This window comes from Notechis scutatus, chromosome 5 (genome assembly GCF_049901735.1).
Source record: "Notechis scutatus isolate UNSWTSFEM ecotype Mainland chromosome 5, rNotScu1.2, whole genome shotgun sequence".
Taxonomy (NCBI): Eukaryota; Metazoa; Chordata; class Lepidosauria; order Squamata; family Elapidae; genus Notechis; species Notechis scutatus.
This window is the reverse complement of record NC_142013.1, coordinates 11,991,684-12,127,393: the sequence shown is the minus strand read 5'-3', so window position 1 is coordinate 12,127,393 and position 135,710 is coordinate 11,991,684. Positions and strand designations below refer to the sequence as shown.

General features: G+C 42.5%; 1 protein-coding gene and 1 long non-coding RNA gene across 4 annotated transcripts in view; one reads left to right on the top strand and one right to left on the bottom strand.

Moving 5' to 3' along the window:
• The first annotated feature begins 15,507 nt into the window (after positions 1-15,507).
• Positions 15,508-76,961, top strand: LOC113420124 (uncharacterized). Its single transcript, XR_003372013.2, has 3 exons — positions 15,508-15,652; positions 71,423-71,515; positions 76,181-76,961. It is a non-coding gene; the product is annotated as an uncharacterized LOC113420124 (long non-coding RNA).
• Positions 76,962-99,996: 23,035 nt separating this feature from the next.
• DEUP1 (deuterosome assembly protein 1) overlaps positions 99,997-135,710 on the bottom strand; it is a 76,733-nt gene continuing 41,019 nt past the window's right edge. For all 3 annotated transcript variants that reach the window (XM_087966136.1, XM_087966137.1, XM_026679926.2), the window contains exons 6-13: positions 134,071-134,184; positions 132,973-133,227; positions 129,446-129,591; positions 128,043-128,148; positions 125,182-125,331; positions 121,231-121,430; positions 102,634-102,910; positions 99,997-100,278 (exon numbers count right to left, since the gene is read on the bottom strand). In XM_087966136.1, coding sequence (XP_087822262.1) covers positions 100,105-100,278; positions 102,634-102,910; positions 121,231-121,430; positions 125,182-125,331; positions 128,043-128,148; positions 129,446-129,591; positions 132,973-133,227; positions 134,071-134,184 — 1,422 coding nt within the window. In that variant the 3' untranslated portion in view covers positions 99,997-100,104. The remainder of the gene's footprint in view (positions 100,279-102,633; positions 102,911-121,230; positions 121,431-125,181; positions 125,332-128,042; positions 128,149-129,445; positions 129,592-132,972; positions 133,228-134,070; positions 134,185-135,710) is intronic.

Here is a 135,710-nt window from a genome sequence, read left to right as displayed (position 1 = left end):
TATTACTAGGTAATGTTTGTTAAAAGAAATAGAAATGTAAAAGATTGTCATTAATATTAATGGCAGAGCTGTACTTGAATTTACTATTTACTATTATTTACCATTTACTATTGTTATACATATATACAGATATACTGTATATACATATATACTTTTTTCTTTTAAGAATTTAGTGTGTATTTTAAGGGAATGTACCAAGCAGAATTCGATTGAAAATAGGTATGTGTTATAAAATAGAGGTTAGAAAATGAATGTTATAACTGTAAAGATGTAACTTAAATTTTTAAATAAGATTTGAAAAAAAGATACAAAGGTGGTATACTCCAGTCTGGTAATTACAGTGGAAAATTTGTTTTATGAGAAAAGATAATATGAAATTGTAAACAGGACAGACAAAAGTATAAAAACATTGATTAGAAAGATTTTAAAAATTAGAAAAAGATATGTAATTGAATTAAGAAAGGAATGAGATAATTTAAAATAAGGCTATAGGAAGTAAAGAAAGGGAAAAGCTATTGAAAAAATTGAGAAAATAGTTATAAGATGGATTAGAATGTATAAGATAAATATGTATTGAGTTTATGTCTGTATGGAGAAGTGATAACCCAGGGCCATGCTGTTCTCAAAAAAAGATATTTTATTTGTATTTGTATGTTTTGTGAAAACTTAAATAAAACTTTTATTAAAAAAAAAAACAACTTTCTTATTACAGGTAGCTCTCGACCTATGTCCCCAACTGACACCAGAACTTCGGTTGCTAAGCAAGGCAGCCGTTAAATTGTATGACTCACACCCAATTTTATGGCTTTTTTTCGCCCATGGTTGTTACAGAATATCAGAATTACGAAGTTGAAAGGGACCTTGGAGGTCTAGTAGCCCAGCCGTTCCCAATCATTCTGGCTTCATAGACTGGCAGTGGTGACGGCGACAGATGGCGGCGATTGGGGGATGGTTTTGCACATGCAACCTTATTCCAAGCATGTGCAAATGGAGCGTTGTGCACTTGCCCACCCCTTGCACGGACAAGGTCCCAACAGACCATGGACCGGAGGTTAGGACCCCCTATTCTGGTCCAATCCCCTACTCAAGAAACCCTAAATCATTTCTGACAAATTGTTGTTCAATCTCTTCTTAGGTAAGGGATGGGTGGGACAAGAATGGAAAGTAGATGTGGTGTGTCATTATTCTAGCAATTCTTTCTAAAAAGTTTTAGCAATATCACTCCTCTCTCTCTCTCTCTCTCTCCCTTTCTCCCTCCCTCCCCCCCCTCTCTCTCCCCTCTGTCTCTGTTTCCTCCCCTCTTTCTGTTGTGTCTGCCAGCAGATTTGGACAGTGTGGAGGTTGGGGAAGAACATGGGCCAGTCCTGGAGTCTGGGGAAGGCTCAGACAAGGGCTCTGTGTCAGAGGCAGAGATGGGGCCAGGGCAGTCCAACAGTTATCAGCTGCCTTCGGAGTCAGACATCGGTGAAGTAGAAGAACAGCTGGAGCCTGTTCCCAGTGTGCGTGCATGCTCAGAGCTGCCAGAAGAAGGGAACAGCTAAGGAGTAAAGGTCAGCTTGGGAGTAAAGCCACAGGTGGACAGTGAATGGCCCTTCCCATAGGGAATAAAAGAGGAGTGAAAGGGGAGTGGGATTTTGCAAGAGACAATTAGTTCATTTGGGTGAACTAATCTCTTCCTGCATTCTTGCTAATTATTGTCTGCTACAGTGTGGCATCTGAAAGATATCTGCCTGGCAACTCTCCAAGCCTGATCAAGGTCTGTAATTCTGGAATATCTTGAAAGACTGTTGTCGGGGACTTTGCTGGAGAGGAATTCACTGTAAACTAAATAAAAGGGGTTCATCAGGATGTGGAGTCAGCTTTGTGCTGTTGAGGAAGCCTAGGTCAGAATACTCTCTCTCTCTCTCTCTCTCTCTCTCTCCCTCTCCCTCTCCCTCTCCCTCTCCCTCTCCCTCTCCTCTCCTCCCTCCTCTCCTCTCCCTCTCCCCCCTCTCCCTCTCCCATTCCCCCCTCACTCTCCAAGTTGCCAAGCATCAGAATTTTGATTACATGATCCTGCAAAGGTTGTAACTATGAAAAGCGGTCATAAGTCACTTTTTTCAGTGTTCTTGCAACTTTGAAGGGTCACTAAATAAACTATTATAAGTCAAGAACTACGTTCTATAAAGATGCTGCCCAATATAAAACTATTCGCTTAGGGACTGTTTGAAATTATAAAAGCACTGGGGAAAAAGTGAGTTATGATTGGTCCTTGCACATTGGAACGTTCCCCACAATCATGTGATCAAAATTCAGGTGCTTCCAACATTCTGTGGTCATGCGATTAACATTTGCAATTTTCCCAGCCAACTCGCAACAAGCAAAATCAATAAGGGAAACCAGATTCGCTTAATGAACCTGGTGATTCACTTAACAATGGCAGGCATTCACTTAATATCCTTTGCAAAAAAAAAGTGTGTAAAATTGCACCTAACTCACTTTAACAACTGCCTTGCTTAGCCCTGGAAATTCTGGTCCCAAATTTTGGTCGTAAGCTGAGGTCTGCCTGTACCTATAGCTATATATAAATAACCTTTTGTCATGCCCCTGGTGGAGACTGACTCCAAGGGAGAGGAGGAACAGCCGACAGGGAGTGGAAGTGTAGCTCCGGAGGTTGTGGAGGAGGCTGGGGAAGGGCAGAGGCCGGCTGAGCAGTCAGAGGAGGACCCAGGCCCATCTCCTATCCATCCTAGGGCATGCAAGGAGGAGAGGATAAAGGAGAGATGTGGTCTACTTAGTAGGAGAGGGCCTTGATCCTTTTTGTGGGCTGCAGCTGTGACAACTGAATAAGAGGACAGACTTGCGTATGGGCAAACGCTGGAAACAAAGCATGGAAATATCTCTGGTTTATGGTTCCTCTCTGAGTTTGGCGTCCTTCGCAGTTTGTGGACGTCCTCCAGCCCTTATCTAGCCTAGTTTGTGTTGCTTTTTTCCTTCTTCTTGTAACTGCGTGGGAGGTTTTTTTTTGTCTTCCGTCAAGAATATTCGGAGCTTAGAAGCAAAGTGAAGGACTAAAAGGGGCTTCACCTGTTTTCTGTGACTGTGTTTGTTTTGTATCCCACCCTGGGTCATCACACCTTCTGGGAGTTTGAAGCTGATTGTTCTACTCTGATTTCCGCATCTGTGTTTGTCTCATTTCTTTCCGCATATCAGCAAAAGGATTTTGGCACATGGGCCAGACAATTAAACACAATCAAATGCTTTGTTTACTTCTTCTTCTCTGCCTGTCTCCCCAACCCCTCCAGCTTCTGAAGTAACCACAAAAGCTGTAGTAGTCCCTTGCTCTGAGTGGAATTTGGCAATTCGGGGCATCTATCATGAGGAAGAGACAGCTTATTTATTCTGCTTAGTGAAATTAAACCTTAGAATCAATTTCCTCATATAAGAAAGGAGGGGAATAAAGGACTATTCGCGTAGCCCTCCTTGAAGAGAAGGGAGCATGTAATCATATATTCTGCATGCATTTTCAGATGGCACAATTCCAACGCATTATATCATTTGATTTTAGGGGGTGGGAGAAACACTAGATCACCTCTGTCATCTTACACATTCTTCAAACTGATCTATCTCATTGTTGAGCCTACAGTCTCTACATCTAAGCTAGTGTTGGAAGAAATATCCATCTGGTTCAGTTCCAAGCTGGGAGGAAGACACTGGAAACATGGAGGCGGATTGAAAAGGTGGTTTAATAATGAAGCAGAATCACATGGGTTTGAGATCCTGGGCAGCTGACCAGGTGGAGTTGAGAGTGAGGGGTTTTTTATACCTTCTCTTGGGCTTTGCACTTGAGCTTCCTGTTCCTGTGCAAGAACATGTATTCTATTGGCTGTTGTAGGGGTCATAACTGGCTCTGTAGGTTGTCCCAGGTTTGGTTGAAGCTTGTAGGGTGTGGTGCAACTGAGGTGATGCAATGAAGGAGCTTGCATTCTGAAAGGGAGTTGGGCAATTCCTATTATGGCTGAGGGCTAACCCTACCTTTGCTCAGACCTTGCTGCGGGGAATTTTTTGCCTACGAACAGAGCTACCTATATCTTTATCTCTTAAGTGCTGGCATCTACTGAGGGATATTAAGAAAGATGGGGGCTATTAAGAGTGAGTCTGCTTCTTGCCTGTAAAAAGAAACATGTTTCCAGGGAAATATAATATTCTGACTTTTTAATATTTCTCAAAATATTTCATTCTTCTAGCAGAGGAGGCTAACTTTCTACACTAGGCATACTTAGATGTTCATATGTATTGGAAACTACCCATCCTTGGCAGGGTCTTGAAAAAGCTAAGCAGATTCATGCAACCTGGTTCATACAAAAGAGCTGACACCTTTGTGATCTGCAAAATACGTTCCATGTATGTGCTCATTCCCACAGAAGTCCCAAATTACACAGGCACCAAATGTAAACTGAATGAATCACTTGAAGAAAAAGTAAAGGGTCTAGAGGCGGGTCTTGAAAGACGTGCCACAGCCATGTTACTGCAGCCAATGAGACAACTTGCCACGGGAAACTTGCCATGAGACAACTCGCGACAGGATAATTTCATGGTGGATAATTCAGTGCTTTGCTTTGTGGAAAGTACACCCCAAAAGGACAGTGCCAGAAACCTCACAGCACCAGAAATCTCAGAAAACAGTACCAAGAGACTCAACCCAGCCCACCCCTTTAAGAAAACCAAGAAGCACCAGCTGAAAGAAAATCTCAGAGCAGCTAATGGCTGTTACAAAAGTAACAGAAAAGTAACAGAAACACTTAAGTAGAGCCATTAAGATAAGGGGAATCAGGCTAAAAATAAACTCTCCAAGGTAAACCGAAACTTCCTTTTTCCTGCCCCTGAGAAGATTTCCTGACCCCAAGGACAGGAAAAACAAAAGACCCGGGACCAAGATTAACCCAGTAAAACAGGAAAACAAAATCCAGGGCAATCAGAAACACACCAAAACCCATCAAGCTCCAGGAGCTTCAAAGGGGAATTAAGTATAAAAGGCTCAGATTCATACTCCCAACCTGCTTGCAAGCCAGGAACACTCGAGCCGTGTCACTTTTTGCTTCTTGCCTTCCTACATTTAAAAAATTCCACTTTCTGGCAGCTGGCTTCTGCATCCATTTCTTCTCAGTGTCTGTGCTTTGATTCCACACCCATTTGCACTACTCAGGTGACCCTGAGGACACAGATAAACCTCCAAGTGGCCTCAGCGGCCCTCTGAAAGGGTGCTAAGGATAAGATGACTGTAAGGAATATAAATCTTTCCTCCATTCAGCCAGAACTGAAGAAGCTTCTTAGATGAGAAGCAAAACGTCTTCAAAGAAAAAACAGTTGCCTTTTGAAAAAGTACCTTTTGGGTTGGACTGGAAGACCACCAAGGTCCCTTCCTAACTCTGTTATTCTGTGCAGATTTCTGTTAGACGGCCTTAAGAGAACTGCGAGGCCCTGTGACATTGTCATGCAGATGCTATGACCAGGACTTAGCTTCCTCGGTGGTTACTGTAAATATATATGGAAGCATCAGGTGGAAAGTTTTTCCCAGTGGGAAATGGGTAATGGCCCATGTCATGGCTGCAAGCGACTTGCAAGACGGGTCGCAGAAATGTCATTTGCCCTGGAGCAGTTAAGTAAGAATCAGTCCGGTTCTAGCATCGCCAATAGACAGCTCAGCTTCTTCTTCAGCCCATTTTCTTTTCCTCTCCCCCGACTCTAGAATTATATCTACAGTTTATAGCCTTTTTCACATTTTTCCATGACAACAGCCTGAACTTCTCCACTTCTCACCAGTGGCATTTCAGCAAAACAGAAAAGTAGAAGAAACACAAAGAAACTCTCCTGGCAACAGAATGACAGTAAGAATGTTAAAAAGGCAAAATTAGGTAATCTTCAGAGCAGCAACGGCTGTTCACGTACATAATTGCATTAGCATTGACTCTGAGCAACAATACTGGTTCAGTAAACAGAATTCCTCCCTGTGCTAACTTGTCCTGGAGGTTAAATACAATGCACTTAACCTTTCTTGCTGAATTTGAGAGAAGGTAACTCCTTGTGGATCCAGGCAAAGAAACCCATTTTTAACTGACATAGATTTCATAGAATAACAGAGTTGGAAGTGACCTTGGAGGTCTTCTAGTCCAGCCCCCTGCCTAGGCAGGAAACCCTACACCGCTTCAGACAAATGGTTATCCAATATCTTTTTAAAAACTTCCCGTATTGGAGCATTCGCAACTTCTGGAGGCAAGTTGTTCCACTGATTCATTGTTCTAACTGTCAGGAAATTTCTCCTTAGTTTTAGGTTACTTCTCTCCTTGATTAGTTTCCACCCATTGCTCCTTGTCCTGCCCTCAGGGGCTTTGGAGCAGCGGTCGCAAACCAGTGGGCCACAGCCCACTGGTGGGCCATGAGAAAATTTTGGTGGGCTGCAGAGAAATCTCATCCCCAGAGGACCCCCCCCAAAGCAATTAATCCAGGCTGCACAGAAACACAAGGCTGCGCCGCCCACATGGCCCGCGGGAACCCTCCCTGCCCACTCACTCCTTACCCGGTAAACTTGCCTGCTAAATTGCTGTTTTTCCTTTTTCCGACCATCATCTGTTCTGCTGTGCCGGGAGATTTAGATTAGCTAGGAAGCAGGAAATGGTTGCTTTCTAGCTAGTCTTTAGATCTTTGGCTCTGCTTTTAAGTACAGCTGAACCTCCCTTAGGACTGAAGTTTTGCTTGCAAGCAAATTCAGTGCAGACTCACGTCAAGCAAATTTGAGAGACTGAGCTAGCTGATGGCAGATAGATAGATCACTGAATGATTCTGTGAGCAACTCAATCTGCCTGCTTTGCCTGCTTTGGGGTAAAAGTTGCTCTTTTTTTAAATAAAAAATTCAATATTTACATGTATGGTGTGTTGTGAGTTAATTTTGTGAGTTTGCATGCTAGCAAATATTATGAGTTTGCTTGCAAGCAAATTTTATGTGACAGACTGAGCTAGCCAATGGCAAATAGATAGATATCTGAATGAATCTGCGATTCTGTGAGCAACTCAATCTGCCTACCTGCTTTGCCTGATTTTGGGTAAAAGTTTCTCTTTTTTATAAAAAATTCAATATTTATATAAATATTTATAATATTTACATACAAGCCATGCCCAGCCAATCACATGACCACTGAGCCACACCCACAAATTAGGCCACACCCACAGAACCAGTTAGTGGTCCCTGGGATCTAAAATTATGAGTTTGATGGTCCCTGAGGTCCAAAGGGTTGGCAACCCCTGCTTTGGAGAATAGGTTGACCTGCTCTTCTTTGGGGTAGTCCCTTGGAACCCTGCTTTCAGGTCACCCCTAATTATTATTTTCATCAGACTAGACATACCCAGTTCCTGCAATGGTCCTTCATGTGTTTTAGCCTCCAGTCCCCTAATCCTCTTTGTTGCTCTTCTCTGCACTCTTTCTAGAGCAGGGGGTCTTCAAACTTGACAGTTTTAAGACTTGTGGACTTCAACTCCCAGAATTCCTCCTCTAGTCATGTTAGCTCAGGAGTTGAAGTCCACAAGTCTTAAACTTGCCAAGTTTGAAGACTCCCTGCTCTAGAGTCTCAACATCTTTTTTACCTCATGGTGACGAAAACTGGATGCAGTATTCCAAGCGTGGCCTTACCAAGGCATTGTAAAGTGGTATTAACACTTCACGTGATCTTGATTCTATTCCTCTGTTTATGCAGCCTAGAACTGTGTTGGCTTTTTTGGCTGCACACTGCTGGCTCATATTTAAATGGTTGTCCACTCCGAGCTCCCTCTCACAGTCACCACTATTGAGCAAAGTACCACATATACTGTACCTGTGCATCTGATTTTTCTTGCCTAACATCAGATGTTGATGTAGCATCCAGCCACACTGCAAAGCGATTAGGAATACAGGTCGTCCTTGAATTATAACAGTTCATTTAATGACCATTCAAAGTTACAACGGCACTGAAAAAAAGGGACTTGCATCCGTTTCTCAGCCTTATGACCCTTGCAGCTTCCCCACAGACCCATGATCAAAATTCAACCACTTGGCAACTGTGTGTGTGTGTGTGTGTGTCACGTGATTCCCTTTCGTGATCTTCTGTCAAGCAAAGTCGATGAGGAAGCCAGATTCCCTTAACAGCTGGGTTACTAACTTAACAATGGCGACAATTTGCTTTACAACGGCGGCAAGAAAAGTCATAACGTGAGGCAAACTCACTGAACAAATGCTTTGCTAAGCCACATGGATTTTGGGCTCAACGATGGTTGTAAGGCGAGGGAGTGCCTGTGTGCACATGACGGTCACATAATTTTTGGTCAAGTGTCACCTGCCACATCTGATTGTTTCTGTATCAGATTTAGTACCTGGGTTCAGCAAATCAGCTATTTTGAGAATGGTAGATTGTGCCTATATAGCAATGTTTCTCAACCTACTAGTAGGCAACTTTTAAAGTGTATGGACTTGAATTATCCTGGCTGTGGAATTCTGGGAATTGAAGTCCACACAACTTAAAAGTTCCTCAGGTTTAACAGATTAACAGAGTTGGAAGGGACCTTGTAGGTCATCTAGTCCAACCCCTCCCCCATCCAAGCAGGAGGCCCTACACTATCAAGATCTTGTCTGTGTCTTCTGAAGTGTTAGCAGTTCTTTCTCCCTCTTCAGCTTTGTCTCAAATACAAACTTCATGAATGCCCCCCCTGCTATCCCTTCACTTCAGTCATTTATACCCAGATACAAGTCTAAGGTTGCATACTACCTTCCATGCAGACATACACCCATGACTTGGTTAATGACGTGATTCACAAATTACAGTTGCTAAGACCCATCATTTTGAGAAGATTTGAGATGACAGCAGTGGTGGGATTCAAAGAGTTTTACTACCTGTTCTGTGGGCATGGCTTGGTAGGCATGGCAGGGGAAGGATACTGCAAAATCTCCATTCCCACCCCACTCCAGGGGAAGGATGCTGCTAAACCCCCATTCCCTTCCCACCCCACTAACCTGCTTTCCAGCTCCATTCTCCTGTGCAGGGCAACAAAAGAAAACCCAGCCAATCAGCTGGGACTCGGGAGGCAGAGAAGAGATGGGGGCAGGACCAGTCAGAGGTGGGATTTGCCGGTTCTCCGAACTACTCAAAATTTCAGCTACCGGTTCCCCAGAACTGGTCAGAACCTGCTGAATACCACCTCTGGGTTTATCCCAGTAGCCTACAGGATTGTGGACCAGTTAATTGTTTGGTTCATAGACCATGCTAACAAAGTTTTTTTTACAGCAAAATTGTGGGGTCCTTGTTTCTCTCTGAGCTTGGTTATTTGCTTGCAATAACCACCTCTGGTGGTATTCGTATTAATAGAAGATAATACTGTATATGTAGCTCACTGTTGAACTGTGGAGCCCTTGGTGCTCTCTGTGAATGGTTGTTTTCTTGCAGACATTTCATTAGCCAGCTGGCTGACATCATTAATATGAGTGAGTGTGGGGTTTGATAGAAGCAAACCATATACTCCCTAACACTGATGCTGTTACTAGTCAGGTAATGAGACATCTGCAAGCAAATAACCAAGCTCAGAGAGAAACAAGGACCCCACATTTTTGTTGTAAAAAACTTTGTTAGCATGGTCTATGAACCAAACAAGTAACTGGTCCAAAATCCTGTAGGCTACTAGGATAAACCCAGAGGTGGTATTCAGCAGGTTCTGACCAGTTCTGGAGAACCAGTAGCGGAAATTTTGAGTAGTTTGGAGAACCGGTAAATACCACCTCTGACTGGCCCCGCCCCCATCTCTTCTCTGCCTCCCGAGTCCCAGATGATTGGCTGGGTCTTCTTTTGTTGCCCTGCACAGGAGAATGGAGCTGGAAAGCAGGTTAGTGGAGTGGGGCAGGAATGGGATTTTGCAGTATCCTTCCCTTGCCACGGCCACCAAGCCACACCCACCAAATCAAGCCACACCCACAGAAAGTAAAAAAAAAAGAATCCCACTACTGGATAAACCTGACAACTATGGATTAATTAATTAATGTTTGTTACACCATACTCTAACTAAAGCCTTTCCCCTAAGTTGTGAACTTCATATAAACTGGACAACTCTTACTGTACAGACCAACCTATTGATGAACAGTGTTCATAAGATGTAAGCTGCTGAGCTGGAGTTCAGAGAGAACGAAAGTATTAAGTCATTAATCACATATTTATTGCAATGAGACAACAAAACAGAAAACCTTCCCTCTTGGTCCCTTGGAGTATTTGGTTATTAAGGGAATAGGCATGAATTCGTTTTTGTTTCTTTACCGAGATTGCTGTAAGTGTCTCATATATTGGTGACATTAAATCCATGCGTTATTCCAATCATCGTAACAGCAGAAAGCACAAGAACTTCAACTTCGTTGAGAAGTGTCACCATAGCAGGGCATCTTTTAATAAGGTCAACATTCACTCTTCACCCTGGACATAATGGAACATTCATCTTAAGCAGAAATTGCTCAGGAGACATCTTCCTGAGTTGTACTGTGTCGAATTGCAAGGCAGAAGTTGTATTTTTAATATTGCACCAGCAAAATCACAAAATCAAACAAAAGTTGTCTAGTCAAACTGAACACATCAAGAAAAAATCTTCTTCTTCTTCTTCCTCTTCTTCTTCTTCTTCTTCTTCTTCTTCTTCTTCTTCTTCTTCTTCTTCTTCTTCTTCTTCTTCTTCTTCTTCTTCTTCTTCTTCTTCTTCTTCTTCTTCTTCTTCCTCCTCCCTCCTCCTCTTCCTCTTCCCCTCCTCCTCTCTCCCCCATTTTCTCCCTAGGGTTTCACAAATTACCACAAATTACAACATACCACATTGGATTCAGAGGTTGTCACATGCAGAAGATATCCATTGAAATAAATGGGGATTAAGTCAATCATGACCCCTTTACATCTTATTCATTTCTACGGAGCCATACTGAACCCACATTAAAAGAATCTTCCATGTCTGAATCTGCTTTCTACCCTTTACATTACAATCATGTGAAATAGGGAGGGACTTGTCTGATATGTTTTCTCAGTCGTTTTCTTGGCCTGGGATCAAAACTTTCTTATCTGTCTCTTGCCTTGATAGTAGTTTTTCTTCTTCACCTTCAAGGCCATTCCTTCCTCCCTCCCTCTACACTGCCTTACATGGTCTAATCAATGTTATGGCTACCCTCAAGAGATCATTTGGCAACCGCTTCCCAAGAGATCAAAGGTGTTGGGTCAAAAAGATGGCATTTTTAGTGATAACCTCCAGGATGAGATCCGTCCCTATCTTCTTATCTTTAAGAAAATGGAGGAAACAGTTCTCCACAGAGCTTTTAGAAAGAATGATTTTTAAATGTGAATAGCAGCTGAGATAGTTAAGCTATATTTGCCATGTGTTATTTTCATGTTTGAATACTGTAAGTTGTCAAGCATCTGACACCTAGGCAGCCCACAAGTAATGGTAATACATAATAAAGAAACAAGGATAATGGAGTTAACCATTGATTGGTTTATACTCACCAGAAGTACACACTCAAACCTGCTAGATCAAAATTAACTATTTTGTGAGAATTCTGATGTATCTTCCAGAAAATGGTATTTTGTTAAGGCTTGCCTTGAAGATTACAGGCAAGTTTCCATGTGAAATTGATAGTATACAAATATCGCAATGTATTTATCTATACATCTCATGCTGTCTGGTGAATTCTGGGAGTTGAAATTTACCTACCTTAACATTGCTGAGATTGAGAAATACTTGCTCTACATTATTCCCTAATTTATTTAATCTCTATCTCCATCTTTTTTCCCCCCGGAGCTGCGAATTAGTAAGACTTTGGAGCTCATGTTTGATTGTATTAAGGTGTTTGCCTAACATGCCTGAATAACGATTATGTGCCCATCAAAAGGAGTGTGATGATTCAGTGGTTAAAGATGCTGAACTTGTCAGCTGGAAAGCTGACAGTTCAGCTTTGAGACCCGAGTGCCACCAATGGGTGAGCTCCCATCCTTGCCCCAACTTCTTCCCACCTAGCAGTTTGAAAGCATGCAAGTGCAAGTAGATAAATAGGTACCACTTTGGTAGGAAAGCAACAGTATTCTGTGCACCTCTCTGTATAAATCATGCTGGCCACATGACCATGGAAATGTCTTTGGACAATGCTGGCTTTCGGCTAAGAAACGAAAATAAGCTTTGCCTCCTAGAATTGGACTCAACTGGAGAGGGGAAATCTTGTTTTTACCTTTCTCTATGATCCAACAAGGTATGGATACTTAGTATTTATATAGGCAGTCCTTTTGCAGGGCACTCTGCCACCAACCTGGTCATTTATTTTTTTTCCAGTGATGCAACCATTGCTGTTGTAACTGAATCCATCCAATTTGGTGCTGGTCATCTTTTAGTCTTTCTTTCCATCTTTCTCAGCATTATAGATTTCTCCAAAGATCTTTGCACAAAAATGTCTAAAATATGATCATTTGAATCTAGCCCTTTGTGCCTGACTGAAGGAGCAGTTTTGTGTTAAAACTCAAAATTTCTACTGCCCCATTCGATGACACATTACAATTGTAATGTAATGAAATTTTTCTTAAGGTAAACTCTATCAGAGTGGATAAAAATCGATGATCTGATTTTTTTAAATTTAAATCGAATTTTTTAAAAATTTAAATCAGATTTTTAAAAATCGAATTTATTTTAATAAAATGATTTTTGGAGTAAACATCTATCTAAAGATAGTTTTCTATTTAAGTCACATTAATAATTTAGTTTATGCAGCATGAAATGGAGCTTACTTATGTAGCTTGAGGCTATATTTTCTGCAATATTGGGACTGTCGGTGAGTCAACAGCAGGTCAGAGGAGGAGCCGCTGTGAGACAGAGATGGCAGTTGCTCTTTAAAAACTATGATTTAAATCACGTTGATTTAAAACAAGCCTCTTTACTAGTGATTTAAATCATGACTTAAATCAAACCCATCCTGGAGGTTTTTAAGAAGAGATTGGACAGCCATTTATCTGTTGAACAGATCAGGTATTGCTCACAAAATAGAATTCTATTGTATTGACCTCAACTAGGACTAGCCACATTATTGTACAAAGTGAACCAACTCTCTTAGAGAAGCAGATTGTGAGGAGAGCATGGTATATGTACAATATGACCTTTCCTTCATCTCCTCACCTGTCCTAATGCCTTCAGATAGATGCATGAAGCCCATATAGCTAAGGAATTCCAGAATTTATGTTTTGGGGGAACTGGATTGAGGGATAGTGAGCAGACCATTCCTTCTCTAGGAATAGAGAAAATATTTGCTTACAGCTACCTACAAAAGTGGACCAGGGTTCCAATCTTCATATACGTCTTCCAGGTATGTATGAATTCAGCTCTCCAAATGGCTGAGAGAGCCACATTGTCATTAAAAGTTTTTAGTTTCAGGTCTTTACTGATAAATGATCAGTAAAGGACTTTACTGATGATTCAAGGGACGCAGTGGCTCAGTGGCTAAGACGCTGAGCTTGACTATCAGAAAGGTCGGCAGTTCGGCGGTTCAAATCCTTAATACCTAGTAACAGAGTGAGCTTCTGCCAACCTAGCAGTTCGAAAGCACCTAGAAAAATAGGGACCACTTTGGTGGGAAGGTAACAGCGTTCCGTGCGGCTTCGGTGTTTAGTCATGCCGGCCAAATGACCAATGGAGACGTCTTCGGACAGTGCTGGCTCTTCAGCTTTGTAACCGAGATGAGCACCGCCCTCTAGAGCCGGAAACAACTAGCACGTATGTGTGAGGGGAACCTTTACCTTTATGCACGCTGTACTCCTCTTTTGAAGATAATCCAATGGGATCGAGTGTCACCTTTTTCAACCAGCCTCATCATTCCCTCTTCTTGTCCATGCAGATTCCTTCTAGGACAGGATCCTCACTGGCTGATGGCATTGGGACCAGAAACCTCCTATACAGGTATTCCTTGACTTACAACAAATTTATTTAGTGACCATTCAAAATTGCAACATCACTGAAAAAAGTGACTTATGACCATTTTCCACACTTGCAGCATCCCCCTAGTACTATGATCAACATCCAGACGCTTGGCAACTGATTCATATTTATGACGGTTGCAGTGTCCAAACCTTCTGACAAGCAAAGTCAATGGGAGAATCGAGTTTCATTTAACCACTGTGTTGCTAATTTTACCCACTGCAGTGATTCACCGTAAAAAAGATGTTGAGACTCTAGAAAGAGTGCAGAAAAGAGCAACAAAGATGATGACGGGACTGGAGACTAAAACATATGAAGAACGGTTGCAGGAACTGGGCATGGCTAGTCTAGTGAAGAGAAGGACCAGGGGAGACATGAGAGCAGTCTTCCAATATCTCAGGGGCTGCCACAAAGAAGAGAGAGTCAAGCTATTGTCCAAAGCACCTGAGGGCAGGACAGGAAGCAATAGATGGAAACTAATCAAGGAAAGAAGCAACTCAGAACTAAGGAGAAATTTCCTGACTGAACAGTTAATCAGTGGAACAACTCGCCTCCAGAAGTTGTAAATGCTCCAACATGGCAAGTTTTTAAAAAGATGTTGGATAATCATTTGTCTGAAGTGGTGTAGGGTTTCCTGCCTAGGCAGGCAGTTAGACTAGAAGACCTCCAAGGTCCCTTCCAACTCTGTTATTCTATTCTATTAACAACGGTGACAAGAAAAGTCATGCAATGGGTCAAAACTCACTTAACAAATGTTTCACTTAGCAACAGAAATGCCAGGGCTCAATTGTACTAAGTTTGACTACCTGGTATAAAGCAACAGGTCTACTCATCCGGTTAGTTTTAATGTGGCTAGTTCAGTGTGGGCTGAGCTGTGTTGTCAGAAGTAGGTCTCCAATGTTTATTTATTTTTTATTTTTTGCAGGTCCTCAGGTGTATTTTATTCTGAAAGGTTAAAAGTCAAGGACTGCAGAGACACTATGGATGAGAGAGGCAGACTGGACTTCCCTCCCCAGCCCCCACTTTTCACCATTCATATTTCAATATCTCATTTTCTTATTCCAGCAGGGCTGCAAACAGAAGCAAAGCGCTGCCCTTACAACCTTTATCATAACAAGAGACCCCCCCATAACAAGCAACTGGCAACCCACAAGGTGTACATCCCGGTCTGTATCGTTCACTCCCAGGTTGGGCTGCCCCCACACGCCAAACGAAGGCGAACGCGGCACGAGCGTTCTCGTTTCGGAGGCGTTTTGTTGACCCGGGTTGAGCGTGTCGTCGGAACCCAACCAGCGTGCGCCCGTCCTTCGGACTCGTTCCGCAGCGCCTTTGAACGTTTTCAATTTTTCTCCGAAGAAAAAAAAAAAGGGGAGGGAATGGAGGGGCGGCGGGAGAAGGATGCCGCGCCGCGGGTGAAACCACAGGAAAGCCAGCTCAGGCAGCCGCCAGGACCGGCCAGCCAGCCAAGACGCCCGTTCTCGCCGGGGTAGCCGGCTCAGGCGGCCCTCGCTCGGCAGAGGGCGTCCCGCCTGCGGCTTAGAGCGGAGCCGGGAGGCGTCTCCCGCGTTTCGCAGCTTGGGCTGGGGAGGAGCCGCGGTCGCAGCCGCTCGTTTCTGCCACGTCCTCCCGGGCGAAGGCGAGCCTGGCGGGCAGCGGCCGGGAGCGCCACAGCACGTGCGCGCCGGTGAGTTCCAGCGGGGCGGCCGAGTCGGGCAGCGCCGGGTTTGGGGGAAGCGGGTGGAGGGGCGGGAATGACGCTGCGCTGCCTGTGGAAAGTGTCGCCGGGGTGGGAGCGCCTGGTTGGGACGCTCTCCCGGCTCGGAGTTGTGCCTGGAACGGCCCGGGGCGGGCGGAGGAGGCAGGCAGCTCGGCGGGGCCGAGGAGAAGTTTGGGCTGGGCAAGACGCGCCTAAAGCCGGGCGCTTTGCGCGCGGGAGCCGCGGCTCCCCACGCCGCGTTTCCTCAGAAGCAGGAAAGCAAAGAGCGAGCGGGGCGGAGGGAAGCCAGCGGCGGAGGAGGCCTCTGGGGCGCTACAGGCAGGCGGAGAAGGAGCCCGAGCGGAACTTTCCGGCGAGGCAGGAGCGGTCTGCGCTTGCAGGAGGAGGACGAGGCGGCGGCGGGCGCGCCTTCCCAAAAAAGGGCGGCCAGGCCGAATGCCTAGAAAGGGCAGAGGGTCCCGCGTCTCTCCTGGAAGAGAGTTGAGGGCGGGACGGAGCGACGGTCCGGCGGCTTCACAGCCCCGCCGGGAAGCGGCTCTCAGGACTTCGGGCCGCTTGAAACTTCCCGACCTCGCAGCTGGCGTTGCCCGACTGCCGCCCGTTTCCCTTTTTGGCGCTCCCGGAGCTTCACTTCTCCTCGCTTCTTCCTCCTCCTCCTCAAGGAGTTGGGGATTACAGCGCCGGGAATCCCCCCACTCTCGTATTGGGGGTGGGTGGTAGAAGGTGCAGATCACAATTTCCAGGACACGTGTGTGTATTTGTGTGTGTGTGTTTGTGTCAACCCGTGTTCGCCGTTCCCATGACGCACGGAGTCATAAATCAGGGCGCGCTGTCCGGAACGAATGCGCAGAACAGGATGGGTGAAACGTGGCTGGTGTTGGTGGCTGCTTAGCCTGTAGTAGAAAGGGGGCGGTGTCTCGTACTTACTGCACGCTAAAGATGTGTTGTAGTACTACACACAGAAGGTGGGGTGTGGGGGTGAACTTATTTTCTAAAGCACCAGAAGGCAAGACGAAAAACAATGGATGGAAACTAATCGAGGAGAGAAGCAACCTGGAATTAAGGAGAAACTTCCTAAGAGTGAGGACAATTAACTTGCCTTCATAAGTTGTGGATGCTTCATCATTGGAGGTTTTTAAGAAGACACCTGTCTGAAATGGTATAGGGCCTCCTGCTCGGGCAGGGGATTGGACTAGGACAGGGATCGCCAACCTTTTGGACCTCAGGGACCACCAAACTCATAATTTTAAATCCCGAGGACCAGAGACCTTGGGAAAACCCCCCAAAAAGTCTGCAGGAAAATTCCCCACCCCGTTTTCCTACTGATCGATCATTATTTGGGATAGCAGGATACTGTCTCCAGCTCCGGTCTCAGGCGGAGAGAGTGAGAGAGAGACTTTTGGCTTCATGCAAGGAAAGCAGCAGAAGCAGCAGAAGTCTTTCTTTCTCTCCCCCAAACTCCGCCAGAAATAAGTCTTTGTGAGACTTGTCGCACTGGCGCAGCCTCTTGGAGCAGGATGCCTTGCAGGGTCCCAAAGACTCATTTCTGGCGGAGTTTGGGGGAGAGAAAGACTTTTGATGCTTTCCTTGCGTGCAACCAAAAGTAGAAGAAGAAAGAAGCAGAAAGAAGCAGCCCCGGTGGCCAGGCCAGGTGCGTGGGGGCAAGTTCCCCCCTCTGCCCTTCCCCCCTCCCCTTACTACCTTGTGTTGTTTGCAATGCAAGTGACGCAAGCCTTGTGTTCCCATGGGCCATGTGGGTGGCGCAGCCTTGTGTTCCCACACAGCCTGGATTAATTGCTTCGGGGGGTGACATTTCTCTGCGGACCACCAAAATTTTCTCACGGACCACCAATGGTCCCTGGCCACTGGTTGGCAACCACTGCTCTAAAAAGATGCAAATGACCAGCTGTCTGCAAGGAGTATAAATCCTTCCATTCCCGACTACCTGAAGATGATAAGTGAAAAAACAAGAAAGGCTAGTTGCCTCCTGAAAAAGCACCTTTGGGACAGCAATTGTTGTTCGTTGTGGGAGCTTTTCTGGTATCCTCGACCATTGACTCCAGCTTCCTTCATTCCCAATTCACACACGCTGAATGGATTGGGGATTGTGGAAGTGGTAGGTCAAGGCCTCCGGAGGGAACCACCAAATTCGGGAATACTGGTGAAAGTTGAACTTTACAGTGTTTCCCAAAGTAGCCATTTATTCAGAAGTATGCGGTCCAATTAAGGTTTACGTGGATTTGCAGGGATCTAAGATTGATTCCCAGAAATGGAGATGTGTGACTCTGGGGAGTAAACTTTTTGTAAACCTTGAGAGGAACAACAGATTTCTTTGCAAAGAAACAGGATTCTAGCCTAAGGAATATGAGAAAGGGCAGAGATTTAAATGCTGAGGAAAATCAAGTTTATTGGAAATATTAAGATAGCAGAAATGAGTTCTTGCATTTGCATTTTCCTGGTAATGGCAATACAGATTGCACTTTTATGGCCTGAATGCAGTGGCGTTAGATGGAAATTCTGCTTTTATGTCGACAATAAGAAAGTGATTGAGTTTTCATCCTGTCTTTTTTCTAAGCATTTAAACACAAGTCAGAAAGTCCTCTGTTTATTTACTTCGCATCATTCCTGCTAGGCTAGGCTCAGCATGGATATTCTAACCTCATTTGGCAGGTGTTCCTTAGCCCCCATCTTGGCTAAGTGGGGATTTTCCCTGGTTTTTCTCCAATCTGGTACAGATAGGTAATGGTAAAGGTTCCCCTAGCACATACATGCTCGTTGTTTCTGGCTCTAGGGGGTGGTGCTCATCTCCGTTACAAAGCCAAAGAGCCAGCGCTGTCTGAAGACGTCTCTGTGGTCATGTGGCCGGCATGACTAAATACCGAAGGTGCACGGAACGCTGTTCCCTTCCCACCAAAGGTGGTTCCTATTTTATTACTTGCATTTTTACATGCTTTCGAACTGCTAGGTTGGCAGAAGCTGGGACAAGTAATGGGAGCTTACTCCGTTAACGCGGCGCTAGGGATTGGAACCGCCGAACTGCCAACCTTTCTGATCAACAAGCTCAGCATCTTAACCACTGAGCCACTGCAACCCAATCTGGTACAGATAGTCTTTGACTTATGACCGGCCATTTAAGTGACTGTTCAAAGTTACAATGAATCTTCCGGAAAGTACTTACTACCTGGTTCTGAAGCTATGATGCCCATCTCCTACTACCCCAAGGTCCTGTGACTGCATTTTTTTGGCTGCTCAGTAACTGGCCCATATTCACAGACATTGTAATGGCCACCAGTCACATGACCACAACTGACAATGTATTTTTCCCCCCAGAAGCTAATTTTTACTTCTAAGACACTGCAACCATCATAAGTATGAATCAATTACCAGGCCCCCGAACTCAATGGTTGTAATTATGAAAAATGATCATAAGTGGCGCAGTGGTTAGAGTGCAGTACTGCAGGCTACCTCTGTTGACTGCCAGCTGTCTGCAATTTGGCAGTCTGAATCTCACCAGGCTCAGGGTTGACTCAGCCTTCCATCCTTCCGAGGTGAGTTAAAATGACAATCCAGATTGTTGGGGGCAATATGCTGAATGTCAACTCATAAAATATTTCTATGGTCGTTTTAGAGTTACCAACAGAAAGGGAGTGGGGAAAGGGGTTTGAATGAACAGTGCAGCAGCTTGGAAATCAAAAGTGCATTTCATACATAGTTTTTCAGAGATAGTAACTAGGTGACTGAAGTTTCTGGTGTGCAAAATTCTAACTGGAGAACATGACTGATGACTCTGGGCTATGGATGTGTCCCATTGGAGAATATGAATTATGATACACACGGGGTGGGGGAAAACCAGGGTCAAGGGTGAATTATGAATTATGTGTCTCAGAGTCGGCTACACCCAGGCAGTGCTGGACATGTTAAATAAATCCTTTAAAGTTTTGGAAGTTTGGCTCGAGACTCATGATTTAATTGGGGTAACTGCCGGAATCCTGACAGCGACTCTGTAAACTGCTTAGAGAAGACTGTGAAGCAGTATATAAGTGCTATTGCTGTTACTATAAGTGATTTTTTTCAGTGCCTTTATAACTTTGAATGGTCACTAAACGAATGGTTGTAATTTGAGGACTATCTGTAGTAAGATTTACACAATGTGCTAAATGCTCAGTTATTTAACCATATTTTATTCATTAAACCTGCCTTACCTGTTCCCACATCATGACAAGTTACAATGAACACACGGTATGGCTAAGTTCAATATATGGATAGCATATAGACTGATATAGACTTTACAGCCATCTCTAAGCAGTTTACATTGCCCCCAACAATCTGGATCCTCATTTTACCCACCTCGGAAGGATGGAAAGCTGAGTCAATCTTAAGGCCAGTGAGGCTCAAACTCCTAACAATGGGCAGAGTTAGCCTGCAATACTGCATTTTAACCACTGCGCCGTCCTATCTTAAGCATTGACCTCCTTCACTTTGGCAAGATTTCTGTATCGGCAATCCAGATTATGAAATCGTGACCCTTATTTAAGAGCGAAGTGAGCAGAGGGGTGGGTTTTTTGTTTTCATTTCCATCCTTTGCAAAAAGAATTTTTGCTCCCTGCTCTGTCCTTATTGGCTGCTGGGCAGCCTAAATAGCATATTAAGTGATCTTGAATTTAATGAAATGCTGTTTTCGCACTTCCATTTTTAATTTCCATAATTCAGCTTGCACCCTGTTGAGCTTCACATTATTGAACCTCTAGTAAGTGCTATAGTCGCGTTCCTGACCCCTTCCATGTTACAATATATGTAAAATAAAACCCATACTTTATTTATGCATATATAAAAATGTAGGCAGGGACTCTTACAAATTATTTGTATGTTTGAAGCTGACATGACTAGAATATTTGTACCCCCAGCTTGCAGCTTCTGCAATTGGACAAGCTTTATATAAAGATAAATTCACAGCTTGAAGTTTTGTTTTCTTTAATCATTGCTTTTTCAGTAAACCTCTGTGGATTATCTTTATCTTTTTTTTTTGGGGGGGGGGGGAGTGTGACCATATTTCTATGGGTTATAATTGCCTGACTATTTTGTTATTTAATAATGAAGGCCAAGACTTATTTATTTGTTACATTTATTTTTCTCTGTTAATTCCTGCCCTTTCTCCAAAGCAATCTATTACAGTCGAAAAACTTAATTTCCACCTCCCCAAAAAAATCTATTTTTTTTTACTACAACAATAGCTCTGTGGAATAGATTGAGCTAAGAGGGAGGGAGTGGGTGAAAATAAACTTTAGTGCTCATTGTTTAGTTGGATCACATGCCTCCAGATTCTACAAGTAGTCCTCAACTTATGATAGTTCATTTAGTGACCACTCAAAGTTACAACTGCACTCAAAAATGTGACTTACGACCGTTTTTCATTGTTACAACATTTGCAGCATCCCCATGATTGTGTGATCGAAATTCAGAGGCTTGGCAAGTGGTTTCATATTTATGGCCTTTGCTGTGTCCCAGGGGTCATTTGATCCCCTTTCGTGACCTTCCCACAAAAAAAGTGGACTAGAAGACATCTGTGATGACCCAGATAACAAAATCCAAAACGTAAATAAATGTCCTTTAATGCCTCCAACTTGGCCCCACTGTTCAATAATTCTCAGTTGGAGATAAAACATACTCAAAAATAGTCTTCAAAAGAAAGCAATACAGTCTGAACTTAATGAGCAGATAGAGGTGAAATAAAAAACTAAAACAAACTACAATGAAGGAATTTCCACAACAGACCAGGATAGGTAAATTACCAACTTCAAGGAGATAATAAGGCAGAGTCTGTTGGAAGGACGCCAACCAAGATAACTTCAACACACGCTTTGCTTCTGGCAACACTGTCTCTCTTATATGCTATTCTCCCCAGCTGCAACCAATGAGAGGGATCATGGCCGCTTCCTCTCTCGTAAGCCAAGTTGTTGCCTTCTCCATTCATCCCTGCATGTCCTAGGATGAAAAGGGGATGGGCCTGGTTCTTCCTCTGACTGCCCAGCCAGCCTCTGCCCTTCCCCAGCCTCCTCCACAACCTCCGGAGCCACACCTCCACTCCCTGTTGGCTATTCTACCTCTCCCTCAGAGTCTGACTCTAACAAGGGCATGACAACCTTCAAGGTCCCTTCCAACTCTGCTATTCTAAAGTTAATGGGGAAACCAGATTCACTTAACACCCAGGCTTGACTTGTCAATGCAGTGATTCACTTAACAACTGTGGCAAGAAAAGTTGTAAAATGGGGCACAAAAAAGGCATTTAACAAATGTTTCACTTAACAACAGAAGTTTTGGGCTCAAATTGTGGTCATAAATCAAGGACTATTTGGAGCCTAGCATCTTAACCCTTCAACATACTGAACTTCTGATTTAGTGCTAAAACAAGGCTGAAGAAACCTTGATGTGTGTGAAACTTCTGGTGTGAATTGACCAAACCATTTTGATCTGGGGCTTGGGTGCTTTTTTCTAAGAATCAAGAGGTTAGGTTAAGGTCCTGCATCCTTTTGCCTTGAAACACTTAGTAATGTGTTTAAAGTAATGGGTTCAACCCCCAATGGACCACAAATGTTGGGCTTGCCCATTCCAGCAACATCATACCATCCTTAGCTACAATCACTGTTTTCCTCTGGAGATCCCAATCGGTCAACTTAAGGGCCGAATTTCAAGGCAGTTGCTTCCCAATTCCTAACACCTTGTGTTTTGTGTTAACATCTTTCAATTAATTACAGGTTGTCTTCAACTTATAACTGTTAATTTAGCAACAATTAGAAGGTAACAAAGGCACTGAAAAAGTGACTTACCACTAGTCCTCACAGTTACGGCCATTGCAGCATTCCCATGGTCATGTAACTAAAATGCAGGAACTTAGGCATCACCATGTATTTATGACCATATTGCAATGTCATGTAATTAATCACCATTTGTATGATCTTCCAGCAAGGCTTGGCTTCCCATAAACTCAACGAGGTAAACTGGATCTGCTTAATACTGTGTGGTTTACTTAACAACTTTAGCAATTCACTAAAAGTTCGTAAAATTGATGTGCTTAGTAAATGGAAATTCGGGTTCCAGTTGTAATCATAAGGACTATCTGTTTAAAAAAATAATGTTAATCTCAAAATCAAGTCAAGTAGCAGAACTCTAGTTATCAGTCAGCAGAATATTGCTTAGGTCTGGCTTAATTCTATTTGGTGCTATCGAAGATGGACTTTATACATTTCTTATGGAACCAAATTCCAGTGGGAAGAAGTGGCTCCTTTCTCCTTTCTAACTCTCCTTAATTGCCTTCATTGAAGTATCTTCAAATTGTTCTATCCAGCACAGATTAATGGGTGGGTTGCCATAGGTTTCTAATGTTCAATTAGGATATGGTACAAGTTGAAAAAGCTTTGAGCTTAAGTGATTTCTGCCTTTTCATCCACGATGACAAAGCCGTTAATTAGAACGTGTCTTTTTTTTCCCTTTTTAAACCCTTTTATAACACAGCTGAATTATCTGACCATTGTTTTAAGTACTTAATGCAGATTAAACCTGGAATGCATTCAGAGACAGAATATTGTTTTAAGCTTTGAGAAATAAAATCCTTAGAATGTTGGGGTTGTAGTAACTGGAAATAACAGGAAAAAAAGAGAAGAATGTTAATGTAAAAATCAAAATGTAGCGCTAATATTTCGCCAGATAATTTAGACCTGAGACAGAATGTGGTGTGAACTGTGTGCCCTGAGTTGACAATTACTTTTCAAAAACAATTTCGGTGACCCTTTTTGTGTATCTTACTGATCTTTTATCACTATGAGAGGATAATTCAAAATTTAGGAGGCTACTGATTTTAAAAATGAAACTATTGTAATCAAAATTACATGCCAAAAAAAAAAAGGGATTGGCTTTACCCATTTGGTAAACCAAGACAGTACATTTAAAATTTGGAAGGATGATAAGGAGTAAAGCAAGTAGGACACTTTCACATATGGACCTATTTTTGTATGTTAAGACTTAACATTCCAATGTTGTCCCAAAGGTGCTTTTCTCTTGAAAACATTTTGCTTCTCATCCAAGAAGCTTCTTCAGTTCTAAAGAACTTTTTCCAAAGGGGGAAAAAAAAATCCAAGAAAGTCCAGTTGCCTTTTGGAAAAGCACCTTTGGGACAATCATGACCTAGATCAGGGGTGTCAAACTTGATTTCATTGAGGATTGTGTTTGACCTTGGAGGAGAAGGGGTGTGGCCAGAGGCAGTGGGGTCATGGCAGGCGTGATCAGTTCAAGTGGCCAAGTGCCAAGGTAGGGCTTCCCTGAGACCTTCACTCTCATTATAATCTTCCTTCCTTTCTTTCTTTCTTTCTTTCTTCCTTCCTTCCTTCCTTCCTTCCTTCCTTCCTTCCTTTCTTTCTTCCTTTCTTTCTTTCTTTCTTTCTTTCTTTCTTTCTTTCTTTCCTTCCTTCTTCTTCCTTCCTTCCTTCCTTCCTTCCTTCCTTCCTTCCTTCCTTCCTTCCTTCCTTCTTCTTTCCTTCCTTTTCTCCTCTTTCCTTCCCTCTTTCTTCTCCTTTCTTCTTCCCCTCTTTCCTTATTTTTCCTTCCTTGCTCTCTTCCCATCTTCCCATCTTTTTCTTTGTCTTTCCTCCTTCCCTTTCTCCTTTCCTGTCCCTTCTTGAATGCTCAAATGCAAAAGGGCAAACGTTTCTCCTTTTGTTTGGTTTTTAGTTTGTTTTGATAGCCCTCTGCCAGCGAAAATGGAGTGGGCGGGCATACTATTTCCAGGCCGGCTCCCACAGCCTAGATCTAAGCCTTGGGTTTGATCTGATGATTGAAAGTCTCCGTAGCCATTGCAATGTTGTGCTTGCTACTTCAATAGGGCAAGAAACCAAATGGATGAATTTTAGCAATGGGGAATGTTGTTGTTCAGTAACTAAATTGTGTCCAGCTCTATGACCCCATGGACCATAGAGGCCAGCCCTCCTCCTGTCTCCCAGAATCTGCCCAAATTCATGTGCATTGGGTCAATGATACTGTCTAACCATCTCTTCCTCTGCCATCCCCATCTCCTTTTGCCTTCAGTCTTCCCCAACAGCAAGGTCTTCTCCAAGGAGTCCTCTGTTCTCATTAGGTGGCCAAATTATTTGAGCTTCAGTATCTGTCCTTCCAGTCAGGCTTGGTTTCCTTTAGGATTGACTAATTTGATCTGATGGGGGTGGCCCAAAACATTACCCCCCTCTCCTGAAACAATGTTCAAGAGCTGTAGGTATCTTTGAGACCTTATGTTTTTCTTTGGGTGTTAAAACTGTGGTTTATTGAACAAATCATCATAATCCGTGCTCTCGCATTACACTTATATAGCACGGTGTGTAAACCACAGTGATTGATTCATATCACATACGCCAAAATCAAATAAATCGTGTCCTAACATATGAATCTTTTGCTTTGGGTGGTGTGTATGTCACTGTTGATTCATGGGAAAGACATCAGAAATTATCTGGCCAGTTAGACCACAAAAGTCCCTGCTGCTCCTAATCTCGGAGAACAGATTCCATCTGTGCTGGATCTTTTATTTGGACTGCTGATGATGCTGCTTGACTCTCACTTGGGAGAGCCAGTGCTTATTCATATTGTCAAACTAGAAAAGAAAACTGCTTTGTTTATAGAACACAATGATCCTGCACAGTGGATGTCCGACCAGCTCCAACATAACTTGGTAACTATTCATTATCAAAAGCTCCCTCTCTTTGCCTCTGTAAATAGATGATGCATTCAATTGTGTAGGTATGAGTCCTAAACTGAGTATCCTAGGGTTTAAGCTGTATGGTGGGAACAATGGATCTTAAAGTAGCTGTAGTCCAAATAAACTATGGGATGTATATTTCATCTCTTGTTCGGCCTAAGAAGGCCCTTGCAGCACAAACAAAGCAAAATAGGTAGAGAAGATTGTTCTCAGTTTAAAATATTAGCAACTCAAGTTGCTTTTAAGATAAGTTCATTATAATAATAATTCCTTCCTCCCTTCCTCCATCCATCCATCCATACGCCAGTGGACTGGTAGCAACTGTCTTCACATCCCTGCAGTTTCCTGCTAGGTTTTTGGGAAATGGGTTGGCCATTGCATGCTTCCTAGGGCTGAGAGAGAGTGGCTGGCCCAACGTCACCCAGCTGGCTTTATGCCTGAGGCAGAATGGAAGGGATCTTGTAGGTCATCTAATCCAACCCCCCTCCCCACCCAAGCAGGAGACCCTACAACCATTCCTGACAAGTCTCTTCTTGAAAGTTTCCAGTGATGAATCTCCCACAACTTCTGAAGGCAACTTCTGTTCCATTGGTTGATTGTTCTGTCAGAAAAATGTCCCCTTATTTCTAGGTTGAATCTCTCCTTGATCAGTTTCCATCCATTATTCCTTATCTGGCCTTCAGGTGCTTTGGAAAATAGCTTGACACCCCCCTCTTCTCTGTGACAGCCCCTCAAATATTGGAAGACTGCTATCATGCCTCCCCTGGTCCTTCTCTTCACTAGACTAGTCATGCCCATTTCCTGCAACAGTTCTTCATATGTTTTAGCCTCCAGTTCCCTAATCAGTTTGTTAAAGCTGTAATAAGTTTAACAAGTTCACTAAGCTGCTTAAAGGGAGATCCAACCTAGAAATAAGGAGAAATGTTTTGACGGTGAAAAGAATCAATGGAATAGTTTGCCTCTTGGAACTATCGGTGCTCCATCACTGGAGGTTTTCAGAAGTAGGGCAACCATTTGATCGCAATGGTGTAAGGTCTCCTGTCTTGAGCAGGAGGCTGGACTGGAAAACCTCTGAGGTCCCTTACAACCTTATGATTCTATGTTCTGTTTATTTATTTTATTTTATTTATTTTTATTTATTTGATTTGTCAATCACTTACAAGATAATAGGTATAAGTATAAACATAGTTGTGAATACATGAAATAGATACATATAAGAAAAATAAAAAGAAACACTAGATCAGGGACGGTAGGCACGTTGGTGTGCTTATGCACGCCCCCTACAGACCTCTTAGGAAAGGGGTGAGGTCAATAGTAGACAGTCTAAGCTTAAAGTTTTTGGGGTTTGGGGAAGAAACCACAGAGTCAGGTAGCATATTCTAGACATTGACCACTCTGTTGCTGAAGTCGTATGTCCTGCAATCAAGTTTGGTGCAGTTAACCTTGAGTTTGTATCTATTGTGTGCTCTTGTGTTGTTATGGTTGAAGCTGAAGTATTCATTGACAGGTAGGACATTGCAATGTATGATTTTGTATACTATACTTAGATCGGACCGAAGGCGTCGTCGTTCTAGGCTTTCTAGGTCTAGAATTTCTGCAATGAGTAGAGGAGTGGAGAACTCTTCTTGTGAAATATTTCTGGACTTTCTCAACTGTGTTAATATCAGATACGTAATGTGGGTTCCAGGCTGATGAGCTGTATTCGAGTATTGGTCTAGTTCTGTGTCCAGTTTCTCGCTTGTTGCTTTAACCATTACACCAAACCAGTTCTTCAGTTGTTCTACCATCCATCCATCTGTCTGTCTGTCTGTCTGTCTATCATTCATCCATCCATCCATCCATCCATCCATCCATCCATTTATCTATCTATCTACCTATCTTTTATCTATGTACCTAGCTACTCAACTGGAAGCAAAACAGGATACAAGGTGCTGCTACACATTTTGCAGTTGCTGAATAACACTCAGTCTCCATACTAAAGAGAAAATATTCCTTATAATCAACTGCCTTGCCGTTAATTGTGCTGGGTTTTACAGGTATTTCATTATTATCATGCTTCTCGTCCTTCTTAGCGCGTTCTGCCTTAGAAGGGTTTGCTCAGGGTGCCCTTCACATTGTATAAAAATGTCGTGTTTTCATTTGATAAATGTGAAGGCTGTTTCTAATCTGGCAACTATCTTCTCCAAGTTACCAGGCTGCCAGGCAGCTGACCTCGCTGGCATCAAAGAAGAAAGTAATAATACTGAAACCCTTTCTCTTCCTCGTCACTGGAAGACAATAGCTGTTGGCCACAGGTGATTAGGTTAGAGAAGTGATGTCGAAAGCAGAATAAATCCCGCTTCCACGGTTCCCTGATCTTTGCAACAGAAAATATGTGGAGGAATATTAGACAATGGTTTTTATATGGTGTTTTTTTTCCCTTGAGGAAAATGCTTTTTCAAACAAGATTTTTTTTTTTAATTCATTCAATCTGTGTAAAATGTTTGTTTTTCCTGCAAGGCAATCAAGAATAGCTATATGCATCTTGTTTCACAAAGCAATGGGTTTATATTATAAGGAAGTAGATTTGGACATCGTGAAAGTATTCCTAAATTTAAGAAATGCTTAAGGGTGGACAAAACTGTCTCAGGAAGTGATGGGTTCTACAGAGGCTGAGCGGACAAATGTTAGGGATGCTGTAATACTGGATTTCTTCTCTGGACAAAATATTGGACTATGTCAGAGGTTTTCAAATTAAATTTGGCAGCTTTAAGATGTGTGCGCTTCAAGTCCCAGAATTCCCTTGCCAGCATACTTGAAGTCCAATCAAGAATTAACATAATAACAGAGTTGTAAGGGACCTTGAAGGTAAAGTCGCAGGACAATTTATACCAGGGGTCATCAACCTTTTGGACATCAGGGACCACCAAACTCATAATTTTAAATCCCGCGACCACTAATATGAATTTTGACTAATGGTAGCTTGCTGATGTTGGTGGGAAAGTCAGTCCCATATTCCAGAGCTGCCGTAGTCACAGGACTGGCCCTTTGGTCATCCCGGAGCAGTTCCTCCAGTCCATGGCAAGCCAGTGCACCTGGGTGGAGGAACAGCTGCTCCGGGATGACCAAAGGGCCAGTCCTGTGACTACGGCAGCTCTGGAATATGGGACTGACTTTCCCACCAACATCAGCAAGCCACCCTGGGGCGGATTTCCCTCCCCTCCCCTTTGGTCTTAGCTTCCAGTTCCAGCTCGTGTGGTAAGGTAAGGTTTGCACTCAGCCAAAGGTTGGAGGCCAGCGGGTGGGCGGGCCATGTGGGCGGCGCAGCCTTGTGTTCCTGCACAGCCTGGATTAATTGCTTTGGGGTATGTATTTTTTTGGGGGTGGGGGAACATTTCTCTGCGGACCACCAAAATTTTCTCACGGATCACCGGCCCACTGGTTGGCGACCACTGATTTATACCATTTCAGACAAATGGTTGTCCAAACTCTTGAAAGCCTCCAGTGATGGAGCATCTTCTGGGGGGTAACTTGTTTCACTGATTAATCTCACTGTCAGAGAATTTCTCCTTATTTCTAGGTTGCTTCTCTCCTTGATTAGTTTTCCATCCATTGCTTGTTCCAAAAGTGCAGGAGCCAATTGGACTTTCTTGTGTTTTTTTTTTCTTTTGAAGACATTTCACTTCTCATCCAAGAAGCTTCATCAACTCTGACTGGATGATGGGGAATGGAAGGATTTATGCTCCTTGCAGACAGCTGGTCATTTGCATCCTTTTAGAGCAGGGTGTCAAACTGGCGGACTGAGGGCTGGATGTGTCACGCACAGGCCATGCCCAACCCTCGGTTCCGCAAAGGCAAAATACGTTGCAATATGTCACGATACATCACGTGTGACAATCGAGTTTGACACCCGTGTTTTAGAGTGTTGTTGAGGCCACTCGGAGGTTTATCTGTGTCCTCAGGGACACCTGAGTAATGCATATGAGTAGTACAGCCATGACCTGGATAACTGAGAATCTCCATAGACACCCATTGCTTCTTGTCTTGCCTTCAGGTGCTTTGGTAAATAAGTTGACCCACCTCTTCTCTATGGCAGCCCCTTAGATACCGGAGCACTGCTATTACGTCACTCCTTGTCCTTCTTTTCATTAAACGTACCCGATTCCTGCAACGTAAAAACCATATTAAAACTATAACAAATTAAGAACAAAAGTCTGGCATCAAGTTAAACTTCTGACATGCTTATCCTATCCCAGTGCTTGGGGGGGGGGAAACAAAATCTTTAATGCTTTTCAGAAGGTAGAGACCTACCTGCTCAACTTCAGAGAGAATATTTTTTCCATGGGACAGGAGCTGACACGGAAAGGTACGGTTCCTAGCTCACACAAGGCAGCATGCTTAAGGGCGGAACTTGCAGCATTCCCACCTTGTCTAACCTTGTAGAACAGGTAGATGTCCTTAGGGAAAGGCGGTCCTGCAATTAACCTGGCTGTGTGCCATATAGAGTTTCACAGGTAAATGATCAGCACCTCGTATTGCATCCAGAAGGAAACTGGAAGTCAGTGCAGCTTACACAACAGAGGTGTTACTTGGGCAAATCTAGGGGTGTTGTGAACCTCACCCTGCCACATCCTGGACCAGTTATAGCTGGTATTCTTATACGGACTGCCCCATGTAGAGTGCGTTGCAATAATCCAAACAAGAGGTGACCAAGGCGTGATTGACTGTGAGCAAGATCCAGGAAATGGCACAGTTGTTACATGAAATAAACTGTACATTTGGGTTCCTTCCCGTTCAGATCCTTACAGCCTCCAGGCACTCATGTAGCGCTACCATAGCCTCACTTGTGGAGATATGTAATTGGGTACCATCAGCATAATGATTATGCCACATTCCATAGCAACGGATGATCTCCCCCATCACTGTCATGTAGATGTCCAAAAGGAGGAGCGAAATGCTCAAGCCCTGAGGCACCTTACATCAGGATAGCTTAATCTTAAAAGTTGCTAAGGTTGAAAACTTCTGCTACGGTTAAAAAACTTGGGAGTCCAGATTTTCTCTGCCAACCTGTGCCATTCTCACATGCTGGCTGGGCAATTCTGGGAGTTGAAGCCACACACCTCTTAAAGTTGTCAAGGGGATAGATTGAAAAACAGGTGCCTCAACTCTGACATTCTGTGAACTGAATTGGCTGAATGGCTGCATTGAGCATGATAAGGTTAAGGTTAATTGCCAAGTACAGGCAGTGTCCAGAACCAAAGCAGACTTGATTTGGGAATGGCTAGATGATTATTAATATTTTTAAAAAAGACTAATATATGCAAATAGAAGATATTTTAGCCCCTGATGAGCTGGAAGTTGTTTATGGGCAAAGCCATAGACTATTCCAGTGGTGGCTAACTTTTTTGGGCTCCTGTGCCAAAAATTGTGCGCGCACATGCATGCACGCACTCACATGCCAGCACCCAGAAGGCAATGCATCCCCCCCACACCCCCTACGCATGCGCGCGCAATCCCCACCCCCCGCCCCCTTACCTGCACTGCACCTCACAGCTGATTTTCAGCCAGTGTGAGGCTTTTTTTGGCCTCCCAAAGGCTTCAGGAAGGCTTCTGCAGGCTTTGTAGGCCAAAAACTAGCCCTGTTTCGTCACTTCCTGTTTTTCCAAAAATACCAGAAGTGACGAAACGGGGCTAGTTTTCAGCCTACAAAGCTTGCAGAAGCCTGCAGAAGCCTCCTCAAGCCTTTGGGAGGTCGAAAATCAGCTGTGAGGCGTGCACATGCACAGTGTGGTAAGTTTGCCCGCAGCTCGCATGCCGGCACAAATGGCTCTGCGTGCCACCTATGGCATGCATGCCATAGGTTCGCCATCACAGGACTATTCCCTTTGTATAGAGGTAGTCCTGAACTTACAGCCATTCATTTAGTGACCATTTAAAGTTATAACAGCATTAAAAAAAAGTGCTTATGATCATTTTTCACACTTATGACTGTTGCAGCATCCCGGTGATCACATGATCAAAATTCAGACACTTGGCAATTGGCACATATTTATGACTGTTGCCTTGTCCCAGGGTCATGTGATTCCCTTTTGCAACCTTCCAACAAGCAAAGTCAATGGGGAAGCCAGATTCACTTAACAACCGTATTACTAACTTAATCACAGCAGTGATTCACTTAAGAATTGTGGCAAGAAAGGTTCGTAAAGTGGAGGGGGAAAGTCACTTAATAACTGCCTCACTTAGCAACAGAAATTTTGGGCTCAATTGTGATAATAAATCAAGGACTATCTATACTGTAGCATTTCAGCCAGGCTACAGTTCTTTTTAAAAAGACGACTTTCATGTGGCCATCTCAATCTGTGTAAGTTGTGCTTTTGTTTTGCTGTAACACTCGTGGTTTTTAATAGAATTGCTATTTATTTCATACTTCTCAACAAGTCATCACTAAAATACATATGCCTACTGTTTGTAGCATATGGTGCAGCAGCCTGCATCTAGCCATAATTTGGGGCCTGTGCAAAATAGTTAAGGCTGGAGCTGGTTGTGTTCTTGCTGGGGAATAAGCTTTCCTAAAGCAAGTGCATTTTCTGAGCATGCGTGCAGAAATTGATGGCGTGGTGGTTCAGTGGTTAAGACACTGGTCTTGTTGGCTGGAAAGCCGGCAGCCCAGGTTTGAGACCTGAGCATCAAGTGACAGGGTGAGCTCCTGTCCTTGCCCAGCTCTTGCCAATGCAATAGCACTTAGACTTATATACCACTTTACAACCCTCTCTAAGCGGTTTACAGAGTCAGCCTATTGCCCCCAACTATTTGGGTCCTCATTTTACCTCGGAAGGATGGAAGACTGAGTCAACCTTGAGCCTGGTGAGATTCGAACTGCCAAATTGCAGGCAGCCAGCAGTCACCAGAAGTAGCCTGCAGTACTTTACTCTAACCACTGTGCCACCAAGGCTGAACAACTGCCAACCTAGCAATTTGAAAGCATGCAAATGCGAGTAGATAAATAGATAACAGCACTCCGTGACATCATGCTGACCACATAACCCCGGAAATGTCTTCGGATAGCACTGGCTCAGTGGCCTTGAAAATGGAGATGACAAGCGGAGTAAAATCTAGCGGGACTCCTTTACCTTTATTGTATGCATAAGTTGCCTTTTTTATTTTGCAACTCGCTTTCTGCTCTAAAGGAGGACCTGGGGGGAAGAAAAGAAGAGAAAACATCTCCATTGAAATAAAACAGCAAAATTGAAAATAAAAATAAAATCATGCTTTCATAAAACACGATTTTACCTGCTGGTTTCTAAAGTAGTACTGTTAAGGAAGCAAAAGGCATGATACTTTCAGTAATTTTTTTCATTTTCCATTTTCAGCAAAATAAGTGGGGTGCAGTTTTCGCTACTATTAATGTTTCTGTGTAGCCTCCTTTTCTTGTTTGGCTGTTGATCTTTGATTCTAATAGGCTGCAAAGCCAGCGAGAGGAAAGAGATGTCAAGAATATGTGCTTTGGCTGGCTTCTCAGGAACTTTAGAAGAGTTCCTGCGTGCACTTGGAAAGGTAACCGTCCTTACCGTAATGACATGAGCTGGACCAGTTGGTGGGCTTAAGCAATCAAATTGTTTCAACAAACGGTGGCACCCAAAACAAATTTTCCAGCGGTAATTCTCCTAGAACTGTTTGCCAAAGCTGCAGGTTTTGAGATAGTGAAGTGGGATCTTCAGCTCTGATAAAAATAGGCGCGTTAGGAGCCTTGCTAAGGACAAATCTGTGATAGGGTGTGGATTCTGCGTGTATTTTAAGGGATTAGGGAAAGGGCACAAAGAGGCTTTGGAATACAAAGATGTGGCTGATAACGAAGAAGAAATAATGGAACCGTCAGCGGAGTTCTTATCACTCTAAGACTGGGTTTTTCTGGCATTCGGAGACCCCCAAAATTGAACAGAATCAAATTTGGTCAATAAATGAATGGAGACTATAATTTATTTATTTATTAGAATAAATTTATTGTCGCTATCTGAAATAGGGTTTATTTAATGTTGATTTTAGCTCTTTCTGTTACTCTGGAAGAGATATGGGCCTTGTCTTTCCATTCAGGGTGTGACCGATGAACTTTACATCTGAAAATGCGTCTCACTCTTGGAGTTTTATCTAAGGTTGCTCCTACTATAGTTGAGTTCCTGGTAGATCCAAAACAGGCGCTGTGGAGACTTATTCACGTACTAATAGGCCAGTCCAATCCCAGCAGAACTATGAACAGCAGGTACTCTTCAATGCAAAAAAAAAAAAAAAAAAAAATTAAATAGCTTTCAGGATTTCTATCAGGAATAAGGGGTTTCACCCTCACTGAGAATGCAGCCAACCAGTAGTGGTGTTCAAATTTTTGTACTACCGGTTCTGTGGGCATGGCACGGCTTGGTGGGCATGGTGTGCTTGGTGGGTATGGCTTGGTGGGCGTGGCAGGGGAAGGATGCTGTAAAATCTCCATTCCCTCCCCATTCCTGGGGAAGAATACCATAAAATCTCCATTCCCTCCCCCTCCACTAACCTGCTTTCCAGCTCCGTTCTCCTGTGCAGGTCAACAAAAGAAGACCCAGCCAATCAGCTGGGACTCGGGAGGCGGAGAATGGATGGGGGCGGGGCGGTTAGAGGTGGTATTTGCCGGTTCTCCAAACTATTCAAAATTTCCACTACTGGTTCTCCAGAACTGGTCAGAACTGGCTGAATACAACCTCTGCAGGCAACAGTTTCAAAATCCAGGAAATGGGTGTTTTTTTCTCATTTTCTTATTCATTCTCCTACTAGACAGGCCTCTTAGCTCAATATTCTGTTCCTAACAGTAAAGTCTAATTAACCCCGTTGCACCCACAGTTACTACAGTAGCTTTCCCTTTTAGTTGTATAGTCGTAATGGTCTGTCTTTTAAAAGGACATTCAGAGTTGGAAAGGCCTGAAGCATCTTTTAGTCCAATTAAATACTTAACCTAGAAACTACAACGTGGAAGGCCTTAGAGCAGTGTTTTTCAACTGTGGCAACTTTCAGCTGTGGGAATTTCAAGTCCCAGAAATCCCCAACCATGAGAGGAATACCTATATTAGATTTTTAGCTATCTAGCTATCGTCTATTTGTCTATCTAACATCTAATCTGTCTATCTATCTTAGGCTTGCAGCTGGCCATATTCAGCCATATGGACAAATGTCTTATCCATGTTTAAGGCTAAAGTCAAGTTTGTCCTTGTGCGTTGTGCAAACATGAACCATGTTTTGCCAGTATGGGATGGCTGATGAAGGAGATAATCATGGTAGCCTCAGAAAAACCTCCTGGGAGGAAAAAAAGCCTCCCAAGTGGCTTCCAGGAGGCCCAAAAACACACACACACCGGAGCGCAGGGGAGGGTGCTGAAAAAAAAAAGAGAAGAAGCCACGCCCACCCAGTCACATGGCCACTCCCACCTAGCCATGGCCACAGATCTGGTAGTAAAAATATTTGCATCCCACCCCTGGTGACAGTTCCATGTTATGCTTCAGTCAGTACGTTAATGGAAGATGAAGAACCAGATAGGAGTTTTAGGGGGAAAACCGCAACTTTCTTAAATAAATGAGTTGCAGAAGGAAAAAAATAATGATTCTGTATCTGAATGGTTGGGTGGCAATGAATTGGGGGAATATAGAACGAGTGATTGGGTCATTAGGAGAGACCCAGAGATGAATGAAAATGGTTAACGTTTGGTGAGTATTTGCTGAGGAAAAAAAAGAGTTTGTTTTGAATTTGTGTGTTCGTGCATACCCGTAGGCATGGTGAAGCAAAATAATTGAAAAGCAGGCCCGGTTCATTTGTTTATGATCAGAGTTTGGGAGAATTAATTGAAGGGGATAGTTGGTGAGAGGGTTGCACGTAGGACAGAGCGGATGCTAGGAAAAAACAAACCCACTGAAAGAAACTAGAGTGAAAATACTGTGTTCCCCCCAAAATAAGACCTGGTCATATTTTTCCCTCCAAAAGAGGCATTAGGTCTTATTTTTGAAGTACGTCTTTTCCACTGACCTCACCTCACTGACAGCGCCACCCAACAGGAGCCTGTGTGGCCGCTGCCGGCCCATTTCTTTTACCACTGCTTGCTTGCAGTGCCCCCCGCCCTCCTTTTTGCTGTCAGAGCCTTCAGGAAAGGCCTCCACAGCCGAGAAACTAGCTTCAGATTGACACATGCAGCACCCCTGGCCTACATTTCATCTAATTTTCATCTAATTTCATCTAAATCAATCTAATCAGTAAAACCCAAAATCAAACTTTCATTTCCCCCCCCCCCAAGTCAAGCACAAACTCCATGCGGCAACAAACATTCTTTTCTTTGATCAAAACGGTCGAATTTAGCCATCTCTTCCCACTCTACCTGCTTCTGTAGCCATTCATCCAGGGGGGGGAATCGAAATGTCCTTCCGTTTAAGTCACTTTTTTCAGCGCCGTTGTAACTTCAAATGGTCACTAAACGAAAGGTGGTACGTCGAGGATGACAACCTGTGTGCTTGGATAAACAGGGTAATGTTTGATACCAAAAAGGAAAGACATAACAGTTGTCAACTTCCAGACAATTCTACTTGGATGATTGAAAATTTTCATCAACAAATCAAAAAGTTGAAAATAATTGTATTACAGAGGGCAGCAAGGAGAATGGCATTACACTGATCAGGAGTATGAAAAAGGATGCTTAGCAGAACGATGAGGTGGAAGTGGCTGTGAATGAGAAAAAAAGGATGATAAAAAACGGATTACTGCATAAAGTAAGCAAGATAAAGTGCAATATATATAGTGAGAAAGCTACAGTAGCCCTCGACTTCCAAGCAATTGTTCATCAACTGTTCAAAATTACAACGGCATTGAAAAACTGACTTAAACTGGTCCTCGCACTTTCAACCATCCCATCCTTTCCACAGTCACATGATCAAAATTTGGGTGCTTGGCATTGTACAGGTAGTCTTTGACTTACGCTTCATTTTGGTCTCCACGATGCAAAAAAGATGTTGAGGCTGCAGAAAGAGCACAGAGAAGAGCAACAAAGATGATCAGGGGACTGAAGGATAAAACATAATAAAAACAGTTTCTGGAATTGGGTATGTCAAGTTTAATGAAAAGAATGGGGATTTTGCAGTAACCTCTCCCCAGGAGTGGGATGGGAATGGAGATTTTACAGTATCCTTCCCCTGCTATGCCCACCAAGCCATGCCACACCCACCAAGCCATGCCCACAGAACTGGTAGTAAAAAAAAATTTAATATCACCACTGACTACTACTATAGTTTTAATGAATGCATTAAACAGGATATTAAAACAGGCAGAGAAAATGCTGGACATTGTTTCAGAGGTAAACAACAGGTCTAAATAAGGAACCCCGCACATGTCAAAATGTGATGAATCATTTAAGGAATGATTTAGTATGCATCTAAAATGAAGGAAATGCTTGAAGTATTTTGGAGTTTTGTGGGAGAGTTATAGTACTATCTCAGAGAATGAAATTAGGGGAAAAAACATGACACAGATTTGAATATCCAAGAAAATTGATGAGAAAGAAGTCACAAATGCTTTGAGAATGTTGAAATATGATAATACTCCAGGCATAAATAGTGTAACCAGAGAAATTAAAATATACATGCAGTTGGCTTATGAAGTGGATATAAGTGCCTGATAGAAAACCTGGTGATATCCAAATCAGGTGGCATGAATCATTCTGTTTTTGTGCAAATCCTACAGATTAAGTATCTATATCATTATGCATCATGACACAGGTACATTATTATTCATGTCATTTGTTCAATGATGCACACACTGACACTTTCCCTCTCGTAGATGCCAATGGGAGAGGGATTGTTTGGTACAGTGTGTGTTGGTGTGTGAAGACTGCCTTGTTGCCTGATGATTAGGAGAAGGCCATTTATAGAAGGGGACAGGTAGCAAGAACACGTGTAAAAACTACAGTGGGATTTATTTAAGTGTGCTAGGGAAGATGTTGTCAACATTTTGATCAAAACGCCGTGACGTGAGTAAAATTTGAGAAGTGCATGTAGTTTCATACAGGGCAGAGTGTGATTATTTTTCAGCTTTGTAGAAAACGTTATAAACCTGAGAAAGTTTACAGGTAGTCTTTGACTTACAACCGTAATTGAGCCTGGAATGATGGTTGTAAGTTGTGCCAGTGGTTAAGCAGATCGCCATGCGATTGTGCCTGATTTTACAACTCTTTTTTGTGGTTTGTCTATGAAGATTCTCAGTCATCCAGGTCATGGTTGTCCCAGGGGTGCTTTTTCAAGAGGCAACTGGACTTTCTGTTTTTTCTTTGAAGATGTTTCCCTTTCCATCCCAGAAGCTTCTTCAGCTCCCTGGTTTTTTGTGGTGTTTGTTAAGTGAATTCACCATCGTTATGTTAAGTGGACGTGGCGGTTCTTAAACGAATCCATTGTCTGCAATTGGCTTCCCCCCCCTGAAAACCGGAAATAAACGTGGTTTTCAGCAAAAAATACACCATAAACTGCAGTCATGTGACTATGGGATGCGGCAAACAGCTCTAAATGCAGACTGCTTTCCAAGTGCACAAAATGTAGTCACATGACTTTGGGGACAGCTGTCAGAAGTTCATATCTGGGTCTTAAGTAGATCTGAAGAGGTTGGCTGGAATGTTGAATGGTTGCTAAGGCAGGATTACCGGTATTGGAAGTTTGTTTGTTCAAAGTATGTTAAAGTGAATGGCCTTGGATTGCAGAATTCACTTAATGACCCTGTGATTTGCTTAACAATCGTCATAAAATCATAACCCAGTGATAAAATCAAATCAGACCATGTGGCTTAACGACTTACAACCATAACTGTGGGCTCAGTTTTGGTCATAAGTCAGGAACTCCCTGTATTCCTAACTAGGAGATGCACTACTTGCCTCTGTACATATCATGAGTACAGATAGCCCTCAAGTTATGATCACAATTGAGCCCAAAAGGTCTGTTATTAAGTGAAACATCTGTTCAATTGCCCCATTTTACGACTTTCCTTGCCGCGATTGCAGTGAACCACTGCAGTTGATAAGTTAGTAACCCAGTTGTTAAATGAAACCTTAGCTTCCAACATTGACTTTGCTGGTGAGAAGGTCACAAAAGGGGATCATGTGACCTTGGGACATTGCCACCGTCATAAATATGAACCCATTGGCAAGCATCTGTATTTTGATCACGTGACCATGGGGATACTGCAATGGTCAGAAGTGTGAAAAACGATCATGTCACTTTTTTTCAGTGCCATTGTAACTTTGAACGGTCACTGTCATGCCCTTGGTAGAGTTAGACTCTGAGGGAGAGGAGGAACAGCCGACAGGGAGCGGAGGTGTGGCTCCGGAGGTTGTGGAGGAGGCTGGGGAAGGGCAGAGGCCGGCTGGGCAGTCAGAGGAAGAACCAGACCCATCCCCTCTTCATCCTAGGACATGCAGGGAGGAACGGAGAAGGCAACAACTTGGCTTACGAGAGAGGAAGTGGCCATGATCCCTCTCATTGGTTGCAGCTGGGGAGAATAGTATATAAGAGAGACGATTACAACATAGCATTGCCAGAAGCAAAGCATGTTTTATTTTGGGTTGAAGTTACCTTGGTTGATGTCCTTCCAACAGACTGTGTCTTGTTATCTTCTTGAATTTGGTAATTACTTATCCTGGTCCATTGTGGAAATTTCATCATGGTAGTTTGTTTGGTTTTTTTTTATTTCACCTCTGTCTGCTCATTAAGTTCGGACTGTATTGCTTTCTTTTGAAGACTATTTTTGAGTACATTTTATCTCCAACTGAGAATTATTGAACAGTGGGGCTAAGTTGGATGCATTAAAGGACATTTATTTACATTTTGGATTTTGTTACATTTGTGTTACACTCTGGGTCATTACAGGTCACTAAATGAACCGTTGTAAGTCAAGGTCCACCTGTATCTTGCAAACAATCACATTTTAGGAAGTGGCTGCCTTCCATCACTGATCCACCTGGATTAGCCACTGATGCTTGACAGTGAGATGATGGGAGGCATATGAATTTAATAAATTAATTAAATAAATCTCTGTCAAGGGACTGGGAAGAGTTCTTTATCACATGAGAGATCTTTCTGTCTGTTCTACAAAGGGATCAGGGCATTTTCTGCATATCAAGCAGCTGCTTGGCATCTCAATTAATGCCAATTCAAAAAAGGGTCTTAAAATGGATGACATCTCTCTTGATTGCTGCTTCCTCTTTCCAATTTCTCAAGTACTCCCTTTTCTGCAATCTGCATTTTTCTTTCCCTCCTTCACACTAACCTCTTTGGTAAGGCCACACTGTCAGGGTTCGAAGTAATATGCCCATAGCAAACAGAACTCTGAGGCAGGTAGGTTCCTCAAAGAATAGTTTCATTTGGCATATCTTTTTGGCACAGGCTGGTGCAAACTGCAGGAACATTCAGTCAGTTTTATTATAATAATAATTTTTAAATAATTAAAAATAAAAAAAATTCCTTTCCCAATCAGTCAGTCACATGGTCCAATCAAGGTGTTGTCTGGTTGCCTGGAAACATCACCCCTCCTCTCTCCGACCATCTGTGGAAATGTCCTTGCTTCCCAGGAGAAAGTATTTTGTTTTGACTACAAAACCCCAGCTGTTGCTATTCCCTCCTCCCTATCCCTCAGCTCCAGTGTGGTAACACAGAAGCCTCAAAATGGCCTTGGCCAGGTCAGGTTCAGGGTTGACACACACTTAGAATACTACGTCCAGTTTTGGTCACCATGGCCACAAGATGGCGCGTACATGGTTGCAGCGGCTCAATGCTCCCGACGACTGTTCTTTTTGTGTTTTTACTTCTTTTTGTTCCTGCATTTTACTCCATCCTGCAATGGACTAACGTAATGTCGAGAAGACCTGATAAGTATAGGACAGCAACTCAAAACTGAAGTCACCTATGATTACACAGAATCCCACAATATCCCATTGGAGCTAGCAAGATCTCCGGGAGCTCCGTGGATTGTTGTTGGATTAAGCAAGCATAGGAGACGGCGTAGGGAGAGAAAACAGAAGCAGGGATGCAGAGCGGGCCTGCTAACTCAATTGAGGAAGAGACCGCAGAAACCCCCATTACCATCTATGTTCCTTACAAACACCAGATCCCTCGTAAACAAAGTGGATGAACTACAGCTGCAGATCTCCCACAATCACACAATTTGTGAGTGCTGTCTGCTAATCGTCACAGAATCCTGGCTGCACCCGCAAATCCCTGATGCTACAGTGGAGCTAGCGGACCGGACCTTGCACCGTCAAGATCGCAATATAGCCTCCGGTAAGAGAAGGGGAGGGGGCCTAATTATTTATGTACGTAAAGACTGGTGCACAAACAGCAAAATAGCAAACAGCCATTGCTCACCAGATTTAGAGGCCATGACCGTTCAGTGTAGACCGTTTTATCTGCCACGGGAGCTAACAGTAGTTACCATCACTGCTGTATATTTGCCTCCAGATGCTAATGTTAGCATGGGTCTCAGTCACCTTCAAGACATAATTACCACGCAACAGAGAGCTCATCCTGAGGGCATTCACATCATTGCTGGGGATTTCAACAGAGCATGCCTAAAAACTGTGCTCCCCAAACTTTACCAACATGTTAAGTGCCCAACCAGGGGAAAAAGCACACTTGATCATGTGTATTCAAATATTAAGCATGCTTATAGAGCAAAACCTCTTCCCCACTTAGGACAATCAGACCACTTCACCCTGCTTTTACTACCAGCCTACACCCCACTTAGTAAAAACCCACCGGAGCCACATAATAAGCCCCCCCTTTTTTTTGAGCCTCCTAAAACGGGTTAGGCCGCCTTTCGGGGGTAACCATTCCCTTCACCCTCATCAGAGCGCCCCCGGCAGCCCCGCCACCAGCGCCCTAAGGGGCACATGGCGGAGAGCCCCCCCACCAACACCTTTGCGCAGACCCAAGCCCTTGGCACCCGCCTCTGTCCCCTGCCCACCCTGCCGCTTGGGCCGTGAGCGCGCCGCCGCCTCCCCCCCCCCCCCCCGCCGCCCCCCCCCCCCCCCCCTGCTTGAAGCAGCTCCAAACGGCAGAGGCAGCTCCAAACGGCAGAGGCAGCTCCAATGGTACTCCAAACAGCGGCGGCAGCTCCAAATGGCGGCGGTGGCTTCGCTCAAGAGTTGAGCTGCCTTCTGCCGCTTGGAGCCAGCTGGCGCCAGTTGGAGTGCCGCTCACGCTTGGAGCTGTTGCCCCGTGTTTGAGCTGCCGCCGTGTTTGGAGTGGCGGTGGTGCTCCAAACAGCGGTAGTGCTCCAAACGCGGGAAGCGGCAGCTTCCAATGGCGGCGGCGGCTCCAAACGGCGGCAGCAGCTCCAAACGGGGGGCGGCGGCTCCAAATGGCAGAGGCAGCTCCAAATGGCGGCGGCGGTCCAAACGGCAGAGGCAGCTCCAAACGGCGGCAGCAGCTCCAAGGGCACTCCAAATGGCGGTGGTCGCCCAACGGCACTCCAAATGGCAAGTCCCCCCACCCTTCCTATTTTGCATGTTTTAAACTAGGCCTAAATTTGGGGGAGGGCTTAATTTGATTTTATGCCTAGAAAACATGCTGGGTCTTCCTATTGGTGGAGGCCGTATTGTTGGAGAAACACGGTAGCAGTCAAACTATTAGATGCTTGCCTGAAAATGCCCTCTCCCAGCTTCAGGACTGTTTTGCCCGCACAGATTGGAGCATCTTCAAACAACAGGATTTCGAGTTACACACAGAGACTGTGCTTTTCTACATTGAAGACCTGTGTAGAAAATGTCACTGTGGACAAACGCATACAGACCTTCCCAAACAGGAAACCCTGGATGACCAGCGAAGTCCAGACTCTGATCAGGGCCAGTGACCTGGCTTTCAGAGCAGGTGACACCTCACAGTACAGCACTGCCAGAGCTGAGCTGAGAAGGGGCATCAAACATGCTAAGGAGAGGTATAGGAGGAAGGTTGAGGGCCACTTTACTGACAGTGACCCATGGCAGATATGGAGGGGGATACAGGCCCTGACCAACTATAAAGGCCAGGGCCCAACAAACAGCGAGAGCAGTAGCACTCTGGCAGAGGAGCTAAACAGCTTTTTCGCATGCTTTGAGACCACCAAGAACCCCGACATACTGCTTCACGAGGTCCACGACGCTGCACCTTTTTCTCTTCAGGTGCATGAGGTGAGAAAAATACTGAGAGCAGTAAATCCCAGGAAAGCTGCTAGGCCTGATGGCATTCATGGTGCAGTAGTTAAAGCGTGTGCTGACCAGTTGGCAGAAATACTTACAGAGCTGCTCAATCTATCTTTAACACATGCCATCCTCCCACAATGCCTGAAGGCTGCAACCATCATCCCCATTCCCAAAAAAACAAATATAAACACTCTCAATGACGATAGGCCCATAGTGTTAACAAGCTCCATTATGAAGGTTTTTGAGTGGCTAGTTTCACAGCACATCAGAGACTGCCTCCTGCCCTCCTTCGATCAACATCAGTTTGCTTATAGAGCAAACCGATCTACAGAGGATGCTATGGCCATCACACTTCATAGAGCGCTGAGTCATCTGGAGAACAAACAGAGCTATGTGAGGATGCTCTTTGTGGACTATAGTGCTGCATTTAACACTATCATCCCAGATATACTAGTAACCAAACTGTATAATCTGCAGGTCCCCACCCCCATGTGCTCCTTCATTAAGAACTTTTTGACAAACAGACCACAGTCTGTTAGACTTGGCCCCCACCTTTCTTCCACTATTACACTCAGTACTGGTTTCCCCCAGGGTTGTGTCTTGAGCCCCCTGCTATATGCCTTGTACACCTTTGACTGCTCACCAAGCCACGCAACAAACACCATCATAAAGTTTGCAGACGACACGACCGTGATTGGTCTCATCTCCGGAGAGGATGAGACGGCATATAGGGCAGAAGTAGAGAACCTGTCTATCTGGTGTTCACAGAACAATCTGTCACTGAATGTCCATAAAACCAAAGAACTGATTATGGACTTCAGGAGACATGGACAGGACCACACCCCACTCATCATCAATGCAGAACGAGCGGAAACTGTCCCTACGATCAGATTCCTTGGCATCCATATTTCAGCTGATATCTCCTGGTCCCCTAACACCAAGGCCATAGTGAAGAAGGCTCAACAGCGGCTGCACTTCCTGCGGGTTCTCAGGAAGAACAATCTGGATAAGAAGCTGTTGCTGGCTTTCTATAAAGCCTCTGTGGAGAGCACTCTGACATATTGTCTGGGTGTGTGGTATGCAGGCTCCACAGCTGAGGACAGGAAAACTGTACAGAGGGTGATAAACACAGCTCAAGAGATCCTTGGTTGCCCTCTGCCCTCCCTGGAAGACTTAGCCAGGTCCCGCTGCCAAAGCAGAATCAAGGCCATCATAGAAGTCCCCTCACACCCTGACAATTATCTTTTTGACCTTCTGCCGTCTGGACGGCGCTTTAGGTCAGTAAAATCCCACACCACTGGACTAACAAATAGTTTCTTTCCCTGGGCCATCCGAACCGCAAATAAACACAAAGTCACTACTTTATTAAGATGTGAAAAGATGTGAAATCTCAATACCTCATTCAGATGTATAATAACATATTACGGTACAATCCATCTCTTGTGTATTATACTCGGCTAAGCGTTACAGTCAGTGTTGGATGTATATTTTGCGTATATTCGTAGATATTGCACTCTCTAATTGCAAATGGAGATGCGGGTACTCTATTTTTCTTATCTTCATCTTTAAGTGTTTTCGTTTTATTGTATTGCAAACAGTTGCTGGGGTGCATCCACAGTTTTGTTGTACTTGTACAATGACAATAAAGTTCTTCTAATTCTAATTCTAATACAAAAAAGATATTGAGACCCTAGAAAAAGTGCAGAGAAGAGCAACAAAGATGATTAGGGGACTGGAGGTTAAAACATATGAAGAGCAGTTGCTAGAACTGGGTATTTGTAGTCTAACAAAGACAAGAACTGAGGTGACTTGATAACAGTCTTCTAATATTCGAGAGGCTATCACAGAGAAGGGAGGGGGTCAATCTATTCTCCAGAGCTCCTGAAGGTAGGGCAAGAAGTAACAGATGGAAACTTATCAAAAAGAGAACCAATCTAGAATTAAGGAGATATTTCCCAACGGTGAGAACACTTAACCAATGGAACAACTTGCCTTCAGAAATTGTGCGTGCTCCATCACTGGAAGTTTTTAAGACAAGATTGAATAACTTGTTTGAAATGATACAGACTCCCCTGCTTAAGCAGGGGATTGGACTAGAAGACCTCCAAGTTCCCTTCCAACCGTGTTATTCTTATTCTGCTATTCTTATTCCGTTATTCATTCTCCGTCTCAAACTTGTGGAACAAGGTGGTATTCAGCAGGCTCTGACCAGTTCTGGAGAATCGGTAGCGGAAATTTTGAGTAGTTTGGAGAACCGGCAAATCCCACCTCTGACTGGCCCCACCCCCATCTATTCTCTGCCTCCCATTGAGTCCCAGCTGACCAGCTGGGTCTTCTTTTGTGGCCCTGCACAGGAGCTGAAAAGCAGGTTACTGGGGTAGGGAGGGAATGGGGATTTTACAGTATCCTTCCCCTGCCATGCGCACCAATCCACGGCATGCCTGTCAAGCCATACCCACAGAACTGGTAGTAAAACACTTTGAATCCCAGCACTGTTGTAGAACTCTTTTGCCGGAGCCAAAACTCAGTACTTTCTTGCTATTGTCCCCTCCCTCAAACATGAAAGCTTTCTACTTTGGCTTTTCCATGGAGTCTTTTTTTTTCTTTTTTTTCCCTTTTTCATTTCCCACATCCCACCCCGCATTTTCTATTCTTCTTGTCCTCCTGTGGAATCGACTCCCACTCAAGCCGCCCTTCCTTTTATTGATTGCCAAGCCCTGATTTTTGAGCTAAATTCATTTGCATTCTTGACTCTCATTGCTTTTGACACAGGAGTGGTGATTTGTGAATAAAGCTTCGTGTCTCCCGTCCCGCTTCCCTGTAGCCCCTCCTAAGAATTGTCTCTTTGAACAAAGAAAGCACTGATCCCAACAGGGTTGTTTTATTTCACTTTTAAAAAGCATTTTCCGCTTCGCTTGCTCGAGCTTTTGTCACAAGGAAAGTAAGAGAGGGATTCTCACTCCTGAGCCCCAAGTGATGGTTGAATCAATGTTTAATGTGCGCACTTTTCCTATTTCCTATTCATATCTTCAGGTTGTTTGAAGAGGGTTGTTGATCATTATGTTTTGCTCCTACTCCACATGCATACTACGTGCCTAAATCTGATGGAAAGAAGGTGTTAACTTGGGCCAGCGGGCAGAAGTGGGATTTTGAGAACATGTTGTGGGTATTGTCACCAACAGCAAGTGACAGAGACTTGCACTTTCATACAATCACCTCAGCGTTGTGTATCGCAGGTCACAAAACACTCATATAGCAGAAGATTAATTACTCCTTGTAGTAATGTTCTCTTCCATGGTCTTGTACATTTCTCTCTCGAGCAGTTTGGCCCAGTTCTAACTAGGTTACACCATCCACTGTTTTTATTTTTCTGAAGTGCTTATGGGCCCTAGGTATTTGCTACTGGCTTTTTAGCAATCCAGCTCCCCTTTTTAAATTTTATTTTTAACTAGCTCTATACCTGTGCTTCGCTACGAAGCTATGTGATTGGGCTTAGTATTTGGGGAGGAAAATAAGGCGGAGGAAATTGTGCCTCTGGTTACCAGCATCCATCGGTATTCATCTGGCTAGGATCCTGCCAGTGTGTGAGAGAGTTGAGGGCTGTTTGGAAACAGTATTTATTGTATGAGCAAGAAGGAGACAGCAAGGAGCCTGGGTGTGGCTTAGCTCAACTGTTCTGCACTAAAGCTGCTTGCTGCTGTGAAACCAAAACTGAAACTCCTCTCCTCTGCTTGTGTTTTGCATTTGGAACAGATTTCTTTTCAGGGGGGGAAGAGGAGTAGAACTCCTTAGCATCAGAGCATGTTAATAATAATATACGAAATACTAATGCTCTGATGGTCATTTCCAAAAATCCTTTCTTAGTGAGCACCTGGAAGCACCTGGAAGCCAAGAGGAACATACGTGCCAAATTTCAAGTTTGTAGGCTTTACAGTTCTGGAGATTTCGTGGCTTTTATATATATTGACTAGCTTGATACCCGTGCTTCGCTACGAAACTATGTGGTCGGGCTTAGTTTTTGGGGAGGAAAATGAGGAGGGGGGGAAATCTGCCTCTGCCTACCATCCTGTCAGTGTGTGAGAGAGTTGAGGGCTGTTTGGAAACTGAAACATTATTTGCTGTGTGAGCAAGGAGACAGCAAGGAATCTGGCCTTAGCTTAGCTCAACTGTTCTATACTAAAGCTGGTTACTGCTGTGAAACTGAAACTGAAACTCCTCTGCTTGTGTTTTGCATTTGGAACAGATTTCTTTTCAGGCTGGGAGGGAGAGTAGAACTCCTCAGCATCAGAGCGTGTTAATAATAATATACGAACTACTAATGTTCTGATGGTCATTTAAAAAAAAATCCTTTCTTAGTGAGCACCTAGAAGCCAAGAGGAACATACGTGCCAAATTTCAAGTCTGTAAGCTTTACAGTTCTGGAGATTTTGTGATGATGCGTGAGTGGTATTTTGCTTTTATATATATAGAAGATTAAAGAGATCTTTAAAATATTGAGACGGGTATATCCTTAAGGGGACCAAAGAAGATATCCATGGCTTTCTTTATTTTCCAGCTTTGGTTTGAAGGGTTGTTGTTTTTTTAGTTTAAAAAACGGCAGTGTAATGATAAAAGTGTATAAAATAGGCAGTATTGGGATCATTACTTTTTCCAAGCTTGTAGGTCTCAGAGAACTGGGACAATGTTTTTACCCATATGATTGTGGCATCACAAGAAATTGTATGCCTGTTGTTTTTCAAGGATTTCAGGGTTTTTAAGGGTAGGAAGTCTCAATTTTAAAAAACCACCAAACCAAAATTGGGTATCTGAAATCCAGCCATAGCTGCTTGAGTGTTGTGTTTAGTTTAGAATTTTGAATAATGGTGAGCAAACCAGGTGAATAGGTGCTAGAAGGAAAAACTGATACACCAGAAAAAAGCCTTCCCAAATTCCCATGCTACTTTAAGCCACAATATTATTTATATGGTAGTTTCAAGGCAGAGACTAGTAAAATATTGACCATTCTTTCCTCTCCTATCTATCTACATGTGAGAAAACCAGTCCATCGGTTGCTCTCCTGACTCCGTGGTATAATAAGTTGCAGATTCCACATATTCCACATATTTGTGTATTTACCCTTAATTTTTATTATTGGCTGTACAGGTAGTCCTCACCTACTGACTGCAATTGGGACTGGCAAATCCCATCGGTAAATGAAGTAAAGTAAAAAAAAATCAGGTGACTGTGCCCAACTTACGCTGGCAGTCCAAAGCCAGAAAAAAACACTCAACTTACTATTAATATTATAGATTTCTATCCATTCATTCTGATATTTCTTCTATTTATTTATTTCTTCTATTTATTTATTTCTTCTATTTATTTATTTCTTCTATTTTATTTATTTATTTATTTGTTTGTTTGTTTGTTTGTTTATATTGCTGCCTGTTCACACATGGCGACTCAAGGTGGCTTGCAGGAATATAAAAACCATATATATATAAAAAATAAAACTAATGAAAGAGAATAATCACACAATACATTAATAAAATAATATGATAACCCCTCACCCTGGCAACCACACATCACATGAGCCATTTAATGGGCTCCATCCTGCTCTGCATTCCCCAGGCTCGCTGGCAGAACCCGGTCTTCTGCGCCTTCTGGAAGAGTGTTCGGGTGGGGGCTGTTCTAATCTCCAGAGAGATGATGTTCCAGAGAGAGGGGGCCATCACGGAGAAGGCCCTTCTTCTGGGTCTCACCAGCTATATCTCCTTTGGGGATGGGTCCTGGAACATTCCTTGCCTCCCCGCTCTGGTGGGTAGGGTAGATGTGACCGGCAAGAGACGGTCCCTCAGGTACCCTGATCCCAAACCATGAAGGGCTTTAAAGGTGACAACCAGCACCTTGAATTGCACCTGGAAGCAAATCGCCAACCAATGCAGCTCCTGCAGGAGAGGTGATACATGTACACACCGGGGGCTGCACAAAACTATGTGGGCCGCTGCATTTTGCACCAACTGGAGCTTCTGGATACTCTTTAAGGGCAGCCCCATGTATAGAGTGTTGCAATAGTCAAGATAGGAAATGACTAGGGCATGAGTGATATATCAAATAACTACAGAAGGTTTTACTTTTCAAAAATGGGACAAAGAATACAGGTAGTGCTGACCTTTTTTGCAGCTGGTTGTTAAGCAAAGACTTAAGGATGAGCACTGATCCAATATGTTTCAGGTAAAACTGACCTCCTTATCTTAACTCCTTTTTTCTTTTTCCCTTTCCTTTGGTAAAATTAACAGTGGTGCAAAACCAAAAGCGTTGTGAAGACTGACAGTTGTGTTGTAATAATCCAGTGGGGAGGGAATTTTTAGGCAGCCTAGCTATCCACATTCCCATCCCACTTGCTGTTGAAAAGCTCCAATGTACCCATCAACATCATTCACCAGCACACAAAAGGTGGGATATGTGCAATCTGCAAAATACGCCAGCCTATTGACTGATTATATGCCATCGAGGTGGTGTCAACTTTTAGTGACCACATAGATTTTTTTTTCCAGCAGGACCTGTCGGGAGGCAGATGCTTAAAATGGCTTTAATAAGGTTTAATGCTGTGGAGTTCTGCCTTGATTAACCTGTGCAGTGAAATAACCTGAGAAGTAGAATTGCAAAAGAGCTCTATTTCTTACCTCTCAAGTGATGGCCTAACACCAGGATGACAATGTCAAGTTGTTATTAATAGAATCAGATTTGTGTTTATTGCTCAGGTTAGTCCTCAACTTATGGCCATAGTTTGAATTAGAATAGAATGAGCTATAAGGGACCTTGGTTTTCCAGTCCAGCCCCGCCCTGCTTAAGCAGAACATGTATCATTTCAGATAAGTGACTAGACCAGTGGTTCCTAACCTGTTTTTGGCCATGCCCCACCATCACTAAAATCCCATCACTACAATCCTGATGCCCCCCAGTGACGTATAATTCTTACTATTCAAAAAGTGAAGTCCTACTCACGCAGAGAAAGCCTAAAAGGCCATTAACTTGGTTTAAACAAGGTTCCAAAGAACATGGCATCCATGAAAGAGAAGAATAAAAGAACAAAAGACAGTCGAAGTACTGAGGGATTTAAAAAATAATAGTATGAAGGCATATGAAAAGAACAGCAAATAAAGTTTCAAAACATATAATAGAGCAGGGGTCCCCAACCACCGGTCCGTGGAACAAGTCCTACCGGGCCGCTGGCTTAGCTGGCGCCGCCATCTTTTTGATGAAAAAGTGCTTCCGGTGAGCTTTTCCGGGTAGAAAGCTCACTGGAAGCACGTTTTCATCAAAAAAGATGGCGGCACTCACACGCTTCCGATGAGCTTTTCCGGGTAGAAAGCTCACGGAAGCACGTTTCATCAAAAAGATGGCGGCGCCAGCGCTTCCGGTGAGCTTTCCGGGTAGAAAGCTCACCGAAGCACGCTTTCATTAAAAGATGGCGGCGCCAGCGCTTCCGGTGAGCTTTTCCGGGTAGAAAGCTCACCGAAGCACTTTTTCATCAAAAAAGATGGCGGCGCCCAGCTGATGCCAGTACCGGGCACGCGCCCAGCTGATGCCGGTACCGGGCGCGCGTAAAAAGGTTGGGGATCACTGTAATAGAGAACTGAAATGCATAAATATAAAACAATTTTAGATCATATTAATTACTATACATATTAAAATAAAGGTACCTAAAAAATTCAAAATACAATTTGAGTTCACCTCAAGAGCATATTTATAGCACAATCCTATGCATGTCTACTCAGAAGTAAGTACCATTGACTGAGAAGAAAAGTCTTGTAAAACATGCCAATGGGATTTTTCCATGTAATTTAGATAAGCCAGACTTGAAAAGTAAGTGCCCTCCTAAACATACCCATGTGCTCCGAATTCATTGCCGATCTCCATTTTGCTCTCTGAATTCATGGAGGCCTAACTAACCCTAAGTGGGTTTTCCCACCAATGGGATTTTTCCATGTATTTTACCAGTAAATGCAGATGAGCCAGACTTGAAAAGTAAGTGCCCTCCAAAACATACCCATGCACTCCAAATTCGTTGCCAATATCCATTTTGCTCTCCTAATTCATGGAGGCCTAACCCTAAGTGGGTTTTCCCACCAATGAGATTTTTCCATATATTTTACCAATAAATGCAGATAAGCCAGACTCGAAAAGTCGGTGTCCTGCTAAACATATCCATGCGCTCCAAATTCATTGGCGATCACCATTTTGCTCTCTGAATTTACAGAGGCCTAACCCTAACCCTAAGTGGGTTTTTCTGCCAGTGGGATTTTCCCATGTATTTTACCAATAAATGTAGATAAGCAAAAGTAAGTGCCCCCCTAAACATACCCATGCACTCTGAATTTTTGGCAGTATTCATTTTGCTCTCTGAATTGATGGAGGCCTAACCCTAAGTGGGTTTTCCTGCCAATTGGATTTTTCAATGAGTACCAGGACAAAAATTTCACTTCAGAATGAGTTGAGTACTAAATTTGATGAGTTTCAAGGCAGTTGAGTACCTAGGGACTACTGTAACTTCTTTCTTTGAAAGCTCTGATAGTTTGCATACTTGGGGAGAGGCGACTTGCCTCTTTATATTACTTCCCGATTCCTTTTTATTTAAAAAATGTTTTCGTTTACGCATATATCTTCTTTCTGCTCTGGCAAGCAGTTTATAATTCACCCATCACCATAAAATATTTCTGAAAAGTGAGGGAAATTATACTGAAAGCAACGCTGTTTAACATTTGAGCGTGGGTGCATTCATATGCACAGATGCACATCGGAGCCTTCAGAGAGGTGGGTAACATTGGCCTGCCAGATGTTGCTAAGTGGCATTCAGCACATCCCTTCCCATTGGATATGCTGGTTGATTTGCCAGGAGTTCAAATCGAGCAACCTCTGAAAAGCCTCAGGGATCAGGATTATGCAAGATCTAAATGGGAGCTAAGATCTGAGCCCGTGAACTATTTTGATGATCAAATGAGTCAATAGTGGGATTGAAATCATTTAACAGCCGGTTCACCCAGGTTCAAGTTGGCTGTTGTGGAAGGCGTGGCCCATCTCTGTCCTCCGGTTCTACAGCACATGTGGGATGAGCCTCCTGCGATGGCCAACCTCACCCTGGGTGAACCGGTTGTTAAATCCCCCCCCCCCACACACACACTATCAAAATGGATCCTAGGTGCTGCGCTGCAATGGAGAAATGGGAAACAGAACAGCCAGCACAAGGGGAGGAGGAGGAGCAGGGAGAAGAAAGAGGGAAAACGGCCTTCTCCTTTCCTCCTGCCGGCCACTCTGTTGCCCATTTCTCCATTGCAGCACAGCACCCAAGATCCACTTTGATGGGTGGTGGGGTAATTTAACAATCAGTTCATCTGAACCGGTGTGAACCTGCTGAATCCCACCACTGAAATTAGTGCAGTTGAACTCTGGTTCATATCTTGCAGCCGCTGCTTCTCAACCTTAGCAACTTTAAGAGGGGTGGACTTCAGTTCCCAGAATTCCCCAGCCAGCCTTGTCTTAAGATTGAGAACACTGCTTGCCTCTCAGTGCAGCAAGCTTTGGAGCTGAAGATGGCTCATCTATCTATCTATCTATCTATCTATCTATCTATCTATCTATCTATCTATCTATCTATCTATCTCTCCTCCCCCCCAATGGTCAAGGCTCCTCAGGATGATCTGTCTTGGATCTACTTGCAAACCAGATAGGAAGGATTCTAATAATCAAGTCCTGTAACAAATGATAAAAGGAGCTGGGCATGTTTAGCTTGCAGAAGAGAAGATTAAAAGGAAACATGTCAGCTGCCTCCAGATATATTGAAATGCTGTCACATCGAGCTAACTTATTTTTGTGTTATGCTGGAAGGCCAGGTTGTGGAGGAGAGGGCAAAGAAGTGGGTAGAAAGAGAAAAATAAAGATTGTGGTTAAGCAGGAGGAGGAGTAGAATTGGAGGTTGTAGGGTTCTTCTTATTGAAAACATCTCCACTGAAAACCGAACAATCGTTTGTCAATTATGGCATAGTGACATCCTGAACTGTAGATCACACATTGATGGAGAAACTGGCTAGATGAACCCCTTTCTGTGATTATGAAACCAACTCAATTGTGGATACTTACTAAGGCATTGATTCCCATGGTAAAAACCAAGTTTGCAATAAGTGGGAGGTAGGTTTCACTAGAAGTGTTGGAACGGAGGTGGTTCTGAAATCGACACTGCCCTTCAGCTGGCTTACAAAGATTGTCAGCTGCATACTTCATAACATGAAGATCATAGCCTTCTCCCGCGGCTCAAACCCTGCATGGAGGCCTCAAGCTTTTTAAAGTAATCAGAATGATCTTAACACTGTAAGCCACCCAGGGTTATTTTAAAATGAGAAGGTGTCAAATAAATGTAAGAATAAATCAAAATAAATTATTGGCCCTTAGCACTTGAAGCAGAACGCTTACCTTAGAGGAGAACGTTTTGGATGAAACAAGATACCGGAGGCTAAAACATATGAAGAACGATTGCAGGAACTGGGTATTTCTAGTTTAATGAAAAGAAGGATTGGGGTGACCTGAAAGCAGGGTTCCAATATCTAAGGGACTATCCCAAAGAAGAGGGGGGTCAACCTGTTCTTCAAAGCACCTGAGGGCAGGACAAGAAGCAATGGAGGGAAGCTAATCAAGAAGAGAAGCAACTTAGAACTAAGGAGAAATTTCCTGACACAACAATTAATCAGTGGAACGACTTGCCTTCAGAAATTGTAAATGCTGCAACACTGGAAGTTTTTAAGAAGAGATTGGACAACCATTTATCTGTTAAACAGATCAGGTGTTGCTCACAAAATAGAATTCTATTGCATTGACCTCAGCTAGGACTAGCCACATCATTGTACAAAGTGAACCAACTCTCTTAGAGAAGCAGATTGTGAGGAGAGCATGGTTTATGTACAATATGACCTCCCTTTCATCTCCTAACCTGTCCTAATGCTTTCAGATAGATACATGAAGCCCATATAGCTAAGGAATTCCAGAATGTATGTTTTGGGGGAACTGGATTGAGGGATAGTGAGCAGACCATTCCTTCTCTAGGAATAGAGAAATCATTTGCTTACAAGCTACCTACAAAAGTGGACCAGGGTTCCAAACTTCATACACACCTTCCCAATATGTATGAATTCAGCTCCTCAAATGGTTGTGAGAGCCACATTGTCATTAAAAGTTTTTAGTTGCAGCCTTTACTGATAAATGATCAGTAAAGGTCTTTACTGATTATTCAAGGGACACAGTGACTAAGACGCTGAGCTTGTCAATCAGAAAGGTTGCCAATTCAGCGGTTCGAATCCCTAGCACCGCGTAACAGAGTGAGCTCCCGTTACTTGTCCCAGCTTCTGCCAACCTAGCAGTTCAAAAGCACATAAAAATGCAAGTAGAAAAATAGGGACCACCTTTGATGGGAAGGTAACAGCATTCCATATGCCTTCAGCATTTAGTCATGCCGGCCACATGACCACGGAGACATCTTCGGACAGCCCTGGCTCTTCAGCTTGGCAACTTTTAAGATGGGTGGACTTCAACTCTGGGAGTTCTGGGAGTTGAAGTCCACCCACCTTAAAGCTGCCACAGTTGAGAAACATTAGTCTATTTCATATAGACCAACTGTCTCTCCAGTTCCTTGAAGGAAGTCCCTCAGCAATCCTAAATTGCATTTTTTGAATTTGAATTCTCTGACTTTTCCAAAAACGTTGTTTTTGTTTTGTGAACTGGAATTATTTGAGAAATCCTCCCACACACATGCACACTTGTGATGCACAAGCTGAAAAACACATTAATTTGAAACATGCTCCTCTCTTCCAGTGTCTACTGGCAGCCGAAGCAATCACTGAGTAAGCTTGTCCGCTTTTGACCCAGAAGAATTCTCTTAGTTAATATTTATATAAAGCGCTTTAATGATGCCACAACAAAATTGGCTTTCTATCAGAGAGAAGGCAGGATCTTTTCCCTGTTGAATCAATGGTGTTTTGGGAGGGGTGGGGCGAGGCTGTTGCAAAAAGGTTTAAGTTTCTGAAGGAGATGTCAGACTGGAAATAAAAGCCTTACCTTGTCTCTAATCTGATGCTTTGCAAAATTGCCTGCTGAGGGTAAAAATAATAGCAATAAAACAGATGCGTTTATATTAACCAGCGTTCACCAGTTTTTGAAATAACGCCAGCTCTGTCAGGACCATATTGGTGCTTTGAAGAGTTTGAGTAATAATCTACTGGTGTCAGTCTTCATTTATGGATGGCTTGGGAGAGCAAGTGTTGGCCATTTCAAGTTGTTCAGAATGTACACCGATGTGTTTGCAGTGTTGTTTTTCCCAAACTGGAAATAAAAGTAAGCGTAGCTGAATTTGATACGCTTAGGACAGTTCAAGCATGCAAAGCCTTTTCTTGGCCCACGATTGTAGAATTAATTTAGAAATAAGTTTAATTACATAGAGTGGGCCATTCCACTGAGTAAAAATACGCACAAGGTAGCACAGACTAGAAATCGACAATTTAGTCCTGAGTGACATACATTCTCTTCAATTAGATCTACATAATCTAATTTATACATCAAGTTAACTTAATTACAGTTCAATTATGTCTTAGCATGTTGGCTGAATCCAACTTTTGAGATTTATAAATCTCGGGTTTTGCTTGGCTCAAGGGAGACCCCAACAAATTATGATTTATTTAGTAAGCTGTGGTTAAATAATGGTTTAGCACAATGTGGGAATCCAGCGCATGAAATGTCATAGTGGAAAATGCTGCAGATTTTCAGTAGTATTATTTGTGTGACTCTCGTGTGTGAGTATTCTTTTGGTGATATTTTCAAAAGAAGCCACAGATGAAAAAGGGAGAAGGGAGAAAGGAAGTTAGAAGATCACAAAAGGTGATCACTGGGACACTGCAACTGTCATAAACACGAGCCAGTTGCTAAAAGTCCAAATTTTGGTCATGTGACCATGGGGATGCTGTAATGGTAAGTGTGAAAAACGATCATAAATAACTTTTTTCAGTGCCATTGTATCTTTGAACAGTCACTGAACAAATGTTTGTAAGTCAAGGACTACCTATAAATAAAATGCATATACATGGAACAGCTTGCCCTCAGAAGTTGTGGGAGCGCCATCACTTGAGACTTTCAAGAAGAGATTGGATTGCCATTTGTCAGAAATGGTGTAGGGTCTCCCGCTTGGGTGGGGGGTTGGGCGAGATGACCTACAAGGTCCCTTCCAACTCTGATTATCTGTTAAATATACTTTTATGCCATAAAAATAGTATGTATGTAAATTGGAAAAGATGCCAATTGTCTTATGATGCTAGAAAGGAACATCAGAATATGAAGGGATCCTAGAGGTCTTGTAGTCCAACCCGCTGTTCAAGCAGGAAACGTTATACCATTTCAGACAAATGGTTGTCCAATCTCTTCTTAAAAACTTCCAGAGTTGGAGCATCCACAACTTCTGGAGGCAAGTTGTTCCACTGAATAATTGTTCTGTCAGGAAATTTCTTCTTAGTTCTAGGTTGCTCCTCTCCTTGATTAGTTTCCATCCATGGTTTCTTGTCTTGCCCTCAGGTGCTTTGGAGAATAGCTTGACTCCCTCTATTTTGAGGCACCACCTCAAAGACTGGAATATACTGTTATCATGTCACCCCTAGCCCTTTCTTTTCAATAGAGATAGTCCAAGGATGATTACAAGGAGGTCCATTTAAAGTTAGCCACCAACTATGAACCTGATGGCTTTATTTACATGTTGTAACTGTGGAACGTAGTACTTTTGCTTTGGAGAATAGCTTGACTCCCTCTTCTTTGTGGAAGCCCCTTAGATATTGGAACACTGCTATCACGTCATCCCTTGTCCTTCTCGTCATTAAACGAGACATACCCAGTTCCTGCAACCATTCTTCATATGGTTCAACCTCCAGTCCCCAATCATCTTTGGATTGTTGCTAGAGTGCAAGATGTCAAAAGATGTTGAGTTTGGCACCCTCTCACATGCCTACCCCTGATGGTCCTTGAAGAACACCACCAAAGGACCCCTTACTCTTAAAGGGGACAGCAGCCTGTTTTAACTGAGAATAGCTTTCCGAATATCTTCATTTCATGAGAGTGAACGGATGCTTCCTGCCCCCACTTCTTTCCTTGGTCCAAAGTGATCATCAAAGTGATTTGTGATGGTTTCTGAGCCTCATGCATCCCCAGGGCAGCTTTCCTTTTAAGTGTGCTGTTGGAAAATACCTGAGTTGAGGAGTCAGGCTGCTGAGGCGTGCATTTGTATGCGGAGTGGGAGAGGCCGTATATTAAAAAGAAGAAGGAGAAGAAGAAGAAGCCGCTAACTCAGATATGGGCAATTGCACATCCAGGACTCTCATTTCCATACCTGAAGCCAATTGGATGAACATCTTCTGATGTCTGTTGCCTACCGAATACCGCATTCCATATGCAAATTCTGCCCCAGCAACAGATTACCCAGCAACCACTTAACCATAGTATGTATGCCTTTTAGGGTTGAGAGTAACTGTGTCCATTAAACATTTCTTGGTATACAGACACCGAGACAAATCAGGATCTCTGGTTTGCTCCTGATGCTGGCTTGGGGTTAGTTTGCTTCTAAATATACTATTTTGTCTATGGGCTTCCTTGATTCTTCCATCTTGAAAGATTTAATGAATGCTCTTATTATAGTCTTTCCCAACCTGCTACTCTCCTGAGATTCTGAGTTTGAACTTCTAAACGTTCTTAGCTGGCATTGCCATGTTAGCTAAGAATGAAGAAGTTTGAAACACAACACGTTTGGAAGATACCAAGTTGTGGAAAACCCACTATAAGAGCTCAGATTACAATTGTAGTGGATTCCTGCAGTGAGCCGAGAGTTGGAGTAGATCAGTGCTTCCCAGACCTGGGTAAATTAGCCAACATTGGCTAAGCTGATTTTTCTTTGAGTAGCACTACACAAACCCATGTCCCATCATTACATCTAAATTGACGTAAAGATTGCCACGTGTATGAAAATATGTTCTCAAATCTCCCCATTAAGACAAAAACCAATGAACTTTATTTATTTATTTATTTGATTTGATTTGATTTGTCAATCGCTTACAAAATAATAGGTATAAGTATAAACATGAGTAAGAATACAGAAAATAGGTAGGATTAAATGGGGACAATAGAACAGGGACGGGAGGCACGATGGTGCACTTATGCACACCCCTTACAGACCTCTTAGGAATGAAATTACCCATGATAATTTGCTGATATGACATAAAGATCATGCAATGATATTGTATTTAGAATAGTCCTAAAGTTCCAACCATTCTTTCAACGACCGTTTGAAGTTCCAACAGTGCAGGAGGAAGAGACTTAGCAACCGGACAAATTCAATAAAAATGTCATAATAAGCAGTTTTGATTAATGAAGGAAAAGGTTTGGGAAGCATTGAATTAAATCAGGGGTGTCAAACTGGATTTCTTCGACAGGCGGATCAGCACAGATGCCTCCTGCAGCACCCTTCCAACCAAAACGGGAGGCGCATGCACCCCCTTGCGCCTCGTTTTCACTCTCTATGGTGAAAAGTCTGCCAGCTATTTCCAGGCCCATTTTGGGCCCTTTATTGGCTATTTCAGCCTGCTTTCAGGTTGTTTTTCAGCCCATTTTGGGGCCATTTTCAGCCCATTTCCTGTCCCCCAAACTGGGCTCTTGCTTGGTGTCAAAGCCGAGATAAGTCACCAGACACAAGATGTGATACAAAATTATACTTTTATTTTGGTACCAAGACATAAGGACCCTGGCTCAAAAGCTAACCAAGGGCCTCGATTGGAATCTTACAGCAATTTTTATAGTCAAGGAGTGACTGCATACAACCTTTGCCCTTCTCCTAATAATGCATGCATAACAGATAATATTGATTGGTTATTTGGAACTCATCCCCCTACATAGCTAAATGTTGCGTCACTTGTGATACCCAGGTCACAGGGATCTTGCAAAGTGTCCTAGTTTCATGTGCCAGCTATGTGGTTTTGGGGTTTTTCCCCCCACCCTCCGTGACCCCGCTCCTTCTATAGAGAGACAGAAGACAGGAAGGAACCAGGCTGCTTAAGGCACAGAAATGAAGACAAGGGAAAATGTTTTATCAGAATTCATATTCCTCATTTTCATGTCCATTCCATCCATAACTAGGTCCTATCTCCACATCTGACCCTTCCTCTGATCCCTAGGACCTCCTCTGTACATACATTCCATCATCAGCAGGTTCTGACCAGTTCTGGAGAACCGGTGGCGGAAATTTTGAGTAGTTCGGAGAACTGGCAAATGCCACCTCTGACTGCAGATTTTACAGTATCCTTTCCCTGCCACGCACTCCAAGCCACACCTACAGAACCGGTAGTAAAAAAATTTTGAATCCCACCACTGGGCCCCACGGGCCTTGAGTTTGACACCCCTGGATTAAATGATCAAGATTCCTTCCAGTTTTTACATTGCATGATTCTATAAATATGTTTTTTCTTCTTCTTGCTGTTAGGGTACAGAATACGGGTCATATTTTGTGTAATGTAATTTGGAGATTTTATATGTGGTGCCGTATATAGGAATCATTAGGGGAGGGAGAGAGTTCATCATCTTAAGAGCTGTTCCTGTTGCTCTGAAATTACACCTCAAGGTAGTAATTATCAGAAGTTAATAACAATAATTAATAAGAAGCAGCAGGAAAGGGAACCATGTGTTATGTTGCTCTCATAAGGGCCATGCTGAAGGAGGAACAGGAAAAAATTATGCAGGTTTTGAGATGCTTTGGAAGTGCCAGTAGATGAGGTCAAATATAAAACATTATAGATAAAATTCTTGGAACTCTTGTTACTGAACTTGAATGAGAAATAAAGTGTGTGTTCTTCCAAAGCTGTATTACAGCACACAGCAAACTGATGTATTCTGGACGAATCGTTGCAACGTGCAATTATGTACGGCTCCACTTAAAACAGTTCATGTTGTAAATGCAGCAATCGTTAAGTGTGAAAAATAGTCATAAGTCCCCTTTTTCAGTGCCGTTGTAACTTCAAGTGATCACTAAATGAACTGTTGTATGTGGAGGATTACCTGTAGTTGAGTCTTCCCAATGGAGATTTAAATCGTAACACTTCTTCAAGGCTTAGTTTAGAGGATTCTGAGATCTGGATTGTTACCGGTGGATTCTACTGTCTTTGTTTCTGTGCTATGTAGCAGTGTGGGGTGTGTGTGTGTGTGTGTTTATCTGTTATCTATTAAGTATTCATTTTGCCTTGTTCTCTCCCATATGGACCCACCTCTTATCCCCCGGCTTCACATTGAACAGCAAATAATATATATTAGGCAACCTGCTGAGCAAATCAAACTAAAGCGAAATGAATCTCTTATACTGTGGCGGGAACTTGTTTTCTTTCATTGGCACCGAAGGGGTGTAAAAATGAGCTGCGGAGTTTTTGTAAAAGAACCTCCTGTTGTTCCAGTGAGAGGAAATTTATGTGAAAAACATGTTTACCTTACCTCTCTGTTAGGGAAATCTTTTTAAAGGTTCGGTTAGGAAATTATTTCAGCAAAAAAAAACGACTTCTGGTAATATTGATGCCCTGCTGTCTTCCTACACAGTATTAAAAGAGAAATGAACAGGGAATTAAATCGGCTGCATTCTGAGCGGCTGCAATTATGGCCTGCCTTAAATAATAGCAAAAAAGGTTCTTCGTAAAATTTAAGTGCAGGAGGTGGCTGCAGCACTCCTGGCTGCGTTTGTCCAGTGAAAAAGAATGGCACCGCAGATTTAAAAGGTGAATAAAAGGAATTGCAGTGTCCCATTCTTCTTTATAATAATATTGCGCTTAGTTGGAGAGAAGGGAAGAAATAGTTTCTTATTTAGTTTCTTGTAATTTCCTTTAGCAGGGACACCTGAGGTATTAGAGGCTGACTAGATAGAATACAGATAGTCCTCAGCTTACAACTATGATGGCACAGTGGTTCGAATGCAGTATTGCAGGCTAATTCTGCTGACTGCTGACTGCCAGCAGTTCGGCAGTTCAATTCTCATCGGCTCGTGGTTGACTCAACCTTCCATCTGAGGTTGGTAAAATGAGGACCCGGATTGTTGGCAATAGGCTGATTCTGTAAACCGCTTAGAGAGAGCTGTGAAGCATAGTGAAGCGGTATATAAGTCTAAGTCAGGGGTCCCCAACCATCGGTCCACGGACCGGTACCGGTCCGCGGAACAAGTCCTACCGGGCCGCTGGCTTGCTGGGCGCCACCATCTTTTTTTGATGAAAAAGTGCTTCCGGTGAGCTTTTCCGGGTAGAAAGCTCACCGGAAGCACGTTTTCATCAAAAAAAGATGGCGGCGCCCAGCTGATGCCGGTACCGGGCCGCGGCGTAAAAAAGGTTGGGGATCACTGGTCTAAGTCATTTAGTAACTTCAACGCTACAATAGCCCTGAAAAATGTGACTCCCTCACACTTGCAGCATCCCCATGGGCACATAATCAATAACAATAACAATAACAATAGGAGGAGGAAGAGGAGGAGGAGGAGGAGGAGGAGGAGGAGGAGGAGGAAGAAGAAGAAGAAGAAGAAGAAGAAGAAGAAGAAGAAGAAGAAGAAGAAGAAGAAGAAGAAGAAGAAGAAGAAGAAGAAGAAGAAGAAGAAGAAGAAGAAGAAGAAGAAGAAGAACCAACGCGTACTTATGACAGTTGCAATATCCTGGTTTACATGATGGCCATTTATAATCTTTTCAGCTGGCAAAGTCAATAGAGGAAGCTTGGACTTGCTTAATAAATGTATAATCCAGTCTCCTCTTAAAAGCCTCCAGTGTTGGAGCATTCACAACTTCTGAAGACAAATCATTCCACTGATCTATTGTTCTCATTGACAGGAAATTTCACAGTAGTTCTAGGTTGGATCTCTCTTTGATAAGCTTCCATCTGTTCCTTTTTGTTGTTCCTTCAGGTGCTTTGCAGAATAGTTAATCCCCTTCTCCTTCTGACATCTCCCTCAGATATTGAAATATTGCCTTCATGTCACCTCTAGTCCTTTTTTTTTCTGCATAAGATTGGACATTCCCAATCAAGGAAAGAAGCAACCTAAAACCGAGAATAAATTTCCTGACAGTTAGAACAAATAACCAGTGGAACAACTTGCGTCCAGAAGTTGTGAATTCTCCAACACTGGAAGTTTTTAAGAAGAGATTGGAAAACCATTTCTCTGAAATGGTTGGGTTTCCTGCCTGAGCAGGTGGTTGGACTAGAACAGTGGTCGCCAACCAGTGGGCCGGGGGACCACTTGTGGTCTGCAGAGAAATGTCACCCCAAAGCACCTTCCAAAGTAATTAATCCAGGTTGCGCAGGAACACAAGGCTGCGCTGCCCACATGGCCCACGGGAACACAAGGCTTGCATTGCTTGCATTGCGAACAACATGAGGTAGTGAGGGGAGAGGGGGAAAGGCAGAGGGGGGAGACTTGCCCCACTCACCCCACGCGCCTGGCCTGGCCTGGCCACCTGGCTGCTTCTTTCCACTTCTTTCTTCTTTTGCTTTTGGCTGCACGCAAGGAAAGCAGCAAAAGTATTTCTTTCTCTCCCCCAAACTCCGCCACAAATGAGTCTTTGGTGGGACCCTGCAAGGCCTCCTGCTCCAAGAGGCTGCGCTGGTGCGACAAGTCACAAGGACTCATTTCTGGCAGAGTTTGGGGGAGAGAAAAAAAGACTTCTGCTGCTTCTGCTGCTTTCCTTGCATGAAGCCAAAAGTCCCCCCCCGAGAACGGAGCTGGAGACGGTATCCTGCGATCCCAAATAAAGAATGATCGATTGGTAGGAAACCAGGGTGGGGAATTTTCCTGCAGACTTTTTGGGGGATGTTCCCAGGGTCTCTGGTCCACAGGATTTAAAATTATGAGTTTGGTGGTCCCTGAGGTCCAAAAGGTTGGCGACCCCTGGACTAGAAGACCTCCAAGGTCCTTTCCAACTCTGTTATTCTATTCTATTGTACTTCCTGTAACCATTCATTGTAGGGATTAGCCTCCAATCCCCTAATCATCTTTGTTGCTCTTCTCTGCACTCTTTCTAGCATCTCAACAACCTTTTTTTGTATCCACCAGTGCAGTATATGAAGCAGTGCTAACCCTTCGCATGATCTTTAAACACCTCGGAGCATCTTGCTTTAAGATGAGAAAAAGGCACACTGCATTGGCATTTTTGGTAATAGATATAGTATTGGCCACAGTGGCAGTGGAATTGCTTCTGAAGGCCATGTTCTGGGAGAGCACTAGGCTTCCTTGCATAGTTAATTGGTTGGCTGCTGTAAGAACAGAATGTATGATTAGGTGAGCCAGGGATGCAATCTTATGTGCTTATGACAGTCCTGATCATGCGTTGAGTTTTTGACATTTGCTCAGACCATCCAGCTTACTCTACAGTATTTCTGCTCAATAACTTTAAATCCCTATGGATGAAAAACCTAGAAGTTAAACTCTAATTATCTGTCCTTTTTTCAGACCTTGTCATTTCTTTGGGCTTTGAAGATGCTGAAGGTAATATTAATCAATGGTTCAAGATGTAGACCCTCTAGAGATATGAATTTACCCTTCATGGAAGGACCAAGAATAATTTTATTCTAGTCTTTTCTTTCTGTTGTGTTCTACTGCTGAAGCACTGCTGAGCCTTTTTTGGGTCCAGTTCAATATTTTGCCCTTGGCACTGCTCTTGGGCAGACCCCAAATCACTCTGAAGTCACAATTTCTTTCCTCTTGCAAGTTAGGAGAGAAGGAAACAGTAAGCCATCTTCATCAGTTCCGCTATAACAAGGGTCTTCAAACTTGGCAAGTTTAAGACTTGTGGACTTCAACTCCCAGAATTCCTGAGCTAACATAACTGGAGGAGGAATTCTGGGAGTTGAAGTCCACAAATCTTAAACTTGCCAAGTTTGAAGGCCCCTGCTCTGTAAGAATGTTCATGTTTTGCAGGTCACGTCTGTACTTTTAGAATATTCCAGTTAGGGACATTGAACTTTGTGGGAGACCTCTCTTATCAGATCAGCATACGGACATTTGGAGGAAAAGGGGCTCAATCTGTACCACTGTCTAATCAGAAGACTAACTGCTGGTGTGGGGCACTTAAAATTGGGTGTATGTAGCTGAGATCAGAATGGGACAACTTGCCATAGCCAATTGGCCACAGCCAACTCGCTGTGGGATAATTCTACAAATACAAAAGTTAAATTAATTTTGACAGAACAGAGGCCAATAATAATAAAATAAAGTGAATCCAGAAATACAAAAGTTATAGTAATTTCAACAAAACTGTGGTCACCAATAGTAAAAGTCACGAGATGAAATGATTAATAGAGCACTGATTTGTCCCACAGGGAATTGTCCTGTGGTGAGTTTGTTCGCAGGAAGTTGTTAAATATGCATGTTGGCGATTAGCGAGTTTTTTTCTGTTAAATAGCTGTCATGAGTCCTCGACTTAACAATCATTTGTTTAGTGACTGTATCACCATCTTCTCTGAGTCTTCCTGCTGCCCGGTAGACCAGGTAAGTGCCCGGGCCTCAGGACCCCGGATAATGGCTCTGGATGGAGCAGAAAGTTTCCTTTCAGTTTAGGACAGGGGTCTCCAACCTTGGCAACTTGTGGACTTCAACTCCCAGAATTCCTGGCTGAGGAATTCTGGGAGTTGAAGTCCACAAGTCTTTAAGTTGCCAAGGTTGGAGAAGCCTGGTTTAGGAGAGTTGATTTAATGTCAGGGTTCCAATAAATCAATAAATCCAGAACAAGCAAGACTCCAAGGCATGTAGATTCCTCAAAGAATATTTTTATTTGGAATTATCATTTTGGGCACATATCTGGTGAAAACCGACTCTTGAGGTCTCCCACCTTAAGTTCTCACTTAATTAAAAGTAAACGTTTTCCCACTTTCTCAAAACAATCAAGTCACATGGTCCAATCACAGAAAAGGCTGGCAGCCGGATGGCATCACTCCTCCTTCCGAGCAAATGTGAGAATGTCCTTGGTTCCCAAGAGAAAATATGTTGTTTTGGCTATATGATCCCCTCTATCTCAATTCCCCCCCCCCATTCCTCAGCTCCAGTATGGCAACACGGAAGCGGTCAAAAATGGCTTCAGTCAGGTCAGCTTCAGGGTTGACAGACTGAAGTTAGAATGGCACTTATGACCTATCCTCACACTTAACAATTGTTGCCGCATCCCCACTATCACATATGTTCAAATTTTGGTGCTTGGCAACTGGCTTGTATTTACAAGGGTTGCAGCATCCTGCAGTCACGTGATCATCATTTGTGACCATCTCAGCCAACTCTAACAAGCCAAGTCCAAAAGGCAAGAAACAAAATGAACCAAATGGGCTGAAACCAAGCAAAATGGGTGAAAGTTTGATCTCGATTGTGGTTGTAAGTCAAGGACCACCTGTACTGCTCCCAATTTATGTCAATTGCCTAGTGATGTCATTGTGCCCATGATACAAACGATGCAGGTGATATGAATGATGCAGATGATGTAATTTTTGCTTCATTTGGGTTGGTGTGATGAGATACTCTTGAGTCAATCAACTTTGGGGAATAATGAATTCTTCCTTCTCCCCAATTAATTGGTAAAAATAAGTTATCCCTCTACTTGATCTGACTCTTGCATCCTCATCTTGAGTCCTTATAAATGCCCTTTTAATAGAGAAATCTTTTTTGCATGTTTCAACTCTTTATTTCTGTCTGTCTGTCTGTCATCTATCTACTTTCAATGAATAGTTCCCACTGCCTAAAGAAAGTTCAAAACATTCTCAAAGATCCATCTCATCCTGGCCACCCCTTTTTTTGAACTATTACCATCTGGCAGACAGTACAGAATAATAAAAACAAGGACAAAAAGGCTGAAAAACAGCTTCTATCCCAGGGCAGTAGCTCTACTGTATAGTGCAGTGTTGGTGCGGTGTCGCGGGGTTTCAATTCAATGTGTGGAGTGTGAGGATGTATGTTTGTGTTTATTTTCATGATCATGAGGTGCACCGAAGATGGTGTTTGATTTCGTTGCACGAGATGCAATGACAATAAAGTAAACTAAACTAATATATAATCTCTTATATATTACAAGAGGCCACACTTGGAATACCGCATCCAGTTTTAGTCGCCACGATGTAAAAAAGATGTTGAGACTCTAGAAAGAGTGCAGAGAAGAGGAACAAAGATGATTAGGGGACTGGAGGCTAAAACATATGAAGAACGGTTGCAGGAACTAATGAAAAGAAGGACTAGGGGAGACAGGATAGCAGTGTTCCAGTATCTCAGGGGCTGCCACAAAGAAGAGGGAGTCAAGCTATTCTCCAAAGCACCTGAGGGCAGGACAGGAAGCAATAGATGGAAACTAATCAAGGAGAGAAGCAACTTAGAACTAAGGAGAAATTTCCTAACAGAACAATTAATCAGTGGAGCAACTTGCCTCCAGAAGTTGTGGATGCTCCAACACTGGAAGCTTTTAAGAAGAGATTAGACAACCATTTGTCTGAAGTGGTGTAGGGTTTCCTGCCTAAGCAGGGGGTTGGACTAGAAGACCTCCAAGGTCCCTTCCAACTCTGTTATTCTGTTCTATTCTTCTGCTGGAATTTTCCCCAAACTCTAAACCAAACTCTTGTTTGGTTCCTCTAATCACCTCTTTGGCGGAAGCCTTTCAATTCCGTCATTTTAAGAATTAATAATCCATTGCTAATATGGGTGCCATCCTGCCAAGTTCAGTGCCAAGTTCAGCCTCCCCCGTGCCAGAATTTTAATGCCAACCGAGGTTTGATTCAGAAACACTCAGAAGATCTTTGCGTTGTGCTTCACTGTGCTTACTTTGGGGAAATGAGGTCAATAAATTCCTGGCGCAGATGTTACATTACATACTGTGAAAGTGCTTGAATGCCCGTGGATGAAGCGAGTGAGTGTTATTACTGAAACATGAACTGTAAAGGTGTTCCTTCTCTCTTTATTGAGTGGCCATTTCCATAAATAAGCCCACTAACCATTTTTATGCAGTTTGCTGTGAAAAACTATTTTCTCTCTTTTCAGATGCGTTCTCCATTTTACATATTGAGTATTATCTATTATCTATAATATTATAAAGCTTATTGTGGGTCCTACAGATGTAGAAAGGGGATGAAGAAATAATATTCGATTCATTTATTTGATAAACAAAATAATCTCACAAATGATATGCCAGTACAGCTCATCTTCAACTTACAGTGGGCATTCAAAGTTACGACACTGAAAAAAAGTGACTTATAACCGTTTTTCACATTTACGACCATTGCAGGATCCCCCCGGTCAAAATTTGGATGCTTGGCAATTGGTTCGTATTTATGACGGCTGCCGTATCCCAGGGTCACATGATCCCCTTTTGCAACCTTCTGACAAGTAAAGTCAATGGGGGAAGCCACATTTAGTTAACAACTGTGCTGTAACTTAAGAACTGCAACGATCCACTTAACAACTGTGGCAAGAAAGGTCGTAAAGTGGGGCAAAACTCACTTAACAAATCTTTTGCTTAGCAACAGAAATGATGGGCTCAGTTGTAGTTGTAAGTTGAGAATACCTGTATCGCAAACCCTTGGGTCAGTGTTTTACAACTCTGGATACTTAAAGATGGATGGCATGCTGGCTGGGGAATTCTGGGAGTTGAAGTCCAGCCATCTTCTTCAAGTTGCTGAGCTTGAGAAACACTGCCTTAGATACCTGAACCATTGCTAGTTGAAATAATTACAACCAAATGCCTTTAAAATTTTCTGAACAGTCTTCCATCTGGCGGTGTAGGTATGTGGTCCATGCCTCCATGGCAAACAAATGTAGAGAAAAGTAAAGTCCTACACTTAGGCAAGAAAAACCAAAAGTACACATACAGACTGGGTGAAGCCAGGGTCAATAGCAGTAACTGTGAGAGGGATCTTGGAGTCTTAGTGGACAACCAGCTAAATATAAGCCAGCAGTGTGCAGCAGCAGCCAAAAAAGTGAATGCAATCCTAAGTTGCATTAACAGAGGGATACAATCGAGATCAAGTGAGGTACTAATACCACTCTATACAGCCTTAATAAAACCACACCTAGAGTACTGCATTCAGTTTTGGTCACCATGTTATAAAAAAGATGTTGAGACTCTGGAAAAAGTACAGAGAAGAGCAACCAGGTTGATTAGGGGACTGGAGACTAAAACATATGAAGAACAGTTACAGGAACTGGGCTTGGCTAATCTAGTGAAGAGAAGGACCAGGGGAGACATGATAGCGGTCTTCCAATATTTGAGGGGCTGCCACAGGGAGGAAGGGGTCAAGCTATTTTCTAAAGCACCTGTAGGCCAGACAAGGAACAATGGATGGAAACTGAACAAGGAGAGATGTAACCTGGAAATAAGGAGAAACTTTCTGACAGTGAGAACAATCAACCAATGGAACAGCTTGCCCTCGGAAGTTGTGGGAGCGCCATCACTTGAGACTTTCAAGAAAAACCACTTCAACTCAATAACATTTGAATTTTCTAGCACAAACTAGGAATCCTGCCACAACATTTCTCTTGAATTTTGTCCTGGACTTTGACTTGGCCCATTCCAAAATGTTGAATGTATTCTTCTTCACCTACTTTCTTATGGGCTTGCTTATATGATTTGAGGATAATAATTGCCATGTGGCAAGTTCTGCTTATGAATCTGTTTCAGCTGGTGTTGATTTGGTGATTTTATATTCTCCTGTAGAATTTTTTCTACACAAAGCAGAATTCATGCTTCCGTTGAAGATGGCAATTCATCACCAGACCATGCCTCTAAGATTGGTAATGGTATGTGGGAAAGACCTTGGGAGAACAGCTGAAGAGATGCTGCCTGGGGAATGGTCAGAGAAGAGACAGCTTAGGCTAATCTGTATGAGGGCAAGCAAGAGGTTCAGAAGGGACCCTGCCAAGTTGTGAAGAAAAGAAACAATGGTTGGAAACTAATCAAGGAGAGAAGCAACCTGGAATTAAGGAGAAACTTCCAAACAGTCAGAACAATTAACCAGTGAAACGACTTGCCTTCAGTAGCTGTGGGTGCTCCATCACTGGAGCCTTTTAAGAAGAGACTGGACAGACACTTGTCTGAAATGGTATAGGGCCTCCTGCTTGGGCAGGGAGTTGGACTAGAACCAAGACAAATTCCTTGTGTGTCCAATCACACTTGGCCAATAAAGTATTCTATTCCAGGGGGTCTCCAACCTTTTGGACCTCAGGGACTACCAAACTCATAATTTTAAATCCCAGGGACCGCTAACCGGTTCTGTAGACGTGGCCTAATTTGTGGGTGTGGCTTGGTGGTCATGTGACTGGCTGGGTATGGCTTGTATGTAAATATTATAAATATTTATATAAATATTGAATTTTTTTTATTAAAAAGGGCATCTTTTACCCAAAATCAGGCAAAGCAGGCAGGCAGATTGAGTTACTCACAGAATCATTCAGTGATCTATCTATCCGCCATCGGCTAGCTCAGTCTTTCAAATTTGCTTGCTGTGGGTCTGCACTGAATAATAGAACCTTCAGTCTTAAGGGAGGTTCGGCTGTGCTTAAAAGCAGAGCCGAAGATCTAAAGACTAGCTAGAACGCAAGAAATCCAACCATTTCCTGCTTCCTAGTTAATCTAAATCTTCCGGCACAGCAGAACAGATGATGGTCGGAAAAAGGAAAAATAGCAATTTAGCAGGCAAGTTTGCCGAGTAAGGAGTGAGTGGGCGGGGAGGGTTCCCATGGGCCATGTGGGCTGCGCAGCCTTGTATTTCTTTTTTTTTTTTTTGTAAATTTTATTTGAGTTTTCACAAAGAAAAAAAAATACAAATAAAACATCTTTTTTGAAGGTAGCGTAATCCCAGGTTACATTTCTTTGTACAGACACAAATTCAACTTCATGCTCATTTTATGTTCTATTCCATATCTTATTACTGTTTTACATTTTCTGCATAGCTTCTCCCCTCTTTTAATTTTAGGGTATATATTGAAGCCTAAATAAGAGTTAAATGGCTAAACTTAAAAGATATAAAGGCGTCATACTCCAATCAGTAACTACTGGAGAAATTTTGTTTAATGAGAAAAGATAATAGATAATTGAAACAGGACAGACAAAAGATATAAATATAATGATTTGAATTGAGACCATGTCATGGACATAGGAATGAAAAAAACAGTCATAAATCCCCTTTTGCAAGCAAAGCCATTTACTTTACTAGAGCTAGATTTACTTTACTATGTTACTGTCTCAACAGATGCAGTGATTCACTTTAACAACTGTGTCAAGAAAGGCCCAAAACAGTGGGGCAGAATTAACTTCACAAATGTCTCGTTTAACAACAGGAATTTTGGGCTCCATTGTCGTCATAAGTCAAGGTTTTTTTTTTCTCCTCCTTTCACTTTAACACGCTCCTGGAGAAGGTATCTCAGACCTACAAAGCCATCTCCTAACATTGGGAAGTATTAAAATCTCATTGAATGTCCCTTTTTTCCCTACTTTTCTGTCATTCTATCAGGAGGCAGAGATGAAACTCATTTTTCTAAATGCAATTGGAAAGCATGGAAACTCTCAAACCTGCACTTACGTTAAAAGCAATGTTTTGCTAATAGTGGGTCAGTTTTGATTTAGGCCTGTAATTTGGCAAGGAAGAAAAATACCTATCTGCCATCTCAAGGATAGTAATTTTGTGTGCTGTCCTAATTTCCCCAGAATTGCTTTGCACATAACTAAAAGCTTTTTACTCTTGAAAATATGGAACTGGAGGTAGAAGAGAAATAATAATACTACCGCCTCCCCATTTGTCCAAAAGAAATGCATTTTTGGAAGCAAACAAAAGGGTGTGTTACAAGTTTCCTGCTTTTTTTCTCCTTTTTGCTGTTGGAAGTTAATTTTTTAATTTTAGCTGTGTGTTCCATGTTATAACTATATCGCTACAAACTGAGGTTTGCAAATCAACCTTAATCCCTGATCTAAAATGGTCCATTGTTAGGGTTAGTTGTAGATGATCATCAACCTTAGAATATTGCACCATGGTTAACGCACTTTCCAGCCTTGTATTTCAATTTAGCCTTGATTTTCATGGTTATGAAGGTGACAAATCCAATCATTGTGGAACTATCACTTTTGCTATCATCACTTAATATCGTGGGTCAGCTGCTGTTCAGATCGATGTTCGAAACAAGATTTGTTTTATTAGGTTTATAATAACCGGGATGTAGTTATTAAAAAAAGAGAGAGAGTCCAGATAGATGTAAAGCAAATATTATGGAAGCCTAGGGGCAAAATGGTTAGGCTGGGGTTCAAAAATCTAAGCATAAATAGGTTTTTCAACACAATACTGCTGCACAATATGCCTCTATTGGTATTCTAGCCAGCTCCGGGTGGCATCAGCTTTGAAACAGATTCTTGACATCCTGTATTCTATTATTATTCTCCTCTTTCCTATTATCTATCTCCTTATCTTCTTATGACCCTAACGTTGTTGCTTATATTTTACGATTTATATTGTTTATTTAGTATCCAAGTATGATTTATGTTGATTGCTTATTTAGTATCCTATGACTATCACTAAGTGTTGTATCTTATGATTTATGATGAATGCATTTTTACGATGACTATGATCATGATTTATCACTAATTGTTTGCATGTACACTGAGAGCTTATTCACCGGAGACAAATTCCTTGTTTGTCCAATCACATTTGTCCAATAAAGAATTCTATACTATTAAGCTATCAATGGAAGTTGCTAGGCCAGCTTTCTAAACTAAAGTTATTTATTTTCTTTCAGCATGAATGTCTGTTTGTTGGTGGTGTGAGCCAGTGTTTTGGACAAAGCAATGTTTTAGAAACAGAACTATAGAAAGAGAACCTCCAGCCAAAGGTAAGCATCTCAGCCCTGGGATAGATTTGATCATAGTTTTGGAAAAAAGGGAAAGGGAAAGATTTTCCTGTCCAGTCATGTCCAATTCTAGGACACAATGCTCATCTCCGTTTCTTGTATGAGGGACCCACAATTGTCCAAAGACAATTTCCATGTTCATGTGGCCAGCGAGTCTCTATGCCAAAGGTACACGGAACTCTGTTACCTTCCCACCAAAATGGTACCTATTAATCTACTCACATTTGCATGCTTTCAAACTACTAATTGGGCAGGAGCTGAAGCATGTAACAGGAGCTCACTCTGTTGTGCGGAACTCGGCACTCGAACCTGGCTGTCAGCTCTCCAGCTGACAAACGCAGCATCTTGAACCACTGAGCCATTGTGCAGAATTATGGTTCTGCGTAATTTGATAATTTCAGCACTGTGAGGCCGCTGAAATCGGTGCATTTGGAAATGTGCAAAAAGTTTGTCAGGCTTTGCTTCTTGACCGTGTGGTATGATACTGCAAACAACCGTAAATATGAGCGAGTTGCTAAGCACCCAAACTGCAAGCACAAGACCGCAGAAACTTGTATTTTCTCTTAATATCCTTAGTGAGATTGTGTCTGTTATAAAGTCAAGATGATTAGGCTGCAAGCCACTCAGCTCTCATTTATAAGAAAACCAAGCTACCAGAAAAACAGAGACTTAAGCATCTGTTCAAAGGCTTTTCGGATAGATATGAATCTATTTATATATAATAACTACAGCAATTTAGCTTTCAGTTCAAATCTGTGTTGGAAGCATGATTAATAATAGTGGCCTTTAACAATTGAAGGTTAAACAAAATAATGGTCACATATATTGGGTTTTTTAGTCTTTAATTTGCCACAAATAAATGCCACTGTAATTCTGTGAAGAATAACTGTAAAAATTATAGAGGAACTAGCCGTTTGTCTAAAGCTCTGTAGAGACTTTAGATAGGGTCAAAGTTGAATGGAATTTGGTCATTCGTTGTTCATAGTTTCAGTTCCTACTTAACTCCAGAGTTGGCAGTCACTGGATTTAGTTAAGTTTAAATGAGATCCAAAGAATGGTCTCCAAAAGCCTATTTTAAAAAGCCAAAAAGTAAAACAGAAAAGTTGTGACACATTGTGTTTGTTCATTATTTGTTTTTCTTAAATCTCTGTGGCTGCCCGTCTCTTCTAGGGGCCTCCAAATGAAAGAAAGTCAAAATTTAAACCATGGCAGCTTCTGATTCTATCAGCCCATTGCTTTTAGAGTGAAGTATTTTGTGCTTCCAATCTTTTACTTCAGTTCGTAATTTAAGGCCTCATTCATCACGCATCTGCTGGCAAGTTATGTTTCACTGACTTTTATGAGGCTTAGTTTAAGTAAGCAAAACCATGGCTTGAATCTATCAGAAATTATTTCAGGCTGAGGTATTTATTTGTAGGCCCTCCAAGTCAGGGAATGAAGAATCTTTAGGTTGCTGAAGTGATGAAAAGGGAAGGAGAAATGAAGGTAGCTTTCCAAAGAGCCAAACACATTCAGTTTATCTATTGATTATATTTATATGCCACCCCTCTCACCCTGAAAATAAACTCAGAGCGGCTTACAGTTAAAATTTCTTTGCTGATTTCAGCACAGGAAAGGTGTGTTTTGTACACAGTCTGTTTTTGGACACTCGGGTGCAAGTAATCCAGTGGTGGGATTCAAATTTTTTTACTACCAGTTCTGTGGGCATGGCTTGGTGGGCATGGTGTGGTTTGGTGGCTGTGGCAGGGGAAGGAGACTGCAAAATCTCCATTCCCTCCCCCACCCCACTAACCTGCTTTCCAGCTCTGTTCTCCTGTGCAAAGCAACCAAAGAAGACCCTGCCAATCAGCTGGGACTCGGGAGGCAGAGAATAGATGCGGGCAGGGCCAGTCAGATGTAGTATTTGCCAGTTCTCCGACCTAAAATTTCCACAACTGGTTCTCCAGAGCTGGTCAGAACCTGCTGAATTCCACCTCTGAAGTAACCCTCAACTATGTTTAGCAAACATTCAAAGTTACAAGAGCATTGACAAAAGTGACTTATGGCCAGTCCTCGCACTTGCATCCTTATGGTCACACGATCAAAATTTGGGCGCTTAGCAACAGCATGTATTTGTGACGGTTGCAGTCTCCTGGGGACATGGGATTCCCTTTTGCGACCTTCTGACAAACAAAGTCAATGGGGAAGCCAGATTCACTTAACAACCATGTTACTAACAACGGTAATGATTCACTGAACAGCTGTGGCCAGAGAGGTCGTAAAATGGGGTAAAATTCACCGAATAACAGCAACAAAAAATTTGGGCTCAATTGTGGTCGTAAGTTGAGGATTACCTGTACTGCAATTACGGTGGAGATATCAAGAGAGGTATTAGATTTATAATTAATAGACCCAGGTCTGTTGATGTGTGCCAAAACCTTTTTAGAAGTTCTCTCTAAAGAAAAAATAATAATGCAACAGAAAAATAAAATAACAGTGTGTAATATGAACTATATTTAATTGAGCTACGGTGGCGCAGTGATGAGAATGCAGTATTGTAGGCTAATTCTGCTGATTGCCAGGGGTTCAATCCTTACCAGCTCAAGGTTGACTCCATCCTTCCGAAGTGGGTAAAATGAGGACCCAGATTGTTGGGGGCAAGAGGCTGACTTTATAAACTGCTTAGAAAGCCATTTTGGTGATTGCAGCCCTGGCAATGGCAGTCAAAGGCCTGTAATTGCTGAGCTGGGTACATCACAGATTTGTGCCATCGTGGACAATCATTGACTGCGGATAAAGTCAATTCCATATAATTTTCATGTTACGTGGTTTTATCGTTCATTATGATTGTGACAGTGATGGCCATTAAAAGGAATCCTGTCAGTTCCACATCTTCAACTTAGCTTTTTTAAACCAACATAAGAGCCTCAAATGACTGTTTTGATCAGTTTTCCAGCTTCTCAGGCCAAAGCCAGCTGGACAACAAATAAGAGTGTGTGTGTGTGTGTGTGTGTGTGTGTGTGTAGACAGACAGACAGACAGACAGACAGACGGATAGATGATAAATAGATAGATGATAGATAGATGATAGATACAAAGATGCAAAGAAAGATATAAAGATAGATGATAGATAGATTAGATAGATAGATAGATAGATAGATAGATAGATAGATAGATAGATAGATAGATAGATAGATAGATAGATAGATAGATAGATAGATAGATAGATAGATAGATAGATAGATAGATAGTTTTCATGTTACAGTATGTTCTTTTATCATTCATTATGATTCTGACAATGATATATAGGTTTTACATTTTATGGTCAAAGCATGGCCTGAGGGGTAAAGATATTGGTTTATATTGTGACTACAGGTATATCTTTTCATAAGTTGTTTGCGGTTAAGGTCAAGCATTATGTGAAGGGCCCAATTTCACTACTTTTTTTTTTTTTTTTTTGCAACAATCATTAAGCTAATCCATTTTTCCCCCTGTGGGTGGGTGGGTTGCTGTTGTTTTTTTGCCAGACATGGAAATAAATGGTGGAAACTGGCAAAAAAGTCACAAATTGTGGTCACATGACCCTGGGATGCTTCAAAAGTACATAAAAGTGAGCTAGTTGCCAAGCACCCAAAATGTGACTATGGTATATAAATGTGTGACTGTCATCCCTTTGAAAACTGGTCATAAGTAGCTCTGGGGAGGTGCATTGTAATTTCAAATGGTTGCTAAGCCACCAATCTTAAATCGATGAACTACCTGTACAGCACAGCAGAAAATATTCATGATACCTGAAATATACACCCATAATGTCAGGGACTTGGAGATTTTACTTTAATAATATTGTATCCTCTCCTCTCCATATATCACACACAATCTGGAACTTAAAATCCCAGCACATCAGTTAAACCTACCAACTTGGATAAGTCTAGATAAGGTGACTGTGTAGAAATGAGGACAGGTTTTGTGTGTCTTTATTGATTTCTTTTACTTCTCTCTTTGGGCAAATAACATTTTGCAATCTCAGAGATTTCAGTGTTTTTGCTAAATAAATATCTCATAAAACCCCAGGGGCTGTGTTTACTGAAATTTGATGGAGATTCGGGCTGTTCTCCCACTACTATCACCATTTAAAAATAAATAAATTGATTATATTCTTATAAATGGATTAGCATGGGAGGGGATTGGCTATTCACAGAAAGGCATAGCCACCTCATAAAAAAGGTTAAAAAATTGGCAACGTTTGGAAAAGCTTTAGGGCTCTGGGCTGGCACCGGGCCATGGCATGCCAGCAACTGGGCTAAACAAACAAGCAAAGCCCCATCCACAGTATGCAGGCAACATGCAAACCACAATCCCTCCGGTCTGTGGAAAAACCTTTCTCCACAGAACCGATCCCTGGTGCCCAAAAGCAGTTGGGGGCCCCTGCTTTAGGGGGGTCAACTCCCAGCTGTATAGGATGTATTTATCTACCCCCTTCTTCATCAACACTAGGAGTCTCCAAAGTTAGCCACTTTAAGACTTGCGGACTTCAACTCCCAGAATTCCTCAGTCAGAACTGCTGGCTGGGGAATTCTGGGAGTTGTAGTCCATAAGTCTTAAAAGTTGCCACGTTTGGAGGCCTCTGACCAACATTGGACTATCATTTTTCTCTTCTCTGTCTTGCAGGTTTTTATACAGGAACCAATCCGACGCGAAAAGAAACGAGGTCGACCAGAAGAAGCATTTCTTGGTTGCCCCTTTGACCCCTCTTTGATTAGATTTCCTTGACGAGAAGTCCAGGAAAGAAGGAGAATGAGACAGCTGAAGGGGAAGCCCAAAAAAGAGACATCCAAAGACAAAAAGGAGAGAAAGCAAGCAATGCACGAAGCCCGTCAACAAGTCACAACTGTGGTGCTTCCCACCTTGGCTGTGGTGGTGCTTTTGATTGTGGTGTTCGTTTACGTGGCCACTCGCCCCAATACAACTGAATGACATGGGTCTTGAACTCTGCCCCTTGGGTGGGCGTGCCAAGGCCCAACAACTAATCAAAGTCCCCCCTTTGCCAAGAGATCCTTTTTAATCACTGTCATGAATAATCCTTTTACAAAGGAACCCTCTTTCTCTGACTTGATTCATAGTCCAGAGTTGCTCTGGTGGAAGGTAACCTAGAACATACTCAATTCCTGGGACACAAAGTGTTTTATTGTCTAGCATAATGTGCCTTTTTAGATCTCAACAGTCTCTTGCTCACTCCTAAAAGTAGATTCTGTTGCTTTTGGAAATTTGTATCAATCGGCTTTGAGTTTGTCAGCAGCATTGCTCCTGTCAAGGTCCTGTATGTTGGCTTCACAGCTGCCAAAGAAGTGGATTTTTTCCCCCCTTCCGTTGTAATTATATAATGGCATTTGAAAATCTTTGATTAAAAAGTATTTATTTTTGGAATAAAGAGAACATGTCTTACATAAAAGGCTTTCCTCCTGATTTACTCTTGAAACCATTTCTGTTGTGGAAAACGGCAGAGGGTAGATAATGTTTTCCTCAGACTTAAGCCAGAATGTAAACAGAATAGTTCCTTTCTCCATCTGAGGCTTTACCAATGAATAATTTAAGATAACTCTTAAATTATGCTTGTTCTAACAAAATAGTAGGGATTTCACACAGCATTAACGTTGATTTTTAAAAGTGTCTAAACTTTTTTTTTAAAAAAAGTCCTGAGTCCAGCATACTAAAACAACGGCTTATCACATGATGAAATGCAAATATGGAATGCAGGCAGCGCGCAAAATCACCCTCTCCGCTCGGCAGAAATACCACTTTCCACAGAACCGATCCCTGGTGCCAAAAAGGTTGAGGAGCTGCTATAATTGGCTATATAGTGGGATCCAAATTTTGAGATATACTCCAATAATAAGGGAAGGTAACCCAGTTCTTTCATGTGCCTATAGTCAGAGGATGCCTAAAATAGGGTCTCCAAGCCCTTAAAGATATCCAAAAGGCAACCCCTAAAATTGGCTTGGTGCATTTTGGTGAAATTATGATATCTTAGGTCTTTTTAAAAAGTAAAAGAGCAAAAATCGAAGCAGAAATGTAGTCCTTCACCTTTTCATTTAGACACAAGAACCTATAGGAGCATTGAGTTCCTTCCATGATGAACCATATTTTATTGCATAAGCCCTATAGCTTAGTTCACAATGCTGTTAAGTATCCATAAAATTCACGGGCTGGTTGTAAACATCATACTAAGCCTTAGTGCGGTATGTGCAATATGGCATACTGAACCTTAATGTGATTTTAGCTTCAGGCATTGTGAGATTTGTTGCCCTTACCCAAAAAAAGTACCACATGATAAGAATTGCTTTCATTAGTAGTGTTATGGTTGATAAACAATAAACAAACAGCGGTAAAAGAAATGCAAAAAGAAAAAAGACGCTATCCACATTTACTGGTTAGAGATCAACCTAACACGCATTAACAGAATAACTGTTGGAAGGGACCTTGGAGGTCTTCTAGTCCAACCCCCTGCTCAGGCAAGAAACCCTACACACCATTTCAGACAAGTGGTTTAAAAACTTCCAGTGTTGGAGCATTTACAACTTCTGGAGGCAAGTTGTTCCACTGGTTAACTGTTCTAACTGTCAGGAAATTTCTCCTTAGTTCTAAGTTGCTTCTCTCCTTGATTTGTTTCCATCCATTGTTTCTTGTCTGGCCTTCAGGTGCTTTGGAGAATAGCTTGATCCTCTCCTCTGTGTGACAGCCCCTTAGATATTGGAACACTGCTATCATGTTACCTCTAGTTAAAAAATAAAAATAAAATATTGAACAAAGAAGTCCTGACTTAGCATAATAGGAACTAAAAACCAAAGCATTTCACCAGTAGAATTTTCAAGCTGTTTCTTTCTTAACATGGATGGTAGGAGAATGGAGTGATTTATTAGAATCATTTTAACAGAAAAATCTCGTTGCTCTTTTTTTCCCTACCTAATCATATGATCGAGCTACGAAGAGTGCTTATTACCTGATAAAGCCATTTTACATATATTTCTAACCACTTTTTCCCTTTGCACAAATCCATTTATAGCCAAGGTGTTATGGCTTGCAATGCAATCTTAGCATGAATCCTATTGTGGCTTCAAGCATTTAAAGAGGCAATTTTTTTGTAATTTGATTATCTTTCAGTTCAGAATCTTAAAAGTGAAGATATGGGGAAATGGGCATTTTAGTTTTACATTACTGAACATCTCTAAATCCAGGATTTTTTTTTATTTCCTTTCTATGTATTCATTTGCAACTGTCTAAAGATTCCTGCATATATTACTAAGGTCCCACAGAATATTTGGCCTCAAAATGTAAATTAGGCCAATGGAGGTGCCATCCTCAAAGGTATATCAAACATTTGCAAAGATTATAAAGAGCAAAAAAGTGGAGAAAATGGTGCTTTCTTAAGAATTGGGAATAATACAAGGGTATTACAAGGAAGAACATCCCAATTCTCTCTCACGTATTAGATTTCTAAAGCTCCAAAAAAAAAGGTATATGTGTGCTGCACGGCATACTGTAGTTTTTTAAAAGAAAGAATGCAATATAATAATTATAGCAATAGTACAGGTAGTCCTCAACATATAACCACAATTGAGCCCAAAATTTCTGTTGCTAAGGGAAAAATTGTTAAGTGAATTGTGAACCATTTTACGACTTTTCTTGCCATGTTTATTAAGTGATTCGCTGCAAGTTACTAACACAATTGTTAAGTGAATTTGGCTTCCCCGTGGAATTTGCTTGCCAGAAAGTCGCAAAAGGAGATCATATGTCCCTGGGACATTGCAACTGTCATAAATATGTGTCAGTTGACCAAGCATCTGAATTTTGATCATGTGACCATGGGGATGCTACAAATATGTGTGAAAGTGTGAAAACCAGTCATAAGTCACTTTTTCCAGTGCCATTGTAACTTAAACAGTCATTAAATGAACTGTTGTACACCGAATACCTGTAGCAAGGAACAAAGGAAAACTGAAGTAAAACTGTAAGCGTAGTCAGGATCGTGTGACTTTCACTTAGTGGCCACTCTGCTTAACAACAGAATTGTTGGTCCAATCGTGATTGTTAAACAAGGACTACCTATACCAGGGGTGTCAAATTTGATTTCATTGAGGGCCTCATCAGGGTTGTGTTTGACCTTGGGGGGCCAGGGGGACATGGCCAGCTCAACATCGCTTGTGTCGGGGGCACCTGTGGTACCCCAAGCTCTCTGCCGGCGAAAACAGGCTCCCAAGCTCTGTTTCAGCTGCCCTTCAGAGCTCCTTTTTCACTGGCAGAGGCACCACAGGCCGGTCCTTTGCTGTTTCCAGGGTGGCCCCACAGGCCAGATATAAGAACCACACGGGACGGATCCTGCCCATGGGCCAGAGGTGGTATTCAGCAGGTTCTGACCAGTTCTGGAGAACCAGTAGTGGACATTTTGAGTAGTTTGGAGAACCGGCAAATACCACCTCTGACTGGCCCAGCCCCCATCTATTCTCTGCCTCCCAAGTCCCAGCTGATTGGCTGGGTCTTCTTTTGTTGCCCTGCACAGGAGAACGGAGCTGGAAAGCAGGTTAGTGGGGTGGGGAGGGAATGGAGATTTTGCAGTAACCTCTCTGGAGTGAGGTGGGAAAGATTTTTACAGTATCCTTCCCCTGCCACGCTCACCAAGCCATGCCCACCACGCCACACCACACCCTCCAAGCCATGCCCACAGAACTGGTAGTAAAAATGTTTGAATCCCACCACTGCCATGGGCCTTGAGTTTGACACCCTTGACCTATACACTCAGGTAGAATATCCAACCTGCAGCCCACTCAGTAATCATTTGTTATTTCAAAGTGTCAGGAAAATATTTATGAAGAAGGGGAATTGAATTATAAAAGGATTCATAAGCAGGGTAGAGAGCTGTGAGACCAGACCTCAGAGAAATTTGCCTTGCTAGAAACCTCCATGGAGCAGGATGAGAGAGGCATGGGAGAGACAGACAGCAGATGGTCCTTTTTTCACCTTCTTCCCAAGCCATTTCTCAAAAGTTAAAATTGGAGGCAAACAGCATTTGGTGTCAGGAATACACTTAGCTTTTTTTGTGGGAGGGAGCATTTGCTGAGTGATTGGGAGGAGGTGTAAAGAGAAGTTCAGATAAAATTTTATTTGATCCTCCATTTGTAGATGGGTTGAATTTCTTTTTCTTTGTCAATCCCTGATCCATTTCTTAGAAAGTTTTATCCCAACTGTATTATTTTTTTATAAATAAATCAGGGTGGCAAATATATTTCTAATACTCCTTTCTCCTATTTTCCCAACAACAATCCTGTGACATGGGTTGGATTGAGAGGGATGGACTGGTCCAGTCAACCCAGTTGGCTTTCATGCCTAAGGCAGAACTACAAATTTTAGTCCCCAGGTGATTGGCCCAAAGTCACCCAGGTACCTTTCATGTCTAAGGATGAACTAGAACTCACAGTCTCCTGGCGATTGGCCCAAAGTCACCCAGCCAGCTTTCATGTCTAAGGAGGGACTAGAATTCACAGTCTCCTGGTTTGTAACCTGGTGTCTTCATCACTAGACCAAATTGGCTCCCTTAATAATACACATGAATATGGATTCATATATATATTATCCCTTCAACAAAGCAACAGCTTCAAAAAGTGGTTCCAAGACCACCAGTTGAGAAAAGCCTGATATCTTGAATGTTCTTCTTGTGGAGTAGACTCAGAGTAGTATATACTGTAGCTTAGAGATACCAATTCAGCAGGGGTAGACTTCAAAAATTTTAGCAATGGGTTCTCTGCCCGGTTGCTGGGTGGGCATGGCCATGGTGGGCATGGCCTAGTCGGCCTCCTGCGCCACAGTGGGGGGAGGCGTTTTTGCCCTCCCCGGACTCCGGAGGCTCTCTGGAAGCCGGAAACTGGTCCATTTCTGGCCTCCCCAAATTTCTGGGAGGCCCGTTTTTCAACCTCCCTGAGCCTCCATACTTACCTGCATCCAAAATGGGCCATGTGGGTATTTCTGGTAGGGGCAAGGTGGGGGGGGGGGGGACCAGCCAGGAGTGGGATTTGGGGGTTCTTCAGGGGTGGAATTCAAAATTTTTAACAACCGGTTCTGTGGGCGTGGCTTAGGTGGTGGGCATGGCTTAGTGGTCATGTGACTGGGTGGACATGGCTTGGTGGTCATGTTATTGGCTGGGTGTGGCCAACTCAATACCACTCACATCAAGGCACACATCTCCTCACCTGGCCTCTCATGACTGTGGGGATGCTGCAACAGTTGTAAGTGTGAAAAATGGTCATAAGTCACTTTTTTCAGTGCCATTGTAACTTTGAATGGTCACTCCATACAAGCAGCGTACTAGCAAAGGAGGGGAAAAAAACTCCAGAGAAGTTTCAGAGACAGGAAGTCTAGTTCTGCCAAGAATGTAATAAGGGTTAAAGGAGAGGCAGTTTCTGTAAGCAACACCAGAGTGTTTCCTTCCTGCCTTCCTTACAGGATTAGGCCAGTAATTTCTTCTAACAACCGGTTCTCTGAACTGCTTAGAATGTTAACAATCGGTTCTAGCGAAAAGGTGCGAACTGGTAGAATCCCACTCCTGGGGTTCTCCGAATTGTGCAGAATCTTTTTTTTATAAAAGGTTTTTCTTTATTATACAAACACAAACATGAACAAAAAATTCATTAAAAATATTGAACATGGTACAGTCTTTCTAACATCCATCTTTGTCATTACTTTGCTAAATCCAGTAATAATAATACTTTTTTTCATTCCGTATATATTGTCTATACATATAATCATTCCTTATTCTCTTGAATCTTCCTCTTCTCTAGCCAACCATATAACTTATCCCACATTTTATAATAGCCCGAATCATCCTTGTTTTTTAATTCCTTTGTTTATCCATTTCTGTGCACATCATAATTTTCCTAATTATTTCAAATCCGTGCGTATGCCAATCTTGCTGCAGTAATTATATGAATTATTAAATATGTGTTTTCCTTATCATATTTCCTCACATTAATCCCTAACAGAAAGAACTCTGGTCTATATTCTATTTTCATCCCACATATTTCTTTTAGCCATTTCTGTATTTTTTGCCAATATTTTTGGGCCTCTTTGCAACTGTGCAGAATCTTAGTTAGGGGCTCTTCCGAATCCCTGTGAATCCCCCCAGCAGCCCACACCTGTAATTCAGAGATGCCCATAGGGAAGTAAGGGCATCTCCATCCTTTTTTTTACATATGCCACACACATTAAAAATGGCAGGGCTTTAATCTGCCATTTTGACTTTTTTGACTCCGCCCTTTGCAAATACCTCTGTTAAGCATGGGGCCTTAGGGTTGCTGGTAACCCCGAGGGAATATCCAGAACTTGTGAATAAATTGCAATGTTCAAGGTGATAGATGGGGAAAATGATTAAATTCATGATCCGAGTCTACTCTAATTACATTTAAATGAAAGGAAATTAAATCATGTTCAATGCTAAGTCCATCCATTTCTTTTTGGGACTATGTCCTCCAGTGTAATGCTCAGAACCTGAGCCAAGTCCCCAAATGCCTTTTTGTTTGTTAGAGACTAATTCATCTGAAAAAAAATATCTCATTTCTCTCTCTCTCTCTCCAACACAAGCTGTTTTTGATCTGTTTTCACTCTGGCGATCTTTTCCATGCGTCACCTGCAAATATATATCCTCCTCCTGCAGAACAGCTCAGAGTCTGGGTCACATCTGATTAAAAAGGAAACCATAATATTCTATGCAAAATCTTGATGTCAGTCAAAACTTGTTTTGGGGGTTTTAAATCTCCTTGTCATCTTACCTGCAAAATTAAGGCTACTGGGCAGATTAAAACTATAAAACAAATGCGATAGCTTTGGCAGATCAAATCCAAGCTGAAAAATGACAAAACCAACCCTACAACCAAAGGAAAGAACTAAAAGGACAATTGTCCCAGCAAAGGACAATTTTCCTATATTAAAATGGCATTTGAAGCCATGTGTTAATTTCTGTTCCAACCGAAGAAGGAAAATTATATACAGGTAATCCTTGACTTGCAATAATTCACTCAGTGATCATTGAAGGTTACAATGGCCCTGAAAGAAAAGGGACATGACCATTTTTACACTTATGACCATTGTAGCAACTCCCCATGGTCACATGATTTACATTCAGAGGCTTGACAGCTGACTCGCTTTTTGACGGTTGCAGTGTTGTCCCGGGATCACATGGTTCCCCTTTTGCAACCTTCTGACAAGGAAAGGCAATGGGATTCACTTAACAACCATGTTACTCATTTTAACAACCACTGTGATTCACTTAACAAATGTGGCAAGAAAAGTTGTAAAATGGGGCAAAACTGACAAGCAATTTCTCACTTAGCAACATACATTTTGAGTTTGGTTGTGGTCGTAAGTTGAGGACTATCTATAATTCATAAAGGTTGTAGACTTGATGAACGGAATGGGATTTCCAAGGAAGAATTCTGCCTGGAGTAGAATAGAATAGAATAGAATAGAATAGAATAGAATAGAATAGAATAGAATAGAACAGAATGGAGCACAGCGGAGCAGAACAGGAATACAATAGAATGGAATGGAATGGAACGGAGCGGAGCGGAGCAGAGCAGAGCAGAACAGGAATGGAATGGAATGGAATGGAGCGGAGCGGAACGGAACGGAACGGAACGGAACAGAACAGAACAGGAATGGAATGGAGCGGAGCGGAGCAGAACAGAAATAGAATAGAATAGAATAGAATAGAATAGAATAGAATAGAATAGAATAGAATAGAATAGAATAGAAATAGAAAGGAATGGAATGAAGCGGAGCGGAGCAGAGCAGAGCAGAACAGGAATGGAATAGAAAAGAATGGAATGGAATGGAATGGAATGGAGCAGAGTGGAACGGAACGGAACGGAATGGAACAGAACAGAACAGAACAGAACAGGAATAGAATGGAATGGAATGGAGCGGAGCGGAGCGGAGCAGAACAGGAATAGAATAGAATAGAATAGAATAGAATGGAATGGAATGGAATGGAATGGAATGGAATGGAGCGGATGGAACAGAACAGGAATAGAATGAAATGGAATGGAATGGAGTGGAGCAGAACAGGAATAGAATAGAATAGAATGGAATGGAATGGAATGGAATGGAATGGAATGGAATGGAATGGAATGGAGCGGAGCGGAGCAGAACAGGAATATAATATAATATAATAGAATAGAATAGAATAGAATAGAATAGAATAGAATAGAATAGAATGGAATGGAATGGAATGGAATGGAATGGAATGGAGCGGAGCGGAGCGGAACAGGAACAGAACAGAACAGAACAGAACAGAACAGGAATAGAATGGAATGGAATGGAGTGGAGCAGAACAGGAATAGAATAGAATAGAATAGAATAGAATAGAATAGAATAGAATAGAATAGAATAGAATAGAATAGAATAGAATGGAATGGAATGGAATGGAATGGAATGGAATGGAACGGAGCAGAACAGGAATAGAATAGAATGGAATGGAATGGAATGGAGTGGAGCAGAACAGGAATAGAATAGAATAGAATAGAATAGAATAGAATAGAATAGAATAGAATGGAATAGAATGGAATGGAATGGAATGGAATGGAATGGGATGGGATGGGATGGGATGGGATGGGATGGGATGGGATGGGATGGGATGGGATGGAATGGAGCGGAGCGGAGCGGAGCAGAGCGGAGCGGAGCAGAGCAGAGCAGGAATAGAATGGATAGATAGAATAGAATAGATCTGAGCATCGCAGGCCAAAATCCCTAAATTTAACTTTTCCCTCCCTTAGCTACTTCCTATTGCTCACCCACCCCCACTGTGCGACCATTTAGATCAGGGGTCTTCAAACTTGACAGCTTTAAGACTTGTGGACTGCAACTCCAAGAATTCCTCCTCCAGTCATGTTAGCTCAGGAATTCTGGGAGTTGAAGACCACATGTCTTAAACTTGCCAAGTTTGAAGACCCTTGACTAGATTCAGGCAAAATGTTTTCCTAATGGTCAGTTTTAGCACAAAATTGTATGCAGCTCGTATGCCAAGTGACCTTGAAGCAGCATCTCAAAAAGATACAGCATTTACTTTAGCTTTCCCCCTTGCCTTCCCACCAGTTCATGGCAGTCTGCCACTGTAATGTAGCGAAGCACAAGCAAACATAAGGTGGCAGCTAACAAAGGCTGCGCCATGATCAGATATGACCGCTTGGATGGGCCCTAGATCCTTCCATTCCTCATTTAATGCCAAAATTCAATACAGTCATTTGCCACTCACACTGTCAGACCTCAGAGACGTAACACTTGGAAAGGGTCTCTAGTCATCCAAAAAGGACAGGGTTATCCTCAGGAACAAGGAGTTTGCCAAGGAAGAAAATATTCAGGATTGTGTATTATTCATGACCACTGGATGAATTTCAGATAAAGAAATCAGCAATACTTTGACCTACTTTAATGGGATTTTAAAATTCAAATATCCTTCCTTGATAACAGTAGGTTAACAGAGAGTGAGAGAAAGAGATGACTTGGATGAGTTTATCTTGAATGTTTAAAGAAAAAAAGACAGCTGCCTCAGCCTTTGTGGCATTCCTTTTTCAGGCATACCTATAAGTGAGAGTGAAGGTTCGTTCTCCGAGCTGGTGGGTTGGTTTCTGAACAATTTGTTACCTAGCCTATAGACCAGTGATGGCTAACCTTTTCAGCTTGGTGTGTCGAAAATCGGGAAAAAGTGTAGCCTTCCTCGGGTCGTGTGTCACTTCAAGAAATATCAATAATTTGGTTTATGACGGACTGGGCTGGGGTGATCACACAGGGCTGTGAAACTCGTCTCCCTGGTCTCAGGGCTGCAGGTGCAGGATGTGGGGATCGGAAGGCCACCTTACAGGGCTGTGAACCTCATGGATCTCCTTTCCTCCTGTAGCGTTCCTGAGGTAATGAAACTGACAAACCTCAGTTTATGGCGGTTAAAACTGGTTCTCTGCTGCAAAGATCTTGCGGCAGCGGTGACACCACGCCTCCACGCAACAAGCAGGGAGCAGGGATTGGAGCAGAGCACAGGCAGCCTCTAAATGTGCAGGTTTTCCCCACACCAACTGGCGTGTCAGTCAAAGTGCCTCGGCGTGTCACGAGTGACATGCGTGTCATAGGTTAGCCATCACTGCTATAGACCATCTTTCAAGCCAGCATCCATTTGCCCATACGATGATGATATCCATTCAGTCAGGTCTCTCCACATCTTCTGATCTTGCACTGCTTCTTTGAGTTGTTCTATGCTCAGGTTGGTGTCAGCTTTGCTGGTGTCCAGCCACCATGTTCTTTGGTGGCCTTTTTACCGCTTTTATCGCTAACCCTTCCAAGCATAATTGCCTTCTCCAATAAATTCCCCCACATTATAATGGCCAAATTATAGGGATGCGGTGGCTCAGTGGCTAAGACGCTGAGCTTGTTGATCAGGAAGGTCGGCGGTTCGGTGGTTCGAATCCCTAGCGCCACGTAACAGAGTGAGCTCCGGTTCCTTGTCCCAGCTTCTGCCAACTTAGCAGTTCAAAAGCATGTAAAAATGCAAGTAGAAAAATAGGGACCACTTTTGGCGGGAAGGTAAAGCGTTCCATGTGCCTATGGCGTTTAATCATGCCGGCCACATGACCACGGAGATGTCTTTGGACAGCGCTGGCTCTTCAGCTTTGTAACAGTGACAAGCACCGCCCCTTAGAGCTGGAAACGACTAGCACATATGTGCGAGGGGAACCTTTATCTTTACCTATGCTCTGGTTGGTGTCAGCATTGCTGGTGTCTAGCCACCATGGTGGCCTTTTTACCGCTTTTATCACTAACTCTTCCAAGCATAATTGCCTTCTCCAATAATTTCCCGCACATGACATGGCCAAAATAAGTGAGTTTTGCTCTCCAGTGACATGTCTGGTGTTATGCTCTCCAGTATGTGCTTGCTGGTCACCTTTGCTGTCCAAGGAGGATGCAGGAATCTTCTCTAGCACCACAGCTCTAATCGTCTTCTTTTAATGACCCCATAATCTCTTGCAGGGTGGCGTCTGGGCAACTAAATGGAGCTAGCAGAGTGTTTAGTGGTGACAGGAAGTGGCTGGATGCCCTTCCTGTCACCAATGCGGAGCACCACAGCACAAATGAGTTGATTTTCTTCTTGACTTGCTTTTCTAAGGCCCAACTTTCCTGTTTCATATCTCACCAGGGACACTTCCCGTATCAATTAAAATGGACATGCATGTATTCAATTTATGTATATTTCATTCTGGCTCCAGACACAGCCTTCTTCTGAATATCTGCATCTTCTCTTTTCTCTGGACAAACCTCCTTTTGAATGCAGATCCTGACATACTCTACACCAGGGGTGTCCAACCTTGGCAACTTTAAGACTTGTGGACTTCAACTCCCAGAATTCCTCAGCCAGCAAAGCTGGCTGAGGAATTCTGGGAGTTGAAGTCCACAAGTCTTAAAGTTGCCAAGGTTGGACACCCCTGCTCTACACAAACTTGGATCCTTTCTGGGTACCCAAACCAGGTTTAAATATTTGATTCACAGTTGTAAGGACGGGTTGCTTCGGATCCTTTTTGTCAGGATCAGATCCCAGCTGGGCAAAATCACCCATGCATTCTGAATAAGGAACTCTGGCATAAACCACAAGGCAGAGGAACCTGCCCAATCAATTTTTCAGCTCAGCCCAATTGTTTTTCATATCTTTATTCTCCCCCAGGCTGTGAATTAATGGCTGTTTGGGGGAATGGCGCACACAATCTTCCCCTTTCCCTCCAGTTTATTAACTCAGACAGACAGATGTGCCCTAAGAAGCTGGCCATTATCACTAGTTAATACCGCAGCAGCACACATGGTGTTTTTTTTTTTTTAGGAAACTGAGTTTAAAACAGGAACCTCTGATAATTACCTGCAAAAGATGCAATGGAGCGAGAGCCCTTGGGCCCTGCAAAGTTCTTTCCAGAATTGTAAAATAGAAGGACTTGAGAAACAACATTCCATTGGCAGAAAAGAACATGCGACGATAACCTACTCAACTTCCATGCAAATCTTCTACTTTATTGTTTGGAATAACAAACCAGATTCACATTCATATCAGAAATAGAGAAGAGCCTGTCCGTAGAATGCATTACAGGTAGTTCTTGAATTATGACTGTGATGGAGCCTGCCTAGTGGTGAGATTCAAATAATTTAACAACCGGTTCACCCAGGGTCAGGTTGGCTGTCGTGGGAGGCTTGGCCCATTCCTATCCTCCAGCTCCACCGTACATGCGGGACATGCCTCCCGCGATGGCCAACCTCATTCTAGGCAAACCAGTTGTTAAATCCCCCCCTCTCTGCTATCAAAGTGGATCCTGGCTGCGCTGCAATGGAGAAACTGGAAACAGAGCAGCTGGCATGAGGGAAGGAGGAGGATCAGGGAGAAGAAAAAGGGAAAGCTGCTTTCTCCTTCCCTCGCACCAGCTGCTGCATTGCCTGTTTCTCCATTGCAGTGCAGCATAGTCAGGGGTGGGATTCTACCGGTTCTATCCGGCTCTGTAGAACCGGTAGCTGTGAAGAGCAGCAGACATAGAACAGGTTCTATGTCTGCTGCTGTTTTGGCCCATCCACCCATCCGGGCTCTTACTTGATCTTTATTTCCTGCTTTTTCAACTTCAGCTGCCTTGCGAGGCACAGCTGTGGTTGAAAAAGCAGGAAAAAAGTGCTTTTCCAAACGCTGCTTCCCTGCATGCAGCGCTGCTCAGCTGTCCAGGCAGCAAGCTAACGAAGATTTAGTGCAGGGAAGCAAATTGTAAATCACCGAACCGGTAGTTAATCCATCGGATCCCACCCCTGAGCACAGTGCCCACGATCCACTTTGATAGCGGGCAGGGGATTTAACAACCAGTTCGCTTGAACTGGTGCAAACTGGCTAAATTCCACCATTGAGCCTCCCCATTATGATCATAAGATGCAATGGTCATAAAAAGTGACTGACTCAATTTTACAATATATTTTTTTTTGCACTGGTTATTGAGCAAAATGAACGCCATGGTCATTAAGAAATACCACGATTGTTAACAAATCCATTGTTCGCTATAGTGCAGTTTTGCTAACATCCAAAAGTAAGTGTGGGGTTGTTGTTTTTTTTGGCAAAACCGTTGTAAAATATGGTGTGAAAATGCTTCTTTATTCATGTCAGAAACATCTACAAATTACAGGTAGTCCTCGACTTACAACAGTTCATTTTGTGACCATTCAAAGTTACCACTGTACTGAAAAAGGTGGCCATTTTTCACAGTTACAATCTCCACAAGATCCCCGTGTTCTTGTGATCAAACTTCAGATGCTTGGCAATGGATTCATATTTATGACGGTTGCTGTGTCCCAAGGTTATGTGATCAATCCCCTTTTGTGACCTTCGGACAAGCAAAGTCAATGGGGGAACCAGATTCATTGAGCAACTAGGTTACTAACTTATCAACTGCAGTGATTCAGATAAGAGATAATCAGAGTTGGAAGGGACCTTATAGGTCATCTAGTCCAACCCCCCGCCCAAGCGGGAGACCCTACACCATTTCTGACAAATGGCAGTCCAATCTCTTCTTGAAAGTCTCAAGTGATGACGCTCCCACAACTTCCGAGGGCAACTTCTGTTCCATTGGTTGATTGTTCTCACTGTCAGTTTCTCCTTGTTTCCAGGTTAAATCTCTCCTTGTTCAGTTTCCATCCATTATTCCTTGTCTGGCCTACAGGCGCTTTGGAAAATAGCTTGACCCCTTCCTCGTCTCTGTGGCAGCCCCTCAAATATTGGAAGACTGCTATCATGTCTCCCCTGGTCCTTCTCTCCACTAGACTAGCCAAGCCCAGTTCACTTAACAACTGAGGCAAGAAAGATCTTGAAATGGGGCAAAACTCACTTAACAAATGTCTCGCTTAACCACAAAAGTTTTGGGGTCAGTTGTGGTCATAACTACCTATATAGTCATATAACATTCAACACTGAGTGAATAAAATAGGTACAAAATAGGTCATAGAAATATAGCATGTGTAAAAGTACGTAGAATGGATGATTAAAACTAAATAATGACATAATAAATGACAGTCGCTTAGTATCTGGCCATGTCAACAGCATTTTGTCCTGCCAACATGAGATCGTCCTCCGTACATAACAAAATAACAGTGTTGGAAGGAACCTGGAGGTCTTCTAGTCTTACCCCCTGTACGAGCTGAAGACCTTATACCAGTGATGGCTAACCTTTTCAGCACCCCAGTGCCCAAAGCACACGTGCATGTGTGCATCCCCAAAATGCAATGCGCGTGTGCATCCCTGCAGCAGAGACCCAAAGACCAGCTGGCTGGTGGGAGGTGTGTGTGCGCATGCACAGCAGAGCTGAGCTGGGGCGACGGCTCATGTGCCCAGAGAGAGGGTTCTGCGTGCCACCTCTGGCAGGCATGCCGTACGTTCGCCATCACGGCCCTATACCATTTCAGACAAATGATTGTCCAATCTCTTCTTAAAAACCTCCAGTGTTGGAGCATCAATAACTTCTGGAGGGAAGCGGTTCAAGTGCTTAACTGTCCTCCCTGTTAGGAAATGTCTCCTTAGTTCTAAGTTGCTTCTGTCCTTGATTAATTTCCATCCACTGTTTCTTGTCCTGTCCTCTGGTGCTTTGTGAAACCTGTTGAAGGACACCATATACACCGTAGTACGTGCGAGATGGATTTGTTCTCTTCCCCATTCACACAAAGTATCTTCTATAGGGAAGCTGTAAATGCAGCGTACAGGTTAGAAATGAAAGCGACATGTTTGCAAGAGAACAGGTGCTTTATAAATAAGTAAGATTAATAAAATGTGGTCTATAATTAGTGCCACCTTGTACTTATCAAAGCCTGCACCAACGTGGGAGTCAGGAAACGCTTTAGGCTACAACTGCTACCATTCCAATTTCTGAATCCCCTTCTGAATAATACAACATTCAGCCTGTATTTTGGGTAGTTACCTTCAGATGCCTATTGAAGTTAGGTCACATCTTTTTTTGAAGGCCTGTCTCCTCGACTCTAAAAGTTATCTCCTGCAGGGACTCATTATTTTTATTTCTCGGATATTATTTCAGTCAAGTGTACATGCGTCCCACAAACCATTTGAGAGAGAGAGAGAGAGAGAGAGAGGGAGGGAGGGAGGGAGGGAGAGAGAGAGAGAGAGAGAGAGAGGGAGGGAGGGAGGGAGGGAGAGAGAGAGAGAGGAGGGAGGGAGGGAGGAGAGAGAGAGAGAGGGAGGGAGGGAGGAGAAGAGAGAGAGAGAGAGGGAGGGAGGGAGGGAGGGAGAGAGACAGAGAGAGAGAGAGAGGGAGGGGGAGAGAGAGAGAGAGAGGGAGGGAGGGAGGGAGGGAGGGAGGGAGAGAGAGAGAGAGAGGGAGGGAGGGAGGGAGAGAGAGAGAGAGGGAGGGAGGGAGGAGAGAGAGAGAGAGAGGGAGGGAGGGAGGGAGGGAGAGAGAGAGAGGGAGGGAGGGAGAGAGAGAGAGAGGAGGAGGAGGAGGGAGGGAGGGAGGGAGGGAGGGAGAGAGAGAGAGAGAGAGGGAGGGAGGGAGGGAGAGAGAGAGAGAGAGAGAGAGAGAGAGAGAGAGAGACTGACTCTACAGAGGGCGTAAAATCTATCTGGAAGTTCTGGGCTGCTTCTTTTTTCTGTGCTCCACATAATTTCTGGGCTTTGTCGCTTCACTAAGGGAAAGATGGAATACAATGATTTGGCACAGGCAGAAGAGGAGAGTTCCTTGGTGCTCTCTTATCTTGCTTCTTTTCTTGAAGACGTTTCGTTACCCAAACTAGGTACCATCATCAGTGATAAAAGACTGCAGAGATTCTCAGTCATCCAGCTCATGACCTAGATCAACGAGAATCTCTACAGACTTTTAGCTGTACAATTTGGGATGAAATACCCTTTGAATGGTGTGGGAGTAGGAATGGATTTCCAGAGGGAAAATGGCAAACTGCAGGAACCAGAAGCACTACTCAGGTGACCCTGAAGACACAGATAAACCTCCAAGTGGCCTCAACCCTCTCTAAAAGGATGCAAATGACCAGCTGTCTGGAAGGAATCTAAATCCTTCCGTTCCCCATTATCCTGTCAGAGCTGAAGAAGCTTCTTGGATGAGAAGTGAAATGTCTTCAGAAGAAAAAACAAGAAAGTCCAGTTGCCTCCTGAAAAAGAATAACCCATGCTAGTAAGGAGTGGGGTTTGTGGTCAGTTTATATTCTGGGGACTTGTCTGGGTGGGTGGGGGCAATCTTAGAGAGTTGGACTGTTTACTGATGGCTCTTCGGCAGTTTCCTGATTGGGGTATTGCTTACATGATTGTTGGCCTGAAGAGTTGGAGTTAATCTATGCTGATCTGAGTTCTGATTCCTGATGGAGAAGTGCTGGAATCTCTTTGTTCTTTTGGGGGATGGCTGATTGTCTCTTTTGCATAGTCTTATAGATGTTGTTAATGTCGATGTGTCTATTGATGGCTGATTTGTCAGAGTGCCAGGCTTCTAGAAATTCCCTGGCATTTTGGGATTTGGCCTGGTCTAGGATTGCCACTTTTTCACAATTCAAAACCATGGTTAAATCTGCCTATATGTTGTGAAATTAAAGAATTTTTGTCATGCCTTCTGATGGCCAATTGGTGTTCATGGATGCGCTATGCCAGTCTTCTGCCTGTTTGTCTTATATAGTGGGTGTTGCAGTTCTTCAATTGTATGTTGTAGATCAGGGGTCCCCAACCACCGGTCCGCGGACCGGTACCGGTCCGTGGAACAAGTCCTACCGGGCCGCTGGTTTGCTGGGCGCCGCCATCTTTTTGATGAAAAAGTGCTTCCGGTGAGCTTTTCTGGGTAGAAAGCTCACTGGAAGCACTTTTCATCAAAAAGATGGCGGCGCAGCTCGTGAGCTTTTCCGGTAGAAAGCCATTTCTACCCGAAAGCTCACCGAGCGCTGCGCCGCCATCTTTTTGATGAAAAAGTGCTTCTGGTGAGGTCACCGGAAGCACTTTTTCATCAAAAAAAGATGGCGGCGTCCAGCTAATGCCGGTACCGGGCTGCGCCATAAAAAAGGTTGGGGATACCGGGCCGCGGCATAAGAAAGGTTGGGGATCACTGTTGTAGATGACTCCTGTGGTGTTTTTTTTTATTCTGGGGTTGCTGGGTCTTTTGAAGAGAATATTTGTAGCTCAGGGTTGAACTGCGAGGTTCCTTGGTGTTCTCTGAGTGTAGTTCTTTTCTTGCAGATGTTTCATTACCAAACTAGGTAACATCATCAGTGATAACAGGATTTTGGCTGGGCAAGGCAGGCAAGGCTAGTCTTCTATGAAGGTGGGACAAAACACCTTCTTCTCTAATTTGGATGAAGGCACCACGGATGCTTTGCCTAAAAATCCATTAGAAAGACAGTCAAATAATCCCATGGAAGAGATGTGCCACTGATTGTAGCCATAATCTGAAGGCCAGTTGGAAAAGAGCATTTGCATCAGTCTTGGCATTTCAGATTGGTCTAAGATGGTGTTTTTCAACTTTAGCAACTTTTAAGTTATATGGACTTTGACTCCCAGAATTCCCCAACTAGCATGACTGGCTGGGAATTCTGGGAATTGAAGTCCACACATCTTAAAATTACCAAGGTGGAGAGGTGAGGAGGTTGTTCAGGCGTTCATATGTTTGAAATCATTTTCTCACAAAATGAATTGATAATGCATGTAGATAATAGCTCTCTTCCCTTCTCCTCTCCCTTTTTCATACTCTTTTCTAAAACATTAAGTGCACTACACTTTTTTGTAAATCCACCTTCCGGGCCAAGGGCATCCACAGGGTGTGATCCGAAAAGTCAAAATGATGGCCTGATTGAAGCTTCACACATTTTTTTATGTGTGTAAACATAAAATCCTTTTCCTGATTTCTTTCATTATTCCTTGCAATTTTCATTCGTTCCTTGCAATTCTCCAATGAATTGTGTCTTCATGTGAAGATTTCTGGCATCATTTATTTTCTTCCCCTTGAACTTCTTTTCTGCAGCTTCTAATGATTTCTGGACTCTTTCTTCGTAGGCTTCCTTTGATACTCACTGGAGGTTTTTAAAGAGAGGCTGGAGATTGGAAATGATGAAGTGCAGCGGTTGTGTGAATACCTCTGGAGGCTTTCCTAGATCCGCTCAGAGGCGCACAAAATCAATTTTATTTCGCCAGATATTGAAGATATTTGCAAAAAAATTAAAACAGTGACACTCTATTCATTACTATTTTTTATTTGTTAATAATATAGAGGTTTTTTTAAAAAACTAACCAGAGTTATTTGGATACGAGTTGAGCAGCAAACAAATTTAATATGTAAATAAATATGTTATTTATGTCAATCTCTATTAGTTTTAATATTTTGGCTTTTACAGGATTCAACAAATCAATATGCTGCCAAAGTGTCCATTTTAATGTTGAACACATTGATCAGTATAAAACTATAGAAAGAAATGCTATTTTGGGGTCCTGCATAAGGTTTAAAATGGCTTCAACAGCAAAGAATTTGAGAAACCCAGGTGTAAGCGAGTCCTGCATTATACAGAGGGTTGGACTTGGTGACCTCTTGGGTTCCTCCAGTTCTCTATGATTCCATGACGGCAGTTCACTTTCTGCAAATCTACCTCAATCCAGACAGCCAGTTTTGTCTCATAGTTAAGATTAAGGCATGAGGCTAGAAACCAGGGACCATGAGTTCAAGTTCCACCGTAGGCATGAAAGCCAGCTGGGTGACTTTGGGCCAGTCACTCTCTCTCAGCCCAACTCACCTCATAGGGTTGTTGTTGTGGAGAAGATAGGAGGAGGAAGGTGCGTTGGATATGTTGCCCTCCTTGAATTATTTCTAAAAATAATAACGGCAGAATACAAATAAATAAATATCTCTTGGGAACTCTGGATTAATTAATTACATTGGGTTCATAATCTGAATTGGCTAAAATTTTAACTATCTCTCTTCCCAAGAGAAATTTATTTATTAGTATTCGACCTTTATTATTATTATTTCTGTCTCTTACCGTCAAGAGTCCCCCATTTTATATACTGGAATGAATTTGGGATATTGAATTTGCAATGATCAGGGCAGCAATTATCATCAATGCTATCTATACTGTGGCTCACGTTAAAAAGATTTGCAGACATGTCCACCTATAAGGTTGACCTTGGTCTCTCCTGCCTAACGTAGCTGGAAGTTGGGCAGCATGTACATTTAATAGATTATTATTTTTAATTGCTGTATCATTATTGACTCTGTCTTTTTTGCAGACCTGCCATGAACTTTCACGTTTTTATCTTCGGCTGAACTTACCAGTTCGGTTAATTTCAGCTCTCCTGCATTTTACTGCGTTTAATTGAAAGAACAGACTTCCTAAAACGGAAGACAATTTTTCCATCTCAATAAAACACCCACAAAAACTCTTGTAGGTTGTGTGGCTTCTTTTTTCTTGCCAAATGCCAGCTCCCATTGAGTCCAAATTCCAATCCATAAGAATGTGTCTGTGTGATACATTTAATCATGGTTGTGTACACACACACACACATACACACACACGTGTAGTTAGAAGGCATACTGCTCTTTCTTTCAAGGACAGCCTCATCATTAAATTAATGATTAATTTATTTTTATAAATTAAGCCCACTGTGTTTATAACATTAATTGTTCCTCTGTCTGCATTCATACTCACAGATTGTTCTTTAACATACCTACTTCTCTCTTATGTACATATACATACATGTGTGTGGCTGTACACATGAATACACACAAACACATGCATATACACACAGATTTGTGAAAACTTGGCCTCAGCAAATATATACGTTTGCAACACATAGGCTGAAGTCCAAAACCTTATTTAAAAAGATAATAAGTAACTAACTTAAGTTGTCCGTATTGATTTTGCTTGGCATCCTGTGTGTTCTTTTTACTTTCCTTTTTCTTTTGTGATAAATTCTTTTTTCTGTCTATAGATCTAGCTTCTTTGGATTTATAAACAAATGGAATATCTTCCCTACGTACAGGACTAAGCATCTACATAGCCACGTCTGGTATTTTAGGATCAGCACAAGTTCTCTTTTGTAACTCTTGCTTTGATTAGGGTGACCCTGGATTCTGGTGCCAGATTGGGATTGGTCTATACCAGAGGTCTCCAAACTTGGCAACTTTGAGACTTGTGGACATCAACTCCCAGAATTCTCCAGACAGCATTCCATAGTTGGCTGGAGAATTCTGGGACTTGAAGTCCACAAGTCTTAAAAGTTGCCAAGTTTGGGGACCCCTGGTCTATACTTTATATCATGTTTCTCAACCTTGGAAACTTTTAGATGTGTGGACCAGTGGTGGAATTAAATATTTTTTACTACCGCTTTGGTGGGCGTGTTTGGTGGGCGTGGCTTGATGGATGTGACTTGGTGGGCATGGCTTGGTGGGCGTGGCAAGGGAAGGATACTGTAAAATCTCCATTCTCTCCCCACCCCACTAACCTGCTTTCCAGCTCCGTTCTCCTGTGCAGGGCAACAAAAGAAGACCCAGACGATCAGCTGGGACTTGGGAGGCAGAGAATAGATGGGGGTGGGGCCAACCACAGGTGGTATTTGCCGGTTCTCCAAACAACTCAAAATTTCCACTACTGGTTCTCCAGAACTGGTCAGAACCTGCTGAATACTACTTCTGGTGTGGACTTCAACTCCCAGGATTCCCCAGCCAGCATTGCCCTAAAACCTTTTAAAAATGTGTCCATGAATACTGACAGGTTGCCCAGGTTTGCTGTAGGTGCAGTTAGGTTGATCTGTCCTCATTTGCTGCGGGCACTTTGTGTGGGAGTCAAATGTAGACACAAGCCTTTGAGGGAGTCAGAAGATCAAACAACCTTTTTCTGTTTGCCTTTGGAAGTTGTGTGGGCTTCATTACTGGAGGCTCTCAAGAAGAGATTGGACTACCATTTGTCAGAAATGGTGTAGGGTCTCCTGCTTGGGCAGGGAGTTGGACTAGATTAGGGGGCTGGACTAGATTACCTACAAAGTCCTTTCAGGGATGGGATACGACAGGGTTAACTATCGGTTCAGGATTTACGAGCTTCCCTGCACGCTGCAAGCTGTGCGCCTGTAAATCGTCATCAGCACGCTGGGTGCAGAGAAGCAGCCTTTGAAACAGCCCTCTTTTCCTGCTTTTTAAACTGCAGCTGTGCCTCGTTCGGCAGCTGAAGTTGAAAAATCAGGAAATAAAGATCAGGTAAGAGCCCGGGTGGGCAAAAACATCAGCAGACATAGAACCGGTTCTATGTCTGCTGCTCTTCAGAGCTACCGGTTCTACAGAGGTGGACAGAACTGGTAGAAACCCACCCCTGGGTCCCTTCCAACTCTGTTAATCTGTAAATCTGCTCACAGCATCTTTCCAGAAAGCTTTCTAGAGGTTGGTCCACTTTCCTCTCAGTGGAATTGGCTTCCTATTTGAGGAACAGGAAAAGAGCAGAGGTGGTCTTCAGCAGGTTCTGACCCATTCTGGAGAACCGGTAGCAGAAATTTTGAGTAGTTCGGAGAACTGGCAAATCCCACCTCTGACTGGAGATTTTACAGTATCCTTCCCCTGCCACGCCCACAGAACCGGGAGTTAAAAAAATTGAACCCCATCACTGGAAAAGGGGTACTTGGTTGGGTCATCTCATAGAATAACAGAGCTGGAAAAGACATTAGAAGTCTTCTGCTCCAATCCTCCGAGACCAGGATAGGAATCCTCAAACCATCCTAAAAAAAAAAAAAAAAAAAAAAAGGCCAATCTTTGTTTAAAAACCTCCAGTGATGGAGCATCCATAACTTGTTCCATTGCTCCACAGAATTCCCATTCCAGAAATTCCTCCTTGGTTCAAGTTTTTCCATTAAATTCCACCCGCCGGTTCTTGTCTTACCCTTGAGTGTTGGGAGAAAAACAATCTACACTTTCTGCGTTGGGACATCCCTTCGTGTACTGGAGGATGCTACCATTTCTCTCTACACAGGGGTGGGTTGCTAACGTTAGGGCTGGTTTGGAGAGCCACCAAATCTCACCCCCTGGCTGGCCCTACCCACCTCACCCCTCCCGGGAGTCTCCATGTGGCCCGTTTTGGATGTAAGTACAGGGCCCGCGCAGAGGCTTGGGGAGAGGGAAAAATGGGCCTCCTGGAAGTTCGGAAACGGGCCCGTTTCCAGCTTTTGGAGGATCTCTGGTGCCCGGGGAAGGCATTTTTCGCTGTCCCAGAGGCTCGAGGAAAGCCTCCGGAGCCTGGGGAAAGTGAAAACGCCCCTCCCCCGGTGGTACAGGAGGCCAACTAGGCCACGCCCACCATGGCCACACCCACCCAGCAACCAGGCCCAGAACCTGTTGCTGAAATTGTTGAAGGCCACCCCTGTCCCTTACAGCCTCTTCTTTAGCTAAAAATATCAAGTTCCTTTAACCTCATCACAGAATTTAATCTTCTGTCTCCAAGGATCCCAGTTGGTTTACATGACAACAGGCAAAGATGCAGGTAGCATCCTCCTGGAGCATCTCTTAACACAGCCAACCCTGCACCTTTCTGTAAAACAACTGAAGAAACACCCTGATGATTTATTATGAGAAAACGGGGCTCAGTTCTGACTGAAGAAGCTTCTTGGATGAGAAGCGAAACGTCAAGAAAAAACAAAGAAAGTTCCAGTTGCCTCTTGAAAAAGCACCTTTACCATGACAGGGTGACTGAGAATCTCCATAGACATTCATTCACTCATTGCATTTATATGGCCAACTAACTCCTCTAAAGTAAGCAGTTATCTACCATATGGGTAGTCAATACAGGTCTAGAAAAGATTTTTAAAACATTTATTAAAGCAACCCCCTTAATGAATCAAGTAAAGTTTAGTATTTTCTCCCTCCTGTCCTACAAGAGGTAATTGCTTTAAAGGGTCTGTATCAAATTTGAAAGAGCAGAAACCCAGAAACCCATCCTTATAGTATATTTGCTGCTCCCGTTCTATTTAGTTAGATTTTTTTTCCAGGGAAAATTATTTTTGTATCTGAATTAAGGAAAGACGCTGCCCTATCTGGGCTGCAAAAATGCAGTCAATGAAGGGATTATAAGCAACAGAAAAGGTTGTTTTTTTGCACTGCTTTGCCACCATCTAGTGGTCACCCAGATTTATGCATCCTGAAAGGCTTATTCTAAATCCCCATCGTTACTCAAGAGGTGAAATATTTGAAACTGTTTCTTGTTTTGATGAGACCCATAACATCCACATTAGGTGTGCATTTGGTTCCCAGCCTTGCAACCCACTTTGAATCAGTTTCCTAGAACATTTTAGATGCAGCATTTCGAATAAGAAACAGAATTTGATTTAATTTCCAGATTTTCTTTTGAGACCTTTTGATACACAATCTTCCAAATTCATGTTGAAATGAAATCCACAGCAAAACGATATAAAATCTCACATTACAAAATTTTTCTTTGGCTAAAGTTTTTTTTTTTTTTTCAAATGGTAGCTGATGATTGGTGCAGGGATTATCTGTACAATTTAAGGTTTTTTTGTGTTTTTTTTTAAAAAAGGTTCATCTGTGGTGGGTTTGCTTGAGAGTGGCATAGTTCTTTATGGTGTTCGCTGACTGCCTTTGCAGGTCTTCAATGTGAGAGTTTAAAATCTGTTCAAAGTCCTTTGCTCGCCTCTCTTCCTCCTGTCGGAATTTCTCTGCTGCAGCAGCCTGGAACAAAGTATCTGGGGAAGCCTGAATGACACACACACACATACACACACACACAAAATTGGCACAATGAAGACAGGCATAATTAGGCAGCTTTTCTTATCAGTGCAGGGGCCCTGCTGAAAAAATGCTTTCAATAGTTTAGACATGCCATCTTTACAGGTGTTTTGCTGGACCCTAAAACCCCTCCAGTGATATTACGAGATCCTATACCGGTAGTCCTCAACTTATGACCACAATTGAACCCGCAATTTCTATTGCCAAGTGAGAAATTTGTTAAGTGAGTTTTGCCCCATTTTACCAGATGTAAAATTAACATCCAGTTTGCCCGAACCTGTAGTGGCCCAACCCTGCAGTAATCCTTGACTAACCTCAAGTTGATTAACAACCTTTTGAATTTACTAAGACCATAGAATAGGTGATTTAGGGCCCATAAAGCAGCACACTGGCTGTTGTAAATGCTAATGCTACACACACACACGTACACACACCAATGTGGACACGCAAACACGTGTTGTGCGCTTCACAACCGGCTGCCTTTAATAATCACTTACAGCGTTCTGCAGTCACACAACAATCTGTAACGTTTTAACCAGTTTTTGGCACAAAATGCCATTCAAATGAACAAATTTGCTTAACGACTGCAACATTCACTTAACGAGTATGGTGAAAAGCTTTAGAAAAGCACTTCTGTCTATGCTGGCTGAGGAATTCTGGGAGTTGAAGTCCACATATCCTAAAGTTACTAAGGTCGAAAAACACTGGCCTATATTCAAGTTAGTTCCTGGCATATCTATTTTCTCCCATTTTTAATGCAGAATTAAGTGAGCTCATGTGCAGGAATGAGCCATTACACATTAATCAGTAGATATAAAGTTTATATTACTTTGGATATTATCACTAAGGTGACATTTTTCGGCAGAGTAAACTTAATGCTTCCTGGAGCATCATCAAGTAAAGAAAATAGAATCCAGAGATTTCCATGATGCCAAAAGGATGCATAATATCTAAATATGAAATAAGAGAGGAGGTAAAGTAGCACATTTAAATACCTCTTTAAAAAAGCAGTTTTTTTTTTAAAAAAAATCTACATAAGGCTTTAAATGTAGGCTGATTGCAAATTTAAGTATTTTCTTTTGACTATCCATTTTGACTCTTACATTGATTGCTAAGAGCAGGGACTGGCAATGTGATGTCTCTGAGCATGAATATATTCACAGTCACACACAGTTGCCTTCGTGTGAACCAATTCCCTGCTAATCCAGACTTTTTTTTTAACAGATTGACAGAGTTGGAAGGGACCTTGTAGGTCATCTAGTCCAACCCCCTGCCCAAGCAGGAGACCCTACACCATTTCTGACAGTCTCTTCTTGAAAGCTTCCAGTGATGGAGCTCCCACAACTTCTGAAGGCAAACTGTTCCATTGGTTGATTGTTCAGTCAGAAAATTTCTCCTTATTTCTAGGTTGAATCTCTCCTTGATCAGTTTCCACATCTTTTTATAGTGTGGTGACCAAAACTGGATGCAGTATTCTAGGTGTGACTGGAAGGTTTTAAATAAATACATGTGCAACTGGAATGTTACACAGTAGATTCCATAGGGCACTTCTTATAAAATAGGAAAGGTAAATTCAGGTAATCCTCAAGTTTGGAGTCTGCCCACCATGGTCCTAACTCATGACTATCGTAAAGCAGGTTCTCACGTGAGCAATCTGATTGTATGATCTTTTTTGTGGAAGTTGTTAAGCGAACACTGTGGTAGTTAAGTGAACCAATGGCTTGCTATGGGCCCAGTTTTGCCAAAAACTGAACGCAAATGCCACTTTGGGACAAAACTGTCCTAAATCATGATCATGTGACTGTAGGACAGCACAAATGGATGTAAATGTGGCCCAGGTACCAAGTGCCCGAAGTGCAGTAATGTGACTGTGGGAGGAAGTGGCCCTCAGAGCTTTGAATCTGGGTTGTAAGAACTCCTTAGGTAGGGCCAATGGTCCTAGCAAAGGGTGGGTAGGCCCACCGGTCATAAGTCGAGGACTATCTGTTTTGAGTTTCGAAGTGTGTGAACCTACCTAAAAAAAAACAATCAAAGAGAAGAACTTTTGAAGGTGAAGTTGAAGAATATCTTGGAGGGAACACAAGGAGGGAACAATGCCGTCAAATTGACAGGTTGATTAATGGAGCTAGTGGGACTGAGATGTCTACCACTGCTGTCATTTGTGAATATGCACATTCCTGACACCTGTCACTTTTGTCGGAGGACCCACAACAGACTCTTTAAAAGGTTATGTCATGCCTACTCGCTGAAAACTGTTTGTCATCTCTTGGCTCCCTGAGTGAATATTGGCTACTCTTCTTATGAAGCAAAATAATAATTTACCATCTGTCTTTCTTCCATAATGAAGACCTGGTTCAGCAGTACATCAGATTTATTCCTTTCAGGAACGGAAGTGGAGTAAAATGGTGGGAGCACCTCCAGCGGGGATGGAGATCTACCATCCGCGACGGGTTCACGATCTCGGCTTGATCTTTTGGGAGGTGAAGTGCCATTGCTTTCAAGAGTAATAATATCCTGTAGGCCCTGCCAGTCAGGAACATGCATTTGGCAGCATCCCAAATGTTCATATATTGCAGACTGAGATGAATTCTGCACAGGCCTAAAAGAGCAAAAACGTTTACAAGGTTATGGTGATCAGTCAGAGCTTCGAAATGTTCCTAAAAAGCAAAATATATGGTGTGAAACTGTCCATCCAGGCAACCTCCATGTGGCAGGAAAAAAAAAGGAACTGTCTATGCTCTTAAGATATTACTTTTATATAAAATATATCAAACACAGGTAATCCTCGACTTATATCCATTCGTTTAGTGACCATTTGAAGTTACAATGCCACGGGAAATGACTTATGACCAGTTTTTCACACTTAGGACCATTGCAGCATCCCATGGTGATGTGATCAAAATTTGAGCTATTGACAACTGGCATGTACACGTAGTCCTCGACTTATAATGGTTCATTTAGTGACAGTTTGACGTTACACTGGCACTGAAAAAAATGACATGTGACTATTGTTCATACTTACGACTGTTGCAACATCCCGGTGGTCACGTGAACAAAATTCAGATGCTTGGCAACTGGTTGATGGCTGAAGTGTCGTCATGTGATTCCCTTTTGTGACCAATGTCAATGGGGAATCTAGATTGATTTAACCAGATTACTAACTTAACAACTATAAGTCATAAATCGAGACGTACCAGGAAAGACTAGCTCCTCCAACTGCACCTAAAAACATATCGACAATCAGTGTAATTGAGGCCTATCTGTATTTGTGACAGGGCAGGGGTCTCCAACCTTGGCAACTTTAGGACTTGTGGACTTCAACTCCCAGAGTTCCTCAGCCAGCTTCAAATTCTGGGAGTTGCCAAGGTTGGAGACCTCTGGTCCAGGGATCATGTGATTACCGTTTGTGACCTTCCCAACTGGCTTGTAATAAGTAAAGTTAAGGGGGGGGGGAGCCAGAGATGGTATTCAGCCAGTTCTGACAGGTTCTGGAGAACCGGTAGCGGAAATTTTGAGTAGTTTGGAGAACCGCCAAATACCACCTCTGACTGGCCCCGCCCCCATCTCTTCTCTGCCTCCTGAGTCCCAGCTGATTGGCTGGGTCTTCTTTTGTTGCCCTGCACAGGAGAACGGAGCTGGAAAGCAGGTCAATGGGGTGGGGAGGGAATGGGGATTTTACAGTATCCTTCCCCTGCCACGCCCACCAAGCCACAAGATGCCCACCAAGCCACAAGATGCCCACTAAGCCATTCCCACAGAACCAGTAGTAAAAAAATTTGAATACCACCACTGGGGGGAGCTGGATTCACTTAATGACCGCAGACTTCACTTAACAACTGCAGTGATTCACTTAACTACTGGGGCAAAACATAGTAAAATGGAGCACAACTCACTTGATGCCGCTTGCTTAGTGATGGAAATTTTGGGGCCCATTCTGGTCATAAGTTGAGGGCTACCTTTACACTTGAATGGAAGGTTGCTTGGAAAGTCCAACTGAACAACATCTTGATGAACAAAGACATCCTGGGACTTAATACAGGTAGTTCTCTTACAACATTTCATTTAGTGACCGTTCAGTGACAACGGCACTGAAAAAGTGACTTTATGATTGTTTTTCACACTTAACAACCATTGCAGCATCCCCATGGTCATGTGATCAACTGGTTCATATTTATGACGGTGGCTGTGTCTAGGGATCACATGATCAGCTGTGACACGCAAAGTCAGAAGCAAAGAGCTGTGGTGGCGCAGTGGTTAGAAGGCAGTACTGCAGGCTAATTCTGCCGAATGCCAGCAGTTTGATTCTCACCGGCTCAAGGTTGACTCAGCCTTCCATCCTTCCGAGGTCACTAAAATGAGGATCCAGATTGTTGGGGGCAAGATGCCGATTCTGTAAAACCACTTAGAGAGGGTTGTAAAGCACTGTGAAGCGGTCTATACGTCTAAGTGCTGTTGATATTGCTAAAATCAATGGGGAAACCAGATTCACTTAACAGCAATGTTATTCACTTAGTGAAGTGCAATGATTCACTTAACAACTGTGGCAGGGAAGGTTGTAAAATGCAGCACCCCTCACTTAATAAATATTTCACTTAGCAACATAGATTTTGGGCTCAATTGTGGTCGTAAGTTGAGGACTATCTGTATTGTATTCCAGAAGTAGCCTTCCATAGCTTTTAAGTCTCAGTCCTTTTTAAGTTTGGACTCTGTCCAAATCTCCAGCATAGTTATGACAAACATCTTGAAGAAAATCATTTCTGTTTTATCACAGTGGAGCACTGCTGCATTTTGCTATCAGTCTTGGCCTTGGGAAAATGAATGGAACAATGCTCCTATCCTTTGGCTCATTTGGAGAAGTTGGCTGAAATACACGCTGATTCAATTAACACACGATGACAATGCCCAACAGAATTGGTTTGATGCGACCTCCTCGGGGTCCCTTCTAGGAGTTACGCCTGTGGATTAAAGCTCTGGGAAAGCGGAGGGATGCCCATTAGCGAGACTTTGCTTTGGATAATAAGTCTGTTGTTTTTAATTAGATCGGGGCCTTGCTTGCATCCCACCGAACCAGACACGAAGAGTCCCACATGGTAACCCATCACATCGTCAGACATCCTGTGATTGGCCTGACAGAGACTTCACAACACCAAGAGCTTTACAGACTGCCATGCATTATTTATTTTATTTATTTATTGGATTTATATTGCCGCCTATTCACCCATGGCGACTCGAGGCAGCTTACAGAACGTAAAACCATCCAAAATAAAAAAAATAAAAAACTAACAAAAAGAATCAAATAAATTAATAAAGTACAATAGAACAATCTCTGGGGAAAAAAAAAATCAACCCCCAACTCCCACCCCACCGCTCTGACGACAGCAGATCACACAAGCCATTTGATAGGCTCCGTCCTGCTCTGAGTTCCCTAGGCCCGCTGGCAGAACCAGGTCTTCAGTGCCTTCCGGAAGAGGATTAGAGAGGGGGCCATTCTAATCTCTGGGGGAAATGATGTTCCAGAGAGAGGGAGCCACCAAGGAGAAGGCCCTTCTTCTGGTCCCACCAGGTGTACCTCCCTCAGGGATGGGACCCACAACATTCCTTGCCTCCCCGCTCTAATGGGTCGGGTAGATGTGACCGGCAAGAGACGTTCCCTCAGATAATCCGGTCCCAAGCCATGAAGGGCTTTAAAGATGACAACCGGCACCTTGAACTGCACCTGGAAGCAAATCGGCAACCAATGCAGATCCTGCAGGAGAGGTGAAACATGTGCACACTGGGGTCTGAACAAAACCATGCTGCATATATGATTATTTTATTATATTTTATTATTATTATTATTACATTATTACTGACTACGCTCACTTAGTGAAGAGATAATACAGATATTGATAGAATTTGGTATAAGAGCTCCTGCTTGAGCAGGGAATTAGAACTGGAAGATCTTTAAGGTCTCTTCCAACCCTATTATTCTAAAATTATAGAATAATAGGGTTGGAAGAGACTTTGGAGGTCTTCTGGTCCAATTCCCTGCCCAAGCAGGAGACCTTTTACCATTCCAGACAAACGGCTATTCAGTCTCTTCTTGGAAACCTCCAGTGTTGAAGCACTCACAGTTTCTGGAGGCAAGTTGTTTCACTGATTCCCACTGAAAGGAAATTTATCCTCAGTTCTAGGTTGGATTTCTCTCTAATGATCTTTCACCTATTACTTTTTGTCCTGCCTGATAGGACTATAGGATAGGATAGGACAGGACAGGAGTCCTGATAAAGTCTCTCCAAAACATTTAAAGAGCCCATCAAAAGTTTAAAAAACAACAACATTTAAAATGTTTTTTTTAAATGTTCCTTATAATATGATTGGTCTTTTTCAGTTCTGAATGGAAGCAAAAACTGAGGAAAAAAACAATCCTTTAACAGTCTAGCAAACGCCAAACCCACTTTACTTGGCAAACTCAGGAAGGAGTCGCAAATGATTAGAGAGAGAATTATTAATGTTGGCAATATATGGACTGATGTCTGTTAGTGTGCTTTGCCAATAACTGGCAATGCGATGTTTGTTTCCTCCTGCTTCGCAGGACTTTCCCTCATGAGCGAGCATGTCTCTCTTCATTTTGTAGGGGAGGCTGATCTTATTTGAACTTTAAAAAAAGGAGAAGCAGGTCATAGGTGATAAATCTTAGTAAAAGGAAATTGGAGGTTGGATATTTTAACATAGATAGTGTCTGTATAGGAGAATATTCGCAGCTGAGGGTTGAACTGTGGGGTCCTTGGGGACTCTCTGAGCTTGGTTGTTTCCTTGCAGACATTTCATTATCCAAAGTAGGTAACACCATCAGTGTTCGTCTGTCAAGGGTCTATGATAATTCACCATGGCCAACTCCCCAGAATCAGCTTGCCACAGTCAATTCATCATGGCTATCTCGCCACAGGACAACTCACTGTGGGGCAAGAGTTACACTAATATCAAAGAAATGGCGGACTGGGATCATTAAAGAAAGGATGCAAAAGGAGGGACGGAATAAAATGCAAATGGCAAAAATTAAAATATTTTTTATTTATTTTAAATAATTGAATATAATTGTTATATTGTACCCCAGCGAGTTGTCCCATGGCGAGCTGGCCATGGTGAGTTGTCTCACAGCAAGTTGGCCGTAATGAGTTGGCTGTGACAAGTTGGCTGCAGCAAGTTGGCTATGTCAAATTGTCCCATTCCCATGTTAACAACCCATAATCCCCTGCGGGGTGGAGTCTGGGCAAATGAAGGGAGCCGAGTGTTTACTGGCCGGATGCCCTTCCTGTTGCCAATGCAGAGTTTGTTCAGCAGATATATTCTCATTGTGCCCAGAGAGAGAAATATCTGCCCCTACCTAGGATCGAACTCACAACCTCCAGATTGTGAGGAGAGAGCTCCACCTCTAGGCCACCGCACCGCTCTAGTTTGGTAATGAAACGTTTGCAAGAAAACAACCAAGCTCAGAGAACACCAAGGACCCCTTCCGAAACCTCTTCTGTACTATTTGTTTATGTTTTTCTTTTAAGTGTGCACGTTGAATCTCTGGGTGGATTTGATCTGTTTAAATATCTGTTTAAAAGATAGGGTGGAATAAAAGAAGAACTTCACTGCATCAGTAGATTTGGTTTCTTTATTTCACAAAATGGTAGACATATGGAAGGGGGAAGGACTTTCAGGCTCACCTACTCCAGCTCTCTGCAATGTGCAGAAAACTAGTAGATACTCCTCGACATATGACCGTAAAGAAGCCTGTCCATTAGAGTTGAATGTTATGATGGTTGTAAACTGTGTTGGTCATGTGACTGATCTGATCTTATGACTTCTTTTTTTTGCAGCAGTCATTAAGTAAATGTTGTTCATACAATGTATGTATGATGGGAAGCTGTTTTGTGCCTGACTCTCTGCAATTGAACCTGTAAGAAGAGATTTCCAAGCAACCAGCTAGCCACCTCGTAATTTATCTTTCACACAAAGCACAGGTAGTCCTCACAATGATTCATTTAGTGACCATTTGAAGTTACAACGGCACTGGAAAAAGTGACTTAAGACCGTTTTCCACAGTTACGACTTTTGTAGCATCCTCATGATCGCGTGGTCAAAATTCAGGTGCTTGGCAACTGACTCACATTTATGATGGCTGCAGTGTCCCGGGGTCACACGACCCCTTTTTACAACCTTCTGACAAAGCAAAGTCAATGGGGAAGCCAGATTCACTTAACAGCCATGTTACCAACTTAACAACTGCAGTGATTCACTTAACAACTGTGGCAAGAAAGGCTGTAAAATGGGGCAAATTCACTTAGCAATTGTCTTGCTTAGCAACATACGTTTAGGTCCAATTGTGATCGTAAGTCGAGGACTACCTGTATACTGCCGCTGTTTTAAGCTCCATATCCTCCAGATGTTAGAAGACTACATCTGCCCCCAATTCTTCTGTCGGCTGGACTGTGTACAACTTGGGCATGGCTGATATTAAACAGATAATCAGAGTTGGAAGGGACCTTGTAGGTCATTGAGTCCAAACCCCCCCCGCCCAAGCAGGAGACACTACACCATTTCTGACAAATGGCAGTCCAATCTCTTCTTGAAAGTCTTAAGTGATCACACTCCCACAACTTCTGAAGGCAAAGCTGTTGCATTTGTTGATTGTTCTCACTGTCAGAGAATTTCTCCTTACTTCTAGGTTGAATCTCTCCTTGTTTAGTTTCCATCCATTATTCCTTGTCTGGCCTTCGGGTGCTTTAGAAAATAGCTTGACCCCTTCCTCTCTGTGGCAGCCCCTCAAATATTGGAACACTGCTATTCTCGCTAAAGCTTCACTATATTCTAACAGGAATCTGTATCTGATACATAAAAATTAAGAAATGCTTCAAATTTTAAGTATCTATAATACAGATAAAAGAAAGAAATGTACTTATATATTCATTTGTTTTTGTTTTTTTTCTGTCTACTGACAAACCTGATCCAGAAGAGTGACTATAAATAGCAGAAATGCATTAGCATGGTATCTGGAACTTGCCAATTATCTACCCCCGTCTTTCCCAAAGCCCAACATGTTTTTTATTTTTGCTACCCCAAACTTATCCATTGCCATTTTTTTGCTTGGTATAATTGCCATGGTAACGGAACAGCAAATTAAAATAGAAAAAAGTCGGGTTTTTACATTCATCATAAAATAAACGATGCCCTGGAGTTAAAATAAGTTAAAGTAATAATACCAATAACAGTTTGGTTCACCTAATTCTGTTTGATATTTGATAATTTAACAGTAGCTTTAAGGGGAAAACCATAATGGATTGTTTTAAAATAAAAAAAATTAAAAAATCGAAGTCTAAGCAAAAGCCAGAATCACAGATGCACTTAATTTCCAGGATTTCAAGGTTTACCGTTGCCAAATATGAGCTGCAAAATTCTGGATGACCACCAAACAAGTGCAAAGAGATATTTAGCTCACCCAGAGATTTATACATAACTGCAATTCAGCCATTTAAATTTGTATTTTTCCAAAAAAGGCAGATAGCTTTTTCTTAAGCTACAGCACCAGGATGGGAAAATGGCAACAACAGCCATCTCAGTTAAATAAATAGCAACTTCACATCTCTACATGTCCTTCAAGCCAGCAACAGGAACTTCAGCAAGCTGACGTGTACAACACAAGCGGTACAAAAATAAAGGGGTTAGTTGTTCCACCTAGAAGAATTTAAGAAAGAATCCAGAAAGAACATAATTCAATTTGCCACTGAGTGGAGCTATTTAGTGCACTGAGGTGGAAGGTAGAAATATACCTGTTTCTTTCTGAATGTAGGAAGACAGATGACATTGTGGTGGCTAATAAATACTTTAAAATCCTGCATTCTTACCTTTGAAATGGCAGTTTTTAGCAAATCATTGCAAAATGCAGTCATGTGACTGTGGAATGTTGGAAATGGCCATAAACCTGGCAAGTATCCAAAGTGCTGTCACATGACCATGGAGGGTCATTAAATGATCAATCGTAAGTTAAGGCGTATCGGTATATAAACAGGGAACAAATCCCACTCTCACTCATTCTGATGATGTTCCCTAGCTGGGTAACAAAATGTCTGTAAGAAAACAACCAAGCACAGGGAGCTCCAAAGACTATTCAACCCTGAGGTACTTATATCCTCTTCTTTTGTCCTCTTTTCCTTTCACGTTAAAATTTCATGTGATATGCCTTCATTTTTGGTACTGCTTGAAATGACACAACTTTTCATGCTGTACCAGCCCTGAAGTACTTTTAATGAAACTTCTCAAAATTGCATCTGGCATGAGAGAAAAGAGCTGAGATGAAAGATGTAATTCAGACTGCTTATTAAAATAATTTCCTACTGAGCCATTTACATCACATATTGGGGTTTTTTTTTTTGTTCCCTCCCTTTACCTTTATAATCCTTAGTATTAACATGTCCTATATGGAGGAAAACCAGGGTGGCATATTAGGAAGGCTTTACAATATGATATTCACCCACAAAGGAAATATCTTTCCAAGGTTTAAAAAAGCATAAGAGAATATAATTTTGGTGCTTTTCTTTAAAAAAATATCTTTAATGAGCTTCTGTTAAGTCAAAGGAAAATTTGAGCGCTGGCGAATAAAATATATATAAATATATATATACATATATGTATAACGGAGATAGGAAATGAGATGTTGGACATTTTGTGTTTCCCAAGATTGAAAAGAAGAAAATGAAAGAAAATTGAGAGAATGGCATGGCAGACTAAGCGGATTTTTAATCAAAAAGCAGCCTGTGACAAACCATGGAAAGGGCAAATCGAGCCTAACAAGCTCCTAACTTTTTACATCTATCTTCTTCTATCCACCTATATATAAAAGCGAAATGCCACTCACGCATCATCACAAAATCTCCAGAACTATAAAGCCTACAAACTTGAAATTTGGCACATATGTTCCTCTTGGCTTCTAAGTGCTCACTAAGAAAGGATTTTTCAAAATGACCATCAGAGGATTAGTATTTCGTATATTATTGTTAACCGGCTCTGATGCTAAGGAGTTCTACTCCCCCTCCCACCTGAAAAGAAATCTGTTCCAAATGCAAAACACAAGCAGAGGAGAGGAGTTTCAGTTTTAGTTTCACAGCAGTAAGCAGCTTTAGTACAGAACAGTTGAGCTAAGCCACGCCCAGGCTCCTTGCTGTCTCCTTCTTGCTCACAGCAAATACTGTTCCACTTTCCAAACAGCCCTCAACTCTCTCACACACTGACAGGACGCTAGCCAGATGAATACCGATGGATGTTGGTAGGCAGAGGCAGAGTTTGTCCCCCCTTATTTCCTTCCCCCAAAATTAAGCCCGACCACATAGTTTCGTAGCGAAGCACAGGTATCGAGCTCGTTTGTATATTGCCACAGAAGGATATACAACTTTTTAAGCTAATGGAAATATGGAGGATGCTTACCGTTGGAAAAAAACAGTTCAGGGGAAACAATTTCGGCATCTATTACTGTAAGTTTTAACTTGTACCATTTACAGGTAGTCCTTAACACACGACCGCAATTCAGCTCAAGCATTCTCTTGTTAAGTGAGACATTTGTTAAGTGAGTTTTGTTCCATTTTACAACTTTTCGTGCCCCATTCGTTCGGTGAATCGCTGCAGTGGATAAGTTAGTAGCCCGGTTGTTAAGTGAATCCGGGTTTCCCCCTTGACTTTGCTTGCCATAAGGTCGCCAAAGGTGATCGCATGACCCCGTGACAGGGCAACCGTCGTAAATAGGAACCAGTTGCCAATTGTCTGAATTTTGATCAGGTTGCTAAACGGACTGTTGTAAGTCAGGGACTTCCTGTATAACCAATCATTTCCTGGGAGACAGAATTAGTCCTTGATTTCTCTGTTCACAAATGAAAAAATACCGTATGTGAAAAAAAGTCACCTAGGGATTTGTGGTTAAACATTTTTCACCATCAAGAAAGACGGCTCATGCGTCATCTCAAGCCTTAAATCCAATTAACCGTTTAGAAAATAAAAGAGATGAAAATACCTTTCAAATGACTCTGGAAATGGCGGGAGGTTACACTGGTATCTCTGAATAAAATATGGTGTATCTGGGTAAAATATTAGGCTGTTATTGAGATTTTTCTTATATAGTATATTCTTACACAAGGCGTCTTTGACTTACAGCTACAATTGGGACAGGAACCTCCACTGCTATGGGAGATGGTTGTTGAGTTGGTTGCTCCTGATTTTACAACCTTCTTTTGCCATGGTTGTTAAGCGAATCACCAAGGTTGTTAAGCGAAGCCTGCAGTCATTCAGTGAACTCAGCTTTCCCCAGTGATTTTGCTCGCTGGAAGCCAGCTGGGAAAGTTGCAAATGGCAGCCACACGAGACCAGGATGCTGCAACCATCTGAATACATGCCAGCTGCAACACTGAAACAGCTGTAAGAGCGAGGACTGATCATGAGCCACTCTTTTTGGGGGCCCTCATAACTTCAGTCTTTAAACGAACTGCTGTAAGTCGAGGACTACCTGCAATCCTAGTTGAATGTCAAATAATGTTGATAGCAAGTGTTTAAGGGTGCAAAAACAGCTTAGTGAAAATAAATGGGTGGAAACTCATCAAGGAGAGAAGCAACCTGGAATTTAGGAGAAACTTCTTAACAGTGAGGACAATTAACCGGAGGAATGGTTTGTAGGTGCTGGTGGATTTTAAGAAAAGACCGGACCTGTCTGAAATGGTATAAGGTGTCCTGCTTAAGCACTGGGTTGGACTAGCAGACCTCCAAGGTCCCTTCCAGCTCTGTTCTGATTGATAGATTAAACATAGGTTCCATTGAGTTTTATCACAAGGTATCCAAGGAATTTCAGAGCCCGTTTTGTTAACTGTCATCTTCTGAAAAAATCTCATCTATAATTTCATGCCTGGTGCTTCAAAGGTGTGCATCCTCTCTTCTTGTTAACTATTTATATTTTATGCACCGATGAAGCAGGGAAAGGTATAACAAGGAGGTAGAGACTTCAGGCAACTGTTGTAAAATTTCAAAGATTTTACAACTGTTTGTGCTCTTTCTGCTTTGGACAAAAAGAAAAAAAACAAACACAAACAAACCCCATCACTGAAAACAATGCCCCCTTTTTTGGCCACTTGATAGAACTCCAGAGCCGAACAAGTCCCATCAAATCTGATTTTTCCTTTGGGGCTTCAAAGACCATTGTGATCACGTTGTAATTGTTCTCTGACTATTATGGAATGGCCTGTCCCCGTATTTAACACATGACAAATGGCAGCACGCATGGGCGTCATTGGTTTGCCCTCCGCTGTAATTGCTGTAATTGCGATGGCTTTGTCAAGAGAGAACGTCTAATAAACTACAGTGACCTAAAGTGTCATTAGAAAGGAACAAGCAAGGGCCAGGTTCCTTTTCAAAACTCTGCTAGCAGCCAAACAACAAGGATGAAAAGAGGCTTGAAAGATCAAAGGTGTCCAGTGCTGACTGGGGCCTTTTTGTCAAGTTGTGTGCTGTCAAACAGTTGCCACAGATTGAGCCCAATTATGTCGAGCTTGTTTGTTCTCCTGTCCTCTTAAAAAGTGTTAAAAGCTGGCCTAGCCTTCTTCAAATCCAGCACACATTTCCTAAAAAGCTAGTCTGGGCTTGATGGAATCGCATCTCCAAATCGCAATTCATTTTTCACAGCCAAACACAGTATCTATCATTGAGCCAACAACAGCAATAGCACTTAGACGTATATACCGCTTCACAGTGCTTTACAGCCCTCTCTAAGCTGTTTACAGAGTCAGCCTATTGCCCCCAACAATCTGGGTCCTCATTTTACTGACCTCAGAAGGATGGAAGGCTGAGTCAACCTTGAGTTGGTGAGAATCAAACTGTTGGCAGTTGGCAGAATTAGCCTGCAATATTGCACTCTAACCACCATGCCACTACGCTGATTCTTAAAAAGTGAGATCTACCACTTATAACACCTCCCCAGCATCAAATTTCCCAATTCTTTTAAAGCTGGAAGAGATCTCTAAACTTTTAAAAATAAAAATAAGTGAGGTTTTCTATGGGCTGGGGGTGGAAAGAGAAACAAGACTACTGAAGAGATAAAGGTAAAGGTTTCCGCTATCCAGTGATGTCCGACTCTGGGGGGTGATGCTCATCTCTGTTTCTTAACTGAGGGATCCAGTGTTGTCCAAAGGCGTTTTTGGGGCCAATATGACTATGCCTTCCCACCAAAGTGGCTCCTATTTATCTACTTGCATTTGCATGCTTTCAAACAGTTAAATTGGCAGGAGCTGGGGTAAGAACAGAAGGTCACCACGTCGTGTGGTGCTCAGGTCTTGAACTTGGGCTGTCAGCTGGAAAGCTGACAAGCTCAGGGTTAACTACTGAGCTATCTATCTATCTATCTATCATCTATCTATCTATCTATCTATCTATCTATCTATCTATCTATCTATCTATCTATCTATCTATCTCTATCTCTATCTATCTCTATCTCTATCTCTATCATGAAGCCTAATTAAAATAATCCAAGCAAAACTATACATTTACTCGGAGGTAGATTATGCTGCCCTTTCCTTTAATCTTCACTATTCTATTCAGTGCCTCAGCAGTTGGTCATACTTAGTTAATGTTGTTAATTCCTTTAAAGTTGGAAGAGATCCCTAAACTTTTAAAATTAGTTAATGTTGTTTGGGCTCTAGAAGAACAGCCTGGATGGAATTTGGGTAAGGAGACCGTGAGGAAAAGAGACAGACTGATGGGGAAATTAAGAAAGCTGTCCCCGAAGAGCAGCTACCAATCACTTCTACATGGTTGAGAAGAAAACTAGATGAACATATCCTTGGAGTCAACAGAAGTCATCAACTTCAACTTGGGGTTGACTTCACTTTTTATCCAATCAATTTATTACAGACTCAGGGGACCTGAAACGCCTGGCTGTGATATTCAAGCAGACTGGAAGAGGAGAAGAGAAGGAGAGACATATTTGTCTGAGGTACTCTATTCTTCCTTTTTACTGGTGATATCATTACCGAAGTGCCAAACCTTCACTTCAGCTAGTGCAATTCTCATGTCTTCCAGCTTTCTGAGAAGTATATTTGTCATATCAGTTGCTCTAGGATCCACAGTGTCAATAAATTCCAGGAAATGCAGCCTAGCAATCATCATTGCAAGGACATTTTTATTAGATTTTCTTGCTACAAAAAGCCATTTGTTCTATACGGCTGATCTCAGGTGTGCTGTCCAGAATAGCAAAATACAGTAATAGCTTAGTGATTTCAAATCTATGGTTACAATCTTCTGTTGGACTTTTGTCACTGTTAATGTGGTACGGTCTCATTTTGTGAGCCCTGCAAGGTAGCCTAGACAAGAAGCACAACCAGGAGTACTAGCTCTATTTTTATTGTAAAAGTTACGTTAAGCAGAATCCTGGTTGAGCAGGGGACAAAATTGTCACAATAGCCACTAGCCTTTCAGAATGTTTTGCCAGCAAAGAAACTCTGAGGCAATCTTGTCTGGACACCATTTTCTCTCTCCTCTCCTCTCCTCTCCTCCCCTCACCTTCCCATGATTTGTTGCCTTCTCATGGCACAGAAGATTTGTAGGAAGAATCTCCCACTTCTTTGTTTCTTGTGGAACATAAGTTTGGAAAAATATGTAAGGGAAGACCTGCTCTCCTAGAAGAATGAAATATTTTGAGAAATATTAAAAAGGCAGATTATATTTCCCTAAAGGAGGAATGGAGAAACATGCTCTTGGAGACAGAAAAAGACAGCCCCCTCTTAAGTCTTTCTTAATAGCCCCCAGCAGATATTTTTTGCCCATTAAGAAAGACTGGGGGATCCTATCTACAAAACAAAAGACCTTTAGCTCCAGGATGATGGGATTAAGACATGACCCTCCAGGACATAATAGGATTAACCCACCAGCAGCAGAGTTTACTACATTGCACAATCTCCTAATGACATTGAATCAGAGTCCAAACTTCAACCAACCCTGAGAGCTCAACAGTCAATAGAATACATGTTCTTGCACAGGAACAGAAAGTTCAAGTGCAAAGCCTAAGAGAAGGTATAAATACCCCTCACTCTCCACTCCATGTGGTCAGCTGCCAGAAGCATCCATGTGCTTCTGCTTCATCAATAAATGGACCTCTTTTCAATCAGTCTCTAGCCTCCATTTTGTCTCCTCTCTTGGAACTGAACCAGATGGATATTTCTCCCAACAATTGTAAATAAATTAGTATGTAACAATCTAATTTTTTTTAGTTCATAAGCCACGACCTCTTCAGTTGTCACCATTTGGATTGGAAGAACCTTGAGTAGCAGGAGGAATAGATACAAACAAGACATCGGTTAGATAAGGGAAATCTGAGTCCAAAGTAGAAACAAGTAATTTGTGGAAACTTCTCAGACTTGACGTTCCCCAGGTTCATGTAAATAAAGGCCTGGATGGGGAAAGCACTTTCAGATTTGCAAGATCCTGTTACTCTGACCTTATAGTAAAAATACCATTAGGATTCATAACTTTGTTTTCCTACTCTGGTCTACTTCAAAGGGCTAACACCTTTAGGAATTTCATGCCATACAATATCAGAGGGAAACTTCTACTATTTTCTTTCTCTTTTGGGACAATGAAATATGTGGTGGTCCAGGCAGTGCAAGAAAGTGCTCAAGTGAGTCCACAATTCATGTAGACTTCAGGTACAATAGCAGCTGCTTGTTCTGCTTCCACCACACTTTTCTGAATTCTTCACTTTTCTGCAGGAACGAACATGGTCATATCCACTTTAGGAGGAGATCTGGATGCTTGCAGTAGCTGTAAAGCCTCCTGGGAAGAAGATTAGTTGTCTCACCATCACTTGCCCGCTTGCACGGGGGCTGGGAGCCTGGCGGTGAATATTGTTTCTGCGTGTCTGACAGCAGCTCGTTCCTGGTTTGAGAGAAAAGTTTCTCCCCCACCCCTCACTCAAATGGCTGCTGTACTATGCCAGCTGTAGTGGCTTTCAAGGCGTAGCTGAAGAGGAGGAATAAGCAGGATGGTAGCAGGGCTTGGCTGAAGGAAGGAAGGTGGGTTTCAAGAGGCCTAACTGGTCCCCACTGCTACCTCCCTCCTGTTCTCTTCACGTGAGTCAGAGGAGCAGCCAGTAACTATTCCTTGGCCCCTTTCATTGCATCCTTTGCCATGCTTTCTCTTATACACATTGTACAGTATTTTTTCTTTCATCCTCATTTTGTGCAGCAATCATTTTCTTAAAGGACATTTCCCCCCCTCATCTGCATCTTCTTTCACTTCATTGTTCTTCCAAGCATCCTTTTTTCATATTTCCCATTAGCATAACTCCACGTTCTTTGGTAACACAATTCTTTTCATTTTGCTCCGAGCTGCTTTTGCATTTTCTTTCCTCATGGCCATTTCCATTCGTTCGGTCGGAAGATTAATCTGTCTCCTAATACTTTTTTTTTTAAATACAGGCTCGTATTTTCCATCCCGACTCATTTTACTTTCTGTCTCCTTTCTTTCAGTCCCTCCCAGTCAACACCTCTCACCAGCCTTGTAGGCTCATTAATTCTCTTGATCTTTCATCAGAAACAAACAAATCAATCCTGTTTTTAGATTAATTCCTTTGCCCATGTGTATGTGTGTGGAGAGGCTAATGCTTAAGGTGCTTATCTGAAATAAAAAGAACCATTAAGCAGATACACACCAAACTATAAACATGACTCTTCATTGCAGAATCCTATCGGGGGGTCGGTCAATGGGACCAGAGATCTAGTCTTCCAAACTTTTAGACTCGTGCTCCAGTCCATCCTCAGGGAACTTCCCTCTCACCAGAATGTATGTGTGATGACCTGGGGCGTGGCAAAAAAGCAACAAAGTCACAAAAGTAGGTAAAGTCTCTTTAATACTTCCAACTTGGCCCTCAGTATCCAGTTATCATCGGCTGGAGAAAAAAACTCTCCCAAGAACAGTTTTTAAAGGGAAGAAATTCAGTCCGAAACCAAAGTACATATAAGTTATAAATAAAAACCAACACAAACCACGCTGCAGCAATTAACGAGACAGGGAAGGATAAGGAATTGCAGACTTCAAAAGATAATGAAACACACACAGTTGGGAGGATGCCAGAACCCAGATAGGACTTGACAAACAAAGATAATGCACGCTTTGCTTCCAGCAAGGTTCTGTACACAAACACCCTTTTTAAATCCTGTTTTCACAGCTGCATCTAATGAAGGGAATCAGGGCCCTTTTCTCCCCCATAACCCACGTAACTCACGTTGCTCCCTTCTCCGTTCCTCCCTGCATGCCCTAGGATGAAGAGGGGGTGGGCCTGGATCTTCCTCTGAATGCCCAGCTGGCTTGAGCCCTTCCCCAGTTTCCTCCACAGCCACGGCACACACTCCCACTCCCTGTCAGCTGCTCGAACTCCCTCTCGGAATCAGATTCCAACAGGGGCATCACAGTATGGTTCACAGTATGGTTCAATAAGTATGGTTTAAAGTATGATTCAAATAAAACAAGTATGGTTCAAAGTTAACAAGCTTTTTATAGTCCCTCACCTCCCGTGCAAAAAATTCTGCTAAAGGTAAGGACAATGCAGGCAGTCCTTAGGTTACAATGGCAGTTGGAATCGGGATGGCCGTCTCTGAGTGAATTGATCCTGAAGTGTGATGTCATTGCTTAGTGACAGCAAACTTGGGGAGTCTCAGTTGCTGTGGAAGCCCCAAGATGCGTAGGTGGTGAAGTGGGAAGCAGTGGGAGTCCCAGGTAAGGAGTGGGAGAGGCTGGTGTGGCACGGACATGGGTGGGAAGACGTCTGACTCACAAGGAGCACATGTTGCAGTGTGTTCATCCTGTGCGTTGGAACCAATGTTAAGAGAAAGATTCGGATATGCAACTACCAATGAATGGCGGAAGATGAGTTTTAAGTGAGTGAGGCAGGCTGAAGGGAAAGGGCTTGGGGGTGAATGGGGAGAGGGTTAAAATGAGAGAGGAGGCCTCTGTTGATGCAAGAGAGAACTGGGTGAGGGGTCTGCGGACAGATTTAAACCAGCGGCCCCCATGTCATGCCCATTAGAATCTGACTCAGAAGGGGAGGAGGAACAGGAATGGGAGTGGAGGAGTGTGGCTCCGGAGGTTGTGGAGGAAACTGGGGAAGGGCACAGACGAGCTGGGCATTCAGAGGAAGACCCAGGCCCATCCCCTCTTCATCCTAGGGCACGCAGGGAGGAGCGGATAAGGGAGAAACGTGAATGGTGTGGTCTACAGGGGAGGAAAGGGTCCTGATCCCCTTCATGGGCTGCAGCTGTGAGGACTGTTTAAAAGGACAAACTGTGCATGGGCCAGTGCTGGAAGCAAAGCGTGAAAATATCTCTAGGCTTTCAGTTCTTATCTGAGTTCTGGCATCCTTCCCTGTGTGGGTATTTCGATATCTGTGGACGTCTTCAAGCCCTTATCCTGCCTTGTCTCCTTTATCGCTTCAGTGTGGTTTCTGTTGTTTTTTTTCTATTTATAATTTCTATGTATTTTGAGTTTGAACGGAAGTTCTTCCTTTTTCACAACTGTTTGTGGGGGAGTTTTTTCTCCAGGCAATGATAATTGGACCTTTGAAGCTAAGTTGAAGGAATTAAAGGGACTTCATTGGTTTTTGTGACTTTGTTGCTTTTGTATCCCACCCTGGGTCATCACACCCCAAATGTTAGGGCACAGGGACCGGTTCTGTGGACAGAGGTTTTTCCATGGACCAGAGGAGGCCAGCTTCCTGCGGATGGGGCTTCGCTTGTTTGTGTGGCCAGGTTTGTGGCATGCCACAGCCCTGTGTCCATCCATGGACTGGGGGTTGGGGACCCCTGATTTAGACAACAGAAAACAGTTAATAGTGAATTCACAAAGATAGGACCTGGAGACAGAAACAATTAAGTATTCCTTTCTGTCTAGAATTCAGTACAAGCAGCCCTCAGCTTGTGACCACTGCTCCATTTCAAAATCTTTCCTGCTGCAGTTGTGAAGTGAATCACTGCAGCTGTTTAGTTAGTAACGCAGTTGTGAAGCGAATCGGGCTTCCCCACCGACTTTGCTCGTCAGACGTTTGCAAAAGGGGAATCATGTGATCCCGGAGTGCTGCAAACCGTCATAAATATGAGTCGGTTGCCAAGCGTCTGGATTTTGATCACCTGACCGTGGGGATGGCTTGCAATGGTTGCAAGTGTGAAAACGGTCATAAAGTTACTTTTTCCAGCGCTGTTGTAACTTCGGTCACTCGACAAACTGTTGTTAAGTCGAGGGCTGCCTGTAGCAGAAAGTATGATGGCGGCGAGGAATTACAGAACAGAATAACAGAATTGGAAGGGACCTTGAAGGTCTTTTAGTCCAACCACCTGCTCAAGCAGGAAGGAGGGCTTATAAAGCACTGTAAAGCGGTATACAAGTCTATGTGCTATTGCTATCTGTGCCCCCAGGATCACCTGAATCAGAGGTATGGAATATCCTTGGAACAGCCAAAAACAGTGGTGGTGTAAGATAGTTGGTGTCAAAAGCTGGACTAAGAATGAAGACAATACAATTGTCTTCAACAAGGCAACTCTGATGTGACCCATCTCTTTCCTTTCCAATGAGGACGAAAGAAAAAGAAAGAAAAAAAGAAAGAAAGAAAGAAAGAAAGAAAGGAAGGAAGGAAGGAAGGAAGGAAGGAAGGAAAAGAAAGAAAGAAAGAAAGAAAGAAAGAAAAGAAAGAAAGAAAGGAAGGAAGGAAGGAAGGAAGGAAGGAAGGAAGAAAGAAAGAAAGAAAGAAAGAAAGAAAGAAAAGAAAGAAAGAAAGAAAGAAAGAAAAAGAAAGAAAGAAAGAAAGAAAGAAAGAAAGAAAGAAAGAAAGAAAATGTTAAGAGCTAAAGTAGAATGATTTGTGCACGGTCGTGTACCTACTTCTCTTCCTTTGCTGGCATTTTCAGAGAAGCCTGCTTGGCATGATTTGTTCCAAAGTATGCAATGGCATTCACCAAGGAAGGCATGTCTGGGTCCCTCGGCAACTTAAGGAGTTCTTTGTGTAACCTCCCATTTTTACACTCCAGAATATCACCAGGATCCAAACAGGTTTTGTGCTCTTTCTTCGATAAATCCATTGTCTGTGGGTAGGAGGTGGGAGGGGAGGAAACCACTTATTTATAACTCTGGTATAATTGAATTGATGCAATTCTACAAAGGAACAGGCACAAGGTTATATATATATATGTGTGTGTGTGTGTGTGAGAGAGAGAGAGAGAGAGAGGAGGGAGAGATTCAGCTTTGTTCGGGTATTTTCCCACGTTATTATAGTTGTGCTTTTAAAGTTGTAGCGACGTTTCGGCAGAATCTGTCCACTATTGACCTCACCCCTTTCCTAAGAGGTCTGTAGGGGGTGTGCATAAGCGCACCAACGTGCCTACCGTCCCTGTCCTATTGTTTCTTTTATTTTTCTTATATGTACCAATTTCATGTCTTTATAACTATGTATATACTTATACCTATTATCTTGTAAGCGATTGACAAATCAAATAAATAAAATAAAATAAATAAATCTCATCTGCCATCATCAGGCTTGTGTATTGTGTACACACACACACATACGTTTGTGTGTGTGTGTGTATACCACTTGTAATGATACAGTGTTTATTGTAAATAATAATAGCAGTAGAATTGCCTCTAGAAGCGGCAAGCAAGACAAATAAGTACCTGGTAGAAAAGATAATAGCCCACAGAACACAAAAACAACATATTATACGTGCTCAATGAACCCTGCATTCAAGGCTGTATCCCTGTTCTTTAAAAAGCACTCCGTGTATTTGAATCAGTTGCCTTCGAGGCCTTAAAGCAGCACACACAAAAAGTTCGAAGGCTGCCAGAGCTGTAAATATTTTGATTAAATTGCAACCTCGAGTTATGCATTCACCAGAGGCAAATGCAGAACGGTGCTTTCAAAATTTCTCTGGAGCTAATGTTAACAAACGATGAAATAAATAGAAAAATGCAATAGAGTAGTGTTAAAGGATGGAAAAAAGGTTCTTTTAAAAAAAAGAGCTGCCATCGTTCTATAAAAAAATAAAAAATAAAATCCTGCCATACTACTGATGAAATGAATGACAAAGTAGAATATTTTAAGAGACAAAGCGAGGACTTGAAAAAACAGAGTTAGATTTTGCCGGTTTCAACAGTTGGGATCAAAGCAACATTTTCTCTCTCGGTTAAAAATCAGTGAGACTTGAAAAGGCTTCATTTTGGCTGGTTTATGCATATGTTTCTCTGTCCCAGCATTAAAAAAAATGCATACATGTGTGGATAATGTGGTGGAACATCTGGGCCAGATGGTCCCACTTCTAGACTAAGCTCTCTATGTCTTTTTATGCTCAGTCTATATTTTTATAAATAAATTACTGTTCAAAACCTCCCTGAACCTCCCCTTATTCTCCATTATTGGAAATAAACCCAGGAAAAACTTGATGTTCAAAGCTATTCCTTCCTTGCAGAAATGGAGCAAGTATAACGTTTGCTGCCTTGAATTATTTACGAAAATAATAAAGGCAGGATATAAAACAAACAAACAAACAAAGCAGCTGAATGTTTGGAAGATGATGGAAAAAGTGAGAAAACAGCAAAGGCAAACAGTGGAAAAGCTATTATTATGGTGGGCTGCACAGTCAGCTAGATGTTTTTATTATTATAAAGAATAAATAATATATAACCTATATCATACATTAATATTATGTATTAGGAAGTTGTGGGTGCTTCATCACTGGAGGTTTTAAGAAGAGATTGGACAGTCATTTGTCAGAAATGGTATAGGGCAGTGGTGTCAAACTGGATTTCTTTTAAGAGCTGGATCAGCATTGTAGTTCTCCGTGAGCTGGTGGTGGATGCCTCCTGCAGCACCCTGCTGGCCAAAACGGGGCATGGGGGTCCACACACGCCCCCGCACCTTGGGTTTGTCCTCCATGGCCTCTTGCAGCACTTTCCTGGCTGAAAAAGGGCTGTGTGGCCCATTTTTGAGCTGAGTCCTTTTTTTCTTGTCTGTTGTCTCCAGGTGCACCATCGTCTCCACCTGTTGTCTCCAGGTGCACCACATCCACCATCCAAACTTGTTTTTGTCATTCTTATTGACAATTATTAAGTCTGGGATGTTATATGGCAAGTTTCTATTGGTCTGAATTCACTTTAATGTCTTCATTTTCTATCACATTCTCCATTTTATGGCCCCACCAATTCTTGCTTGCCGGCAAAGGGTATTTCTTGCACATCTTCCAATGAGCCATTGTTGCTATTTTCTCATGCTATTGTTCGTAGTCATTATTACTGTTGATCAGGATAATTATTATTAGTTCTTCCCCCCTTGATTTTTTATTAAATCTATCTTCAAATTCTTTTATCCATCCAACATTTTTATTATTGTCCTTTTGAGCTTCCCCATAGATCTTTCAAAACTGAATGGTTTCCTTTTTGTTTGGCTTTCCATTTTCACAATTTCTATTGCCATTTACACTTTGGGTAGAATCGCCTCTGGTCTGATTGAAATAACTGATTTTGCTTCAATTGGATGATTTGTGCCTTCTAGCATTCAATTTTCCCAGACACTGCTGTGATTTGTTGCTTTATGATTTCCAAAGCTTCTTTATTTTCCCCCCAGTTCTAAGTCAATGTTTGTTTTTTTAAATTAGGCTTGTGTTGATCCTAAAAGTTACTCAATTTTGGCTCTTTTTGTGTTCTTTAAATTATTTGCATTTGATCTTAATTTTTTTTTATCTTGGCCTCTTGTCTGATCTTTTACTTTGGATTGAATTTGATTTTGGTTTTCTAATTTCGATACCCAGGCCTTTTGTAATCACCACTGCTCTTCTTTAGGCAAATCGATTGGTCTGTTCAACAGATACTTGCACATGCCTTATTCACATCATTCATTGTTAAGTGCCAGGTCTTTGGGGGGTAGTACATGCTGGCGGTCTTTGCTTTTCTACCACTGGTTCTGTAGAAGCCATAATTTATAGCTTAATTAGCGCCTATTGTTATCAATCAACTGAAATAGAGCTGGAAGGGACCCTGGAGGTCTTGTAGTCCACCTCCTGCTCAAGCAGGAGACCCTATCCCATTTCAGACAACTGATTGTTCAAACTCTTCTTAAAAACATTCAGTGATGAAGCACCCACAACTTCTAAAGGCAAGTTGTTCCACTGATTAATTATTCTCACTGTTAGGAAGTTTCTCCTTAATTCCAGATTGTTTCTCTCCTTGATTAGTTTCCATCCATTGTTTCTTGTCCTGCCCTCTGGTGCTTTGGAAAATAAATTGACCCTTTCTCTTTGTGGCAACCTCTCAAATATTACTATCATGTCCCCGCTAATCCTTCTTTTCTCTACACTAGCTAAACCCAAATTCTGCAATCGTTCTTCATAAGTTTTTGTCTCCATCTTAGTTGCTCTCCTTTGCACTTTTTCCAAAGTCATTATTATTATTTATTTACTAACTGCCCAACTCCAATGGACTGTGATTGGCGTATAAAACTAGAAAAACATAAAAATAGCTAAAAACATCAAATCAGACAAACCACTTAGACTAAAATATAATAAACAGCAAAATAAACAAAACAAGGTCTCTAGACAAATAATAAACATGAAATCACATATTCTGGAATAATATAAAGTCCATATTTTTTATCATGCTGTACGTTTTTGCTTTTGACATCAACAGATCACATATTTTGGTTTCAAAGGTGTCAACAAGCAGCAGCTTTTCAGATGTCAATAAGTGTTAATCTCTTCAATGACCAAATGCCCTCAGCCATGTTTTATCCCCACCACATACCTGTTGTCCTGCTAACATTTTCTCTTTTATATCTAACTCTGTTTGTACCTGCTTTTCCAGCAGCGCAGCGTTTTCCACGATAGTTGCTATAGTAATTTCCTTCTGATGAAGCTCCTCCGTCAAGCTAGAGTTTTCCATCCTCAGTCTCTTCACCTCGGAGCGATGGGATTGCTCTTCTCGAGAAAGTTCGCCCATCATCTGCAGCCAATGTGGCCCAAAAAGGAACAACGAGAGTTGGCTTTTCATAGGGCATCATTTTTCACCTGCTGGTGACTTTTTGTTGTGATTAGCCGGCAGCAGAGGGCTGAGGAGAGCGAGGACTTTGATGAAAGGCCAGGACCATCAGGGAGTGGACTGCTGCCTTCAGAGATTGTGGGGGCTGGCAGCAGTGATGAGGAGGTTCCCGAGGAGCCTATGCCAAGTGCACGTGCACGAAGGATTGCTCGGAGGAAAGAACAATTACAGCAGCACAGGCGACTTGGGAGTAAGGCTGCAAGGTAATGGCCCCTCCCTCAAGAGGATAAAAGCCAGGTTTGGAAAAGTGTTCTTTGCAGACAGCAAAGAAGCTCTGAAACTCAATTTGGAGAATCTTGTAAATTAGTTCTTATCTCTGGGTTTTTGGCAGCCTTGACAAATAACTTTTGTCAAGGCTCTTTCTTGTCGGAGCTAATTACTGGAAAGCAGCCTTCAGAACAGAATTTGTTATTAAACCTTAAAAGGTGGGGGCTGCTGCCTTTGTCTGTGTTTGTTCTTTAGGAACCCAGTCGGTTCAGAACACTTTTGGAGCAGACTATTCTTAAACATCAACCGTACAGTGATAACACACAGGAATTTAAAATGGCTTAATTCAGAAAAGCCAGCTTTGCTACTTGCTTTGGGCTTGTCTATGGGTTTTTTTATGTCGCTCCCAATGTCTACACTACAGGTGAAGAGATACCACCGTGTTTCTCACAAAATAAGGCCAGGCCTTATTTTTTTTTGACCCCTGAAAAAACAGCTAGGCTGTCTTTTCGGGGGGTTACTTAATCCCCCCCCCTTGCATCCTCGGGCGGGTGGGTGGAGACGGCTTGGATGTCGACCTCAGCGCTGGTGGGGCACTTCGTATCGGGAGACCTTCCGCCACCGTTGCTTTTCCTTCTCCCCGTGCTGCCAGCGTTTGGTGCAGCCACGCGCGGACAGCCAGAGCTCCTCCCTGCAACCGGAGCCCGGCGGAGACACTCGGCTTCAGGCGCTCCTGTCGCCGCCTTCCCTTCGCCTTCGCCAACGCCGAAGTCAACGCAGGCAGCACCATATCCGGGTATGCAACAAAAGTACTTCCTAACAGCAAGGTCCCCCCCGCAATTCCCCCCCATTTTGCATGTTTAATATAGGTCTTAATTTGGGGGGAGGGGCTTAATTTGATTTTATGCCTATAAAACATGCTGGGACTTCCTATTGGGGGAGGCCGTATTGTTGGAGAAACACGGTAAGCATAAAACGCGATTTGGAAGGAATTTTCCCTTGCCACCAATAGATTCAGGGTCCCAACATAAGGTATTTTATTAGAAGAAATAATTGGAATAAGAGAAGCAGGGGAAGGTTCTTGGCACTGTGTGCAATTAGCTCCTTTAGTACAGGGTGTCAAACTGGTGGCCCGCGGGCTGGATGCGTCACACGCAGGCCACGCCCACCCCAGCTCCGCAAATGGGAAAACTGGTGCGAAACGTCATGTGACGGCAATGTGACATGGCAAGTTTGACACCCGTGCTTTAGTACACTTACCACAGAGCAAATGGATTTGCAGTTGCATGTTGTTTTCCCACAGGAGTATGAAACGCCAGTGCTAGTGATTTTAAAGCAGGGATTCCCAACCTCGGGCAACGGAAGCGATGTGCGGCGGCGTGCAAATAGAACTTCACACGCATACGTGCTTGCCCACCGCTCGTGCGGAACCATCCCCTCTCCCTCTTCCATCAGTCCGCAAAGCCGGAAAGGTTGAGGAACGCTGTTGTAAAAGCTTTCTTTAAAGAATTTTTTCCACCAGCCAAAACATGCTTTGAAGGGCTTAGAGGTCAGACGTTCCACTGGCTCAACGTCGCAAAATGTACGGCGTGTCATTGTATTACTCAAAATATTAAGTACTACGGTATTCTCCTCTTAGGAAGCCTGTACAGGTAGTCTTCAACTTATTATCACAATTGAGCCCAACATTTCCATTGTTAAGCGAGACAGTTGTTATATGAGTTTTGCCCATATAAAGGGCAAACGGTCTGTTTTATAGCTCTTGCCGTCTGTATTTATTTCTTCGACCTTCCTCTCTATCTACTTCACTCCACGTGGCCCAATGCCCAGCTTATCCTTCTGCTCTTATATTTTGGACCACCTCTCCTGTTGAACTTTACTCTTCTTGCTCCATCAACTGCGTTCAAAGCTTCCCTGCTCCCTCCCTTTTGTTTCTTTCAATGAGGAATCTCTTGGTTGATCTTCCTTGATGCTGGCTTTTAATCAGAGGTTGCAAGGCTAATTAGAGGTATTTCTCTCATGGGCCTTGCAAACTCTAATTAAAAGTCGGCATCGAGGAACTATCAAAGAAACCACCAGATGTGGCTACCATGTTCATTCCAACAATTTCCAGCTAGAATGCTTCTCCGTTTGAGGCGGTTATTTGGCCTTAACTACATCATCCTCTTTTAACAACTCCATAATCCCTTGTGGGAATGGAGTCTGGGCAACTGAATGGAGCTGAGTGTTTACTGGCCGGATGCCCTCCCTGTCACCAATGTGGAGGTTTTTTTTCCAGCAGATATATTCTCAGTGTGCCCAGAGAGAGAAATATTTGTCTCTATCTAGGATCAAACTTGGCCTTAACTAAATAATGCTGGCTACGAGACATTTTGAAATATATCTTCAAAATAAATAAATAATAATACCTCGTTTAGCTCTTTTTGTAGATTGTCCTGCTGCTTTTCCAGAATAAGTATCTGAGTTTTCTTTATTTCCAGATCCTTGATGCATTGTGCATAAGCTGACTGAAGCCTATTAAAATATATAAAAATTTCAAATTTCCTCACCCAAAGCATTTGTGTTTACAGCAAAAATATTTAAATAAAATCAGAGAAGATATAGGAAATGTCTCTTGGGGAAGATCTTACTATTTTCAGTTTCTGAGCAAGTCAGAGGTTTTCTTCCCCCTCCTATAATAAATGTGATACATCAATTTTCTTCTCAAGGGCTTTCCCCCAATGTATGCATATATCACAGGAATATACTTACTGTAAAATACATTTTTATAAGTATAAAAGAATACAAGACCTAACCTTACAAAATCGATTACTAAAAGGCTGTTTCGATTATATTGTACGATGTACATTTTCTTCAATTATTTCCCCTGTCGTATTTTTTAGTGTACAGAACACATGATATTATAAGTCTCTATACAATACTGCTAGGGCAGTAATGGTCTAATATTTTCATGAAATCCGCTAGGTATCTCTGATGAGGCCTAATAAGAATGAAAACAGTCACACACTGCCTCCTAGTGGTCAATGTAACTAAAACACAACGCAGGATATAGACTTTATGAAAATAGAGAAATTCTCTCCTCCTTCCAGGATGGTGATAGTGGTGGAAATTATGTAAAGTAGTGGTCCTTAAGGACCCCAACCTTTTTGGGTCTGTGGACCACCAAGTAGTGCGGGCAAGGGGGATGAGACAGTTGCGTACGTGTACAACGTGATCCCCTGCAGGAGCAAATAAAAGTTTCTCACACTTGCCCTCCATTTGCGTGGCCCAGTTCCCAATGCGGAACGGGGTACCGGTCCATGGCCTTGAGGTCCCTTGATCTAAAACGTCAAATGTGAAGTTGTGACATATTGCTACATTTGTATCCCTTCCGAGAGTTTAAGGGAAGGTAGAGTGCATAAACCAGGTGTCCCCCGACCTCTGTGGATTGGCATTGGTCCAGGGCATGCCAGAAATTGGGCTGGTGCAAACAAGAGAAGCCTCATTTGCAGGATGCAGGCAGCACACAAATCCACGCCCTCTCCAGTCCACGTAAAAACCTCTCTCCACAGAACCGGTCCCTGGTGCCGAAAAGGTTGGGGGCCACTAGTGTAAACCATTCTAATTGTCACTGAAAAAAAGGCAATTTGCTTTTATTTGTATTCTGCACTTAAAATGTATCTTGATCACATCTAGAAAGCTCTGCATCCTTACTTAAAAGTAAGCGCCCTTAAAGCTACCGAATCTTATTTCCCAGCTGGCCTACAGAAGATCATGCCCCTACTGCATGGGACCAGTTTTTGAAGTATAGATGTACAATTTCAATACCTACTTCACTTGATTTTCTTCTTTGTTTTTATACTCTTCGATTTTGGCCACTTCCTTTCGCAACTGCTGACATTCCAGCTCCACCATATTTAAGAGGTGTTCACGAGACTGCAGTTCATTCCTTACTTCTATGAGTCTGGCTTCAGTGTTCTAAATAAATCCAAATACCAGACTCAATTCATTTGTTCGCTGATAACTTAGCATTTCACGATTTGATAACATTCAGCGCTCTTTTGCATGGCCTTTAATGCTGATATTCCATGGAACCAACGACTCTTTTTCATCTGGAAAATAGGCTTCATATTTTTTTTATTGCCCCTATAAAATTTTGACCTGCCCGGTTCTCTCTGCAGGAAGATCGCTTAGAAATAAAGCAAGTAAGCTGCAAGCCTTTGCGAATTCAGAAATAAAATGGGCCCTTTTGAGATATTTACTTCCAAGAAAGCTGGCACAGGTTCAGTACACATTAAAAACTCCTGTCCCGGTTACAACAATATGGTTAACATGAAAGATGTGCTATGCACAGGTATCAGTCGTAATCCAGAACAGATGATGGAGCTGGATACTCTGAAAAGCACTACAAAATCATATTATATTCAATAACTCAATCACTTATCAACTCACACAACAGACTGCATATATGTTTTGAACCAGTTTAATCACATGGCTTCCCTAAAGGCACCTTATGAACTGAGATTTGAAGAGGCGTGGAGAATAGTTGGGCAGAGATCTTTATTTCTCCTTCACCCAGATATAATCTGCAAGATTTTCTGGTGAGTGGCAATGACTGGTAACAGAGGCAATGAGAACGGAATTGAAAATAGGGATTGCCAATTTCATGCTGGAGACAGTTTTTTTATTGAGCCCAGTATGAGTGGTGGCATTTTAACTCAGCTGGGAGACATCCCTAGAAGAGGGAAGCCACACATTTGAAAGTCCCGTTTATTATCTATTCCTGACATTATTAATGTGACATTGTAAACAGCTTTATGTGCAAATTCATTCATTCTCACTCTCTCTTCCTCCCTTTCCCCCCTTCTCTCTCACCTCTCTCTCCTAATATCAAAAATTCATTAAAATCATATAAAAGTGGGCTATCCGAGCTTTGTTACAGTCTGTCTTTCTGAAGTTTGAAATGAAAAAAGGTCAATTCCTGAATATTCTCTGGATTAAAAATTGGGTAGCAGGTCTTTGCCTGGTTAGGTTGTGAATGTAGCCCCTCCTGCCAGATACAGCGCATTCAGAAAGTATTCAGACCCCTTTCACTTTTGTCCATTTGGTTATGCTGCAGCCTGATTCTACAGTTGTACAATCAAGGTGTAAGAAACATGTCAGCAAGAAAAACGGGAGGCACCTGAGCTAAATTTCAAGCGTTGTTGCAAAGGGTCTGAATACTTATGCCAATGTGAAATTTCAGAGTGTTTTTTTTTTCTCTTTTTAATAAATTTACAGACATTTCTAAAATTCTGTTTTCACTTTGTCATTATGGGGGTACTGTATGTAAAATTAATGAAGAAAAAAAAATGAATTCCAACAACTGTAGAATCCGGCTGCAGCATAACAAAATAGGCAAAAGTGACGGTGGGGTCTAAATACTTTTGAATGCATTGTAAATCACAATACTTCAGGTTACTTGCTAGCTGCAGAGAGATTTGCATTCTCATGAGTAATTGCTTGCTACTGTGTACTTCAGTTCTTAAACATGCTCTTAAAGACGGAAAGCAGACTCTGTCTTTCTCAGTAGCCCCCAGCAGATATTCTGTGCCCGTTAAGAAAGATTGGACCAGCCTATTCAGAAACAAAAGACCTTCACCTCCAGTGATGGAATTAAAACTTACATTCTCCTCCTTTTAGATACAAAATTGTAAAAACAGGGCATGGCCATTGAGGACATAATAAGATTAACCCACTACCATTTAGAGAAGACACAGAGCTCACTACATTGCACACAGTAGACACAATTTCCTAAGGGCATTTCAGACATTGGACAACCCCCCCTTCCTCCCCATCAATATTTCAGGACCTGTTTAAAAATCATCTAAGCTAGTTGGTCAGCTGCCCCAATAAATGGACCTTCTTTCTAACCAGCCTCCATTTTATTTCCAGCATCTTTCTCCCGTCTTGCAACTGAACCAGACGGATTTTCCTTCCAACATTTTATTCTGGGATAGAAAATGTTGGTCCTTTGGAGGAAAAAAACAAACAAACCCCAACAACCCTCAGGGTGAAGTTGCAAACGGAGGTCCTGGGAAAAGCATGGATTTAATATCCTTCTAAGCAGCCTCTAATTAAAATGTGGAACTTTCTAAGAATCCGAGAAATGTCCAGATCATTCAGAGGGAACGTCTGTTTTCCATTCAGAGAGAACATCTGTTTTCCAGAGAATCCCTGATTTGTGGAAAGAAAAAGATCTTTCAAAACGTTAAGAGAATATTGGAAAAGTTGCCTTAACTGGGTTATTAGGAAGAGAAGCTTCATCCCTTGAGGCTGGAATAAGCTGTTGCAGCAGTCAGGGAGATGCTGTTAGCAACTCTGCCTCTATTGATTTAAAAAAGGCACTCTCTCCCCACTTCCAGGAGGAACCAATAAAGTGAAATAATAATGTCCAGGTTTATGTCCCTAGTTCCTGGAAAAGCAGTAAAGCTATTTTTGGCTTGAGTTGCCTTGATGCCAAGTGGCAGCATGGGCATCGAGAGTGATGATCCCCAGAGTAACCGAGAGTCAGACCTGACTGAATGGCTGACTATGACTGCAATGTTGTGCACATCTCCTGCTTTCTTCTGCTTCTAATGGGGAAAACCCATTTCTTGTAAATTCAAGAGGTAAGCGCAGCATCCTTGACGCAGGTTTTATTTGGGTTGCAGGACAGAGAGGAAAGAAGACTGCTTAAGTCAGAGATATTGCAACAGTAAGGAGGAACAAAAAATGTCGGATTAGGTGGGGGGAGGAATACCACAACACAACTTGGCTATAACTAGAGGCATTCCTCATCTGCCGACAGCTGTAACTCTTCTATTTTCCATCACAGGAAAAGAGAGGTTTTAACTTTTTTTTTTGCATTATAAACCCTCCTGGCTCCAAAGGAGCAATCTGCAGGATTTAAATAAGCCTTCCTGGTCCCTCCTGCTCACAGATTCTTCTTCTGAATTCTGGATACAGTTTATTGTTTTCCCAACTCTTTCTTATTCCATAGGTAAGATTTTGGGAAAGGGAAAACTGTTGCATACAAGAGGTGATATTCATTCATTCATTCATTCATTGATTCATTCACTGATTCATTCATTCATTCTAAGCTTGATTATTGACAACTTATATCGAACTACCTATGCAACCCAAGAGATTCTAAACATCTTTCCTTTGGCCAACTATAGATTACATCTATAGTACATAGCTGTGATCATTTATATGTCCTATCAGCATTCATGTGCTCACAACTCTTTCTAGATTGGCAGCAGCACCCACTATCACTCCCATAAAATATAACAAAGCCACTGTTTAGAAACAAAAACGAGCAAATAGCTTGGTCTTTACCTGGAATTTTCTTTGGTACATTTTTACTTCCTGTTGGAGCTTTAAGTTTTCCTCTTGTAGTTTGTTTCTGCTCACCGCTATTTCACTCACGGTTGATTCAAGTTTCTCCATAAAGAATTCGTTCCTATCAGCAGGCTCATTAAAAGCACCGTTCTGGACCCCAAGCTGCTCATTTCTGTACTGGCTGCAAGTATCCCCATCATTTTGCTTCAGCTTTTGACAGTGTATTTGGATTTTACAATTTTGAGCTTGTTTCTTAAAAAAAAAAAAAACAAGAAAAAGGTTGCATGAAATTCACTGCTTTGGGAAGAACGGTGTTTCTCTTCTACACGGAAATTTATGCCGCTATAGAAAGCTGGAACTTGAGAACTGCCAAGTCTATTGATTTAAAACAAATTTCAGTTAGGTGATTTATAGGAGACGTCCTTGTAGTACCAATCATTTCTCAGTCTTGGACTAACCTAAACTTCTAATAGAGCAAATTTATCCATGTATGCCCAATGATCTCCAGAAATGAAACCACACTGGGGGGACTTGAGTTATGATGAATACATCAACAACTAATTCTCCACCAAGTGAGGAAGAAATGCAGATTTAATGCAGAGTATGACTTATGACTTAGAAACAACACCTGGTTTATTGGAAGCCACTGGTTGAGGATGGTTGTATTGCTTTATTAGTATGCTGTAGTCTCTGTTCTAAAAAAAGTTGCAGTCTGAATAAGGGAATGTAGAAACATCCCTCCTCCTCCATTATCTGTATGAGTTATAGGGACGTTCGTGAGTGGAAAAAGCATTTGAAGTGATTCAGATACAGTCCTTGCTATTAAAAATGTGATTTATCTGCTTTTATATATATATAAATATATATATATTATAAATATATATAAATATATATATACATATATATATATAATTCTTACAGCATCACATTCCTGGCATGTTTAAATGTGACAAACCTCATTTGCAAAGATATCTACATATTCATTTTTATGGCTCAGAAAATGTGGGTGAGTATATATATTCTGGTAAGTATTTATCTAGGCTTCACAGTTCATTTAATTCCAATTCCTCTTCGAGAAGAAGCAAAGAATGGTACCTGGAACAGATTGCATTTCTCAGACAGTAATTTTCGCTGAGCATCTAAAGAAACCAAATGATTTTGATACAGCGTTTCCTGCTTATCCCACTCTCTTGATTTTGCTCTAAATTCCTGAAAGAGAAAAGTGGCACAAAAAAATTAATTAATTAATCGGATGATTGAATATCTACTTTCTCTTTGTATTTCTTGAAAATGAATAACCGGTGTAAACCTTCAATAGAAAGAGCCTTTGCACTTAAAAATTCTTGTACAATACATTATTATTAGCAATTTAGATAATCCTGGCTAGGTGCAAAACAGAACATCTGCCATTAATTACACTTGGCAATTAAGTGTTCAAAATGCTTGGCACGCAAAGATGCATTCTCACATAGAGCTGTGCTTCATTCTCTATCAGCCCTTCAAATAACAATATACCCCAGCCCAAAGCAATGAAGCTGGGCTGCAATTCCTCTAGTTGTAATTCATTTGTTGGACCCCACAGAGGAGCAGCGTTCGGTTGTGATGCCGCTATGAATGCACTCTTGCGTTTATTCAAAAATATTGTTGTATCGGACTTATGGGTCCCCCGCTTGGAGAGCATTAGGCTAAGATAGGCAATCAATCTCCAATGGTAGTAGGGGCTCACTTAGGGTCTACCACAGACCTTATCCACACCAACATTGAAGTCAGGAGTGGCATGAGCAATTTTGTTCTTGAAGGGGGCTTGCAAACCTGTCACAGCAGGGCTTTTGATGGTTTCATCACATCCCTGCCAAGTTTCATCTTCATAATCTATTTGCCTCCAGGAATAGCTCTGTTGGAGGAATCCTTGAGGATGCCCTGTCCCAACAGGACAAGATAATATATTTTCACTTCTGTTTGCTCGCATGCGAAATGACATTTGAGCCATTTGTTACTCATCTACTGTTTTGTCTGTTTTATAGCCTAGGCATCCTTACCGAATAAGGATCTGCAAAATAATTGCATTGATAGATCCTCCATTGTGTCACCCTATATAGTGTGTGTGTTGGTCTGTACCTGACTAGAATAGAATAGAAAGAATTAGAATTAGAATAGTATTAGAATAGAATGAGCTGGAAGGGACCTTGGAGGACTTCTAGTCCAACCCCCTGCTGAAGCAGGAGAATCTATACTGTTTCAGATAAGTGACCGTCCAGTAGTCTCTTCTTTAAATTATCCAGTGATGGACAGCACATGGTTTCTGAAGGCAAGCTGTTCCTCTGGTTAATTGTTCTCACTGTTAGGAAGATTCTCCTCAATTCCAGGTTGCTTCTCTCTTTGATCAGTTTCCAACCATTGTTTCTTGTCCTGCCCTCTGGTGCTTTGGAGAATGACTTGGAACACCCCCCCATTCTTTGTGGCAGCCTCTCAAATACTGGAATACTGCTATCATGTCCGCCCTAATCCTTCTTTTCTTTAGACTAGCCAAGCTAAAATCCTGCAGCCATTCTTCATATGTTTTAGTCTCCAGGCCTTTGATGATCTTAGTTGTTCTTCTCTATCAATCAATCATTACATATGAGCATCCACACTTCTTCTCACACAAGGACACCTTCTTAAATCCAACATCATAGTGAAGGAGATACTAATCTAAATTTCAGGAAGAAGGAGGAGGAGGAGGAGGAGGAGGAGGG